The sequence below is a fragment of the Diceros bicornis genome, chromosome 5 (assembly GCF_020826845.1).
Source record: "Diceros bicornis minor isolate mBicDic1 chromosome 5, mDicBic1.mat.cur, whole genome shotgun sequence".
NCBI lineage: Eukaryota > Metazoa > Chordata > Mammalia > Perissodactyla > Rhinocerotidae > Diceros > Diceros bicornis.
The window spans coordinates 36,611,895-36,756,073 of NC_080744.1; the positions used below are offsets into that span (position 1 = coordinate 36,611,895).

General features: G+C 42.5%; 1 protein-coding gene across 7 annotated transcripts; it reads right to left on the minus strand.

Moving 5' to 3' along the window:
- Nucleotides 1-1,581: 1,581 nt before the first annotated feature.
- Nucleotides 1,582-76,024, minus strand: RASGRP1 (RAS guanyl releasing protein 1). Of its 7 annotated transcripts, XM_058541193.1 has the most exons (18): nucleotides 75,812-76,021; nucleotides 70,701-70,885; nucleotides 37,079-37,184; nucleotides 31,174-31,236; nucleotides 30,097-30,228; nucleotides 28,000-28,153; nucleotides 24,470-24,643; nucleotides 23,321-23,437; nucleotides 20,720-20,995; nucleotides 19,228-19,308; nucleotides 17,661-17,765; nucleotides 16,666-16,775; nucleotides 15,771-15,915; nucleotides 14,995-15,031; nucleotides 14,041-14,193; nucleotides 11,320-11,705; nucleotides 1,974-2,094; nucleotides 1,582-1,769 (listed from the first exon to the last, which is right to left on the minus strand). In XM_058541193.1, the coding sequence occupies exons 1-18, from the start codon at nucleotides 75,883-75,885 to the stop codon at nucleotides 1,762-1,764; spliced, it is 2,427 nt and encodes an 808-aa protein (XP_058397176.1). In that variant the 5' UTR covers nucleotides 75,886-76,021; the 3' UTR covers nucleotides 1,582-1,761. The 7 variants fall into 7 exon arrangements, with proteins under 7 accessions (XP_058397176.1, XP_058397175.1, XP_058397177.1 ...); XM_058541192.1 differs by having other exon boundaries at nucleotides 1,582-2,094; nucleotides 75,812-76,020; XM_058541194.1 differs by lacking the exon at nucleotides 75,812-76,021 and adding an exon at nucleotides 75,516-75,676 and having other exon boundaries at nucleotides 1,582-2,094.
- Nucleotides 76,025-144,179: the final 68,155 nt, after the last annotated feature.

Consider the following 144,179-nt stretch of genomic DNA (forward strand, 5'->3'; position numbering starts at 1 on the left):
TAAGGGGACTGTGACCTTTTGAATTCCTATAGACTACAGACTATTTACTCAGAAACTAACCTGGAGTCTGTATTTTGGATGGAGGGTAAGAAGAATGGAAAAGTTTGTGTTACATGACTATGTTTAAAGAAATTGAGCTGTACCATCTTTGGTCTATATCAGAGGAAAAGAATAATAGGGAAGAATATGAATTAAAGATTATCATAAATTCATGTTTGTTCCATATAAGGTAAGTAGCAGAGTGCTTCTGTAAGTTTATATACCAGATGGTGGACACAAGGAGCCCTGCTGTGGGGATTTCTGAGTTTGGATTTAGAAAAGGGTAAATTTGTATGTAAAGTGATTCTTTAAAACACTAACTGAAAGCTAGTCACTAGCTTTGTCACTAAAGCTCAGCACAAGGAAGTATACAAATGGGAACTGGTCTTTCATCAAAGAAACTTCTTCAATGGTCTGAATCCTCCAAGGAAGCTGCACTGTATATATACTTTGTATTCTGCTTAAGACTTCGTGGTGTTGGCTTTAGGTTTGGAAGTCTTAATTATTGAGATTATACTCTTGGCAGTTGGTCAACCTGTGTATGAATTTCAAGTTAGCTTGGTTCCAGGCTTTCCAAACATGGAAGGTAACTTCCCCCGCAAAACAAAATGATCATATGAAGTTTTTTAGAGAAACAGAAAGAGTCTGACAAAGGAGTTTGTGAATAGTTGTCCAGACAACTAAATGAGCCCATTTATCATTAACCTTCACTAACAGAAAACTCACAGGACTCTTTAAATTTGTGATTTTGCCAAACAATACAATTTACATTGTGAGCAATTTCATCTCGTAACAAGGTGAACTTTATACTTCTGAATTTGTGTAAATGACTAAAAGTTGTTCAGTTCACTTCTACATTTTGTAAAGGAGGAAACAAAGTTCCAAGCCACATACATGCCTGATACTGTATATACATAATATATACATATATACACGCTGTCAGCTATTATTGAAGCCTCTGATCTGATTAGCTTATTTCTAAATAGTATTAATAGTGAAGATAGTATAAGCACAAATTCACTTCAAAAATAGTTACTTAAAAAACAAGATGGCACATGAAGAGTGAAAGACTGTTTTTTAAAAAAGCCGTAAATTCCTAATTCTATCCACTAGATAATATGAGGACAAACATCATGTTTGCATTATGTTTATTTTGGCTAATTATCCAGTCATGTAGGTAACAGCCATGTTTCCAGGTATTCAGTTTGGCTACTTATCTTATGATGACTGTGAGACTAAAACTATGAGTTGACCTGCAATTGGATGATGTCATGTTGTTTAATAGGTCCCCCCAAATTTATGGGTACATTTCTAGAAGTTCACTTCTAGGTAGATATCCTCATGTGTATGTGAGCGTAGTGAAGAAGGAGGGGAAAGGCTAATTGATGAGATGAGGTAGTGAAGTGGGAACCGGATTCATTAAGAATGCTGGAATATAGAGGAAGTAAATCTACTTTTGTAATGTGGGTATTTTTCCATTATAAGCAAGCTTTGGATGGAACGAAGTAAATCCCTCAGTTCACAGAAAACCGAAGAAGAAAATTCATTTTCCAGGGATTTTAATTCTAAGGAAGTAGCTGGGCAGGCCACATAGGAGAAGCCACCTTGTCAGAAAGCTATCATCATGTTTTTATCACGCTTTTGGTATTAGTCCCAGGAAAAAAAAAGTTTGTGGTATGAACGGCAAAAATTTTGTATTCTTCAGCTTTCCTCCCCTTTGATTCAACTGACTGGAAGAGAAAAACAATACTGCACATTAGGAATCTTCTAGGTACCAAAAAGAATAACTAGCTTTTCTTTTTTAAAGTACCCTTTTTAAAACCGGTCACTCTAAGGTTCCCTGGGTCTTTGTGTTAATTGGTTTAGGAAATGAGACCTCTGATATACTCATCTACAGACTGTGCTCCTTGAGTTTCTGGGCTAAGAAGAGTCACCTTGCTCCATCTGAGCTAAGACATGATTGCTTCTTGCAAGCCGGAGGGTTTCTATTTTCTTCTGTGCATATTTCAGTTGGATCTTTAGAGCATCATTATCTGCTTTCAAGGTATTTATTTCCTAAAGGGAGATGAGAATGAGGTATGTTATTAAGCAGTAATGAATTGCAAATCCGTTACAATATCGAGAGTAGTACACTTGACTGGCATCTCCTATTCACTGTGGCTGGGAATTAAAAACTATTTTCAAGAGTTCTTTTGCCCTGAATAGAAAATAAGTTAAATATCAAATAAGCATATGCAAACAGCAATTAATTTTTGTTATATCAAAGATGTGGCTAGTTAGGCAGAATAAACCGTTCCTAGGCAATAGGTGGATAATAACAAAACCTTTGGATGTTGTGTAGCAGGAGACGTAAACTTGGCAGAAACAGTCTCTGGTCAGGTCTGAGATATGAAAGCAGTGACTCAGAACAGTGTAAGATGAGATGATATAGTTCATTTAACCTAAGTTTTTCCCCCCTGAATCACTGAAAACTAATGGACTTTTTGATAAAGATAAGAATTTTATCCCACCCCGTAAACTGGGATTGAGTTATCTAAGCTGCAGTGATTTAATTATAGAGGCAGCAGCTGATTTCTGGACTTCTGTTTTGTTGGTTTTTTTTTGAAATATGTGTGTAAATTTAAGGTGTACAACAGGTTAATTTGATAGTTATATATTGTAATATGATTGCCATTGTACCAGTAATTAGCACGTCTATCATATTACATAATTATCCTTTCTTAGTAGTTGGAATAAGTTCTAGTCTCTTAGCGAGTTTGATTATAATACAATATCGTTGTCTATATTCAATGTCCTATGCCTTATATCTCTAGGGCTTATTTCCCACTCGTAAGTTTGTACCCTTAGATAACATCTGTTCTGTCCCTCTGTCCCCCATCCCCTGGTAACCACCATTTTCTGTTTTTACAAATTTGGCTTTTTTAAATTCCACGTATAAATGATATCATGCTACAGTACTTGTCTTTCTCTGTCTGACTTATCTCACTAGTATAACATGCTCACGGTCTATCCATGTTGTCACAGATGGCAGGATGTACTCCTTTCTCGTGGCTGAATAAATATTCCATTGTATAGATGTACCACATTTTCTTTATCCATTCATCTATTGGTGGACGCTTAGGTTGTTTCCGTATCTTGGCTGTTGTAAATAATGCTGCACTGAACATGGGGGTGCATATATCTTTTTGAGTTAGTGTTTTGGTTTTCTTTGGATAAATACCCAGAAGTGGAATTGCTGGATCATATGGTATTTCTATTTTTAATTTTTTGAGGAATCTCCCTACTGTTTCCATAGTGGCTGCACCAATTTACAATCCCACCAACAGTGCACAGAAGTTCCCTTTTCTCTGCATCTTCACCAACACTTGTTATCTCTTGTCTTCTTGATGATGGCCATTCTAACAGGTGTGAGGTGATATCTCATTATGGTTTTGATTTACATTTCCCTGATGAGGGATGTTGAGCATCTTTTCATGTACCTGTTGGTCATTTGTATGTCTTCTCTGGAAAAATGTCTATTTAGTTCTGCCCATTTTTTAATCACATTATTTGTTTTTTTATTATTGAGTTATATGAGTTCTTTATATAGTTTGGATATTAACCTTTTATCTGATATATGGTTTGCAAAAATTTTCTCCCATTCTGTAGGTTGCTTTTCATTTCATTGTTTCTTTTGCTCTGCAAAAGCTTTTAAGCTTGATGTAGTCCCATTTGTTGATTTTTTGCTTTTGTTTTTTGTGATTTTGCTGTCATATCCAAAAAATCATTGCCAAGACCAATATCAAGGAACTAGTTCCCAACATTTTCTTCCAGGACTTTTATAGTATCAGGTCTTATGTTTAAGTCTTTGACCCATTTTGAGTTAATTTTTGTGAGTAGTGTAAGATAGGGGTCCAATTTGATTGCTCTGCATATGTTTATCCTGTGTTTCTAGCACCATTTGTTGAAGAGACTGTCCTTTCCCCACTGGATGCTCCTGGCTCCCTTGCTGAATATTAGCTGACTATTAGTTGGTTCATTAGTTGAATACTAGTATAAGCAGGGGTTTAATTCTGGGCTCCCTTTTCTGTTGCATTGGTCTACGTGTCTATTTTTGTGCCACTACCATACTGTTTAATACTGTAGCTTTGTAGTATAGTTTGAAATAAGGAAGTATGATGTCCCTAGCTTTGTTCTTTTACATCAGGATTGCTTTGGCTATTTGAAGTCTTTTCTGGTTCTATACAAATTTTAGGATTATTTTTTCTATTTCTGTGAAGAATGCCATTGGTATTTTGATGGGGACTGCATTGAATCTATAGATAGCTTTGTGTAGAATGAATATTTTAACAATATTCTTTAGATCCATGAACATGGGATGTCTTTCCATTTGTTTGTGTCTTCGATTTCTTTCAACAAAGTCTTATAGTTTTTGTTGTACAGATCTTTCACTTCCTTGGTTAAATTTATTGCTAGTATTTTATTGTTTTTGATGCTATTGTGAATGGGATAGTCTTATTTCTTTTTCAGATGTTTTATCCTTAGTTTATAGAAATGCCACTGATTTCTGTATGATGATTTTGTATCCTGCAACTTTACTGAAATTGTTGATTAGTGCCAACAGTTTTTTGGTTGAGTCTTTGATGAGATTTTCTATATACAGACACATACCATCTGCAAATAGCAACAGTTTTATTTCTTCTTTCCCAATTTGAATGCCTTTTCTTTGTCTTGCCTAATTGCTCTAGCTAAGACTTCCAGTATTAATATTGAATAAGAGTGGTGAGAGTGGGCATCCTTGTCTTGTTCCTGATCTTAGACAGAAAGTTTTAACTTTTTCTCCATTGAGTATAATGTTAGCTTTGGGTTTGTTATATATGGTCCTTATTATGTTGAGGTATGTTCCTTCTATACCCAATCTGCTGAGAGTTTTTATCATGAAAGGATGTTGTATTTTGTCAAATGCTTTTTCTGCATCTAATGAGATAATCGTGTGATTTTTATGTTTTATTTCATTAATGTGATGTATTATATTTATTGATTTGCATATGTTGAACCATCCTTGCATCCCAGGGATAAATCCCATTTGATCATGGAGTATACTCCTTTTTTGTGTTTTTCAATTCAGTTTGCTAATATTTTGTTGAGAATTTTTGCATCTATATTCATCAGCAATATTGATCTATAGTTTTCTTTTCTTGTGTCTTTATCTGGCTTTGGTATCAGGGTAATGCTGCCTTCTCAATCCCTTTCCTTGTTATTGATCTATTCAGATTTTCTATTTCTTCCTGATTCAGTCTTGGTAGGTTGTGTGTTTCTAAAAATTTATCCATTTCTTCTGGGTTATCTAATTTGTTGGCATACAGTTGTTCATAATAATCTCTTATGGTCCTCTGTATTAGTAACAGTTGTAATGTCTCCTTTTGCATTTCTAATTTTGAGTCTTCTCTCTTTTTTTCTTAGTTTGGCTAAAGGTTTGTCAACTTTGTTTATCTTTTTGAAGAACCAGCTTTTAGTTTTGTTGATCCTTTCTGTTGTTTTTCTGGTCTCTTTCATTTATTTTCACTCTGATCTGTAATATTTCCTTTCTTCTGCTATCTTTGGGATTAATTTGTTCTTCTTTTACCAGTTCTTTGGGGTGTAAAATTGGGTTGTTTGAGAAATTTCTCATTTCTTAACGTACGCATTTTTCGCCATAAACTTTCCTCTCAGAACTGCATTTGCTGCATCTCATAAGTTTTGATATGTTGTATTCCCATTTTCATTTGTTTAAAGATAATTTTTTATTTCCCTTTTGACTTCTTCTTTGACCTATTGGTTGTTCAGAAGTGTGTTGTTTTAGTTTCCACATATTTATAGATTTTCCAGCTTTCCTTTTGTTGATTTCTAGTTTTACACCATTGTGGTCAGAAAGGATAGTTGGTATGATTTCAGTCTTCTTAAATTTGCTGAGATTTGTTTTGTGCCCTATCATATGATCTATCCTGGAAGATGTTCTGTGTGCACTTGATAAAATGTGTATTCTGCTGCTGTTGGATGGAATGTATGTTTGTTAAGTCCATTTGTTCTAGAGTATGGTTCAGTTCCAACATTTCCTTGTTAACTTTCTGTCTGGATGATCTATCTATTGCTGACAGCTGGGTACTGAAGTCCCCTACTATTATTGTATTGTTATCTATTTCTCCCTGTGGATCTGTTAGTATTTGCTTAATATATTTTGGTGCTCCAATGTTGGGTGTGTATATACTTAGGATTGTTATATCTTCTTGAGGTATTGACCCTTTTATATAATGACCTTTTTTGTCTCTTGTTATCATTTTTGGCTTGAAGTCTATTTCCTCTGATGTAAGTATGGCTATGCCTGCTTTCTTTTGGTTTCCATTTGCATGGAATACCCTCTTCTGTCCCTTCACTTTGAGCCTGTGTGTGTCTTTAAAGCTGAAATGAGTTTCCTGTAGGCAGCATATAGTTGGGTCTTGTTTTTTTTAATCCATCCAGCCACTCTGTGCCTTTTGATTGGTAAATTCAATCCATTTATATTTAGAGTGATTACTGATATGTAAGGACTTACTACTGCCATCTTTTCGTTTGCTCTCTGGTTGTTTTGTATCACCATTGTTTCTTCTTCCTTCTTTTTACCATTGTAAAGTGGTGGTTTTTCCATGGTGATTTGCTCAGTCTCATCTTTTTTTATGTTTCACGACTCTAGATTTTTGCTTTGTGGTTAGCATGTGACTTACATAAAACATCTCATAGATAAAATAATCCTCTTTGTGCTGATAGAACCTTATCTTCATTTCCCTATAAAGGTTTCACCCTTTTACTCCTCTCCTTTTATATTTTTGATGTCACAATTTACCTCTTTTTATGCTGTGATTTTATTGAGAAATTATAGTAGCTATAGTTATTTTTAATGCTCCTTTCCTTAAGCCTGTATACTATAATTAAGTGGTTAACACACCAGTCTGTAAGTTACAGTTTTCTAATTGTGACTGTTTTTCGCCTTTGCTAGAGTACTATGTACTTTCATTTACTTTTATGTCACTAATTATAGTTTTTTCATTTCAGCTTGAAGAACTTTTAGCATATCTTGCAAGGCAGGTCTAGTGGTGGTGAACTCCCTCAGTTTTTGTCTGTCTGGGAAAGCCTTTATTTCTCCTTCATATCTGAAGGATAACTTTCCCAGATAAAATATTCTTGGCTGGCAATTTTTATCTTCCAACACTGTGAATATGTCATGCCACTCTCTCCTGGCCAGTAGAGTTTCTGCTGAGAAATCTGCTGATAGCCTAATGGGGGTTTCTTTCTTTTTTTCCCTGGCTGCCTTTAAGATTCTTTCTTTATCATTGATTTTTTTTCTTTATTGTGAAATTTTTGTTGTACATTATTATTTGTCAGTCACCAAATAAATGCATCCCTTCGCCCCTTGTGCCCAACCCTCCTTTATCATTGATTTTTGACATTTCATCATAATGTGTCTTGAAGAAAGTCTTTCTGCATTAAGATAATAGAGTATTCCATTATCTTCTTGGACTTGTATATCCAATTCCTTCCCCCGGTTTGGGAAGTTCTCAGCTATTATTTCTCTAAAAATGCTCTCTGTTCCCTTCTCTCTCTCTTCTCCTTCTGGTAGACCAATTGTTCTTATATTTGTTTTTCTCATCATATCTGATATCTCTCATAGGGTTTTCTTCACTTTTTAAAAATTTTAGTTCTCTCTCCTCTTCTAATTGAGTCATTTTTAAATTCCTATCCTCTAAGTTGCTAATTCTTTCTTTGATCTGATCTGCCCTACTTCCTAAGCTTTCTAATGCATTCTTCATCTCATTCATTGAATTCTTCAGCTCCAGATTTGTCTCGTTCTTTTTTAAAATTTCAATCTCTTTGGTAAAGAACTCTTTCTGTTCATTCTGTTCATTAATTTTATTCCTGAGTTCATTGATTGCCTTTCTGAGTTTTCTTGTAGCTCGTTGAATTTCTTCATAACAGCCATTTTGAAGTTTTTATCAGTTAGATTGCAGTATTCCTTGCCTTTGCGTTCAGTTGCTGGTGAATTTTTTTCCTTTTGTGATACCATATTACGGTGATTTTTCACAAGGTTTGATGAAATGTGCCTCTGCTATTGCATTTGAAATAGCACACACCTTTCTTAGTTGTTTACTTTGACTGTTACAGTTTAACAGACTAGCAATTAGAAACCTTTCTTTTGTTTTCCAGAAGGTGGCACACACGGTAGCTCAAGTTTTCGGTTTCTCTTTATCTGAGCTGGCTTTGGGGCTGTACTCGGGAGCATGCCTACAAAGAGCTGGAAGCAGAGTGGGGGCAAGGTGTGGACTTATCACCTGGGGCTTTGTGGGTGCCCATGGCATGGCAGAGGGATCCTTGAGTGGGGGTACCACCAGAGGTCTGTGGGGAGACCTCCTGCAGAAATTCGGAAGCAGACAACAGGCAATGTATTTCTTCAATGCCCTTTGTTATTCTTTTCTGCTTCCTTCCCTACTCCTCCCTCTTCCTAATCACAGAGGTCCTTCCTCAGACATCTGGGTGCTGTTGGAGAAAACGCATCCCTCTAGCTGGAACCTGCACAGCCAGGTGATCAGTCACTCTTTGCTTTTGATTTCCGCCGCCTCTGTGAGGGAGGAAGCCCCGTGTGTTGCAGTGTCACCGTGGGGAGGGGGACTGACTCCTCGAGTTCTTCCTTCTCCTCTGCCTCCAAACTCATCTCTATCTTGCTCCAATGGCGTGCTTGGTTCTCCTGTGAGTTGGCTGGACCTCCACAAATTCTCTATCTCCCTCACGTGTCTGCTTTGTTTTGCACTCTCCGGTTTTGCTTTGTCCTTCGATTGCGGCAAGTAGGGGTGGGGCAGGCTCACCGACTCGCTTGGATCCACAGCTTCCTCCGAAGTCCTGTCCACCTACTTTCTGAAGCACAAGTGGTTAGAAATCTCCAGAGTGTTCTGGTATAATGTGCAGAGTCACTTCCGTTCAGTTATGAATGACCAATTAGTTGTAAATGAAAGCGGAGAGAAAAAAGGAGTGACTTAACGCTGCCATGATGCCGACATCCTCAGTCTTCTGACTTTGAATCCAGTGTTCTTACATTATACCATATTGATTCCCCCCCACCTCCAAAAAAAGTGGGCAATTTCTGGGTAATTTGGGATACACTGAATTGTTTCTCAACGTAAATTACCTAGATAGCTGTCTCTTAGCTACCATTTGATATTGAGTATGTACTATGTGCCAGGTACTGTATTACATGATAATAGAGGATCTTAGCCCTCACAAAGACCCTGCACGTTGGTGGTTTATCTGACTCTAAGAGCCTTTGCTTTTTCTTTTGTCCCATGCTGGTTTAGAAGTATATACACACTTAAAATATTATGTAATGTTTATTAATATATACAATATTAATATAACATTTTAAATACCAACTTAATTTGTCTAATTATTGTGGATGGGACAGGCAAGTCATTGTAAGGATTTTACTTAATGAGAAAGTGGGACTCACTGTTCCTCTAAAAGGTATGTAGTGAACTCTGGTCCTTAGGTCCGTATGATGAGGATAAAAATAAAGAGAGGCAACTAGGAAGATAGTGAGAGGATTCCCAGCTCTGGTGTTACTGAGTAGGACTTATTCTGGACCTAACTCATCTGAAATCTTTCTAACACTCACTTCTTGCAGCAAGAAGTCATTGTTGCCAACTACATTGTTCTTTCTCGTGGGCATGTAAAATGTTGAGATCTGACGCAAACCATAGAGAGCATGGATCCCGGCCCTGTACTCCACAGAGGACCAAACAGGTCACAGAGTTTAACAGGTAGGTAAGAAACAGCTGGCACCAGAAACTCAAATCTGTGTCCCCAAGACGAGAGTTCTTTCGACTTTATCAAGTTCACTTTTCAAGGTTTCTTTCATTGTTCTTAAAAGTTGCTTTTGAGAGTTTCTACCCCTGAAGAGAGAGGGCATTGTGTAGCCCACATTTTGCCACCTTCTGATTGACTTGATTCTTAAACTATGTCTTAAAAAATTACTCTGAGCAAGAGAGTACGTTTCATCCAGAAAATGTGTTTCTTTTTTCATGTGTTCCTCCCGATATTATGTTCTTTGTTCCATGCACCAAATCAAGAGTTTCACATATGTTATCTAACTTGTTTCTTCAAATGTTTCTCTAATTGAATTACTGGGAGTCTGACAGAGAAGGTACAACACTGAGGACAAGGCAGGAATCCTGAGGCCCTCTTGGGCAGTTTCACTAAGTGGTATCTAGAATTTAAGGAATTCTAGCTAGATGGATGTTGGTTTTGTGTCTGTATTATAAGGCCTCCAAAAACACATTGCCAATCTTGATGTTTTGGGGGGAAAAAAAGCAGGAAAGCCTTCCTCCCCTTTAATAAAGTGAATGATAATGTTGGATCTAATGTATCCTGGCTTTCCTACCTCTAAAATGACTTAAGTTACCTATCACTAGTAAGAAACTACTGTCCCAGGACAAAAGGTCTGTGTAAGCCAGCCCTCACCGTGAGCTTTGTACTCTAAACAAAAAGCAGTGCGTTAGTAATTGACCCTACAGAATTGAATATTTGGACAACTGCCTATTGCCCCATCTCCTACTTTCCTATGTTTTCTTCTTTTTTTTTAACCTCATTATCCCCTTCTCTCAAACTTTGGCACCATATTCCCAAACTCCTGTTCTCTTTTTCTTGGTCAACTTTAGTTTGTCTTTTCTATTGCTTACTATGAGGTGCCTTATAATTAGGACATCATGAGCCTAACAAAAAAGCAGCTCCTGATACCACAATTGTTCTATTGCTGTATATTATATTCAACTGTGCATTTGCCAGCTGCTATTGATTTAGCAGTTCTAACATATATAGAATATCAGCACATTCCCTGATGTGTTAGAAAAGATTTCCCTCATTTATATTAAGAGGGAGGCCTTTCCTGTGGTGAGCTGTAATATACTCTCTTTTTTTTTGTAGCATGAAGATCACCTACCTTCTTTTTTAGGAAGATGCCTAGGCAACTTTGTCTTAAGTTCCATCTAGAAAATCTGTGGTGGTAGCACAGTAAAGCTGATCACTAGACACTGGTTTTCCTCAGGGAGCCTACTGTGAACAGAACTTTGGGTCCTGGCACCAACACTTTGAAATGGTACCTTTATGGTACTAGGGAACCCTGTATATCCTCTACTCCTGTAATGTGAACCAGGGCTCCCACTGGTGTCATTTTACATGTTCTTCCCTGGTTTAGCCCCATGTCTCTCAGAGGGAGTCTGAAGAAAAGGAAAAAGGAGGTACCTGTTGCAGTTCTTGGTAGGTTGGGAGTCTGAGGTGACGGAGCTCCTCCTTTGATTTTATGAGAGATTCTTTATTCTCCCACTTGACAAAAGCACGCTTTCTGACCAAGACTGGGCTGGGGCATGGAGATGTGGGACTGGGAAGCACATAGAGAGTATCCTGGGCTGTCTTCCTTGAGGAAGACAGCACAAAGGGACCAGAAGGGTCCTCGCTGCCAAGCCAAGGCAGTGATTCGGTCTGGGTGGCCTTGTGGGCTATAGTCCTCTTTAGCCGAACAGAAATTTTCTGTGAGGACACTCCCATGAGCATGATGGTCCGATCCTTACTGTCCTCACTGTGTTCCATAGCTTCCCCGTTAGGGAATGTGAAAGGTCCTTCCTCGGGTGCTGTAGGAAGATATAGGACATGTTAGTACTCTAGGTCAGAAAAGCAGAGACTCAAGATTGACACATGAGTTTCAAATGAAACCTTTCTTATTGTTATAGGAGTTCCATAGGACTCATTTTCAGGCACCCAATTGAGGAGGTGAACGGGGCTGAAATCCAGGGGCTTTGCCATGGCCACTGGTATCAGGCTGCATCCACCCTGAGGAAAAGGTATCTTTTTCTATTTGCACAAAGGTTTCCTAGAGGGTTTCTGCTTCTGCAGATAAGTTGAAGCCCCTGCGTCAACACTGTCAAGTTTCATAAATTAAAGAAAGCAGGGTCAATATATAGACAGAAATGCTCCATAAATACTTTCTGTGGACCCTGGGATTTGGGAGCCCTCAGCACTCAAGTTTCAGTCCTGATACGGGTGGCCTCCAGCAGCTGATAGGAATTCTCTGTGGGAACCATTTGCCCATTTGTACAATGGGCACAGCTTAACTGTGTGAGGGAAGTTCTAGCTTCATGGAAGTGTGTCTCAAAATGTATTACCCTTGTTTGATACTGATTGGAAAAGGAGAGGAGTCATTCTGGTTTTCTTAGAACCAACACCCCTGTCCAGGACCCAGCCTAGATATTAACTGTAAGGAATAATTTCCTGGAAAAGTAGAGTAAGGCGGATGTATTTGAGATGGGTGATAGGCTTTAAGATAGACTGCAGATCATCTAAGTTTATTTACAGTTTTGCAAAGACTCAGCAGTAATTCTGGGCTCTTTGAAAGTCATTAGGTCCCACACAGCATTTATTTATTTATTTATTTTTATTTTATTTTATTTTTTGTGAGGAAGATCAGCCCTGAGCTAACATCCATGCTAATCCTCTTTTTGCTGAGGAAGACCGGCTCTGAGCTAACATCTATTGCCAATCCTCCTCCTTTTTTTCCCCAAAGCCCCAGTAGATAGTTATATGTCACAGTTGCACATCCTTCTAGTTGCTGCATGTGGGACACGGCCTCAGCATAGTCAGAGAAGCGGTGTGTCGGTGCGCACCTGGGGTTCCGAACCCGGGCCGCCAGTAGCAGAGCATGCGCACTTAACTGCTAAGCCACAGGGCCAGCCCCCACACAGCATTTATTAATAAATGCAGATTTTTGGATTCTCTTTAGTACTTCACTATATGAACATACTATCTTCCAGGGCTTGGGGGAATGAAATGATTATATATTTTTCTATTACTAAACTTTCTAGCCAAGATATTGATTTGGTATAGTCAAAATGGCTTCTGGACAACAAAAACAATTCTTTAATTAGCATTTATAATCTGACTAAACAGTTGTAATACTAGAAACCTTATAAGGATCCTAGTTCAATTTTTCCCCAGGGGAACATAATTTAAATTAACATTAAGTATTTACCCAAATCAAACTCAGTTGTAATTATACTGTTATTTAAGTATCAGAATATTTAAATTGTTGGATGATGATTTTTTATATCTCCATTTTCCAACTTTTCTGTAACATAGGTGCCCAAATTATTTCTATTATTTAGGTCAAATTACTAGACATACAGAAAGCTTGGGACAGAATCCTAGGTACTCTACCTTTTTAGGAGCAAGAGGAAGAAAGCAAATAAGAAAAAAGCAACAGAAAAGGAGCCCTTAAAATATCAGGAAAAGGTCCAGGAGAACACTGTGTTATACAAGTCAGGAGAGGTATAAGTTTCAAGGAAACAAAAGCAGATAAATATAAAAAGTTACAGTGAGATTGAGAAAGATAATGGGCTAAAAAAGATTTGATGAGCAGTTATCATCCCAGAGAATAATTATTAATAAAGAGATAGAGGCAATTTGAATGGGTGACAATGATATCCAGTAGTCAGGTTTTCCATTATAAGCAGACCATGGCTTATAGCAATTTTACAGCAATTTTCATCTGTTGCCCATGATACACCTATGTTTATCCTACCCATTAGTCTACTCCCTGGTGGGTTCTAAGAAAGCCTTAGAAGTCCTTATCATTTGGGTGCAGGGCTGGGGGGAAATGGCCCAGAGAAGAGAAATCTCTAGGTGCAGCTCCTTTCCAGGCTTCATGCTGAGGCCCTAGACCTTCATGCTGCTCTCTACCACCTTTCTTCCATGAAAATCTGCATTTTCATTTTATGTGACAGAATTGTGGTACCCAGTGGTGATGTGTAACTCTTAAAATACAGGGTGCATAATATACACATACGTCTTCCACAATGGTATTTGTGTTGTTTTCTATTAAGAATGGCAAGGATAAAGGTAATCTTTCCTCTCCAAAAACTTGATCCTTCCCCACTTCACTTTCCAAGATGAATGTTTCCAGTGCCTACTTACCATGGAGCAGATCTTTGGCTCCCAACGAGCAAAGGTTGGACGTTGACCCCACAGAGGTGTTGTTTTCTGTGGGAGCTGCTGGGTTCTTGGCTCGCTTCTTGCACTCAAACACAACCAGATCTTTGCATTGTTTGTGGCAGTTCATCCCACAGTCTGTGGACAAGACACCCAGGTCAGGAAATCTTTGACTTTCTTCTCCAGGGCCTCAAAACCACATTCAGGCAGTGCTTTCTTGTCACACATTCCTGTCCTGTCTTCTGGAGCTGGGGCACCCAACATTCCTAATGAACCTAGCGTTCTTCTCATTTGGTCAACCCTGAATCTCACAGTCTTGTCATAGCCTTATCATGAGTCTTGGAATCAGAAGTGGCATCCAGTTATCTTGGAGGGAAAAGGGGGTGTCTTGGTCATCCCACACATAACTGCCTACTCTAAGGAGACCCTATGGAGGCTCCCAGACGTTAGGTCTTATTCTTTCTTCCTTGCTGTAAAAGGTCTCCTTTCTTTCACTCCTGAATTTTTCTAGTCACAAGGAAGGACAATTATGTCCTGAGGTATCTACTCATAAAAGGAAAGCTGACAAGGGCCTTTGGTAGTCACTTATCTTCTGTTCCAAAAGTTATTCTGTGCCTTTCATTGGCAACCCACCTTTCCATCACCAGATAAGAGCGTAATCTCCTACCAGCCATCCCTATTTCCAAGGCAACCAAGGCAGAGAAAAGATCTTGTAAGGGGAAGCTGCGTAACTGGGCACCCAGGCATTCCTCTCCTCTGTGTGGTAGCAGTCACTCTCAGGGGGTGCTCTAGGGAATCCAGTTTGGGGATGAGGCTGTAAACTGTGCTGAGAGGTTGTGGATTGAATGGATGACTACTATAGATAAAAAATGCTTTATAGAAGAGCCCCCTAGGTGTTTCCCCAGGGAAAACAAGACAGTTGACAAAGCTGAGGCTTACCTTTACATCGATATCCTTGTTTGATCACTCCCCAGAGCTACGAGACAAACAGGAGATGGTTAGAATGCACCACATGTCATTGGTCTATCTGGTGTGAGGCTAGACGTTGACATCCGTTCCACTCTCTACCTCAAGTGGGAGGGAAACCTCGTTTCTCTCTCATCTGTCTTGTGCCTCCTGACCTTGAAAATAGGAAACGTTTGTGTGGATCTGAGTCATATCTTCTCAAGAAGCTCACTATATTGGATTTATGACCCAGGCATTTTCCAGGCCTGAAGTGGATGAATCACAGGACAAACAGGCCTCTCGGGACTCCAAACTAAAGAACAAGTTTATAGAATCCTGGGGTCGGGGATTGTGTTTAGGAGGAAACTGTTGGTCAGGGGTGGGATAGAGGAGGGGCAGAGCCCAGGTGACTTCTTCAAGGCAGTTCCTTTTGAGGGGAGGAGGGGTGAGGATGTCTCATATTTCTTTTCTAACATTTGAAACAGCCTATGAACCTAATACTTAAAAAGTATATCTCAAATTCAATGTTTCTTTACCATTTATCCCAGGCCTCATGCACTAGAGGAAAAAATCTATCAGGAAGAAATGGGAAAAGATGAGTGTAAGTACAAACCACGTATTTGAGGACTAGGTTATTCTAGGTGTTTTCTTAAGCTGTGTGCTGGGATGAGTTGATAAGGGTTGTGAGGTCTGTGCCTCGGGTAATCATTTAAACTATCTCATACCACCCCCACCAAGTTCAACCCTGAAGCACTCTAAGAACAACTTACAAATCCAGCACAGTTGTCACAGAAAGTGGGCTTCAGGTAGGTTGTCTCTTGGAAGTTGTGAGGGAATCCCAGGCCCAGCTTGGAGTAGATTGAGCTGGCCCTCATGAAGTAGGCTGTGATCTCGTCTCTGCTGATGAGGCCCTCCCTGCCAGCAAATGACAGACCGGGATGTGAGTGGGGGGCAGGGGGAGCAAGGGTGGCTTCTAGCCTTAAAACTCACCTTTCTTTGTTCAGTGGTAGAACAGTATGTATTATCTAATAATTACTTCCAGGAGCCCTCCTCAATCAGGGTACATGGACAGCATGTCATAGGTAGGTGAGATGGCATTACTCAGTTCCACAGAGTTGTTTGGGTAAACTAGGTTTTCCTAACTAATTTAACCAGTATCTACAAAACTTGAAAAAGAAATGATGGAAAATGTGTGACAGGGAGAGAAATAACCTTATGCTGCAGTTTCTGACTTCAGACAGTACATAATACGTAACTGGAACCCACCAACCATACATTTGGTTTCATATGTAGAACTAACCTACAACTTACATAACCTTGAGAAAACTAAATATGCAAAGTATTAATCAATACTAGTTGTTTCTCATAATCGGTAAGGACAACGCAAGAGGGAAGACTAAACTTTTTCTTATTTGTAGTTGACTATTCCTCAACTCACAGATTTATGTAATCTTTAATTGAGGCGTTTATAAAAGCATGCGTTTCTCACGGTCTCTTGGGGTCCAAACCAAAGCAGACAGGCATTCACTTGATTGCTCTCTCAGCCCCAATGTTCAGTAAGTGATCACAGCAGCAACACATCTGAGTTGACAGATTCTTCCAGTAACACACCCACAAACTGTCTAACAGGCTCAGAACCACGTATTGCCACACACAAACCCTCACCTGTCTTTGTCCATCACACAGAAGGAAAATGGAAAACTCGCAGCAATCTTTTCAAACTCTTCCTGAGAAATGTATCCATCCTGGTCATGATCATAGTTCTTGAAGACAGACTGTGAAAAAAGGAGTTTCTCTGGTGATTACCAAAGAGAAACCAGTCATTTCTCCCTTTAGCCAAATGGTAAAGGGGCAGGAGCAGCTGATAAAAGCCTCTCCTAAGCCTGACTGAGAGGAACAAGGAAACACGCTCCTTAAGCTGCTGCAAAGAAGCACAGGGTCACATCCCAGGATTTCGCTGGTCCCGGCCTCTGGAGGGTGGCCAGGTACATGCAACCATTAGCACATCAATTACGCCATCTCTCTGGCTACTGTGTACTCCTCGCTCCTTGCACAGAGGGATGTTCTCCCTCCACCCTGCCCTTCTTTCATTGCTCAGCTCACATTGCACCTTCTCTGTGAAGCTTCTACTAACAAACTTCCAGTTGGAAGTGCTTTCTCCCCACTCTCAATCCTCTGCTACTCATTGTTCTGTCACTTCTGGCTCTTACTTTTCTATTGTTACACTGGAATGGTCCACAGGGATAAATGTAGAAATAGGAAAGTATATACTCCCTCCTCAGCTTTTAGCACAGTGAATTGAATCAAGCAGTGCCCAAATTTTCAGTTTTAGATTCTCCTTATTACCCTTTCTTATACTCACACCTTTTCCAACACCTCTCTGCCCCCAAATCAACTGACAACCTTTAAACATATGCTCTCCTGCTAGGTCTTTAAGAGGAGGCACACCTCCCTAGATGAGGCCAAAGTGTGTTGGCAAAATGGAACTTTTGAACAGTTCTGCAGCCACAATATGAGAAGTCAGTGGTTCCCTGTGCTCAAACAGGAACGAGTTTCAAGGTTCTCACCTTTTTGTTTCTACCACTGAGCTTCCCCTGACCCCCCCATACAAAACTCAGCCAGGCAGTGCCTTTTGTCTGCAGAAACACAGCTGTACTTACATCCACCATCCTCTGCACGTGTTTGCTTATGGTCTTTGGGTCAGGTTTGGGAGATACTCCAGAGGCCCAGTCCACTACTACTGGTGGCTTTGAAGGTGTTAGTGGCTAAAATGAAATATTCAGAGAAATCCCCATGACTGTAATGCAGTATTATAACCTACAGCTCCTTCCTTTCCCACTACCTGATGGCTGCATCCATGGACAACCCTCAACTGTGTGCAGTGGCAAGGAGCAGAGCCCACATGGAACTGAAGTCTAGGACAGTAACTTTGGCTAACACAAGTATCGTGCTTTACAGTTTACAAACTGCTCCTCACATACATTATCTACATCTACAGATAATTTAAAATTCTCCATTTGCCTGAGTTTCAATTCCATCTCCATTAAACTTTTTGTCAAACCTATCAACAAAGAGTAAAAGGGATCATTTAAATTTCCTCTCTGTTCTCTACTTACTTTTTAGTAGCGATGAGGATGAGGAGAAAAATAGCTAAAAGGCAGGAAGACACACAAGAAAAAAATCTGAGGCCTGGTCAAGCTGAGATGGAATTCATTCCTAAGTATTTGAGATTTGGCCCAAATTAAAATCTCTTCCAAAAACGAGAGAAGGTACCCTTTCCATTGAAATGCCCTCTAACACCCTAAAAATGGAACCTACTAAATATTTTCAGTGAACATCTTTTATTACAATAGGAAGCTAGAACTTGATCTTTCTGTATAAGGACAACTTTAGCCACCTGAATAGATAAGCTGAATTTCTTACGTGTGGGCAACTCTCTCCCCTTGAGCACCACTTGTATTTGGGCTGGGAAGCTTCCCAGGAGACTGTGGGGATTGTTGGTCCTTCAGAAGGAAGATGGAAATTGTTTCACCTGCCTGAAATTTCACCTGCCTCACCAGGAGAGGCGGGGCCAGATAACCTGTGAAGTTCTTACTGTGCAGCACCAGGACTGTGAGCTATTTTAAGGACTTCTGAGCACAAGAGGTCCAAAGACCCAGGAGACTGCTCCTTCTGACCCAGATAAATCCAGGATGATGGGGCTTTTCTATCTACCAAGCTGGAAATCCTGAAGTTTAGCTTCTGATTAGTATGCATATTGCTCTCATTATCATCATCAAATCATAGAAGAGAAACAACTGATGTGGGGACAACTTTATAATAAATAGGAGGGAGAGGTCACTCCTGCCCACAGTACTATAACCCTTTTCTAATTTGTAAACCACTGATTGATTCCACCACTCATTCTGACACTCTTAGTCTTATCCCTTCAAGTAGACTGCAGGCTCTTTATGGTCAGAACTATTCCTCCTACATATGTTGAAGCTTTCTCTGTTCCTAGCATGAGGTTGGGCACATAGTAGAAACATAACCCGCTTATTATACTGAACTAAAAGTCCGTTCCTTAAGATGAATGACTTCTATGAGTGGTTTATAAAGCACCTGTTAAACACAAGTGTCTTTTTTTTTGATTGATTGCGAAATTTTTGTTGTACATTATTATTTATCAGTCACCAGGTAAGTGCATCCCTCCACCCCCACACTGGTGTCTTAATATGAAAAACTCACTGGGGCTTTGTGGTTCCTTGGTTCCCGGGCATAGGACAGCTCGTAGATTTCATCTTCGGTGTAGTAGAGATCTAAGGATAACTGTGGATCCAAGCAGAACAGGGTTAATTGCTAGGATGCCATTGCCTACCCCAGGGCTGATGTGTTTCTTTCTTGGTTCTTCCCTCCAGTGGTTTACTCTTCTAGGCTCTTAGTAGTTTGTTTTTTTAAAAATTCAAAAGGTTTGGAGGGTGTAACACCTACTATTACAATAGGGCAAGCGTTAGTTCTTTCTTGTTAAAATGTTTTTAAATTTTGGAGAAGTCTGAACATGCCCTCTTTTAAACTATGATTTAATATAATGCCTCTTTAGAGCTCAGGCCAAAGGCCCTATCTAGTCAGATGGTCCACAGTTCACTTGTTCTCTCCCAAAGCAGGCAGATGATCTGAAAGCAGGTGCATGGCCTGATACTGTTAAAATTTGATTCCAGCAACAGAACCCAGTTTAAATGATAACAGGTATTATTAAATGATATTAAGAGTTTTATATATGAGTTTTATATATCTTAGAACTACAAAATTTTAGAGAAGTCTTAGAAATAATAATGTTCTTAACCTAGAGACTGTGGAAGGGCTTCTGGAGGTTCAGAACTCAAAAACTTGCATCTTTTTGAGTATATGGCTTATGTATATTTTCCTGGGATGAATGTTCACAGCTTTCACCACAGGACTTGTGATCCACAAAGGTTAAGATTCAGTGTATCTTTCCAAAGATGACGTTGTCTAAGGCTGAGACCTGCCAAGGTCACCTGGCCAATTAGCAAAAGGGCTAGGATTAGACATCAGCTGGATGCAAAGAGACTAATCCCTCTGATTTTACAGAGGAGGAAACAGAGACTTCGAGTTACATGCCCACAGTCACACAGCTGGTGAACTACAGAATCGCAGGTCTGGAAGGGAGTTCATCTGATCTCACTCTGCACCCAAAGTGCTAATCCTGGTCTCCTGCACCACTGCCAGTGTCTGCCTACCCTTGGCCTGAGTGCCTCTGGGAACAGGGATCTAAGCCAGTGGTGGCAGGACCTAAATAATGAACGTGTTTTGTTTTTTTTTTAATTCTCTATCTTGTCTTTTTTTTAAGAGGACACACTGTCTCCATCACTTACCAAGCCTTATATCCTGATTTGCTATCAGCTCCTTCCAGAGAGCTTAGGACTGCTTTTGCAGGGCGAGGGAAACACTCCTAGAAGTCTGAAGTGCAGACTGCTTAAGAGCACAGCCTCCAGAGTCCCACCACCTGGATCTGAATCCAGGCTCTGCTGCTGAATAATGTGTGGTCCTCTGGCAAGTTATGTCTTTGTGCCTCAGTCTCCCCATCCATAAAATGGAGATAATAATAGTATCTACTTCATAGAGTTTTTATGAGAATTAACTGAGCTAATATTTGGTAAGGTGCAGAGTGGGGCCTGGCCCACAGCAAGTGCCTAGTAATTGTCTCCCGTGTGAGCCTCACCGTCAGCAAGTGCACCAAGTCCTTGTTGGCCTCCAGGGGTGGGGCCACCTCTTGCAGCTGGACCAGTTCGTTGATATGATTGTAAAGGGCCAGCAGCTTGTGGACGTTCACCTTCCCATCCTCCAAGTAGTCGGGCATGGCTTCGTACAAGGAGATGAGGTCCTTGAGGTGCACCCCCAGGATGGGAATTTTGAAGTGGGTGCACTCCCCGTAGGCTCGCCGGTAGTTGTCATAGTTTCTGCAGGAGGACAGCAGCTCAGTCATCTCACCCAGAACCTACAAAGCAGAAGAAGAGATCCAATCACAGGCACCCACCAGGCTGAGTGTATTGTCTGCAGTGGCCACCTTGTTTATGCTCAGCCCCTACCAGGATTTCATACCATCCCTAATTTGTCGGGCAGGGGGTGATTCATCTAAAAGGTGCAGATTATGACTCCCAAATTAATTAAAACCCCAGTTTACACTGAACATCACAGAGTGTATTTTCAAACACAAAGTCTGCTTTACTTGATTCTATTACATAACTGGAAAATTCTAAATGAGGTTTTGTTTTTATACTAAAATTTTTATTTTTAAAAATAAATAATATAAGCACCTGATATAAACATTAAAAAAGTACAACAGTATACAGAGAATAGTAAGTGTCCCTCTGACATCTATCCCCAGGCCATGCAGTTCCCTTCCCCAGTGTCTTCTGAGTGCTTCCAGAGACTCCGCAATCCACAACATTTGAAATGTGCTGTTAGCAGTGCTAACTGTGTTGCTGGCATGGGGAAAAGCATGTGTTTTAAATGTGGAACTTCAGTAATCTATTATTGCATGTTCCTATTTAAGCAGGTGACAGTCCACTCACAGACTGACACCCTCAACTAGAGAGACTGAGTAGACTAGACCAATTCTCAGCAAAGAACTTGAAAGAGGATGAGGTGGAGGTCCCAGGGAGCTCCTCATCAGAGCTCCTGCCCTGCCTCGGCCCTGGAAGGGGCATGACTGCTCACCAGCACAAAAAGGGAGCAGGCAGATCTGGTGGCCTTCTCAGACACCCCTGCTTCAAGTCAGCAAGCAGTTCACAGAACCCCATTCCCCATGCGTGATGACCAGCTTTCTCAAACGCAAAGACAGGAAGTCAAGAATCTGCCAATCATGTTACAATGCAAAAGAACCATTTTAAACACTATACCAGAAATTGTTTTAATAAAATTGTGGCCTAAGAAGTACCATTTCCCCCCACTGAAGAACTTTAGGTCTTGGAGTTAGGCTCCCTCAATCCCTTTGAGCTGGTGAGAGAGCCTCCTCCTCACACACCTCTAGCAAACAGTGCAGGTGAGTGTGAAGTGTGGAAGGTGCTCACAAGACAAGAGACTGAGCAAAAATGGTAGAGATGTTTTTTCCCATTAGAAGGTGAAATAAACTAATGGGGGGACACTTGGTTTAAGCTTGGACTTTCTAATTCACTATGCAGACCACCCTGGGGGTCAGGCAGCTATAGACAAGGAAGCATTGCTGTGAGGGACCTCAGGCTGAAGAGGAACAAGCTCTATCTTGTAAGCAATCTGTCACCTCTGAGATAAGGCAGTCTTTCCAGTTGTTCTACCTGGTCTTAGCAGAACTATTAGGGAATTACAAGGTGACTAAGATTTCCCTTTTGAGCAGACCATTAGGAGGTGGGAGTGGGGCAGCATCCCCAGAGCCTGGCCTTGTGAAAGCAGGGATGATTAATAAGACTTCCCAAAAGGAGGCTGAACACCTGGGGAAAATGATGGGGCACCAAGGCTCAGACATCTCTCCCTAAGAAGAGAGTCTCCCTCTGTGCCAGCTTGGGAGGATTGGGGTTTGAGTTTCATAAGGAAGGGCTGGTTGGTCCTCTTACATGAGATGAAAACGCTCAAAGAGCAGTCATTATCTAACGCATACCACACCTGGCTGCATTTATATCTGCAGAAGACCATAGTGGCTTATATGTATAATAACAGCCCTATGTCATAAAGGATTGAAGTCCATTTTGTAAAATCTAATTAATAATGTAGGAAAATGCATAGGAGACTTAAGAAAAATATTCCTCAATAAAACACTATCTATTACAAAATGGCACCTGAAAAGCTCATTTCCAACTATCTGGGAAACTTAACTGTCCAGAATGTCACTCTCTAAGGGATCTGGATAACTAGGTATCTAATGTGTCACTATATAACTACACTTGACCTGCAAACTGAACTGTGGTCAATTGAACCACTATTCCTTTTGGGAAAACATTTTGGAGCAAGTTGCTGGAGCAAGGGAGTTGGTGTTAAAGAGGGTGTCTCTGAATAGGCATTGGCATTCAGAACATTCCCGTGGCATATGAACATGGGAAGGAGGCATACATTATTTCAACTGAGCAGCAGGAATGTGTGCAGTGACCTAGGCCAGACTGAATCACAGTCACTCTCAGATCTGTGAGGTCCCCATCCTGTGGGTTTTCTGACCTCCCTGGTATTTTGCCTGGTTGACAAAGGATGATGAGGTTCAGAAATGCTCTCTAGGGTGCCCCTCATGGAGGAAACGTTGACACTAGTCCTAGGAATGCTGCTAAGGGGCCCCGGAGGAGACAGCAGCACTGACCTTATTGATTTCGTGTGGGACGTGCGAACTTGTCTCCTTGAGCCTGGAAATTGAGCTGTGACTTAGCCCTCCTATCACAGCCATCAATGTATTGAAGTTCTGTAGTTGGTGGAGCTTCTGTGATACAGAAAACAAATGAGAGCAGTCACTGTACATGTCAGTTACATGGGAGCGTAGAGGCTGCCTTTTGTCTCTATGCCGCAAGTCTTCCTTCCTAACACTGGTCAAAGACGAGGGATCAGGTATTGCAACTTTCTGTCCATTTCTTCCCTTAGGCTTAATTTCAGACCAATAGGTCCCAAATCTAGCAAGGCGTCACATCTCCCTCCTTTTGTTGCAGCTGAACTGTGACCACCTTCTACATCAATGGTTTCTAAGAATCACCCAAAGTACTTGTTTAACACAAAGATTTCTGAACCCAAGCCCAGATGTCCTGATTCCCTGGATCTGGGGTTGAGCTTAGGGATCTGTGCTTTTAATATACCTTTAATTAATATCAGAGCAGGTGGTCTATGTACAAACTTTAAGAAACATTGGTCTAGATCATCTGGAGCTGGAAAAATATATCATTAAGTGTAATCTTTTATATCCTTCATCCCAAATTAACTAGACTATTTTATTTTTGAGGGCAATGCCAGTGCCTATATAGGATAGTAACTAGGAAAGAGAAGCTAGAATCTCTGGGGAATTTTGAAATGTGTTCATAGTACCTGTTTTCCTCTTATCAAATGCTTAAACCCTGACCCTCAAACATTAAACCAAGCCACTCAACACAACATGGGCTCAAAGACCTAAGACAACTCAAGCTGGTGCAGCCCCAATAAAACTTGAAATTGCCCTTCCCTTTGCCATGTGGGCCAGATTTGGGGAAACAATGTAGGCTGGTAAGCATCTTCTGAAAAATGTTAAAGATCTAAACAGATCTAAAACTGTATCCTGATCCCTGTATGGCCCTCTCCATATTGCCCTTGCATGGGAAATAGAAAAGTCACCATATCTACATCTGGGGACAGTTAAAGGCACACAACCACCCCCGCCCCCTCCATGGTTCAGGAGGGAAAAGCATATCTAATGGACAGACTACGCTGGGGGAAAGAGAGGATAATTTATCTCATAGCCCAGGCCTGAAGTCTTAATCCAGTCACTCACCTGAGCCACGTGGATGAACTTGATGAAGACTTCTGCTCGGAGCTGTGGGGTGGGGCGGCTGAGAACCATCAGTTGTACCCACTGGGAGATGCCGTTACACAGGGCGATGGACCGCTCCATGGTGGGGTTCTCCTTCACACAGCTATTCACAAGGTAATTCTGATAATCGGAGAACTGGGGAAAAAGAAACCCATTAGGACTGCCGCTCTAGTATTCCTGGAGATGGGGGCATATCACCTCTGTCCAGATGATGGCCTGAAACCGCTATGGGACAGAGGAGCACTTGGCTGCCTTCTCCTGCATGTCCTGCACTTGGCTGACAAGAATGGTAGGAGGGAAATCTTTATTATTCTACTTATGGTCTCTCTCCATAAAAAGTTATTAGGCACAAGTGGATGTATACACATATTAGTTAATGTAAATATAGTATTTAAGTAGATATTGATACTGTCCCATCTAAATTCTAAAGAATATAGCATAGAAGAAAAATTTCAGTACTCGTTCCAGCTCTGTTGCTGAAGTTAAGGGAAAAAAAAAAAAGATAAGCCTCTCACAAAAATCTAATCTCTCTCTCTCTCTTCTAGCTGTTTCTTAATTTAAAAATGAGATAATAAAATCTGCCCTATCTAGGACATGGCATTCTTATGAAGATCAAACATGATAACACATGAAAGCACTTTAACTTTTCAAAGTGCTACATCAATGTGAGGTGGTGCTAATGGGGTAATTATTAACCTCATGATAAAACAAACCTGTTTGGATTTCCTTCTACTCACCAGCTTGAGGAGAGGCCAAGTGAGTGGGGTACATGAAACCTGGTTAGCTATATATTTGGTGACCACAGTTTCCCAACTGGACAATGGCATTGACTGTGGTTGACAATGAAACAGCGTATGTGAAACTGGAAATGTCCCAGAAGATCTCTGTATAAGTGATGACAGTAGCTATTGTGTCCCTGTCACAAACAATCCTGCTCAAATAGTACAACCAAGAGGGAGGAGTAGCCTGCTCTGCTCCAACGCTCCTGTGGAAGTTTTTGGTGCTGCTCCCCAACTCTTTCCAGCTCTCTGCCTCTGAACTCTCCCCTTTGAAATCAGGTGTGACCATGTGACATAGTTTAGCCAGCAGAATGTGAGTGGAGATGATGTGACTTGAGGGAAAGAGGCAGTGAATGACTTGCCATGTTGCCTTTCCACTGCTGCAGAGATTGTGGATATTCATGTCAAGACGAAGTGTTGCACATCCAGCTGCGATCAGCAGAGGCCCCTGCTGACCCATGTCAGACCATGTAGTGTGAGTGAAAAATAAACTTTTCCTTTGTTAAGCCACCGAGATTGCAGGGCACGGGGTTGAGGGGGTCGTTACTTCAGTATAACAAATCTTAGTCCTGCCAGACTAGTAAATAGACTGATGAGAAAAACTCATAACCTCAATAAAATAAGTGCAAATCAGCTGAGCCCCATTTTACTGTGCTGTGATTGCTGATGGGTGGAAAAATATGAGTAGGACCAAAACTACTCCTTAGGAGACACATATAAAGCAAAAATCTTGTGGTTCTAAGAGAAAGTTCCCGTGACTCACTCCAGTGAATACATTTATATATCTTTCCTGCTATAAATATAACATTGAATCCACGTGTTTTTTCTTTTTTCTGGTGGGGAAGTTTAGCCCTGAGCTAACATCCATTGCCAATCTTCCTCTTTTTGCTGAGGAAGATTAGCCCTGAGCTAACATCTGTGCCCATCGTCCTCCATTTTGCATATGGGATGCCGCTACAGCATAGCTCAATGAGTGGTACATAGGTCTACACCCAGGACCGAACCAGTGAACCCCAGGCCACCGAAGTGGAGTGTGTGAACTTAACTGCTATGCCACCAGGCAGGCCCCTCCACTTCTTTTTTAAAAGAATTATCCCAGTAATCTACCCAACCCCCCTAAAATATTAAACAAAAAATATCAAATGCCAGTGAATTCACAGCAGAAATAAATTGCCCTCCAACCGTATGTGGGAGGGAAAATTATTGTTTGGGTAAACTGTTTAGAACTATGTAGGAAAAACAAAAAAACCCCAAAACAGTTCTTCTTCTATGAGGGGACCATGCCATTCAAAAGAAATTAAGGTTCAAACTGATGTATTCTTTTGCAAATAGAACACTGCCTCACCCTGGGGGAGCACTGGCTCCAAGTGCTTGTTCTGCACTGATTTTTCACTTTGGCCTCCATTGATCTGAGCGCTGGCATCAAGCAGACGTCCTGCAGGCCTGACTGAGCAGCCCTGCTGGTTGGGCCCCAGCACAGCTCAGATATCCAGTGAGATAAATGGCTCTTTTCAGGGTCCTTCACCGTGACAGGGGAAGGCACTGCCAAATGGAAAGTCCCCAGGTGGAGCTTCCCAACTGGGGCCTGTGGTTCTGCCTGAGGGGTGCCAGTGAGGGGACTGGGGGGCTAGCGCAGATCAGTGCTTGGAGACTCATTTCTAAATGGGAGCCGGGGGGTTCCTGGTTGATGGCAAAACACGATGGACGTCAACATTATGGGTGAAAAGATGAAATAATCTCCGTAACCTGGTTTGCAGGTCTCCTTCCAGACACAACCAGGCTCAAGAAATTGGTGGTGAGTGACTCAGAGGCATGTGATCCTCGCCCCAGCTCTGACTCTAATAAGCTATGTGACCTTGTTCAAGCCATCCCTCTGGGCCCCTATCCTCCCATCCGGGGAACACAGGTCATTCTAAGAAATGCATCCAGCAACTAAGTCCTCTCTCTTTAGAGCAAAGCAGAAGACTGTATCCTTTGTAGGGATGGGGGCTGAGTGGAGTAAGGGTGTCATTTCTCAGGAAAGCATACTGGTTAGTGAGGGTCTGTTAGCATCTGACACGTTGTCAAGTTCTCTTGTATGGAACCAGTGTTCTTTGGTATCACACATGGAGTTTTAAGGAGCAAGGTTTGAGTCAGCATAGTTATCTCTAGAATCATGGGTAACTACTGGGCCATGTCAGCACCACTTCAAGGGTTTAGGTAAATTCTTGGCTGGACCAGTAGCATCTACTTCATTTTGTGATCTCCCAGAGCCATTCAAAGCCTATCCTAGAATGAACTCAAATTCTTAGAGTTCATTCTAAGAATGAACTCTAAAATGGGACATACCCCCATTTTTTTTTTTTGGAGGAAAATTTTTTAAAAAATTCTGGGAGGCTAATGATTATCAGGGGTAAAAGGTGTGTGTGTGTGCACGCTGTGTGTACACTCACGTATGCACATGTCCAGGGTGTCATGTGCCCGCAGTATTGTCATTTGAGTGAGGGCTGGGGTGGGTGGTGTGGGCCTGGAGGGTGGGAGATGGACAGCACAGCAGGAGCAACAAAGGAATTCCAAGTGTACTGATCCTCCAGACTAAACAAAGTCTTATGGGAAAACTGACCAGCACTGAGGGGGGCCTCTAGGGTTAGGAGGTGGACGGGCTGTTGAATTTCTCTGCTTATTTTCAGAAATATCCCCGGGAAGTTTTTCTCCTGCCCCTTGGGTACATACGGATATCCTCCGGAAAGACTTGAACTCAAGGTAGGTGAGGTGCTCGGACAGCTCTTCTGGTTCCAGATGGTCAAAGAGCAGGGAGACTTTCCGTTTCTTGCTGGTGTTCGATTTTATCCTTTGAGTAAGTTTCCTTGACCAGTCACGACCATTGCTTTTGTGAGTAAACACGAAAGGGAGAAGACAGGGAAAAAGAATAAATTAAATTGCTTTTTAATGCAAGTAAATCCATTAACATTTCCCACAAGAATATACAAAGCACCATTAGCTTCCTTGGCCAAAATAATGCATTAACTGAGTTTCTCTAAATCAGTTTTTTCTATGGTGGCAACTAGGAAGCCCTGCTGGTTTTTAATGAACCTTCTGAATGTGCCATGGGAAGTGGTACAATGTGTTTACTTTAGGGTCCTGGGAAGGACAGAGTCTCAGACATTGGTCACAGTTTCCTGGCCTTTGGTCCTGGCTCCTGTGTCTTGTCCCTGGCATATCTGCTATCTCCATGCCTACTGTGTGTTCCTTCATTCTCCTGGGGGTGATGGGGACTCTATCTGGTTGGAAATCTCAAGGTCATAGGGCCATTTTCATGCCAGAGGAGCACAGAGAACCACAGAGAAGAGACGCCATGCTGCAGAGACTCATGTGTAGGATCATGTGGTCACTCTGGGCAGACTGTGGCATCTTCCTCAAATGTCCCCAGCCACTGAAATGACCAAGGAAGCCTAGCTAACCCCAGAGTGTCCCCCATTACACACATTTTCTTGTAATCAATCCATGTGTTTCTTACTCAGTTTCAATTTCCTTCATTAAGGAAGCAAAGGCAAGCAGCCATTTTGAGAGGTAGCACGTTGCAGATCCGTGTTATTCCCACTGGTATTCCTGAGAACCTTGTCTGTTGGCAAAAGGATTCTGTGATCAAATGAGTTTGGGAAATGCTACAAATTGTGTAGCCCCCTTGGCCAATGAGCATATCACAGACTCCAAGAAGCATTGCAAAAGGAAAATTTAACTCACTATTTCTCAAGTATCTCTGGTCAGGGAATATCCCACTGATTAATTCCTAATACTGTGGAAAATACTGGTACAGGAAAGTCAGCTAGGGACATATTGAGACAAGGAGATCTGGGTTTGAGAACTGCTCTAGACCCTAGGTTCTGCATCTTTAAAATGAGGACATTGTTAATTCAAAAATTTCTTATATCTTTCAAGTTGTATAATTCTAAGCAGAGAAGTACAGAGAATCCAAACTGATATTTAGATTTTTTTGGGACTCTGAAATGTGACGGTGAATTCATTTCTACATGGCTATGGCACAGTGCTTTCAGGGCCCTCAGAGACCAGCTTCTGCTCTGCCACTAACTTAACTAGCTGTGTGATCCCAGACGAGTCACAACCTTGCTGAGCCTCAGTTTCCCAAGATGTTGGATGAAATAATCTCTAGACTATGTTTCAGTCCTAGAATGCTATATCGTAGGGATTTGTATTATTCCAAAATAAAGCGGCCACATTGTAAAAACCTTACCATACAATGTGTACACTCTCCCAAAATTAGGAAAAGCACTCATTTTTCAGAGTGGGCCAATCTCGTAAACAAGAAATCCAAGGAATAATCTGAAATATTCCTGAGATCCTTTCCATCACTGAAGACTAAGTGTCTGCCATAGCCTTCCATGTATGTTATAAACCCTCTGTCGACACATTTCTCAGCAGGCCCTTCCCCATCGACACGTTTGGGTGCCTCAGGCACTAGCTGCTGAGGACACAGGGATTTAGTCACTGTACTTTCAGTTTCTCATGATCTGGATACATTTTAGTCAATATCTTGCAACCTGATTTCTTTTTCACTGAGACTTATTTTTTTTCCTGCTCTTGGATATTAGTCACCTACAGCTTTATCACTAGGCAGCTTCTCTGCTTTCCTGTTAAATGTCAAGCTTTTCACTTTGGTGAGGCAATTGGAACCTGTCTGTCTGAAGAGCTTTTCAGAGAGGTGAACAAATGCAGCAGTCACAGCCGGCAGTCAGAACCTAGCTGAGCAGCCAGGAGTGTATTACAGGAGGGAGGTGGTGTCGAAAGCTTAGTCAAAACCTTGACACTCACATCTGAGTTGTGTCGATCAGGCGGCAGTGCAACTCCTCACCGTTAGCTTTCACCAGTTCCTGAAACTCCTCCATAGCGTTTGTCAAGCTGGCATCCATTTTAAACATGATCCAGAATTCTGTTATCCAATACCTACAAGGTGGGAGTAAAAACCACAATCCAAAACTGAAGCCCGGGACTCACACTTTGGTGGGTTCTTCCCATGAGGAGGACTCAGAAAAAGACAGGCTGGTTTGTCCTTCTGTATTCCTGGGAATACAGAACATATATTCTACATATAGAATATAAGGAGCTGGGAGGGATGGAAAGAAGATCACCTGCTGACACCTCTGCCCTCCACATGCTAAATGCTCTGATGGGATAAGGCACATCATAATCAGAGGAGCCATTACAAAGACTTAGGCACCATCATGTGTATCAGAGATAATTATAAAGAAGACAACTAGAGATAAACCGAATGTCCAAAGATGGGGCAATGAATCTGTAAATTACATTTTATCATATCTTAGAATATTATATGGCCATTAAAAATAATGTTTACAGAAAGTTTTTAAGGACTAGAGAAGATTCTTAGGATATAAAGTTAAGTGAAAAATATAGGATACAAAACTTTATATGTATTTTGATCTTCACTATGTTAAAAAAAATCTGCTTGGAAAAAAGACAAGAAATATACTAAAACAGGTGGTTGGAAAGGAGTGATTATTACTATAATTATATTCTGTATTTTTGAAATGCTCTAATATGACCTATATTACTTAAATAATTAGGAATAAAAACAAAGTAACAAAGAGATCCTTCTTTATCTCTATCTTTCCCTATGTCATTTGATACCAAAATGCTGTAAGACTGAAGAAAACATTGGTATAAAATATTAAGCTCAGGTACACTAGAAAAAATTGTGTTCTGTTGGAGAATTTCCAGTATTAAGGATTGCCCTTTCTAGCCTGTCCAATAATGTTCTACACATGGTCAGGAAGGGAAAGGAGGGGAGGACGAGGAAGGAACTCAAGTCCCTTGCTTCAGTCTTTCATTTCACCTGCTCCACAAAGTCCCAGCTGCAGGCAGAAACGTTACCTGACAAAATAGCAGATCTTCAGGCAGAGCCCTGGTGAATTCTTTGCCAAGGCATCCTTATAGGTAGGGCTGTGGTTAAGGGAAATGGAAGCCGCTGTTATAGAAACCAAACAACTTCTCTAAAACTACCCTCCTCCACCATATAATTTTTAAAAAAATGAAAATGTTTTCCTCTCTTTCTGGCCAGACGATAAGAACCAACTAGATGTGTGCAGCTGTATGCTTCCTGTCACCCAGAAGGGTGATGATAGTGACTTTCTATCTAGCCCATGCTGAAATGGCCTATGGGAGCGGGTCACAGCATCTCCTTTGCAGAAGTAGAAGGAGCCTACAGCGTGGAAAGGTTCCTATAAGAAGTGAAGAAGGGGCAAATGACCTCCTGCCCACGCCCAGGAGATCAGGAGTCCAATTGAGACAAGTTAAAAAGAGCATCCCCTTCTTATCTTTTGAAATATTTCCAGTAACTGATAAACAATTTGTGTAGTGAATTAGAAGGGGCCCAGATATTCAGATATATGGTCATGATAATTAAGAACAATAATGTGAAACATGATAATGTACACCTAGAGGACGTCAGTAGATTGACTTTATAATTTGTGATGGCAAGTCAGACAAAGCCGTGTGAATAATCCAAAATGCAATCGGAGTCAAGTTCAAGATCCACATCGTTTGGAATATTAAACAAGAATGGTGCTGTCCTAAGAATATGAAAAATAGCAAGATTCCATTAAGTTCACATCTTCAGAAATATATGGAAAGAATATTCTTTTATTTTATTGCCAAAGAAATGCAAAATCTAATTCAGAGGTGAACGTGGGTAGGTCCTACCATCTTCCGTCAACAGACTGAGGAATCAGGCTACATGGGCTGTGTGCCCTGCAGGACAATACACCCTCTTTCCCTTCTAAAAACCATAATAACTGCAATCCAGGGTTCAGTGAATTCCAGCAGGGCCCCTGAGAGGGATCCAGTGAGCCAGCTGGCAGAGATCTCAATTAACTGGGGCAGGAGTGGTCTTCCTTCAGTGAGTATGCGTACTCTAACCCCTGGAAAATTTAGAGTTAAATATAGAAAAGTAAAAGTCCAAATCATAGTACTGATGTTTTTTATTAGGAAAGAATCTGTGCATTTTGAGATTTTATATGTCTATAATGTTTAAGAGCATATTAGAATGATAGCCTTGAAACTTCAATTTGGAATATATAATTAACTGCTTTAGATTTGTGGTTTTAAATTGAAATCTTATTAAGTTTATTCATAGCTCTGGAATGTCTAAAATAATGTTACCTTTACTGTTCATAACTTTAATCTACTAGAGTTATAAAAACTATTTAGAATTCAGGAAGGCATCTGAAGTATTTTTAAATAATCTAAAATGGAAAATTCATAATTGTAGTTTAAAACCATTGGAAGTATTTAATTAATTAGCCTTATTCAAATTAACCAAACATTTTTCAAGGCCCTTAAAAATGCTTCGTGAAACATGTTAAAATTATAGAAAGAATAAGATTTGCAAACTAAACTTGAACCCCTAAAGAACTATGGTTGTAAAATTTGTACTTTTAATAAAATGACTTTAATTTTAAAAACTACATTTTATTAGACTTACTGCCTATAAAATCCATCCTTGAGAACACCAAAACAAAAACAAAAACACAAAACCACATCAACAAAGGTAATCAAAATAAAAATAAACTCAGGCAACTGGCAAACTTGGTGAAGGAAAAGGTTCTGAGGCGTGCCTTTCTTTGGGCCTGAAAGGTAAGCGTGAGAAGGAGATGACTTTACATCCTTTCTACACATTGCTAAGGAAATACATCCCTTCAATGCAAAGAGATTCAGGCATAAGGCACATTCTAGATAAACACATCTCAGATTCTACATTTTTATTATTGGATCTACCTGTTGCAATTTTTATTCTTGTTTCTTTCTAACAAGGAAGGCACAAAAAAACACACCTCTCTTTTAAAACAGCTAAGTGGATCTATAAACCAGCATGGTGCCTTTCACCGCGGAGTTTCTCTTCCTCCTGGTCACTCCTTATCCTTCTCTTCACATGTCCATCTGAGTGCCCCGGGGCTGCGCGTGGGGCAGTGTCTGTGTGACCCATTCAGTCTGCATACGAGTGCTGAGCCTGTGGGGCAGGCAGGACACCCCTCAGAAGGGCAGAACCTCCCAAGGTCATCAGACCCCCTCTGCCACAGGAAAGGCAGCCCTGAAGTGAGGCAGGACACCCACTTTCTTACTTCAGGAGGTGAAGCAAATGCTCAGCATGTGCTGGCCGGTAATAAGAGGCTCAGGTGACCGCTCTGCTAGTTGGTTAAAGTCAATTGTTTCCTGGAAGCTTCCAGCTCTACACATTTTCCTTCTCTTCATAGCCAGTACTGCGACGATGAAGTACCAGTACAGTTCTGACTGTATTTTTCAGGCATCTGAACTATTCAAAGCATGTTTTTAAATTTTTCTCTCTCTTTTAACAATGGAAAAACAGGAAACTATCTGAGCTTATTTAACTAACAGTTCTATTACTTCCACGTCAGAGAACAGGGACATTAGGCGTGAAGAAAAAATTGTTTTGCCTTCAATGTTTAACCTGGGTTTCAATGATAGGGAGTCTTATTTCATATTCCCTTCTTAGAATCCCTTCCCCCACCCCAGAACTGAGCAAAACCCAGATTCCTCACCTAAAAGTCCTGATAGATATAGAAAGAGTGTCCCAGTGTTTTGCACCCATAGTGATGCAACATTCGTTGTGTCCTGCCATGAGATGGCTACTAAGCTAAGTTCTGGAGAAATAAAGATAAATAAGCCTTGGTTCCTGCTGTTGAGGGACACACAGTCTATTGGGGTAGATGACATGTAAATAGGTAAATTACAATACAGTGTATGTATTTTTAAATGTATGTTAAAATATATTTATATCTTTTTCTTAAAGTAACTTGTAATTGAATTAATTTCAGTACCCTTTCAACCTTCTATATTGCTAACACAATTCAAACTGCAGCAACTAGACACAACGGTTCTGTGGTTTACTTGAAACAGTCATCTGTAAAGACCAGAGAACACAGGTATTACATTGCAAAACTTACACACTGATGTCTAGGCAGATCCATTTTTTTAGCTAATAGAAGAAAAACACTCACTTCACACTTTTTGCAAGCATTGATGAAAAGCTTTTCAAGGCAGATTACATTCGGGCCAGAGATATAAGAAAGACTCTTTAACTTAAGCAATCCAAAACTAAGTCATAGGAATTAAATAGATTTTCAATCAATAATACTATTTTACAACACTACAGTCGTGCGTTGCTTAACGATGGGGATACGTTCTGAGAAATGCATCAGATGATTTCGTCACTTGTGTGAACATCATGGAGTGTACTTACACAAACCTAGATGGTATAACTACCACACACCTAGGCTATATGGTACTAATCACATGGGACCACCATTGTATATGAGGTCCGTCTTGACGGAAACATTATGTGGCACATGACTGTAGGTATACTTTTAAAAGTGGGGGGAGGGCTGGAAATGTCAGGAAAGACTTTACAGATGGGTCCCAAAAGAGTTTGCTAGGCAAAGAGGGAGAAAAAGGCATTCCAGGCACAGGAATTGTAAGAGGACCCATGATGCCTGGGCGGAGGGGAAAGGGTTCTGAGAGAGCTGCAGGATGAAGCAGAAGGGACACACCTGGGTCAGATTGTGGAGGGCCCTTTCCTGGCAGCTGAGGAGTTGGACATTACCCCTGTAGTTTGCAGAGGCTCTGAAGCAATGGCCTATGTGATTTGCTTCTTAGGAAAGTAACTTCAGAGGTGGATAATGAATGGGAGGGGGAGGCCTCGTAGATGAGAAGACCAGTGTGGGATAGAGGCCTAGGAGAGAGGCGATGGGGGCCTGAACTAAGACAGAGGCCTGAGAATGGAGAGAAGAGACCAGAGAAGAGTCATTTCTGAAGCAAAAACCCTGGATTGGGTAATGGACTCGGTAGGAGATGAAAGGCAGCAAGGAGTCAAGAGTGCTTCTGATGTTTCTGGTTTAGGCAATTGGATGGGTAATGACACCATTAACTGAAACTGAAAATGAAAATACAGGTGTCAAAGCAGAATTAATGGGTAGTAATTGGGGATGGGAGTGGTGAGCTAATGAGTTAAGTTTTGAACATATTAAGATTGAAATGTCTACAGGACAAACTAGTCCAAACATTTAAAAAAAAAATGGTTTGGGTTAGAGAAATATAGACTTGAAAGTCATCAGCACAGAGGAACAGTGGTGGAAATCCTGGTGAAATCACCCAGGGAAGGAAGTAGAGTGAGAAGAAAACCATGATGTTCTCCCCATATTTAAGTGGTGCTCAAAGGAGAGGCTAGATGGAAAGCTGGAGGAGGGACAGCCCAGGAGGCAGGAGAGCCAGGAGGGTGCGTCTGGGAGCCCTGGAGGGAGAGAGTTTGGAGAGGCAGGGGATTGTCAGTAATGCCCACTGTAAACAAGGATGGAAAAAAGCCACTGGGCTTAGCAACTAGGAGGTCACTGTGACATCAGAGGAAAGTTTGAGTACAGGCGTGAGGGCCACAGTCTAGTGAAGGAGCGAGTGGGAGTTGAGAGACTGGAGATAGTGAGTGCAGACTATTTTAAGAAGTTTGCACATCAAATTTCTAACCCTAACAATGGAATGAAGGGGAGGCAGACCTCAGAGTTTATTTTTAGGTTGGGGAGACTTGAATGTGTTTTAGGCTGAGGGGCAGGTCACTGAAGAGACAGGCTTTAAAAGTATATGGAGAGAGGAGATAACTGATGGGGTAAGATTCTGTGAGAAGTGGGAGGGAGGACAGGAAGGGGAGAGGGGTCTGTCCCACCGGGCACCCCAGGGACACCTTAGTCCTCAGACCAACAAACAATTTGTTCAGTGAGGAGTAGTTAATCACTGACATTGTTTAGAATTGTTGGTACATGGAGTTAAGAAAAAGTAGACCAACTCTGAGTCGGTTTTATTATGGTCTTAAAATTCTCTGCAGACCAGCCACCACTTACTACCTGCACAGCTTATCACGTGGACCTCTCTCAACGCTCCGCCCTTGGAATGCACTGGAAACACCTCCTTTAGTACGAGAGGGAAAGACTCATAAGTAGTTTTAGAGAAGAGATTCAGTCCTGGTGGCTTGTATTTTTTTCTGTGTGCCAAAAGATGAAAGGGACGGGTCAGGAGAGTGGTGAAGGATTAGAGCAGCCACAAACCATGACTCAGTGCCAGGGACCTGAGCTTCAGGTGCTAAACAGTCTCACTCCACCTACAGCCCATTCTATTTGGGGACCACAGCTTACAGTGTCATCAGTGAGAGGGAGAAGGCAGGCGCTTTCTCCACCCTACTCAATTCACACCCATGAGGAGGTTAAACTTCAGCAGGCTTTGCTTGGCGCATAGCCAGTGCCTCTGCCTGAAGCGAAAAGGCACCAGCAGACTCACCAGATGCTGTGGCATCAGGAAGTTTCTTCAGAACCTGGGGAAGGTTAAAGAACTGGACGGAAAAGCCAGAATGCAGTTTACCATTTGAGTCATGCTTGCACCCTCGTCAATTGGCACAGGACGAATATGAATTTTGATTAATCTACAGGACAAGTATTTTTTATTAGCAAGAGATACTAAAGAAGTCTGCGTTTGCATGTTGATTTCTTTGACTACTTCCCAGAGTAATCAGCATCGATCATAGTGCTCCACCCAACAGAAAATACACATACATATGTACGTACACACACACACACAAATCTCATACCCCTGGAAGGACACGTGAACCCATTTACCTCTCAGGGTCATTCCAAACCAATCAAAATGAAAGCATACTTCAAAGTTCCAGATACTTTTGAATGAATCCCACTTTGGGATTGCCAGTCACTGTGCTAAAGGATATAGTATGATAATCTTTTGGAGCAGTTCGGCAGAGGAAATGATAATTCGGTGCATGGTCAGCATGACTTGCAACAGTTGGTTACTTCGACACAGGTTTCCATCTGCATCTGAAAACATAAACAGCAGCATCTGAGCGAGGCCCCGGAGAAAAATTAGTCACCTGGGTGACAACCCTCCACTCCTCGAGGGTGGATGAGTGTGAGTTCTCCAGGCAGGACTTTTCTTCCACTGCCCCCAGCACCACACATCCCTCCCTTCTTTGCTTTTCTTATCCTCCTGCCACATTCTTCCCTTCCCCAAATGTCCATTTTGATGCTCATTAACCACCCCACCCCAAAAGCAGTAGAATCTTGGGAAAGGGTTAATATTTGTACCAGTACACTTGAGTCTCTGTTGAAAGCAGGAGCAGATCCAGGTTTTGTGGAGCCTAAAATGCATAAAATGGGGGGGGGGGGTCCTTTCTAGGGTCAGAGTGATAAAAGTTATAGTCTTAATAGATTACAGTTAAAATACCTTACTTTTGCAAATTTTCCAAAAACATATAACCATATGAATACATTTCTAGGGCTTTCACATGGCCTTGAAAGGGTCTCATGCCAGTGAGGGGCCCTGAAACATAAGCTACTCTAGTTTTATGGGCAATATGCCTCTGGCTAGAAATAAAGGAGGAAGACTATGGGCAAACATTACGTTTGGAGATTATGGGTGGGTTACAAGTGTCCATGATGATTTGTATCAAAGAGCATGGTTAGCTAGGTTTTCCAAATCCCAGCTGGTACCAAATAATAAGATGCATTCTATACACTGGCATTAGGTTTAAAGATTCCTCTTGGAGTGGTTTTCAAAATCTTTTCAACAGTTATGGCATGAAGTGTTAGGGACTGTGTTGGTTATTTGCTGCCAGATCTATTCTCTGTCCTTCACCATGGATTGCATGCTAGCTGCCAGCCAGCTTCCAGTTGGGTTCAGCCATTGGGAAGCATCAGCAAGAGATGGGAGGAGAGAGAAGTCAGGATATTTCTTTCTCATTCCCTCTGCTTTGGCACTCATAGTAGCTACAGGTCTCTTCAACGAGTGATCACACTGGTTGACTCCCTCCTTCATGACTCCAGCTCTCACTGGGAGCTAACACTTAATCTCCCTTGACCCTTTGGATTTAAGGGTAGCAATGACTTCTGGCTGTTGACAGTCTCTGGATGCAGCATCTCTTAATTCCACTCTTATCTCTGTAGGTAGTTTCTTCATTTAAACAAACCATGTGAATTCTGTTCCCTGCTGGGAATTGGAATGATTCAAGGTAAAGTATCAGATGAAAGAATATACATGAATTGTTTTATCATTTGATAGCTCTTTAAAAAACATTATACAAAAGAGGTTGTCATTTTCACTCTTTCCAACTGTACCAAATGGTAAATGAAAGACACAGTGCATTGGAGCTCAGGACTCAGAAGTCCTGGTTCATTCTCAAATGATGACCTAAAGTCACAGTTCATTGAGAAAATATAAGTAAACTGACATGATCACTCACATTCCCATCACCAAATCCACCAATTTACCCACACTCTGTTATTCTTACTGCCTGCCTTCCCCTGTTTCCATGGAAGGCCTTTCAGAGGCCAATGCTTCCACCGTGTTCTGGGTCTCCACATTTCTCAAGAATGTTGATCCTGCCTTTGTCCACTTTCTCTCCCGCATTAACTTCTCTCTCTCTCTCTGGATTTACTTCCACTGGCATTTAGACATGCCCCAGAATCTCCTTTTTAAAACAAAATGAAATAAAACAAAACCATAAACTCTCATCCTTTCTAGCTACCTCTTCATTTCTCTGTTCCCCTTTTCAGCAAAATCTCACTGTCAACAGTTTCTCACCTCCCATTCATTTTCAACCATTCCATTTTGATTTCTCTCTCTATTATTCCACTAAATATTTCATTTTCAAGGTGACCAACCAGCTCTACATTGCCAAATCTAATAGTTTATTCCTCTGTCCTCATCTTACTTTATGACTCAAGCAGCATTCAACCCAACCAAGTTGACGCATCTCTCTATCCTGGAACACTTTCTTCTCTTGGCTTCCATAACATCACACTCTCTTAGCTTCTCTCTCAGGCTCTTCTGTCTCCTCTTCCTTTACCAAGCTTTTAAATGTCAGTGTGCTCTGTGGCTTAGCACTCCCACTTCTTTTTTTCTAACAATTTTTAAAATTTAAAACTTCTTAAATTTTAAATTAAAAAAATTTTTAACCCATCTAGTTCTTTGTCTAAAATACCATCTAAATACTGATGACTGCCCAACTTATATCTTCAGCCCTGAGTACCAAATTAGTATGTCCAACATCCTACTTGGCAAATCCACTCAGATATCTAATTTCAAACGTAACTCATCCAAACAAAACTCTTGACCTCCCCCTCCCCCTAATTCATTCCTTCTCCGTTCTTCCTCATCTCAGGAAATGGCACCACCAACCATCCTCTCAGTTACTCAAACAAAAAACCCAGGAGTCATCCTCCATTTCTCACTTTCCCTCACATCCACTCCATCAGCAAGTCTTGATTCTACTTTCAAAATATATCTTAAATCTGTCACTTCTCTCCACCCTTGCCATCACACTAGTTGTAGCCATCACCATGATGCAATGACCTAACTGACCTCCCTGCTTCCATTCTTGTCCACCTACAATCTATTCTCCACACAGCAGCCAGGAGTCAGCTCCTAAAACCCATAAATCAGGTCATGTGTTTAATATACTTTAATGGACTCCATTTTACTTGTAATAAAACACAAACTTCTTACTATGGCCAATGGAGTGCAACATGTTCTGGCCCCTTTTAATATTTCCCACTTCATTTCATACCATATTACTCTCTCCACACCTCTCTTTATACCTCAGAATCTCCGAACTTATTCCTACCTCATGGTCTTTGCATTTACTTTCTTCAATGTGGTCTTTTTTCCCTTGGCCTCTTCATGTCATTTAGGTCTCAATTTCAATGTCACATCCTCAGAGAGGTCTTCCTTAAACTACCTAAGGTAGCCATTACCCTGCCTGAGTTTCTTCATAGCACTTATCATGATCTGAAGTTACTTTATTTGTTTAATTTTTATTTTCTGAGTCTCGACTAGAATATAAGCTTCTTGAGACCTGAGCTTTGGCTGTTTTTTTCACAACCATGTCTCCAGGGCTTAGAAAGTGTTGATACATAGTAGGTATTCATGTTGATACATAGTAGGTATTCATTAAACATTTGTTGAATAAATGAGTGAACTGTATCAAATAGGAGACCCCTTACCTTTTCATGTATCTTTGGATATGGAGTTTGCTTTTGTCAGTAGCTCTTTGATTGATGATATATAACATACACACTTATTTTCTTCTTGGCCATAATTTACAAAAGAAACTCAAAGCTACAACTTGACAAATCATTTTTATGAAGTATTCAGCTAACCTGGTTACAGTTTTGAAAATCTTTCATTAATTTTTCTAAACTTATATTCTGGTGAGGTAGGGTTAGTATTGCTATCTCTATGTTTTCTGGCCCACATAATTTGTATAATATTTATCTCTTGCCACAAAAATCCTACAAAACAAACCACCGCAAAACTCAGTGACTGAAAACACTGATCATTTATTTTTTTCTCAAGTGTCTATGAGTTGGCTGGGTGTCGGCTGATTTAGGCTGGGCTTTCTTGGGAGCCCCACTCCACATGCCCCCCAGCCTCCTTGAACCAGGGGGCTAGCCGAGGCATTTCTCTCATGGCGATGGCAGGGCACTGGAGGGCAACTGGAAATATCCCAGGCCTCTTAAGTCTAGGCTTGGAACTGGTGTGCTGTCACTTCTGCCTTAGTCTGTTGGCCAAAGCAAGTCACACTGCTAAATCTCCAGTCAAAGGGCAAGAACCTCAAGGTCACATGGAAAAGTGACACAAAGAAGGTGAAAAATCGGTGGGGGGGCCCAATAATGCAATCAAATCTACCACAATTATGGGGGGGAACTTTTCAATTCAGCATCTGATAATATAGTTGTTATTTTTTTTTTGGTGAGGAAGATTGGCCCTGAACTAACATCTGTTGCCAATCTTCCTGTTTTTGCTTGAGGAAGATTGTCCCTAGGCTAACATCCGTGCCAATCTTCCTCTATTTTGTATGTGGGACACCACCACAGCATGGCTTTGATGAGCAGTGTGTAGGTCCACACCCGGGATCTGAACCCGTGAACCCCGGGCCGCCGAAGTGGAGCACGCGAACTTAACCACTACGCCACTGGGCCGGCCCCCAATATAGTGTTTATAATGCATCCTTCCTCACAGAGGTAGTGGTATTCATGTTCCCATACACTATGGTAAGAAGCAAGAGAAACTGTGAAACGTGTTTGTAGGGTATGCATTAGAATGTTCTTGGGGTTATGGACACAGTCTCAGGCTTATTCAGTATGGACAGAATCTACGACTTGCTATCTCAACTGTTCTTTGTGGCTGGCTAGCATCTTTCCATGGATGCTCATATATTAGGGAAAGGGGCTTAGAAGTATCCTGGGTGAGATCAAAACCAAGTCACATATGGAAAGATTCAAGGAACTAAATAGGTTTACCATGGAGAAGACTCAAGAAAGATGTTAGAATTATCTTTGATATTTGGAGTGTTATTTGCGGGAGAAGGATTAGACTTGTTCTGTGGGGCCACAAAAGGCAGAACCAGAGAGGCTGAACAGAAGAAGTTATAGGAAGGAGAATTTGGCACAACATGTGGCAGAAACTTCTAACAACTAGGACTGCCCAACAATGGAAGCATTCCCATCACAGATGCATTCAAGAGCAGGCTGAAGATAGACATTTAATTATATTATTGTAATTGACATAGCAGCTATTATTTATTGACATCCTACTAGATACCAGGGGCTGTGCTAAGCACCTTAAGGATGTTATTTCCGATTCTCACAACAACCCTGCAATGTTGGTATTGTTCACAACGTATAGCTGACGAAATTAAAGCGTAGAGAGATTAGGTAATTTGTTCTAAGTCAAAGAGACAGTGAGTGGGGAGCTAGGATATGGCTCCAGGTCTGTTTGATTCCAGAACCCCAGCTCTTTCCACTACCCTCGGCTGCGTGCTGCATGACCATTTGTCAGGATAGGGAATTCAAGTATTCAACGGGGGACTAAGGTAGACGAGTTTAAGATCTCCAGTCCTTAGGGCTGCAAGTCTAAGAGATGCCACTGGGATAGTGGATTGGAACCAATGCACATTTGGAAGAACAGCTCCTGTCCTCTGGTGATTTCTGAAAAACTCTTGTATGCCTTGGTTGATTGATATTGATCATTAAAGTTACCTTTAAGATAAGAAGGGTGCTGTGCCTAAGACTCACGATCACATTTGCTCTCCACTTTTACCTTGTACCCCCTCTTCCACAGACTTCTGTGATGCTCCCCCACTGCAGCTTATTAATCCTTGCACACTCTCTGTGGGAGTGAGGGCTGGCAAATGGTAAGGCCAGGAGGGGATGACTCACTCAGCAAAGGGAGCCAGAGACGGGGCGAGGGAAGAGGCATATCTGCCCCAGGTCCAGAACTCCCTTCTGGGCTCTCCTTTTCCAACGGGAGAATGTCTCAGCTATGCACTTGCCCTCATTCCCACCACCATCTCTCCCCTAAGTGACCTTCATTCTCCCTATGACCTCATCAAGGATGCATTCCCTTCCTCCCCTCCTCTCAGAGAGTGTGCACTTCTTCCTTTTAGAGGGGAAGAGCCTCCCTTTGAAAGTCAGATTTCAAGGTGGGTGGTCAAGGGGAACTACCTTCCAGGCTGCTAGATTTTATTTTGATATTTTGATATAATGGCTGAAAGCTGATTTAAATATTTTCAATGAATAATTTCATTTTGTTTGTATCTTTAGGCTTTTTAAAAATGCAGGGTGTCATATCATTAAAAATTCTAATAAGTAAAATGTGCAATGCATAATAAAATGTGCAGATTTTCTCATTACCATATGCTTCTCCTCACACTTCAGAGAAAGAGTTCTTTAAACTGTTGAAACCTCAGTGGGGTACAAAATGTCCATCTTACATCCTTTCTCACTTGATCTTAGGAGTAATGTATGCTACTAGAGAAGTATGCTAGTCAAAGACCCACCCAACCTCTGGATCATTTGCTCCACGGAGCAAACAGAAAAGCCACGTGGCTTTTTTTTTTATGAGCCAACAACCCGTTTTCCATCATTAGACTCAATGCTGGCAATAGCTACACTTCCTGGAATCATAAAATCTTGGGGTAGAAAAACTTTACAAACTTATCTTCTACTTCGACCACTATTGGATGCATTATTTCCTCCTGAAAGCATCACAGGTAACTGGCTGTCAGCCTCCACTTGTACACTTTCAATGAGCAGATACGGCTCCCTAACTATCTACATAGCCAACTCTTCATTCTAGTTCAACTAAAAACACTTTATAGTTAATCTGCTCTGTGCAGGGCACTGTCCTAGGTACCAAAGGAGATCTGAAGAGCTTTAAGAAAACCCTTGTCATTGAGGAGCTCACAATCTAGTTGGGGGATAAGACACACACCTAGTATCTCCAGAAATGAGAAGACTGGATCCAGGTAGAACCTGACAGATACACACAGAATTCTAAATGTACAACAATGCGATAAACGTTCCAGAGAAACAAAACCTACTTGACAGCAAGACTAGTATATTCATTAAATCCTATTTGGAGAGTATACAAAAATTGCCAAGCTGAAAATAGTTCACTAGTTTGTTGTTGTTCTGTTTTGCTTTTTTAGCGCCAACAGTTGCAACCGGGGCAGGAAGTGCATGTGGAGAAAGAATGTGGTGACTTATCCTTTGAGCTCTCCGAGCTTCTACCACCTGAGCAGCTTAAAACATGTACCGGGCACCCTCTTGATCTTGTGTTCGTCCCCAGCCCCTCAAGACTGGTGGGAGAGAACAATCGGGAGAAAGCAAGTGATCTGCTAAGGACAGAGTCTCACTTCACAGGGCAAGTGTGAGAATCAGCATGGTTGCCGCCCGTGGTGTGCTGGTAAGAGTTTAAAGAACAGCTCTCCTCGGGGGGTGATGGGGACCCTGATGCGTAGTGTTTGCAGATTTCTGTGGTGTAAATGCTCCCCTATGGCCAATTTCAAGCTACCAATGTGCGGTCACTGAACGTGGAGCTGGGAAGAGATGCTTGCAGTCAGCTCCCGGGCCAGGTGCAGCTGCTCCAACATGGCTGGTTGTAGCTCTCAGCAGCAGACCCGAGGTCAAAGGGCGGGAGCTTGCTCAGCTTCCTGTCCTATTCCTTCCTACCTGGTCTTGCTCCCAGATGCTCCTGAAGCCACTTTCCTCCTTAGCTCACTCCTAATCTCATGCCCTCCGGGCCTTGCCTGGTGATGGAGCAGTTAATCCAGACCAACACATTCCTCTGGAGGAGAGGACTTCAAGAGTGAATGCTCTCAGGGATCTGGCATTACAACAGCCCTGTCTGTCTTGGAGTGGTTAGTGCTCTAACCCAAGGGCAAGAATTTTAATGTAAAGTGAGAACTTGGGAGAGGAGAAGCTCCCAGTTCCTTATAAACCTGGCCCTGCTCTTGTTCCCTCTGGGATAACCTGGTGCCTCAGATTCAGGCCCATGGTACGCAGCCTGCCACAGGAGTGAGAAAATGTAGGTCTAGCTAGAATATTTTCTATTCCGTGGCCCAGTAAGGTGTCCAGGAGCTCTGAATACCTTGGCTACTATTAGCTTTTAATTATTTATTTGCAATGGCCAGGGGGACACCACAACATGGGCCACATACAGCCTCAATTTAACCATGACCTGCAATTTCAAACTTCCGCAACAGGCCTTCAACCAGTGTCTTACCAAAGTGTGGAAGGGACTGGTCAGGCTCCCCTCCTCTCTCCATCAACCCCTGGGGGCTGATGAGCGCCAAGGCCAGAGACTCAGAGCAGGGAAAAACCCAGGTACTCAACCCTACATAACGGGGCTTTCGTCTAATCAGGCCTCCCTCGAGGCCTGTCCCTGAGAGGCCCACCAGGGAGACACTTGGTGAAGAAAATGAACCAGTGCTCCCTCCTTGCGTTCTGTTGATACTTGTTCACTGCGCTGCTGGGGCAGAGTGGGGAGGGGGAGTAGGAGCAGGCATTTCAAGTTGTGCAGCATCTAGATACACGCGTGCATGTGCAGACTCACACACAGAATGTGCATGCACACACACAAACCTTCCTGAAGCCAGCCAGTGGCCAGAGAACCACTATTCTCCCTAGATGAGAACACCTGATAGCAATACATTATGTTTTTATAGCATGTAGGTTCAAAGAACAGAATCCCCTGTGTTGAACATCTGAGTCGCACAAGTCTGTGCTGTAGCAGGGACCGTGGGCTCAATTTTAAAGATGAGGAAACCGAACTATCATGCCTGGGCCATGGTCACCGGGCGGGTGAGTGGAGGCTCCTGTGCAGGATGGCCCTCTGGCCCCCAGCCCAGGGCTCCTTCCTCAGCATCTGCGTCTCCTCAGGGATTAGAAGGTGAGGGGGTGAAGACTGGTTATACTGCAAAGAGCTCTAACCTTCAGCCATCCATGCTACGAGGCCAAACCCCTTCCCCACAGCCCCACTTCCCCTTTTCTCCCCAAGAAGCTCTGCACCCACTCAGACCAACCTCGCCCCCTCACTGCAATTATCACTCCCTGGAGATCTGAACCCTTAAACCCACCCCTTTTCATGCCATCAATACGAGGCAGCTATTACTGGCACCATTTAGCTAGGACAATTAGAACCCGGAGAGCCTGTGAGCCAGTGGCCGTGGGGCTGAAAACACCAAGTCCCCCAAGGGCTCACAGCCGCCCTGCATTGGCCCACTTCACCCTCCTCCTGCAGCAGACACGCTCTCCACTCCCTCAGCCAACCCAGACATCGACTGGAACGTTGCTCCCTGGGCGTGGCTTTTCTTCCGAAGCGTGAGGCTCTGTGTAAACGATGACCTAGATTTCTTGGATGAGCGACTGCAATCTATAAATGTCTAACCAAGCGCCTGAATTGCCTAAAGTGAAAAAGAGCTTTTAGCTGTATTGCCTCTGCTGGGCAAGACAGGCCGGCCTTCCTTGGGGACTGCTGCCTCAATCCGCACCTGTCACGAAGAATCAGGGGTCTGAGAAGTCGTGAGGGATTCTATCCTTTTCAGTTCTGCAAATTGGACACAGTTCTGGGTGTGGGGTTGGGGGCTGGGCTGGCACTAGAAGACAAGGGGATGGAGGAGCACGACGGGTCCTGGGCAGACCCAGTAATCCGACTCCAGGATGACACCATGACCTCAAACTCTAAGAGCCATTGTTGGAAGGTAGCGCCAACTGAATACCCTGGGCTGCTGCTTCTCCGGGGCCCATCGAACTCCTGGGAACAATCTAATTATCTGGCTGGGTAGTTAAGCTGTGGTTTGATTCTTTGGTGAGCTGCTGTCAATGCAGCCTACTTGGCTCACACACGGTGACCATTCCCCACCGCAGCACCACAGGAATGTGCCTGGTGGGGGTGAACAGGCAGCAGGGCCTTGTCACAGCTTCCCAGAGGACACAGAGGGCTGCCTGCAGGTGGCCGGGAGGGAGGCCAGCCACGGGGGGAGTAGACCCGAAGACAAAGAAATGCAAACAAAACGGGAGGACAATCTGGGGCAGTGCTCTTCCTTGCTCCCTGGAGCACATTCCTGTTGCTGCTTCATCCTTGACTGCTAAATTCTGGGCCTTTTTTGCATATTTGTTGACTGGCTGGATAGGTTCTGAGAAGCAACTCAGGGAACTTTCCAATTACTCACCAAGGGAATACCAGGCCTATCTGAGACTGATCGGTTAGCCACAAACTCAACCTCCTTCAGAAAGTTTTTCTCAATGTTGACTGGATCCTAACAGACCCAGACGCCTGGATAACCGCATTCCAGCGCCTGACAGCACTGAAGCAATCGGTGCACGCTAACTAGAACAGCGACGCTCCGAATACAGTCTCAGCACAACTGTGCATTCACCATAGCATCTGTCCTCAGCTTACGATGCTCCTCAGTGAACTGTCCTGTACCAAAAACACCATCATATTGCAGGTATGTAAAAATAACCGAGCAAAGTCTTTCATAATCACATAGAAGTTATTCTGAAAATCTCCTCTCCCCTTCTTTGGTTGTAGTTAGGATCAGATCACGTTTGATTAAATACAGAAAAAGGCCTAGTAGCCTGTGGCGCACCATAACAGTGGTCAATTGTTTTTATTTCTCTTGCTGGATTGGGAACGCCGTTTTGCTTTTCTCTTTGCTCCTCTTAGCCTTTGGCTATTCCAGAACTGGAACTATGATTTTTCATGAAATACATAACTATAATCACCAAAGACTGGCTGTCCACTGTGGTTTGTCACACAGTCTGTGCCACTGAGATAGGACTTAGTTTCTCCTCATGCATGGTCCCACTCCACGGCAGAGTTAGTTGGGGGCCTTCCAAGACTAGGTTTTAAGTGCACCTGCCCCTCAGACCCTCAAGACAGAAGGATTTCTTCATTTCCTGAGTACTAGAAAGAAGTCTGCATGAGGCCCTGGGGAAGAACTCTGAGACAGAGAAGTGCACAGGAGGTGGGGAGGTATGGGTGGAGGGTGGGGTGGGGGCGGTGAGGAATCTCTTATTGTCTGAAGAAAAGAAGAAACGGTCCTCTGCTCAGGAGCCAAGAGCCAAATAAGAATGTGTTTCAAAACAGCCCAGGTCATGAACTGGTGGTGCTGCGTCATCGTCTTACAGAAATGGGCAAAAATGCAACACTGAGACTCACAATGTTGATACCAACTGGAAGACAGAGGAGCCAGGAGAAATATTTGGTATTGTCGGAGGAAACGCAGCATCTGACTAGAGGAAACGAACTACATTCAAAGTTTAGCCTGACTCTCCCTCTCGCATTCTCTCTCTCTCTCTGTTGCTCTTTTTGTTAATATACATGGAGTGTGTCCTGTGTACCAGGCATTGTTCCAAGAGAGTCTTTACATGTATTAACTCTATGAGATAGGTGGTATTATTGTCATCTGATAGGTGAAGAAACTGAGGCAAAAAGTGGGTACGGTAACTTTCCAGAGTTTAGCTATTAAGTGGCAGACCTGGGATTCGAACCCAGGCTTCCCAGCCCCAGGATAGCTCTGATCATTTCTGAGCCTCAATTTGCTCATCTGCAGAATGAGAGCTTGATAATGTCCTGCCTCCATCCCTCCCAGCAGAGAGATAATCAGGAGCCTCAGTCACGATAAGGAAAGAGCTTTGATATCTTTTGGGGAGAACAGGTCTTGAACTGAGGCCAAACCACTGTGATATCTGGTTGACTTGTGGGTCCCAAATGTCTAGGCTGCCTGACAGTTGTCACATAGGCACACAAACCCGTGTGTTGAAGTACTAATAACATACCTTTATTAGTGCTTTCTCGCTGACTACCCTCTCCTTGCACGTTAGCTCATTTGAGCCTCACAACTCTGTGGGGTGGGAATTATTTTTATTATTTTATAGGTGAGGAAACAGACAGTAAGGTGATGTGGCCTACCTAAAGTCACCATGTGATGAGTGACAGTGTTGGGACTTGAGTTCCAGTCTTTTGACTCAAGCTCTGCCCTTTCCACCATATCCCACAGCTTCTCTTTCTGAGTTGTGAAGATTAGAGGCACATCCTTTACCTCAGCATTTGAGGGTTTCTGGAGGCAGCCTACACATAAACGAGATTACTAAGAATCACCACCATCATATATCGAGCACCCTGGGTGCCAGATGCAGGCTATGCCGTGTTACAGACATTCTCTCTAATTTTTACCACAGCTCTGCATGGTAGACGTTTCTCTGTTTCACACATGAAGAAACAGACTCAAGGGAGGTAAATTAACTCGTCAGTGGTCCCACAGCTAGGAAGTGGCAGGAAGGGGCTGCAAATTATTGTCCTGGTTGTTTTATCATTCTGAGTGTCGGGTTTTAATCTATGACAGTCCTGCATTCCCTCTTAAATAGGGATCCTCCAAGGATAAGGAAAAGGGTGTATCAACTTCCTGTCAGTTCCCTGCAGTCTCTGGTCCCCTGCTGTACACACCACCCTGGGGCCACTTCTATCACTGAAGTCACGTTATATAAGAACAGAGATCGACCAGCAACCACTGAGTAACACAAACAGTTCTGAGCACTGAGTGTAAGGAAAGAGTTAAAAGCCTTTGGAAGGAAGAAGTAGCTAAGGATTTGTATTCCCAGGATCCAGAGATGTGAGGGTATGTGGGGAGGTGATAGTGAGGAAACTAACATAGTTTTTAAGAAGAAAGGGTAAAAAGAGGAATCAAGAAACCATGAGGACAAAGCAGGAGCTAAGATTTAGACTATCCTTTCAATCTGTGTTCATGCCGCTGGCATTTAATTCCATTTACAGATCTAGACAGAGCAGCCCCTTGACACACAGTGACAATCAGAGATTCCCAGATATCTGTAAGGATCCTGAATTTGAAGGTCATTGTGCAATAGAAAAAGGTGTCCGCAAGTGAGAAAAGCTTAGACTCAAGTTCAAAAAGCCTTCCTAGCCTTTTGATTTTGATTAGGTTTCCCCAAACTTACCTACTGAAAAACTGACATCCTCAGGACTGAAAAGGTGAGGGGAGAGGCTTGAAGAAGCTGATATCCCGAGTTTCTGTGGGATCTAATAGGGTGATTCCAAGGTTTCTTTCATTTATTGTGTCCTGTTCAACTGACCAACAACTCCTTGGTCAGCTCCTGGGAGCCAGCTCTGAGCAGAGCTGAGCAAAGCAGGGAATGCTGAGGGCAGGGCCACCCACCCCACAGATGTGCACCGGAAATACTACTAAACAACCCTGACTTAATTTGCAGAACACTTTTCACTTTACAAAAGACTTTCACGTGCAGGATCTCACTTGACCACCACAACCACCTTGTGAGGAGGGGAGGGACTAGATCCACTTTGCAGATGAGAAAGGCACACAGGCAGGGAGATGCTCAGTCTGTCCGAGTGGCATCTGTGCAGACTGATGGGGGCCTGGGCCATACCCGTTATTAAATATTTTGAATATCACCCCTGGATAAACAACTGGTCCATGGATAATGCCACCACCAAGTGGCAGAGTTGGGGATCCAGGCTTGGATGATCTCATCACAAGTCCAGGGTGTTTTGTTCAAAGACTGCTGTGCTAGGTACTGTGGGGGTGCAGAGATAACCAGGATCCTGTCTCAGTAAATGTCCAGAACCTATTGGCAGAATACAGTAAGGGCCTGGAGGGAGGTATAAATGAAACACTGAGGCAGTGTGGAGGAGGGCAAAAGCCAGATCTGACTAGAAGAAATGGCTCAGCCTTCATGAAGAGGTGACATTCGAGGTGGGCCTTGAAGGAGGGGTCACAGTTTGACAGACTGAGATGGAGGTAAGGGTATTCTGTGTGGGGAAAGACATGGTTTCTACTCTCAGAGATGAGAGAGTTAAAAGTATATTTAGGAAAGGATGTGAGGTCCAGTTTGGTTGAACTGGAGGGAGGCAGGGAAAGAAATGTGGAAATGTAGATCAGGGTCACAGTGCTGGGGACCTCACATACTAAGGAGGAGTTGCCCTCACTCTGATCTTTACGTTACAATTCTGCAAAAGCAGACTGTCTGTCTATAGAAAGAGGGAAGCAGCACCCTCTCACCTGGTATTCTGGTAACATTGCCAGGTTTTTGTGACTTACAACCTCAGCCCTAAGGGCTCTTTTCAAGGTGGATCATTCCTAAAGAACCTTGAACCTTATTTTAATTTCTACTTGGCATATCTCCCGCCCCCCCCCCCCCCCCCGCAGAGCCACCAAGGGAAGCCTATAGAGTGTGTATATGCGTGTGTGTGTGTGTGCGTGTGTGCGTGTGTGCCTGCGTGTGCACTTGCTGTTACAGTGAGGTCTTCTTGGAGTACAAACTGAAGATTGATTTTTGCTGAAACCTGACTAATTTCATTGTTATTTAGGAAGCTCCGTGACTTGCAGTTATTATTTTTCCTCCCTCACTTTGCCAGGATTAGCATCTACCCTCAGTTTCCTTCCTGTCCACATCTTCCCTGCCTCCTTGAGAAACCAAGGAACCATAAATGGAAGGCCATCAGTGGTTACAGGGGAGCAATGACGCTAGGGCTTCCCATATCTGTCACTGGGACGCTGGATCACTCTCTTTTGGAACAAGTTCAGACCCCAAAAACGTACAGGAAGTCAGCAAGGATGGGGCTGAAAGTTGGCAAGGCTTTGGCTTCACCTGCATGACTAAGACTTTTATCACAGTGGGTAAATATGGGTATTTCATCTTTAGTTCTTCATATGCATCAGCTGGCATGTCTGCCCCTGATCCATGCTAATGATTTAAGCAAAATTATAACCCTGTAGCCAGTCCAGACAGATCAAGTGTAGACTGTGACATAGGTGAGAACTTCAACGCTTTCCCCACTTGGTGTGTTTTTTTTCCCTTTACCCCTCACCTTTTCACACACCTGGTTAGTACCTATGGAAACCATAGGAAAGATTATGTTATGTTAAGGTGTTGGAGACTTCAATATTCTTTAAGTCATATTTGCATAATAATAGTCATTCTGAGAGGAGATAACATAAGGAAAAGAAACAATTCACAATATGTAAAATCTGAGGCTTTAGGAGGTGAATTTTTTTCTTTTTCTAGTGAGGAGGGCTTAATGATAACACTCTACAGGTTACTACTACTCACACTTTGGAGAGTTTCAGGGAGAAAAATCAATGGTTTTCTATCTCAGAATGAATATGTTCAGGCTTACCCGGAAACAAATGAGTAATGAGTATATTAAACCTGACTGACTTTTCAAGACCTCCTGGGGAGCTTAAAAACAAAAAACAAACCAAACAAGCTCCCCCAAAATGGATTCCAAGGCCTTATCTCATACCTACTGGATCAGAACATCCAGGGATGGGCATAGAATCTGTTTTCATAAAGCTCTCAGGGATCTGATGATCAGCCAAGTTTGATTAGGCTGATTTACTTCATTCTGTGCCCTGGGGTAAGTCCACAAGCTGCCAAATGACCCCATGAAGATACTGCCAATTTCAGAAATCAGTGGTGAGGTTTTTCAGCTGTTTTCAGGGCCAAATGCAAAGAAAGTATTTAACAAATGGGTGATTTGGTGCCCACAGTGCAGACTCCTTCATGGGGCTTGGTTAGTTCTAATCTATAAAGCATAATGGAAATCAATCTGGGGTAGACAAAGGTAATGGATCTGGGCCACAGGGGGTTTCCTACCATACATTAGCAAAGCTCCCCTCTCCCTGGGGCCTGCACAGCCATATTTTGAGGTGATATTTTTATCCCTGAAGCCAGAGACCAGAGCCCTTCATACTCTCCAAAACAAAGATGTCAGTTCTCCTGTGGCCTTCACAGGCTCTCCTGATTAAGGATCTTTGCCTGGGGTGCCTGGGCAAAGTGCCTGGTGTCTTCTGTTTCCCCTCTGCCCCTGCTATCCTAGGAAGTGTCCCCTGGAGTCCATCACCTTCCAGGGATTACTGAAGGGACAGCAAAAGCCCAATCCCAGCGGTGACCCTGTTCTTTGTTTGGACACGGGCATTTTATCCAGGATATGAACCTTTCTCTCTCCCTTTCCCACCACTCAGCTCTTGGGCCTGTTACTGCTTACAACACTCCTGCCAGACAGAGAACCAGAGCAGGACTGAACACTAGTTATTTTCTAGTATTTCAACAACTCTGGTAAAAATAACTGAAATAGACTCAAAAGGATGATTAAAATGAAATGTGTGGGTTCTTGGTAGATTTCAACAAATCCCTCTTCTGGACTGGCATGGTCTCATGAATTCACCCTCAAGTAATTTGCCATTTCACCTCTTTAGTTCTTGGAGTGTTCCGAAGAATATTCCATTAGCAGCAGGTCACCTGATTAAATAAGAACAATCTTTTTGGCAGGGTTTTATTTATCTCCCCAGCCCTGCCCAGTGAATCATCAGAGGAGGCTCCGGTTTCTGAGTTGCTAGACATTTTCTCCCTCAGATCTTGGCCCTCACATATTTGACCACTCACAATCACAAAGGAACCCAAGGCATTAAACCAGAAGTTCAGTAAAAGAGAGTCATCTTCACGTCTCACCTGCTGCTACCTTGAAGAGTCTTGCTGTCCCTTCTAGCAAGTTCTACCACTTGGGCATGGATTGCGGAAAGGAGATGTCCCTCACTTAGTAAGTTCCTACAGAAGGAACTTCTACCAGTTTTCTGGCAGCCTGTTTTGGTGGGGTTTTTTTTAATCACTTTTTCTATCTTATTGAGGTACAGTGAAAGGCACATATCTTAATGTACAGTTTGATGTCTTCTGACAAATACATACATCCATGTAACCCAAACCCCTCTCAAGATCTAGCATATTGCTATGACCTAGTAAGTTCCCGAATCTTCCCAGTCAGTTCCTCTAACCCCACTCCATCATAAAGCCATTTTTCTTATTTTTTTAAGTCACAGATTAGTTTTGCCTGTTGTAGAACTTCATATAATTGGAATTGTACAGTATGTATTTTTTTGTGTAATGCTTCTTTGATGAAGCAAAATGTTTTTGAGATTAATCAGTGTTGAATATATCAGTGATTCATTCCTTTTTATCGATGAGTAGGTATTCTGGCGTATAAATAACTTATTTTGTTTAGTCTTTCTGATGTTGAGTGATATTTGGGTTCTTTCCAGTTTTGGATTTTTACGGCTAAAGGTCTGTGGACATTCTTGGACAAGTCATATTGTGGACATGTATTTCCCTTCCTCTTGCATAAATACCTAGGACTGGAATCGATAGGCCATAGGGTAGGTATATCTTTAGCTTTTTATGAAACTGATAAACAGTTTTCCAAAGTGACTGTATCACTTTACAACCCATCAGTAATGTCTGTAATCCAGATGCTCCACATCCTCATCAACAGTTGCTGTCCATCTTTCAATTTTAGCCTTTTCAGTAGGTGTATAGTGGTATCTCATTGTGATTATAATTCATATTTTCTAGTGCCTAATAATGCTGAGGATTTTTTATGTTTATTTGCATTTGTATATCTTCCTTTATAAGTGGGTGTTCAACTATTTTGTCCATTTTTAATTGGATTGCTTGTTTTTTAATAATTGGGTTGCAATTTTTTTATACATTTTGAATAAAAGTTCTTGTCAAAGATATGTAATGCCAAGTATTTGCTTCCATTCTGTGGCTTGGTCATTCATTTCTTTAACAGTATCTTTTGACAAGCAGAAGTTTTTGATTTTTATGAAGACAAACATTAAATATATCATTTATGGTAGTCCTTTGTGTCTTGTCTAAAAATACCTCAAACTTGCAAAAATATTCTCCTATGTTTCTTTCTAAGAGTCTTACTGTTTTAACTTTATATTCAAGTCTCTGATTCATCTCAAATTACTTTTTGCGTATGGTGTGAGGTACAGGTCACAGTTCATGTTTTCATGGCTATCAGTGGTTCAATTACCATTTGTTGAAGGGACATTCCTTTCTGCATCGACTTGCTTTGGTACCTCTGTTGAAGATCAGTTGCCCATATATATGAATTTATTTCTGAATTTGCTATTCTGTTCAACTGGTATAACTGTCTATCCTTATGCCTACACCATATGGTCTTGATTCTTGTGGCTTTAGAGTAAATCTTGAAATCAGGTAGTGTAAATTTTCCAACTTCATTCTTCTTTCTCAAGATTGTTTTGGCTCTTTTAGGTCCTTGTATTTCCATATAAGCTCTAGCTATATGGACTGAAACTATTTTTTTCAGTCTTTTCTAAGATATTGATTTGCTTTCAAATTCACTGATTTTTTCTTTTTCAGTGTCCAATGTAGTATTAAGCCCATCCAGTGAATTTTTCCTTTTGGTGTATTTTATTTTTTACTTCTAGAATTTCTATTTGGTTCCTTTTATTGTTTCCGTTCCTCTGCTGAGGTTACCCATCTGTTCACCTTATTTTGAGTCCTTGACCATATTTATAATAGCTGTTTTAAATTCCCTATCTATGAACTCCAACGTTTGTGTCAACTCTGAGTTCATTTCTATTAACTTTTTTATTTATGGTTATGGGTCACATTTTCCTGCTTTTTAAATGTCTTGTAATTTTATATTACATGCTAGGCACTGTGGATACAATGTTGAGAATTTGGATCACATTCCTTTATAGAGACATTTAATTTACTGGAGCCTTAAACTGATCCTGTTGAGGCCTGAATTTAGGCTTTGCTAGGGTGGATCAAGAGTAGCTCTCATTCTAGGGCTAAAATAGCCCAACTCCTGTGTTTCAGCTTTTCCATGTCTCAACTGAATGCCCAACATATTCTCTCTCTCCATTCTGGCTCATTGGAACTGCAATATTTCCCAAACAGAGACTTCCTCTGACCCACAGACCCCCAGGAACTATTTGGTGTCATGGAGTCTCATCACATTCATGCATAGTCTACTATTTGGCCAAAGACTAAAGGAGATCCCTTCTCTCCAATACCCTTCTCCACAAATTCCAGCCATCTCAGAAACCCTGAACATAAACTCTGTTTCTTCTGCCAGGCAAGATGCTGCTCTCTGGGCTCTAGTTCCCTGGACCACAATTTGTACAGTGCCCAAGGCAGAAAGCCAAGATGAGTTTTGAGTTTACCTCCTGTCTTTTCATTTTATCCACAATCACAAGTCTGTGCTATTTTCCAATACCCAAAATAGTTGCTTCATTTATTTTGTCCAGTTTTATAGTTGTTTACAGCAGGAAAATAATTCCAATACCCAATATTCCATTATAGCCAGAACTGGGAGTTCCTGTTTTGATGTTTAATACCTTTATAAATGGGAAGTTGTAGTTCTTTGCTGAAATTTAAACCCACTTACTCTTTATGTGTCCTCTTGGAGATAAATAACTCATACTAACTCTTCTAGGCTTAACACTGTTAAGACAAAAAAGAAAGAAAAAGCCACTTATTTGTCTTTGTTTCAGATGCTGCCATCTTAGATTCTCAAAGATTCTATTTCTATATCATTGCTTAACTATTTATCTCCTCTGTACTCTCTCTAGCCTTCCATTCCTATCTTAAAATCCAGAGACCAAGCCTGAATTTAATAACACCCTGGACTCTAGTGTTTGGTCAGATCTTGGTGCAATAGATAGATATTGTTTTGTGTGTGCCTAGAATATCAGCCTTCTTTGGGAAACATTCCTTCCCCAAATTCAATCACGTGGTTCTAGAGAGAAATGCTCCATTCTTAAATTACTCCACCCCTGTGACCACAGTTGATTGGTTCAAGCAGTAGCCACCTGCCCCAATTTGAACCAATCAAAGTTCTTCCCTGGCAATTTTTTCACTGAACTTGAGGAAAACATATTAAATCTCTAATGGTAAGAGATACAGGATTTGCAGCTGTTAGTGCCATATTCCCTGTCCATGGAGGAAACAAATCATCCATGAAAGAGAATGATTAACTGACAAGCAAAGAGAAGCACGTCAGAGAGAGAGGAGAGAAAGAGAAATACATGCTAGCATTTCCTGATGGTATTCTAGTCCCTAACTTCAGATGTTGCCAAGGCCTACAGGCTTCCTGTGCTTTTAGTTATGTGAAATACCTGTATTCCTTATAATAAATTCCATAAGATAGTTGATGTTAGATTTCTGTCACTGTCCTGACTAATATTTTGAAAAATAAGATAATTACTTTTTTGGGTTTTATTTACGGAACACCTATTAATAAAAGGATGTTTTTTAAAATATAATTTTTTAAAAAGCTCAAATTCATGTGAAATTTTAAATTAGAGCACTACCTACTAGGCTTATATCTGCTTGTGTCTATTATGACAACATCTCAGTAATTTTTTTGACACAGCCATTCCAACCAGAAATCTGCATTTCGTATCTCCATCATGCAATTTTGGATCCTTTGGCAGTCTGCATTAATCTGAGGGAGTGAGCGATACACTAACATTCAAATCTATAGTAATATGATTGCTACTATTTGTGAGTATCTACTATGTAATATTTTACATAAAGGCTTTCTTTCTACTAAGATACCTACTTCACAACAATACAAGGATTATGTATTAATTTCCATGTCGATAGAAACTAAGTCTCAGAAACATTACAAAACTTGCTAAGGGCAAAAAGTTGCTATGTGCCATCATTAGGACTGGACCTCAGAATACAAATGGGGTATTAGTCCCTTAACCTGGAATGTCTATTTCTACAAATGCAATCTCAGATTATTTTAATTTTTTTGAGAAGATACATGACACTATTGGGTCCTATTAAATTTGCAATCTACTAAAAACCCTTTGGTATTTTTCACAAGAATGACAATTAATCCAGTTTGCCTCCATGCAGAACATATATGAAACAATATTTTTAAACATCAGTTTAAAAGACATTTATTCCTATTGAAGTGTTGCTTGTCAAAGTTTTGTTCTACACCTTATTGATTTTCCTGAATTTTAACTTTCATCTAATGTACTTATTTCCATCAGTGTGTCTAACAAAAACATAGATTGTATTTAAGTGTGATGAAAATGTCCAGAGCTACTCATAAATGCTTATACCTGCAGAATGACATCCATCCATACTCATATCTGTAGGTATACACTTTGAGTATGATGACTAACCAGATATTAATCTGTTTATCTGGATTTTTATGTGGCCTGTATTTGCCCATCTAACATTTATTGAGCATTTACTGAAATTTATTGAGCATTTACTTTTTGACTTTGTAGCAGATGCCCCACCCATATACTCTCAGGCTTTATCATTATAGTTTATGTCCACCCAAATTCCACCTGCCTGAGCAATTTCTCTGGTGGCCCTTCCCACCCCCACCTGTGTGCAAGGCAGATGAGACATGCTGGAGAGAGTTAACACCCCCTAGAAGCAGCCCTTAACCAACAACTGCTGGAATTTGGTACATAAATCCCCCAGCTCCTTTGCCTTGGGTAGGATAGTTCCAAAGTCTTCTACCCAGAATCCAGAGTACTAACTCACTTGACAATGCACCCTTTATAAGCTGCTTCCCTACTTCTCTCCTGGTTCTTCCTAGGATCATCTTCCAAAGTAAACTCTTAGTATTCAAATCCTTGTCTCAAGACCTGTTTCTGGGAAAACCCAAACTAAGACAACCTTATTTGATTTTCACCCAAACTAAAACAATCTTTACAAATTTTCACCATTAATATCCATTTTGCAGATGAGAAAACTACAGTAAAATAACTTGCCTAAGGCCAACATTTGGTAGATGGCAGAGTCAGGATTGGATTCCAAAGACCACAATGCTCTGTGACCTAGCATGGCCTCCTCTGTCATCTGTTCACTGCCTCGCTGAAATCAGACTGTACCAGGGCCCTGGCATTTCCCTAGTCATACCTGAGTGTTTGTGTGTTGGGGGGGTGGGGGGCTGGGGAAGAGAGTATTACATTTTCTCACCAACTTAACTCCAACTCCCGCCTCTGACAGTAAGATTGAAGATTAAAGTTTCTAGTTTTATTTTTTGTCTTTCTGGATACCAGAAGTTCAACATCTCAGAGTTGAGCAGGGAATGGCTGAATGTGATGTGGGACATCAGGTGCAGGACACTAAAAACTTATTTCAGTGTGGAACCAAAGTAGCCCATTTTATTTTATTTTTGAGGAAGATCGGCACTGAGCTAACATCTGCCAATCCTCCTCTTTTTGCTGAGGAAGACTGGCGCTGGGCTAACATCCGTGCCCATCTTCCTCCACCCTATATGGGACGCTGCCACAGCATGGCTTGCCAAGAGGTGTGTTGGTGCGCGCCCGGGATCTGAACCAGCAAACCCCGGGATGCTGCAGCGGAGCGTGTGCACTTAACCCCTTGCACCACCGGGCCGGCCACCCAAAGTAGCCCATTTTAATTCTTTACTCTCCTCTTTACTCTTTAACACAAACATGGCACTCTATTTCATCAACCAAGAAAATCAGAATAATAGATTCCTTTGAATTTTCTGTAACTCTTAATTATCTGTTTTTCTTAGGTTAGAGAACACTTTTCTTTTCTTTTTTTTTTTTTTTAATAATTTTATTTTTTTTATTTTTTCCCCCAAAGCCCCAGCAGATAGTTGTATGTCATAGCTGCACATCCTTCTAGTTGCTGTATGTGGGACTCGGCCTCAGCATGGCCAGAGAAGCGGTGCGTCAGTGCACGTCCGGGATCTAAACCCGGGCCGCCAGCAGCGGAGCGCGCGCACTTAACCGCTAAGCCACGGGGCCGGCCCACTTTTCTTTTTTTTTAATTTTATTTATTTATTTATTTTTTCCCCAAAGCCCCAGTAGATAGTTGTATGTCATAGCTGCACATCCTTCTAGTTGCTGTATGTGGGACGCAGCCTGAGCATGGCCAGAGAAGCAGTGCGTCGGTGCGCGCCCGGGATCCGAACCCGGGCCGCCAGCAGTGCAGCGCGTGTACTTAACCGCTAAGCCATGGGGCCAGCCTGAGAACACTTTTCTTTTTAAGATCTTATTATGGAAAATTATAGGCATACACCACAGTAGGCAGGACAATGTAAGGAGCCTCCATGGACTTACCCAGCTTCAACACGTGGCCAATCCTGATCCATCTAGACCCCACTCACTTCCCCCTCCCATATTATTTTTAAAGTAAATCCCAAACATATTTTATCAGTAACTATTTTAGTAGATATTTTTAAAAATAAGGACTCTTAAGGGAAGAAAAAGCCAATGCATCATTAACATGCCTAAAACCAATAGTAATTTCTTAATATCATCAGATATCTGTTAGCATACAAATTTCCAAATACATATCATTATATAATTGTATTATAATATAATTTGTGTGTGTACATGTACATATAAACACAATTTTTATAAAAAAGGCTCACACGCTATGACTGGTTGAACTGTGCCTGAAGTCTCTTTTAGTCCAGAGGGTCCTCCTCCATCTCTCTTGCAATTCTGAGGGCACACTTTCTCAGTTAACTGAAGCTAAGTCCATCCCGGGTAGAAGACGTTAATGGTTGCTGACCAGGTAACGAGACTCTAAGCCACTGGGGACAGCGAATGGGGGAACCACAGGCACGATAATGTGGGGAGCTCTTTCTTTGGGGCTTAAAGCAGTGCCAAACAGTCAGGTGAACCAGAGTCACTCACAGGGACCAAGTGCTGAGCTCATCTTTGGCCTAAGGGAAGACAGAGTCTGGCAGCCAGCAGCGAGGGCACCACAGCTCCCTTCTGGGAAGCAGCACATCACAAGCTGGAGTGACTCACTGTGTGGCCTAAACTCTTGGGAGTGCAGTAAATGGTGAACCCATCAAGGCAGGGTTGGATGGAGTAAATCTGGAACCCACGATGCAAATGAACGGCGGACAGACGGGGCAGGGGGCATGAAAAAGTCCCTATGCCCTTTGCATTAAATAAGTGAATGCAAAATTAACCAAAATGATTAACTGCTCATCAGATTTAAGGATGCTCTGTAGGCTGTAACTACATTCTAACTAGATAGACTCATAAATGATAATGCTGGGACATTTCTTGGCTTTCTAAATGCCCTGGGTGCCCCCTTAAATGGGACTGCTCACAAGATTAGAAGAACAAGTGCTAGATGGTGTTTCTGAGAGATCAGTGAAGGGAAGCCAGACACAGCTACCTTTGCTCGTCCACCCCAGAAATTCCCAGATGACTTTACCCCCGACGGCCTTACGACTCTGGGTATTCATTCTCCCCTTCACTATAAAACCGGTAATCTCTGCTGCTACCCCCTCTCAAGAATAGTATCTTTCCCTACTCCTTTTGTCCATTTCAATTAATCACTGGTGTCCCTCCAATCCAAGCTCCATCCTGGCAGCATCTTCCGCTTGAAGATTTTGGAAAGAACCTCAGCGACCTCTCCAGGGCCCTTGACCATTCTCTGGAAAAAATCAAAGTAGGCAACACCGCCTCCCCCACACCTCTGCTCAACAGCTCTTCTACTCTGCGGGAGAATCACAGATGTAGCAAAGTGTAGCATCTTCCTGTTTCTACTATGTATCTTTCGCAGTTGCTACTTAAGATTCTCTTAGAAAGTTAATAAAGACACAAGATTTCTTCATCGTTTTTGAAAGTAAAGGTTCTCTTCAACAAAACCCATCTGACTTTCCCTATATATATATTAAAAAAACCCCTCACACCTAGAATTTTAAGTTAATGAAAGCATTTTTTTGTTTCCTTCATTTATTATAGCTATAATCACCCATGGTTATCATAATTAGTGTGGAGCATTGGAAAGAAATGAGTAACTATGCTTCTTTTCTTGAATGTCAATTCCTCATTAGAATCATTTTAGTTGCCAAGCAACCTTCACTTTTATGTCCCATATTTGAAGACATTATGCCAGAATTATTTTTTTAATCGATTTTAGGATAGAATAGCAACTTTGTGTGCTAGCACACCTCTTGATAAACACTAATGTTAATTTTAAGATCGTAATTGTTTCAGATGTGAATTATGGAAAGCAAAAAGTTAATTATAGAGAATCTACCATTAAAAAGTTAATATGATTGCAGTACATATAAATACGCACAGAAGAGAAGCTAGGAAGATACATCCCACAATGTTGATAGAGTTTATCTTGCTCTTGGTGGTAGAATGGATGACTGTAATTTTCTCCCCTTTCCTAGTCTGTATTTTCTAAGTTTTCTACAGTGAACATGAATAATTCTTAAAGTTATTAAAATTTAAAAAGTAAATATGAGAGCTGAGTCACAGTTACATCTTTGTAAATACAAGAACTTATAAAAGAGTGGGAAAATACATATAATATAATATACATATTAAGTGAGAATATGTATATAAAATATATTAATATGACCACTGTATGGCTCAAAGTCAATACTCAAAAGTTAATTATTACAAAAATAATATTTTAAAAGTCTATGCAAGTAACAAATTTTATGTTATGTATATTTTACCACAATAAAAATGTCTATGTAAGAACAGTACAGACTCAGTCTATTTTAATAATTTGAAAGAATGGATTTAAATTTGGTTGGCTTTCTAAGTCTCCACCCTAAGGATATTGGTTCTTCAAATAGATTAAAAGTACTTTCTTTAAATATACAAATTTCTAAAGGTCTTTTTTTTTTTTTTTTTTTTTTTGCTGAGGAAGATTCGCCCTGAGCTAATATCTGTTGCCAATCTTCCTCTTTTTTTGCATGAGGAAGATTAGCACTGCACTAACATCTGTGCCAATCTTCTTCTATTTTGTATGTGGGTCACTGCCACAGTGTGGCTTGACAAGTGGTGTAGGTCCACACCTGGGATCCAAACCCACGAACCTGGGCTGCCAAAGCAAAACGCACTGGACTTAACTGCTATGCCACAGGGCTGGTCCCTAAAGGACTTTCTTCAAATTCACATTCAGCATCATGATTGAGACCTCATTACCTTCTCCTAGACATTTTCAGTCTCAGAAATCATTTCAATGGTATCACAGTGAGGAGAAACTGAGGGACTGAGTTACGAAGTGACTATCCAGGTGCTCTGGTTTTAAGCCAATGTAATCTCAGAAACAAAACTGGAAGCTTCTTTTTCTCCAGCAAAAACTGACTGACAAAGTTTTATTGATCATCCACAACAGTGAAATATGGAATTATATCATACAATGGATTTAATATACCTTTGATTAAAATAATAATGGAATAGTCACCAAATCTTTGGAATAGGGATATTTTTTCAAGTTTAAAGTTAATAGAGGAAAAGATAAAGGAAACATGGACAAATTTAACTGCAGAAAAATGCAAAACTTCTATATATTAAAATCCCCAAACTAACATAAAAATGGAAATGAGAATGGCTAAAAATGCCAGTAGGAAATGATATTCAAAGAGTTAATAGCTTTTTTACATGAAAAGCTTTTGCAAACCTAATAATATAAACGTTAAGCGTCAAGTGATAAATAGGCAAAGGATATGAACAGTCATTCACAAAACTGGAAATATAGTTAGCAAACAAACTTATGAAAACACACTTAACAAAAGCTTGCTTATGTATATATCAGTAGTACCTGTTACCATGTAGCAGGAAATGGAAGCAAATGATTAAACAGATGGAATTGGAAACAGAGACAGCATATAATACACGAAGAAGAGAAGTCACAAAAGTAAGGTTTGGTTGGTCAGAAATAAAGGACAATTTAATCATGGAGAATTTTTAGAGGACGTAAAGAAAAAAAAGAGTCATAACTTCAACTAGAGAATGAGAATCTCTCTAGTTTTAGTTTTTAACTTCCATTGTCACTCCTTTAAAAAATTTCTCAACTTCACTGATATCTGATTTTCTTATCTCTAAGGTATATTGTTCCTTTTCTTTGAAGAACACATGGAGACTTGTTTTATATGATATTTGCATGAAAGAAGCAAAATGATGGCAAATAATTCTTACTTTCTCCTAATTAGGTGATTTGAAATAAAATTTCCAGTTTTCAGCTTCCCTTCCCACCTCGACACTTTGCTATGTAAGCACCTTCTGTAGCTGGGAGAAAGTGGTGAGCTGGTTCCTGTTCAGCAACGGCCTCTCCAGGGGTGGGTTTAAGAGGAAGCCCTGATTAGCAGTGTTTGCCCATTCCCATGGTGTAAATTCTCCCAACACAGGCAATGTCAAGCTACTAGCATGACCTCACTGAACATGGAGCTGGGAAGAGATGAATATACCACAGCATACCACTATACAGCATTCATACCATACAGATACAACAGACATAACCTCAAGAGCACAGATAATAGTAAAATATGGTCATATATTAGGGAATGATGAGTTTTGAGGATTTCTTATCTTTGTTTTTAATATAATTGTAAATTTATATAATTTCATTTTTAATAATGGCTGTGTTAACAACTGGCTTGCAAAATTTCTGAAAATTTAACACTCTGCTCTTGCAGATTAAGACTTTCAAGATTGTAACAGTATTAAATCAAGTGTGGTGCCCTGTGTGTCTGCCCAGGCCGTGTGCTGGTGAAGCTGGCCCTGCTCACACTCTTGTTCTCTCCCTGTTTTCCTCCCAGCCACTCTAGGACAACCCCAACTAGCTGGTGGCCCCAACGACCTGCAGACCGAGGCACAAAGTCCAGCAGCTGTAACTGCTCGAGGCAGAAGCGGGCACGTCCTACCATCAGGAGGCAGAGCCTGCACTTCATATGCCCTTCTCGAGTGGTCTCACTGCCCAATCACTGCTGTTTCAGCCAACTGTCGAACACACTGCTTTTGCTTTCACACTGTTTCCTAGTACTTTTCCATCACGGACTTAATAACCTTCATGTCAACGTATGACCTTAAAATATCTGTTGGGAAAGTAGTACTTTTGGAGAAGTACTTAGAGGCAGCACTTCTCTGGTTCCCCCCTAGCTAAGCCACTACTTCTAGACCCCTGACCCCTGGGGAACAGGCATATGCTAGGAAGCCAGGCCCTGCAGCACCACAGGAAACTGGTCTGAGTGTGGCTTAAAGGTGCAAATGCAGACTAGGAATGCTGCCTTGAGTGCAAAGAATCAAACTGTAGTCACAACAGACACCCACATTCTGTTTATTTCCATGGCCAAAAGATTTACCGCGGGAAGGTCTGAAGGGAGTTTGTGCAGTTGAGAAGGGATAGAAATGCAGGAAAATCTGGCAGAAGTGGTTCCAGGGTTGCAAACCTGTTCGTGGGCAGGGCCTCTGTCTACTCAGATTGCTCTAGAGATGCCCAGGACACTGGCTTCACCAGGTGCTCTTCTAGTTCATAGAGTTGCAAAACCTATTTGCTCTATTGCTTCTCAGAGGAGTTGTACCCTTCAGGTTTTCCGTGTTTTCCCAGAAAGCCCAAGAAAATGCCCTGGGACATTCAAGAAGCAAGGGTGCTATAGGACAGTATTTCTCAAAATCAGTTCATGGGTCACCTCCATCAAAACCACAGTGATGGCTGGCTGAATGAAAACCTCTGGAGTTGAGCCTCAGGAATCTGAATGTTGAACACACTCCCTGATGTGCACTGCGCACATGAGAGCTGGAGAAGCTCTGCTGGAGTGGAAAGAACACAGATAAACTGACCGGAGTTCAGCTCTCAGTGGCTCTTCCGCTAATGAGCTGGGCCGTTTTCCACAGGGTAACATCCCTGAGCTTTAACTCCTTATTAATTAGAAAAGCAAAATCATACCCTTCTCACAGGGTCATTGTGAAGAGTAACGGGACCCATCCAGGTAAAGGCCCGGTAAGTGTTCAAGCACCATCGGTTTACTGTCTATCTGTTTGACTGTCTCTGTCTTTCTCTCAGCAGTAAATCTTCTCTCTCTGGATGGACTTACTGAACTAAAGTGCTCAGAATTCCTGAGACATTGTCAACCTTACGTATAAACATTTTTGACGCTCTGTTCTCTAGTACAGAGGGAGGTCTGCTGTCACCACCACCACACAGGAGAACATAGATCAGAGTGAAGGGGATTTCCCTTCTCCTCCTTTCTCAGGCCTGGCAGTCACTGTAACTCACACCCATGAGAGGGCAGACATGGCAGCCTGGGGCACTGGGTGATGCCAGCCTGTCAAAGATGCAGCACAGAGGCTCCTTGGAATAAATAGCATCTTGATCACAGAATGCTAATTCACTCCCGAGGGCTAAGAACAGTCACACCTGGGAGCTGCTCTGATGCCTGGAAGCCTGAGGACGTGGGTGACCCAAGGACCATCCTTTACACGTGAAACCTTGTGGCCGTGACTCTCAGTGACCAGGGGTTCGACTGAGGGGGCCACTGGGACAGCAGTGGTCTTCTTCACGAAGGGCCTGTGTCAACAGTGGCCACAGCTTTGGGCCCCTTCCTGACCCTCCACTTGGCTTCGTTCCTTGGAGTTGCCCATTCTCAGGTCAGAATGCCCTTTGATGTCACCGGCTTTGGCTTGCAGTCTTGTGGTCCTGTTACCTCTAGGCACCTCACTTGGGTGCACAGACTCTAAGTCAGAGTGGTGAGAAATACCTAAGCTTCCCTTTGCCATGGAGGGAATTGTGTGTGGTTCCAACAAGTGTGTGTTTGCCTTCTTTGGCTCCAATTTTAAAAACAGGTATAGTGTTTTACCCTTAATAAGGTGAGGTCTTTAAAATGCTTTTAACATCCAACTGCTCCATGGTGCAGGCAATGTACCTATTAGTTTGGGGGTATTTCTAGTTGGGAGGCCTTTGGATAGCATTGGTACAATACATGTGGTAATTTTAATCAACTAACACTTTGTTCAAGTGAGAATTTCAGGCAGACACCTGGTATATAGATGGGGTCCAATAAACGTTTCTTGTACTGAATAGAGTTTAATTTCTAATCTAGGGGAGACCAGGCCTGCAGGATGTGGGCCCAGGGTGCAGCCTGTCCTGTGTGGCATGCAGGTCTCCCCGGAGAGAACGGAGGCTTGTCCTCGGAGGGGGGCCCAAGCATGCCCCAGCTCAGGCTGCAAGTGGCTGCTGAGGGCAGAAGAGGGCGCACATGAGCAGCATGCTTTCTCTTTAGACTGGGGCATGAGGCGAGTTGTGTCAAGTCTCAGAGGTTTGATTTATTTTCTTCTTTGTCCAGAGACAATACTAACTGACCTGCCTATTTCAGAGCTGTTTTGAGTTTAAAAGAAAATCAATACATATGGAACTCCAAGAAAAAATAAACACCACTCTCTAAATCTAAGATACTAGCTGAGCTGTGTTTCCCTTCACACTGACAGGTAAGACAAAGACACTGAGTTCCCTCCCACAGCCCACCTGGGAGCAGGAGGGCTGCTTGCCGACGGTCCCTTTCTGGACACGTCTGCAGTTTTCTCTCTGATGCTGTTGGAAGTTGTCTTGCATTCCAAAGGGACAAGGGAAGTGCTTTGTGAATTTGGATATCTGAAGCCTTCCATTTGGCCCCAAATGCTGCCAGCCCTCTTACTAAGTGAAAACATTAAAAAAAAAAAAAGCCCAGATGATCTCATAGGTCTTCTCTACCTCTGAAACAGATGGTGTGATTCACATACATTTGACATAAATGTACCAGGTTGTGGTGATTTGCCTCATTATGCTCTGTTGAGGAGTGGATTAACTAGCAATAGTATGCTGAGAATGTAAAGCATGACCTCTGATTAAAACAGAAGGTGGGAGTGGGTTATCTCGTGGTTAAAGCAGTGAACTATGACTCAAGGCTCTGAGTTTCTAATCACAGATCTGTAACCTTGTATGTGACATTGGGAGGCTTGCTAGAGGCCTTCAATAGTAACCTTAATTTGTACATGCTGGTCACCCATCCTTAAAAGCATTGTAATAAGTCCTTCCTCTGAGAACAGTGTGGGTGGTAATTAATGGTTAATAACACTAAAGAGAGAGCCATCAGTAATGACTGCCAAATGCCCTTGATGCCTCAGAGAGTATTCAGACTATTACCTAGCGACGCTAGAAAAATGCAGATCCCACAGTTTCCAGATCTGTCTGTTGCTTTTGCCCTTCAAGTCAACCATTTACCCTGTCGAGCACTGTCCAACAGACTTTCTGTGATGATGGAGACATTCTCTGTTTACTCTGTCCAGTGGTAGCTGCCACTTGTGGCTAGTGAGCACTTGAAATACGGCTAATGAGGCTTAGGAACTAAATTTTACATTTGATTTAATTTTAATGAATTGAAATGTATCTGTAAATAGCCACATGTGGCTGACGGCCACCATACTGGACAGCACAGCTCTGGCCAATTCAAACGTCCTCAAAGCATCTGCATGAAGGCGAGGCTGAGAAGGTAGTAGAAAGTAAATTAACCGATTAGTCAGTCTATGTTCAAAACATTTTTTTACTCCTTTTTTTTCAAGTTAGCGAGAGGAGTGGCTGAATCCAGGGTCCGAAGTGAGAGATTACTAAAAAAGAAAAAAAGTTTCCCCATACTCCTGTACCATTTCCCTCTCTTCTCATGGGTACTAAAATGAGAAGACAACTCAACTCACTAACAAAAAGCTAAGCTAGCTTGTTTTATTGTAAAGCAAAACTTTTCTCTACAAACCTGAGAAAATAACCAGTAAGACAAGGTTCAAGAGAAACATCAGCCTCACTCTGTGCTGTTCTTGGATCACTTCCAAGGAGACCTACAGGAGCACAGGCACATACTTTGTCATGGATTGTTCTTGGCAATAAGGTCCACTACTCATCCCCAGTTCCACTCCCCTCCCCAACGAGACATGTCAACTGAGAACCAAAGAGTCAAAATCACGGAGGAAAAGTGCTGTCTCCCAATCCCTCCAAATATCAGGTGTCTTTTCTTTTTTGCCTCTTGCACATAAATTCTGTGGCAGGAAACTCTGCAGTACATGATACACAAAGCCTTGAGCTCCCACCTTCCTGCCTTCCCGAAGCATTCCCCTGGCCCGAGAGGGGTTTGAACAAGCTGTGGCTGTTCTCCCTCATCTATGTCCTCGCCCTTGGAGTGAACTTACTCAAACTCTACATGGTAAAGAATTCATTCTTCCTGCACGCCTTAGCTTAGTATTGCCCAGTCTTTTGTATATATATTTTTTCTGAACAGTGCATTTCTCAGGTATTCAAACTCTAATAATGGGACAGAGGTTTGATGACTGTAATTCTCCTCGTGCACTGCCCAGCACAGTGTCAGATGCAATTAGGGGCTTAATCAATGCTTCTGGATAATGGATAAAGGACTCAGACGCAATGGGATTTTTATAGCTTTTGGATTTCAAGGTACTTTTTTTAGTTTAACATATTCCAGAAAACAATGTATCTTTTGCTGTTGTAGGATTTGTTGAGGGGAGTGGATTCAGCTTGGTTCTTTGGGGGAACGACTTCAGAACTGGTCATGTATTGTTCAGGTTGATGTCATGATTGTTTGAAGGTTAGGAAAACAGCCCTGAGCTCAGTCGGCAGTTGCATGATTGGCACAGGAGGAAGAAGGACAGCAGGATAAAGACACAGGCGGTCCCTGTTTTCTCAACAGTGAAATGGAAAGAGAATAAAAATCCTTATTCATGAAATGGTCACAGTGCCCTGCTAACAACCAGTAAATATGACTAGCAAGACTGTGTGAGGAACTCCGCAGTTGATTCAAGTTGGGAGCCGGATAAAGGCAAAGCCCATGATGAACGGTGGCTCATCACAGCCATACTGCTGCTGCCTCCTCTGTCTTCTGACTTACCTCCTGGCATGTCTATTTTCTAAGGAGATCATTTTGAAATAGAAAACCATTCATCCTGCTCCCAAATTCATCTTTAACTGAAAGATTAAAGTGTAAATAAATAGAAGTTTAAATCAAATTTAAGGCTAAACTAGTAATAATAAAAACACTCCCTCTTTTCCAAGTTAAAAAGTTTACAACAAACAATAAAGCAGTGATTCTCAAAGTGGCGTTCTTGGGTCAGCTGCATCAGCATCACCTGGAACTTGCTAGAAACGTAAATTCTTGGGCCCCACCCCAGACCTAGGGGAGCAGAAACGCTGGGGATGGGGCCAGCAATCCCTGTTATGAAAACCTTCCACGTGACTCTGTACTAATATTTGAGAACCACTGCTTTAAACCAATGTTGAAATCATCAAAACTATTCTTTTCACTGTTGTACTAAAGTGTCCTAAATGAGGACCCCTGAAATGTCCAGTCTTTCCTAAGTCTGTAAATAAGGTCTGACTAAGCACAAAACATGTCCAGCCAATAATCACCAGTTCTGAGTCCTAGCAGGTCTGCATGTAGTGCTACCCAGGAGCTGATCAAGCCGCCCCTACATCCCCCAGGGGGCTCCCGGGGGCCACACATGCTTCTGAGCTGAAACATACGTGCTCATCTGCTTCACGGTGGGAGATGGAGGGGAGATGCCCCTTCAAAAGGGGACACAGGGGGGAACGGTGACACTGTTACTGGAAAATCTACGAATTTTCCATCATTCCTTTTTTGGAGGGGAGCAAATATTTAGTACTTTTCAATCACTATTTCACTATAAATAATAATCAAAAGAAAGTGCTTACAAAATTTTTAAAAAATAGGACATCTTTGCAGATGCACTAAATTGTGCATGCTTCACAGTGAGTACGGGCAATGACAAGGTGTGGCATCTAGATAATTCTCCGCCAGTGTGTGTCTGTGTGCTTATTTCCCAGATCCTTGTCCCTCAATCGCAATGCTTATTAACCAGTATCTTCCAGTCACAGACATTCTGGCTTTACCTGGTCCTTTCCTATCCCACCACAACTAACCTCCAGATTGTAAGGGGAATTATCAAGACTTTATTGTCCAAATGATCCAAAGCTTTTCAAATTTCTGTCTGATAACAGCATTTGCTCATGTAACCTAGTCTTCGTGTGCCCCAAGAACACAAGGACAGAAAAATGTCAAAGCACGAGATTCCCAACAGCATTTTATGATATTTTTCATCACGCGAAAAACCTGTCCTAAGAAAAATGGAAATGCAAACTCTCCTCAGTAACTTTTCTCACTTTAAATCGCGCCTCTCATCACGACCTACTACACCCACATAGTCATGTGCCATCGCCACTGTGCACGGTCTCCAACATTTCAAAGGCTCAAAAGCTATTTTTAAAGCCAAAATACAATCTAAGTTGCTATTCTATAAAGTACTTTTTACGGAAGAACCAAGTAATATAGAGAATTTTATGCACGTGGGCAGTTAGCCAACTCACCAAAAGAGTGAATGCAGCTGTCGATGAGATCGTCCAGGCTGGCTCCTTTGGCTAAATGTCCCAGAGATACCATCATTCGGAACTGGGTGATCTGGGCCAGGCTGGGCTGGGAGGGGACGGGGCTGCTGGCTGGCTTCGCCTCTAGTTTTGCTTTAGGGGCAGCTCTGCTGCCATGAGAAGGTTTCCTGGGGAAAGAGAGGAGGCAGTGAGCGCAAGCAGAGCAGCCAGGGGACAAACAAGCTGGCAGCTCTCCGCTCTGGAGGCAGATTGGAGAGGAAAGGAGTAGAGATGAAGACAATTAATCCCAGGAGTGGGGCTGATAGAAGACATACCCCTCCCACTTGGCAAATGCACCAAACGGACTGGTTGGCTGTTAAAGAGACATCTCCCAAGCAAATAACAAGGTGAGACTTCAGGGTTGCAAGTAGGGCTCTTCATCCTGGGTGAGGACTGCTTTGGCCCCCCCGTCTCCAGTGCCTGAAGGGGAGAGGCAGAGGCGAGACTAGCTTGGCAGTCCTTAGCACCCAGCAATAACTGTACATTTTAGCCACAAGGCCACTGACTTGGGTCTTAAGAATTGTTTAAGTTGGTCTCATCTTCAGCTAAATTTATTCATCTTGAGCAATGCCAGAGATGGTGTAAAAAGTCGAGTGGCCTCAGAAACATCTTTAAGGACTTTGGGAGAGAAGTCAAAGACTAAGGACCCATGTGCAGGGGTGAGGGGTTACGGTGGTGGTGTCTAGATTTTGAGCTAGCCCTGCCTGTCTCACAAATCTTGGTTATTTTAAGATTCTGCTTTTCATTATTGATAATACAGGTAGTCATTATGAGCCATTTTTATCATTAAACATCATTCCATTAAATCCTTAGTTGGTCCTGACTGATTGCAAAGAAAAGCAGAGCTTATGAGAGCTTTATTCCAGAAATGAATGTGACAGGACAAGGCTAGATCTGGAAATGGCTCAGGAGTCTAATAGGTCTCCTTCGCCCATTCTCATTTAGCTTTATCTTTGGTCACGACCTCAGTACAAGTCAAGTTGTTTGCAAAATGATATATGAAGGTTAACTAAGCATTTTATTTGCACTTCCATTAAAAAAATAAACATACACAGACACATATCTATAATCTTTGAAGGTTTAATAGTGATGAGTGTTGTTGCTCATCTTTGAGCATATAGTTAATTCTCCTCCCCTACTGTGGCTTATTTCATAGTTTACAACCAAAGAGGATATGAGAAAAAGAAATATGGCTCAGACCCATAACTTTAGCTACTCACGACATATTTTGATAAACACATGATGGCATCAATTAACCAATACATGCTTATTCTATGAGGAAGACATTATGATAGGCCAGAGAGGACCAGGGAGAAAGTCTACAGAAGGGCACTGTGTAAACTGTAAAGCACACTCATTGTATGTTAGTTGTTGTTGTTATTGTTATTGTATAAATGTGATCTAGAAGTTCCTTAATATAAAAATCTAGTTGGAGAATCAGACCTAGGCCATGAAAAGATAACTCCACAAATCTTAAATAAGTGTCCTGTGAGTGTCAAAGCTAAGAAGCGTGATGTTCTCAGAGTATGGAGTGTAGGTCCAGGTGGAGTGTTGGGGAGAGCATCTCTGACCAGATACAGTCTCACCCAAAAGAGACTGAAGAAGTGCTTAGATCAAAATAAAATTCTGGGGCACACATGGATTTTGGGAAACCAGCCTGCTACAAGACAGTGTAGTGAGCTATGGGGCCACTTGGTGCACAGCCAGACTGTGGAGGGGACACCCTGCCCTTCAAGCTCCTTCAACCTAGCTCCAGGGCGCTGGTCTGGCAGTGGCTGCTGGGCTGTGATCCAACCTGGGGTGGGCCCAATGAAATTGAATCAACAACTGGCTACTGGGAATCTGCTAACTCAAGGCAGTGATTTCCAAAAGATCAAGTTGGTGTTACAGGACTTGATCAAGTTTCTGGCCATTACTGGTTTTTACCCAGGCCCTGCCATAGCCCCAGGATCAGATCAGTATCTGAAAATGAGAGAGAATAATAATGGCCCCCGTGAACTGAGTCCCTGTGATATGGCAGGCACTAGGCTGGGGATTTACATGGTCTTTAAACCTTACAGCCCGGAAAGATGTTATCTCCATTTCCTGAGGTTGAAACTGAGGCTGAAAGAGGCTAAGTGACATAGCCAGGGTTGTACCACTCACAGGTGCTAGACCTGGGATTTGTACCCAGCGCCTCTCTGGCTTTATTTAAAAAATATTACCATGCCTGGAACTGTGCCTGGAACCATCAAAATTGGCAAGTAGACCATCACAGAGAGGCTGAAGAGATCAATTAAATCTAAGACAAAAGTAAAATCCTCTAAAAGCACAGCTGATGACATAAAGGCTGAATCTTGGCCCTATTCCTTGTGTGGGTCCCTGGAACAGGCCTCAGACCCCGGAGCTGGACATGCTCTTTGTGGTCATTTCCCAAGCCCTTCATCTATAGATGTGGAGGTCCAGGCTCAGAAGGGAACTGTGACTGGCCACTGGTGCAGAGACATGGAAGCCAAGCCTCCTGTGCCCCTGGCATGCTCCCAGCTGGGCTCCCTTCCCTTCCTAGAAGCAATGACAACTCTCTCAACCCGGCCCTGGTTGTCCGGTGTTGGAATTAGTCAGCTTTCTGCCTTAGCTGCTGCCTTTTCACCATTAAGACCTCTACCCAAGGCAGAGTTGGGAGAGATGAAAACAAAGTCTTTCCCAGTAGAAGTCTTTTCTCTTGGGCCTCCTATGACTTCTCCCCAGCCCCTGGAGAAGGGGCAACTGCAGGAGAGGCTGTCTCTCCACATGCAGCTCTTTCTGCTGGAGCCGGGAGGTGTCTACTTCAGTCTCTCAACTGGTGGATCCAAGGAAAATTCCACTTTCTCTCTCAGTCGGTGACACTGACCATTGAGGACCCTGAAAACTGCCCGGGCTTTAATTCTGGTGATGTTTCCTAGTGTCACCATGACGGGAAACCACTTTGGTTCACAAGGTGATTCTCAGAGGCAGATGCTTTTGCAAGAACCAGGAGGGATCAGGGTAGATTCAAGTAGAAAGAAAACATGAAGGGAGTATTTAGGGGAGGGGGAAGGGAAGGGAGGGGCAGAGATGCAGTCTGGGAAGGATGGAGGCCAGAGAGGCTCAGAGGGTTTGGGTGTGAGAAACCAGGGAGCAGATAAACTATTAAAACCAAAGTGCAACCTGAAAGGTCTGGGAAGGTGGGGGTTATCTGCACCATTAACCAGGAAACTCGGCCCTTCTGCCGCACGGCCCTTCTGCCGCACAGTCTCTCGGCTGGCTGCTTTGTGACAAACCATCAACTCACTGTCTCTTCTGGTGAAATGGCTGTAGATTAGGATTTATAAAGTGCTTCATTATAGGCAGGTCTAAGGGTGTTTTAACAATCCACACAATGAATAGCCTCTAAGTCTGCAAAGGCATATTTTTAAAGGATAGTAGCCAAATGGTTCCTGGTCAGTTCCCTCATGAATTAAAAAAAAAAAAAAAAAAAGCCCGAGAGAAACAAATTAACTTGAAAGTGTTCTCTGAGGCTAAAACTGGCTAATTAAGGCCCCATCGAGTTTGAAGGAGACTGTCAAAACTCTGAACTGTGTGGGGCAAAATCCTCTCCAGGCATAGGTACCTCGGTGGAGGTCACAATTTCAGGTTGAACTTGATGTGACATCCAGCCTAGGAGAGTTAAGGGATGAAATGAACGAAGAGAATGGAAACTTCCACCACTTTCTTTGCAGTGCAAGGTGGCTTTTACTGGCTTCTAGTGAGGATTCCTTCCAGTCTGTCCTCTCCCCGCCCCCATAATATAGACTCAATTTAACTTACTGAAGCCCTGCCCCCCACTGTAGTGCAAGGTAGGGTGCCGGGCCCTCAGGGGACGCGGGGCAGGGTAGGGGAGGGCAGAAAGGGCCAAGAACATTCAGCTCCAGAGAGTCAGCAGAGCAAAGCTTCCTGCCTCTACTGGGTATGCCTGCGCAGGCGGGGCACGGCGCTGTCACCCCTGAGCCAACGTGGATGGAGTTGGGACGTGCACATCTTGCCAGCCCTGTGCTGAGCCCAGGCCGTGGTCTGGGCAGTTGTCCCGTTCCAGCCCTTTGGGGGAAGAACTCAAAGTTGCCTGGCCCCTCCAGCCCTCTTTCTCCTGCCAAGAGCCTTGTCACTCACTGTCACTCTCCCTTCCTCTCTGTCACCCCAAGATCCTCCTAAAACGTCTCTTTAGAATCACAGTCGGGTGCAGGGGAGTACAGGTTTCCACCCAGAAGGTTACACGGTTCGCTGACCTCTGCTTGCTCGCTGCAAACGCAGTTGGCCTTTCTGGGCCCCGGAGGAGATCCGCGGGGCCGCGAGAGGCCGCCAGGTGGCGCTGCCGGAGCCCCGCGCCCGCAGCAGGCTCCAGTGGAGCGGAAAGTCCGCGAGTGGGGGGTCCCAGGCGCCCGGCGGTGCGCGGCCGCGGGAGGAGGTCGGTCAGTGCAATTCCGGACTCGCCGGGCGGACTTTGGCCGGGCGACCCGCACAACCCAGCGCCCTCCCCCACTTCCCGGGCGAGACGCGCTGGGCGCTCGGGGCGCGTCCGTCCCTTGCGCCCCTCGCCCCGGACCCGAGCCGAGCCCCCGGCCTCCGCCGCCCGCACCCGGGGCCAGCGACTTCCCGTAGGAGGAGGCGCCGGGGTCGCCCGCGCCCGACTTCCCATCCGCGAGAGGTCTCAGGGGGCCGCCCGCGCAGTGGCCCCCGCCCCGAGAAAGGAAACTGATGCTCCCGAGAGCCCGGGCCCCTACTCACCGCGGAGCCTCTCTCGCCTTCCCCAGGGTGCCCATGGCCGCGGCCCGCGCCCGGAGCCGCCTCACCTAGCGCGGCGGGACGGGCTCGGCGGGGCGCGGTGCATCGCCACCGCCACCGCCGCCTGCCGGGCCCCCCGCCCCGGGCCTCTCCGCCCCCGGGCCGCCCACCCGCCGCTCTCCGAGCCGGGCGAGCCCGACCGAGGCGCACCCGCAGGCACAAACTTTGTGTGAGCGCGCCCTCGCCCTGTCGCCCTCCCCTGGCGCGCGCGCACACTCACACTCGCCCGCACGAACCACCTGACAAACGCTGATGTTATCGGCTGTAGGAAATGTGTGGCGCTCCTCAGCTCTTCTCCGAAACCGGCCCCCATTGCTCGGTAGTGCCCGGAGGCCTGCGCCTTTTACCCTTGCCGTCTGCCTCTCCCAACCTGGGGGCGCGCTCCGAGGGGGAGCTGGAGGGCTGGGGAGGCTCCGGGTGCACGGGATCCCACCAAGCCCGCGCCTGGAGAGGAGGGGTGAGCCCGGGGAAAGCGGCTTCGCCGAGCGGCTCTCAGGGGACCCCCTGCCCCCACGCCGCCTGGCATTTCAGTCCTGGCTCCCGAAGACTCCCTGTCCCCTCGCAGTCCTCTCTTGTATATATCAGAACGCAGGGATGGGGGCGGGGAAAAGAACTAATACACAGCTGTGGATTTGCCTCAGCCTGCGCCTTTAGGTGTCTTCTTGCTAGCAATTTGTTAGACTGGTTGGGAGATACGCGCCCCGCTCCCTGCAGGAGGCGGCGGGTGTGGAGGTGCACTCCGGGGGCGTGATACATATCGCGCGAGAAACAGCTGCCTGGCGTCTGTGGGTGGGGAGAGGGGGACAGGAGTGGGGAGAACTTTCTTACAGTCGACCCAGCCAGGAATGGCGGCCTACCCTAGCTTGTACGAGTGATAGTGATGGTAACAACAGCTAAAGTTGGTTGAGTGCGTTGTGCTAAGTGCTTTCTATACATTGCCTCGTTTCATCCATCTGCCCCAAATACCAACAGGCCACTACTTTAGAGATGAGAAAATTAAGGTTTAGAGAATAATATGACTCCCATCACACAACTAGTAAATTGAAGAGAGATCTATGACCTAGGTTGAGATCTGTCTGACTCCGTGTAATCGCTACTGGACTGTCCTAATAACACACCCATTATCATTGTGACGTGCCATAACTCCAGCCACAGTAATAGGTCTCTTACCAGCCATGATGTTCTGGACCTTAAAGCTTCTGTCTGCTATTTCATGTATATATTTCTTTATATTTATATGCCACCTTGTGCTAAAAAGATATCAAGGTACATAACCTACAAAAAGAAGTGTGAAAAATAAGGCACATAAAATGGAGTCAGAAATAAGTCTTTTTAAAAAATGCATTCCATAGAGTCCAAAGCACTTGCTACAAGTGGAACCAAAGTTTGTCTCCTGAGTTTCTAGCAGTCAATTCAAAAGGGAGGCTCGTCTAAAACTGGATGCCTGTCACATGCGAGACCAAAAAAAAAAAAAAATTGCTCAAGAGAAGATCAAATCTTTTTGATACAGACACCGTAAAGAAATTTCTCCAGAGAATCCTTGTGAACTTTGGGTAGTAGAAAGAACCAAGTTCTCAGGCACAGCCATATATATGGAAGGGGACATGTGGCTGTTTAATAAATATTAAATTGTGACACTCTTCCAGACTTATCCTGTATATGCATATATATGTATATATGTCAAATGGATAAACATATACCTGTATGTAAATGCATAATTATATTATATGCAAATATGTGTTTGCATAGATAGGCTATTTGGTGCATACTAAACACTCGTGTAGGCAGTCGCACGCCCCTATCCAGCTGCAGTCCATTATGTATATGAGTATAGAAATTATTACTTATTAGTTCATTCAAGAAATGAGTCTTGCTGAGTTTTCTAAAGAAAGAGGCCTGCTTCTGCCCGGGAAGCTTCTTCCTCTCGGGTTTCCTGAGAGCTCTGCTTTCCACGTGCGCCTGGTTCTGTTTCTGGGCCCACCTGAGCTCTTCGATGAGGCTTTCTGGCGATTCCTACCTGAGCATGTCTTTTCCAAACATGTAAAAAATTAGAAGTTAGCTCCATCTCTTTCTTCATCGTTTGCCATGTGGTTGGTCTCCCTGGTGTTGTCTGAGGCACCTCTGACCTCAAGAACAAAGTTCTTTTCTCGTGTTCGCTTGTCGTCTCTTCTGCTTCTGCCTCTTTGATGGGCAGTAGTCAACGTCTCTGTAGCAGCTGAGAAAGGCTGGGGACCACTGTCTTCCTCTGCCCACCCTTTGGGTGAGGTCATTCCTTGGGACTCTTTCTCTGTCATCCTACCTCTTTTCAATCGGGCATTCCTAACTGATGCCCACGGGCCTTTTACTTGGCTTTTGGCTGGTATCTGTGAAGCGTCTGAAGCTAAAAACACCTGCTTTTTAGATTTTTCATTAAATGATCCATTCCTCAAATTGGGTGTTTTTATTTTCTTCCATGACTTCGACAGGACCCATATGACTCTCCTGTCTGAATATCCAACCTTGATATCTGACGTCCACACCCACACTTTCACCTGGTCACCTCCTTTCATTGTCCCACAGGGCTTCCTCTCCATCTCCATGGCTGCAAGTTGGTCTTGACTCCCCTGATCTCTGAACCTGGACGTGTGGAATAGCCTCAGAAGTGGCTTCCCTAATTACAGAACTTCCTCTCCTCCGATCCTTCCTTCATATTGCTTTCAGATTTACCAGATCATGTCATTTCTCTGCTTCCAAACTGCCGAGGAATCCCCAGTTGCCTACAGAATAAAGTGCAAACTTCTTAACGTTGTGCATCTTCACAACTGGACCTTACCTGTCCCGCCTGGCCTCCAGCCACGCCCTCCCAGGCACCTGACCTCTTAGGGTGCACCTCGGTCACCCCTGTAGTTGCTGTGCCAGGTGCCCCTGCAAGCCCCAGTGCTTTTGTTCACGTACTTCCTTCCGTCTGCCATCTCTTCACCTGATAAACACACAAAGGCACAGTTATACCCAACGCATGTCAGACTGGCAAGTACCCTAGAGGGCACACCCAGGGCTGCCTCCCTGGTGCAGAGGGGTGCAACCCACCTCTCAGAATCTGCCTGATGTTTGGTTGTGTTTGGAGAACCTATTGGCTACCACGGCTTCCACTCTGCTATCTGACATTTATTTATCCATTTAAGATGTATTCACTAGTGCCTACTTAGCATCAGATGCTGTCGCTGGCATTGAGAATCTGGTAGAGAACAAGACAGACTAGATCCTTGTTCACGCGAGCTTACACGTCTAACAAATAGACTGTAACCAAGTCAATACATGAACGAATACACCACGATTTTACGCCCTGATTTCCAAGAGCTGCCACTTCAGAGTTGAGGTACCCCTGCCCTCATGGGGACACCATGAGGTATCCCAGTTGAGGCCCCCACATGCACCTGTGAGGACAAAGCTGCCACATTTGGGGGTGCACAGCTCCAGGGGAGAGTGAAGAGAGACGGAGAGGGAAAAGGAGGGGGTGTGTGGCATCATCCTTTGCTCTCCGGCTGAGTGCGGCTCCTATTTCTGAGACAGGGAGAATTGGCCTCATTACTTCATTATCGTGACTGGCTGTCCCACACAATGGCACCTTAGATGCTCTAAATCCCTGCTGCTGTTACCTTGGACCAGGGCTAGAGGAACTGCCCACGTGAGAAGCGACTCCTTTGGCTCCATGCCTGTAGACTGGGGGCTCGTGGTTGGACTCTTGCTTGTTTCATTGTTCTCGCCGTCTTCTCGTGGACGCGGCAGCCGCCTCTCTGGGAGTCTCTCTGTCTATGGGCCAGCTGTTCTGCAGAGTATTACGTCTCCTTGAGGTACCCCCAGGAGTCTTCACAGGGAATTTTATGAATGTCAGATAAATTATATTTTAAGATAGATCATTCCATATAGAGACCCTAAATGTAAATATCCATTCTTGGTTTCAGCTGCTTTGAAGGATGCTGCCTGTCTCTGTGAAGTCCCTTCCCAGAGCACCTCCCCCCACAGTCATATTTATTTATATCACAGAGCCCATATTTTTGATTTTGGAATTTTTCAAGGATGTGAACACAACAAACAAATTGAAATACATGTTGTCTCATGGCTTTTACTCTTAGTGAGATGGGAGTCCCTGGAGGGCTTTGAACAGAGGAGGGGCGGGATCTGACTTCTGCTTTATAGGGGCACTCAGGCTGCTGAGTTCCAAAGTGACTCGTGGGAGGTAAGGGCGGACGGTCCTCTGTGAAAGTAGCTTTCATAATTTCCAACTTCTGGATCTTCCAGGTCAGTGGCTTTCAAACTGTTTGCAACATTACTCCCTGATGAGAAGTGTCAAATCTCATTTTACATTCTGTGACTCAGATGTACGTTTATGCTACGTGTACAACTGACACACAGGCTGTGTGAAATACGATCCTTTCATATCTTTTTTTATGACATTAAAAAACAAAGGCTGATCAGGACCCACTAAACTGATCTGTTACCGGGTTGGGATCCAGCTCTAGTCCACCTCTCCTGATAACAATAGATCTCAGTAGTTACCTCTGGAAAAGGGAAGTAGGTGGCCCTGAGTTGAGGGGGATCTTACTTTTCATTGTTTCCCCATTTGTAACTTTTATTTTTGTATTATGTGCAAGCATCTATTCAATAAATAAATCCTATTTTGAATCATTCTGGCATAGAACTTTGTGCTTTCTGATTCGGACCCAAATGGCTTTAAAAAACCAGAAGCTGGGGCCAGCAAAGGTAAGTCGCTGTGAATCTGCTTTGTTCAAGTTTATCAAAAAATATCAAACAATATATTTCTCACAAATATCTGGGAGGCAGAAGACAGAGAGTTAAAAGTGTGAGTTCTGGAGTTAGACAGATTTTGAATTTCAGCCCTTGTGTTTCCTGGTAATGTGACCCTGAGCAAGTTAACTTTTCTAAGCCTCAGTGTCCATGTCTGTGAAAATGGGTGCAAACAAGGCCTGCCTCTTGGAACTTTGCTCATGATTATACGACATGGTCTGTGCTAGCATGTTGTAACCACTGAAGGCATATTAATGTTTTGAGTGATTACTCTATGCCAGGTTGTGGGCATACAAGTGAAAATTTCAGTAACCCAGTAAGTGCTATGTGATCACGTCTAAGGACACTTTTCTGGTTCTCGGTTGATAGGGAGCCGACTTATCAGGGGAAGTAAGGTCTAGGTTAAGATGCAAAGGGTGAGATGAATAGTGAGCCAAACAGAAGTGAGGGGAGGGGAGAGGAGAGGAGAGGATAGAAGTGGAGAGGAGAGTGTTTCAGAGACAAGGAAGATAGAGAGGGAAGGAAGAGGAAGAGCTGAGCGCCTTGCTGAACTACGACACTCAGGAACTCATGCTGCTTCTCCCCACCCCCTGCCAATATATAAATAAGGCTCTCAAGTCTGATTTAATCTTATTGCCTTTGCAGAAGCTGAGAGGCTTCACACCTTGAAAGTCCCCTATGAGCTTCTTAAATCCCTTGCTCCACTTTAGATATGATTCAATTAACACCACTCCTCAAGTTTGCCTTTGGGTGCTTAAGAGGAGTGCTGCTGAAAAGAAGACTGAGTTAATTACGATTCCACACAGGGCTTCTTTTCAAATGGCTGGCATTGCAATCAGAACAGCAATAATTTAGATACTAAAACTCATTTAGTAAGGCAATCACTATTTTTAAAACTCCTATTGTGCACCCAGCACCATACTGGCATTAATACTACTTAATAATTTAACACCTACCAAGACGCATGGGTAAAAGCTGGAAAAAAACAGTTCATAGAAAGATTCAAATAGCCTGGACCAGCCAAAGGATGTGGTTTTCTGGGTGCAAAAACTGTTTAATATGCATTCAAAAAAGTACTGTGATAAGCATAATATTGAAATAAAAACTCCTGAGTATTAGTAGATACACTTGCGTGTGCTCAGTGAAGATCATTGTAAATTAATGTGGGCGGGCACTTCTCAAACTGGCCTGATCTGCAGACGCATCCTTAAGGGTCTAAAAGAAAATTTTTTCCCTTTAAAAGGGATCATAGTTTACTCATATTTAAGAAATACTAAAGTAGGCCATTTCACACACAACTTACAAGCATTTTACCTCTTAATTGTGACGGTGGAGTTCTGATACCCCATCCTACTTCAGCCAAAGCCCAGTCTTCCCCACCCCACAAGTGGTGTTAAGTATCTTTTTATTTAGTCTGATTCTTTGTCGTGGGAATAGGGAGTGAAACTCTCATGGGCAGAGAGCAGCCTTAGTAAAGTGTGACTTGGGACGGAATAATCTGTCTTCTATGTGCCCCTGTCTTTGCAAGTGGGAAGTGAGGCTCTGTCGGCCGACTAAGGAGGGTGTGTCTTAACCCTGTGGGTAACTGTGTTCCCTGAGCACAGAGTTTGTGTTTCACAAATAATAAAGTCACACCCAAGAGAGCATCATGAAACTCAGAAATGCATTGATTCAAAAACAAAGCTGAAAGCTTAAATTTGCTGCAAGTATCCATCAAGATTAACCTGCTTCCTTGCCTAATTGGCAATGGATGCAAACATTTTGGTTGAAGTCATTTCTAGCATCCATCCAAATGAGAGCCAAAATTTACTGTGAAAGAAAACTGTCTTTTTTTGTTTTGTACTTTTTCTTCTGCACCTTGCTTCAGACTGAGAACACTTAACTCTGAAGAAAGTGTGCAGCTATCGGAGTCTGCGTTATGACTTCCTAAGTATGGACGGAGACCTAACCGTCAACCAAAATGGTTAACCCAGTGTTCAGCTTAATGGATTTTAAAGTAAATTAATCAGTGACAAGTATTGTAATATGTTGTGATAAATCCTGTCAGTGCTCATTTATGTGTGATTTTCAAGTGCCCCAGAAGTGAGGCTTTGCTCCCCGAGGAGAGTTGCCTCATGCTGGATCTTAATTTGAACCACGCAAGTGTTAATGGCTTTGACATCATTACTTTGTATCTGGGTGAGGAGTGTGAAGAAATCTGGGTTAGACTTATGACGAAATAGACAAGTTATATACAATCAATATTGGCAGGTGTTTAAAAAAAATCCTCTTAAAAATCTAAGTCTCTGTGACTTTTGTCCTGTACTGGTCAGAGGAAGTAAATGGGTCAAGTAGGAGATGGGGGTGGAGGTGGTGAGTTCGCCTCAGGCCCTCCCCACTTAAGACCACTCTAACTTCAGCAGGAGTGGCAGGGCTACATTTTGACGTTCCTGGGCCCCTTCCTCCATAAAAATATATTTAAAAATATATTCTGTGATTGTGTCGGCATAAAGATGAACATAATCCAGACTGGATTCATTCATTCTTATCATATTCATTTTTTTCTTCTGATTTTAAGAGAAATTAAATCAAAACATTTTCATGGGCCCCTGTAAGTACTGTGGGCTCTAGGCACTGCCCCTTCTGGATTAGTGGGCCCTGGAGTTAGGCTGGCTCCTTCATGAAAGACAAAGAGCTCTTTCCTGGCTCCAGGAGAGTTCGTGGCTTCTGGCTGTTGAGAAATGTTGGTGTAAAATAAGGGCAAAGATGAGTTTCCAGGAGGAGTTTCCTTTTTGTCCCTTTTGAAAACACAGTAGGGAGGAATATGAAAGATTTCCTGGAGAGCAGTAAGGTGAGAAACGGGACGAAAACTGAAGACTTGCCTGGGGAGGAGAGATAGAACTAGGGGCTCTGGAGGGTCATTCAAAGCCCAAGGGTCCCGATCAGGGGGCCAAAAACGTAGTACTTATGACCAATTAGCTGTAGATGTAGGGACTACGGAGCACTGGAGAGTAAGTACCTGTTGCTCCCTTTTCGGACTTGAACGTGGGGCTGTCTTACCCAGAGGCCCAGCCAGAAAGGACCTGGCAGCCCCTGGCCTATTGCTGAGAGTAGGCTAGGCTATTGGGCAAAATTGGTAGGCAGCAAAAACAAACAAGCAAATCGAAGAAAGGGCTGACTCAACATGTTAAGCTATGCTGAGCTAGATTCTGTGGTCAAACACAATGCTTTTTACTTTTTTCTCTGTATTTTCTGTTTACCGTAAATTCCTCATGATGATTGTGTGAGCAAACACACTGAGTGCTTCCTACATGTGAAGCACTGTGCCAAGAGATAGGTTCATCCTCACAAAACACTTCATGGTGATTGACCATTGTTGTCCTCACGTTATAGATGGGGGATTTAAGGCTCAGAAAGGGTAAGTAACTCACCCAACTACACATAGCTAGTGAAAAGTGAAGCTGGATTTCAAGTCAGTGTGATTCTGGAACCCAAGCTTATCACCATTTTGTGACACCGCCCACTCATAATATATTAGATTTTGTATTCAAAATAGTTGAGCTTGTTGGCTGTTACCCATTATGAAATTCTGGGTGAAGTAAAGAGGATATGTAACCAGTGCTAACTGTATTGTTGATGATCTCAATGAAGCGCTGTTTAGCTGTCTATCAACCACAAGTCATAAACCTGAGCATCGTCGGGGTCAGAATTTTTGTCTGGTTATAGCTGTTCCTAGGCCCAGCTTAAGCTAGAATTATCCCTAAAAAAACGTGGCTATTAGTGGGGGGAGGGAGAGCCACTGACCTGAGACTTGTTCAGGCCTTACCCCAAGCTTTCACTTTCAGTATTTGAAAAGCGAAAGTACAAGTGTCGTCAATGTGCTGTTAATACATTGGTCGGGGCCGTGTTACTGTAATATATCAGTTCTCACATGACAGGTCCCAGGTGTGGGTGTGTGTCTACACATGTGAATGTTTCCTTAACAGATTGGGTTGAAAACATGGTTCCTGTTACAATCTTTTCTCCATGATTCCTTTTTTATGGACTTTGGTCTTCTCTTTAAGAAATGGGGAATTTTTAGATCAAGTGATTCAAGCATTGTTCCTTAGGGCTTTCTTACTACAACCCAAGAAGTTTGATTTGTTCGTTTGTTTGTTTATGTGAAAAGAGTTTTAGCTCATTATTATACTTTAAAATAAATTCTCATGACTGAGCTATTAGTGGAATTGTACTCAATCTAAAAGTCCACTCTTTTGTACTCAATCTTAAAGTCTACTCTCAACAGGTGTGAATATTTTTCTGAGGTGCCAATGTAAATTCAAATATTTGGTCTAACCTGGTCAAATTAGGAGTTAAGACTGATTTTGGCTTTTCTGGTTTTGGGATGATTTTTGTCCAGTCCCTGAAGTTCCCAGTCTGGACCATCCTTTCCTGGAACATCCCAGAAACCCAGTGTTCTCGGTGTCTTCCTGCCTTGTTGCCCTACCAGCCTGCTCACAGCTCTGCTGGAGATCTGGGTACTGAAGAAAAGGAATCCCTTACTTATCTTCCTCTCAACAGAGTGAGTCCCATGCTCGGGAGTTCCTGACTCAGACGTGCTGCTTTTCTTCCTGGTCTCCTGTCTCTCTGGACTCACAGGTGACACATAGACTTCTATTTCCTGCTATTCCATCAGTGTCTTGCTTTTCCTTTTCTTCTTCCAGGACATTTGAGGACCACTTTTTACTTTACCTTCTAGTTAACATGATGCCTGGCCTTTCTGCCAGCCCCAAGACTGCATGCCAAATCCTGTCCTTACAAACGCTGGAGTCCATGAAGGAAAGGTCAGATGGTCAACTATCCAGGGTGCCTATGAAACAGACAGAGGGCTAGAGATAAGGAAATACAAGGAGATGCAGCAAGGAGGATGGCTCATCTACTTTTGGCTTCTGCTACAAAGAAGCATAGTAGGTCCAGGTTCCTGAAAAATTATTTGACTATGTTCCACCCTACTTCATCCTCTGGGGAAAGATTTTTCCTCTGTTCGGACTTGTGTGTTTGCCCTTGTGACTTGGAGGCAGGGGTTGAGCTGCCTGAGACTGACAACAGTCTTATATTAATATTTTTCATACCATCACTTTACTGAGGTTGTGGACATCCCAAACCTAGGTTAGGCTCTGAGAGTCACGGGTGGCTTTTGATTCAGACACTCATGGCCCCATGTTTTTGGCAGAAGCAGCTCTTTCTGAACAGTAAGTCATTGTTGAGTGACATGAATAGGACCAGAGCTAAAGAAAATTAAGTTTTCAAAAGATTGTCTAAAACATAAGTCCTATCAGTCCCCAGTATTCAGGGTTTCATCCCCACTGAAGCAAGGTTGCTCACGTTACAGGGAGAAAACACATGCACTGCGCTGGCTGGAATCCAAGGGCACTCTGATTCTCGAGTCAGCCGCCACTTAAGGATACGAAGTAGTTGTTGCTTGACATAAAGTTCATCTGGAAGGGGAAGAGATGGATAACCCTTTCCCGTCTTGTCTGCATTTATTCGCATCTCATATTTCCTGAGGGGCATGGCCGTGGTTAAAGGTACATATCAAACAGAAAACAGTATCGTTCTAACAGAGAACAGAACTCAGGGAAATGGTTGTCAGTTTACAAGGTTCCTTCTTCCCTGCATCCATTTTTTGTTTTTGTTTTTTACACTTTTGAAGGTGTGGTCTACTGTTTCTTAAGGAGGTTTCACTCAGATCTCAGCCAGTGCTGACCTGGAGGACTCAGGAGGGTCTTATCAATTGTGGTGTTGCCCTTAGGAAGTGAGTCCTGTCTGGGCATGGCTGGGAAGGCCCCGCACTCCCAGAGCTCCCAGGACCCTGTGGACGTTTCAAGATGGACTGGTTTCCTGGGAGAGATCTAGGATTGTGAGAGTCCTCTGGAACATGCTGGATTGAGACTTCGTAACCAGCCACTGTCTAAAAGAGGCCAGTTCCAGACTTTCAGGGCTGAGGGGGAAATCCCAAACCTGCCTGGAGTTTTCCTGGGACTTCAGGAGCCAGGTGCTTCCTCTTAGTTCACAGAGGACTTTCCATCCCTGTTCATTGTTTGTTACTCACAGGAGTCCTCCCAAGGCACCGAGCCAAGTGACTTGTTGTGGGCCATGGGGTGAATCATGTACAAATTGAGAATTGCATCGTGTCTTCAAATTCTAGCGTGGCTTCTTGACTAAAATAGCATCAAGTCTTTCTTGGAAACATTATGTCACAGGTGGCAAAGCATTTGTCTTTACCTGTCTTCATCTCTTTTCTCTTTCCTGGTCTCTAGCATGTATTATCTGAAATGTATGATTAGCATTTGTAATTGATCCACATTATACAATTTGGCTTTTATATACTCCTTCTCTGCTGAGTTATTTTGTTTCACTAAAAAGGCAGAAATCCATGAAATAAAAAAATAAAAAAATAAAATGGCATATCAAAATTGCCTATACCCTGGAAATCATCCCCATTGCAACCCTTGCTCTGTGCTGCACGTGGTCTTGTAGTTTAGGGAAGCAAGTACCAGCTTGATCTCTAACAGCAGTTTTAGTGTTGACTACGTTATTTTTGTTTTTTAATCAGGGACTTCTATATGTAAACTGGAAATATACATGTATTTTTACTATGACTGCAAATGTCAAAAATCGTCTGAATTTCATAGCTTGTTTTGCTGAGAAAAAATTTCCTAAGAACACTGATCAGGAATCTGATGAATTTCTGGAGGGGCCAGAGGGTCTCAGAGGTTTACTCCCCTCTCCTCCCCTTCTTCTCTGGAACGGCCTCAGGCAGGACATCCCTAAATGAGTTTCTAAAGGAATGGGACCTAGAGAGGGGTAGGCACCATCAGACTTGGAGTTTTGCAGAGTTCTCCTCAGTTTTTAAGTAAACATTTAGTGTTAGGTGGTTAGTTCAATTCTTTGTTTCTTTGCTTGACACACTGGACAAGTCATTCACTTCTGGAGTCTTGATCTTCCCCGTGGTGCTCTAGCTGGTAGCATCTGTGATAATTTTCACCTCACTTAGTGTTGACTGAACGTCATGCTCTTCAATTAGCTAAGTGATGTGGTAAAACATCATTAACCCAGACTTGATAGCTTTAGAGATTAGTAGTTCCAGAAGTATGAGATGAAGCTTACTATTTTTTAAATATATATATGAAGAAAGAGTTTATTAAGCCTAAGCACATGATTGTAGGAGCAAATAGTTTACCTGCTAAGAAGAAAACTACCTTTGAAGATGCAAATACTTTTTCAACACTGCTGCTACTAACTACAGAGAAGTTTAACAGACTGAGCAGCATTCTGAAAGAATCTTTAATTAATATACGTCCTGTAAAGTCAAAAATAAAAACAACAAAATAAAACTCCATATCCTTCAAGACATTCTGTAGATGAAATTTTTTTTTTTTTAAACCTGATGTTGGCCTTCTTTGCACCAATTGCTTCAAACTTAAGAAAGTCTAACTAGATGTCATAACGTTATAAGGTTTGGAGTGATGGATTGAAACATGACTTTTTGAGGGCAATCTAAGAACCTTTGGGATTTAAGCATGGTCTTCAAGTGTGTGGGTCTATTTAGGTATGTGTGCTTATATGCGTCTGAGTGTGCGCACCCATGCAGGTGTGTGTGTGCTATAATGATAAATTGTCAGGGCCAAAAGAGTTTAAGGACACCGATGCAGGGAAATGAGTAAGGGCGACGGAAGCTACTTATATAGAAAAGTGGAAAGAAATCATCTCAGAACTTTGAAGTAAAGTAAAAGCAAGAAAGAGAGACTTCACAGCATAGAAAACAAAGGGGGAAGTGAGAGGCTGGTGTAACTTCATCATCATAAATATTCAGATCTTTGGCAGAATAAAAAATGGAACCCACCAGAATAGAATTTCTGAGGTAGATGGTTATTTCTACATTTGCATAGCATTTATGCTTGGGGATAATAAATGAGTTTTAAGTTTGTGTCTTAGAACAGAGACCTGTATTCTATTCCTGACTCTGGCAGTGAGCAAAGAAATTCAATTAAATTCAACCGATTTTTAGGGAGAACACGGACATGCAAAAATCCTCCAGGAGATTTTATTCTAGTTAGCAGAGCCTTTCTTACTCAGCCATTTGGTGCTGACACATTGCCTACCTCCTCTGAGGCAGAGTTTAAAATGACAGATGTGGACCACACATGTCAGCTTTCTCTTCACCTTCCCCTGACTGTGGTGCTCTGAAGATAAATGGACACTGTTCCAAAACAAGTATTTTTGTAGATGTCAGATGTTCTTTGTCCACGAGGATGACCCCTTCCCACATTATTTGGAGTTTTCTACTTCCAGATATTATTTGGCATTGCATAGTTTCAAAGCCATTTCCAGCTATTTGTAAACCCAGCCTGCCCGTCCATCTCTTGCTGGTGGTTCTGCTTATCAACCCTGGAGCAGTGGTGCTGACAGCTGTGCAGGGCAAAGGCTCTCTCGCCACAGCTCAGTAGTGTGACAGAGGCCTCGGAGAACCTCTCTCTTTCCAGGATGCCAGGACAGATGCCAAATGACATCATCGGGGTTCCTGCCTCGCTCACTGGCTCCAAGCTCTGGAATTCCTATAGAAAGAGCCTTTGACATCCAAAGTTCCTGTTGAAAGGTCACGCATTGTCCTTTGTGCAGCAATGTAAGGTGTCATATATATACATAAGGGAAGCGAAGCCTTCAAAACCAGGCGCTCAAGTTAGATAACTAGTGAATGGTAACCCTAGACCTGGGATCTCGACCTTCTGCCTTCAGATTAGTGTTGTTACTACTAACCAAGTTGTAACTACTAACTAACTACTACTAACTACTAACTACTAACCATGCTGCTTCCTCCACAAAGTATTCTACCCTAAAAAATATTTTAGCACAATTAACTTGGCAGAGTAAAAGCCTCCGACAGATAAATTGCTGTGTTTGCAATGGAGTCTAGGGCAGATGAGTGTGTGTGTGTGTGTGTGTGTGTGTGTGTGTTTTCCCCAAGATTTTATTATGAATTTCAGACTCAGAGAGAAGTGGAAAGAATAGTACATAGGACATTCATCTGCACTCCACCTAGATTCACTAATTATTAACACTTTGCCATATTTGCTTTCTTTCTTTTAAAGATATTCTTTTCAAGAATAATTTGCAGACACTCTGACACTTTACTCCTAAATGCTTCCGCTTAAATTTCCTAAGTACAAGGACACTCTCTCACATATACATAAGATTTCACTTATATCTAACAATAATTCTATAACAATATCTAATAACCAGTCCATAGTCAATTTTTTCTGGTTGTTCAATCCCTATTCAAATGTTCTCAGTTGCCCTAAGAATGTATTTACAGCTCTTTTCTTTAAAACTAGGATCCAGACTAGAATCACTCACTGACTTTGGTCATTAAGTCTCTTTAATATGTTTTAATCTAGAACAGTACTGTCTAGTACAGTAACTACTAGTCGGATGTGGCTACTGAACACTTGAAATGTGGCTAGTCCAAATTGAGATGTGCTTTAAGCGCAAAATATACATCGGATTCTGAAGACTTAGCATGAAATAAATAAAACATCTCAGTATAATTTCAATATTGATTACATGTTGAAATCATATTTTGGCTCTATTGTATTAAAGTATATTCTAAAAATTAGTTTCCTCTATTTCTTTTTATTTATTTTTTTAATGTGACCACCCTAAGATTAAAAATGACATATGTAGATTGCGCTGTATTTTTGTTGGGCAGGGCTGGTTCTAGAATGTTCTTCATTTTTCTGCATGACATTGACTTAATGAAATGCCTATGACAGTTATATTTAGAATAAGACAGATATATTTTGGTGGGAAATAAAGGACTAAGAAAAATTTGCAGAAAGGGCTGTTTCTTGGGAGAGCTTGGATGGGATGTCTGGGTGAAGAGCCTGCGGAATGAAGGTGCTGTAAAAATCCACCATGTCGTGCGCTTGCTCCGTGCAGCAGGTCGATTGACCTTTGCTCTATCTGCCTCCTTCATATGGATTGGTAAAGTGTCTAAGGATTCACTTTCATGTAATGTATTGATTTTTCTTTTTTTGCCTAATGCACTTTTTCTCAGTTTTTTCTTTCTTCTTCCTGTGTCTGCTCGCTTCTAAATTCATTCTCTCAGCTCATTTTAGGGGAAGCGTGATGCTCCTGAATGCTGTTTTAGCCATCTTGCAGGAGTTCCTGGACATCGTTGCCCTGGATAAATCAGTGGGTGTTAGAGACGTTCCAGACTCAATGCCCTAATCTCCCATTGACTCTTCCCCATCCTCCTAAGGTGCAGACACCTGACTCTAGGTCTGCTCTCTTGTAGGACTATCCTGCAATGGTTCACCAGAATTCTCTTTTTGAAAATGGTCACTTTTCATTTTTATTGCAAAAGTTAATTGTGTTCATTTAAGTAAAGATAAGAAACATAGATAAGCAAAAAAAAATTCTTACCCCGACTCCAACCCCTCTACTATAGCATAGTTTGGCTGCTCCTAGTGTAAACAATATTACTGCCCTCCTGTATTAGTTCCCTATTGCTGCTGTAACAATCACCCCAAATTTGGTAACTTAAAACAACAGAAATTTATAACCTTACCACTCAGTTGGTCAGAAGTCTGAAATGAGTCCTCTGGGGCTAAAAGTCCAGATGTTGACAGGGCTACATTCCTTCTGGCGGCTCCAGGGGAAAATCAATTTCCTTGACCTTTCCAGCTTCTTGAAGATGCTGGCATTCCTTGGCTTGTGGTCCCTTCCTCCATCTTCAAAGCACAGCCCTCCAGTCTCTACTTCCATTGTCACCTGCCCTTTTTCTGACTCTGTTCCTCTTGCCTCCGTCTTACAAGGACCCTTGTGATTATATTGAGCCCACCGAGAAAATCCAGGATGATCTCTCCATCCCAAGAAACTTCACCTCCATCTACAAAGTCCCTTTTGTCATGTAAAGCAGCACACTTGAAGGTTCCAGGGATTAATAGGATGTGGATGTTTTTTGGGGGGGGGCCATTATTCTGTCTATCAACCTTCTCCAATCCAAAACATTTTCTTCTATCTGTTTGCCCCATTTACATACATGCAAATGTTTGTTGTTATCAATTGAGGAATAGTGGGGATTTTTTTTTTTTTCTTTTTTTGGGAAGAGGGAAAAGTGAAAGGAGAAAAGGAGAATGAAAGGTTTTGTGATATCTATTCCAGTTCTGGCTGAACAACTGGACTTGAGACCTGCTGAATAGGAGGTGATGGCTAGAAATAAGTGGAACCATTTAAGGAGGACCATGTGGCTCTGGGCACAAGAAGGGCTACTTTAGGGTCAGGGAAAAACGTGGATCAGAGTTACTTGTTTTTGTCAAGGACCCAGCAGACTTCTGATGTACTGGGAATGGAAGTGTTGAGGCATCTGGATGTGGCAGTGTCACATGGACACGCTGATTCTGATGGTGGCAGTGGGAGAGGTCCTGCATGAGAGAGAGCTGGTAGATGAGAGAAGCGACAAGTGAATGCCACAGTTCAACTGTAGATGATCATGGGCACAATGATGTGCAATTTAGAGGAAAGTCCTCCTATGACACAAATGGAGATGTTAGAGGCAGAACAAACGTGTGTGTGTGTTCCACTTAGCAATATATTATGAACACTTTTTCCATATAAGTAATTTCCTTTTATGATATATGGGGCTTCCCAGTATTCCATGTTTGGAAATGTGCCAATATTTCTTGATCTAATCCTCTCTTGCTGGTGATTCCAATTTTTTCTCTATTTTAAACTATAGTATAACGAACATTCTTGAAACTTTCACAAATCCATAAATATTTTCTTAGGATAACTTACTTGAAAGTGGAATTGCCGGATCTACAGAGTAGGGGCATCATTCTAGGGCTTTTGAGCTATGAAGTACAATTTCCTTATCTGTAAAATGAAAGAATAAGATGAAATTGGTGACTTGCAAGCTTTTTTCTTTTCTTTTTAGTCAGCAGACTCTTCCAGCAGAAACTTCTGCAGAAATGTGGGAAGGAAACGAGGCAGAGGTGAACGCACTCTGGTGGAGTGGGACTGGGCTGAGCTGTTTCTGCCTCCCCGTCACCTCAGCTGCCATGGGATCCGCAGAACCTCTGGGTCTCTGAGGCACGCAGTTTGCAAACCACGGGGTGAGGTGACCTCGCCTTTACTGATGTCTTTGCTATCGGTTGCTTTGATTAAACTGCTGGCTGTCTAGATGGATCTGAGATCATTATCGCTGGGTCCCCGCCATGCCCTCTCCTTAAGTGGGGCAGTAGGTACTTGTTAATCTTAGATAGCAGCCATTTCCCAGCAGGTCAGAAGCCAGAGGGATCCTGCAGGCCAAGTTGAAAGGGAAGAAATGGCCACACCCACTGAGGGAGATGCCCCAGGAGCCTGGATGGGACGGATGAATTGGGGGACTTCCTGTGACTCAGAACTTGGGGAATGTAGAGAGTATATAATAAAAATATAATTTTAAATATACAGATGACTTTGGGAACATCAAATGCAACCTCCTCTTTTTGTAGATGAGAAAATGGAACCAGAAGAGGTAACGGTTTCACCCCAGGGCACACAGCGACATAGGGCATAATCAGGCATCCTGAAAACTACACAAGTGCTCTCTTGCTTTTACTCCATTTGACGCTCCCCCTTCCCCTCTATAAAGGGGAAAGGACAGAGGGGAGGAAGGAACCAACATGTGAAACACCAACTATGTAGCAGACAATGATCTAGATGCGTTCCTTATACTTTGTTCAACCCATCAGGATGGAACATCGTGCTGTCATGCACATGAGGTCTTTGCCTCACGAGTTCAGTTCTGGGTTCCAGAGGCAACCAGCGATGAGTGACAATGCTGCGATTTGAACTCAATCAGTAACTCCAAAGACCATTCTTCCCCAACTTGGATCTATTTTATTAACCTATAAAGGTACCTGTTGCCTAAATATCTGATTATAGAGAAATTTGGGGAGTAATTTTAAGACCAAATAAGGTAAAAGGTGATGAACAAGGACCTGATAACAGACAAGACTCTGAGTAGGATATAGACACATCGATTTGATTCAAACACATCAGTTTAGGAACAGAACATGACCTGAAACCCTGCCCAGAATGTATCCTTGGAGGTCCTTTCTTGGCATGAAAGTTGGTGCTACAGGAAGTGTTCTAAGATGTAAAGAGAAACCCTTTTCCTCAAGTCAGATCCTCTGGGAAATACCATCTAGTGTTCAACACTAGATCTGTGTACCCTCTGGGGGATCTAAGAGTTCGGTTGGAAGGAGCACTGTGGCATGAGTGCTGCAGCAGTTGTAATGACTGTTCAACCCAGTGTGTGTGTGAGTTTCATGAGTTCTCCTAAAAATAAGAAGAGTAAGCATCAAAAGCGATTCCCACTTCTAGGGCATACTTCAACACAAGCAGCTGTCCTAACGCTTGCTCTTTATTTAAATAACAGTCTTTGGTGTGGTAGTTACCGCTTCACAATGTCATCTTCTTTTAAAGATAAGATTCATGCTAGAAATGCTTCTGAAGTCTAGTTCTCCTTTTCTGCAGCAAGTTGTGCCGAATTGATCTCAGCCTTTATCTCTGTTCTAAGAGAGTCCTCTAACTGGGGACTGGTAGGAAAGCTTGGAGTGGAGTATATAAGAACAAGATCCAATCAAGGTGGGAGGGGGATGTCTCAGATTTTTCTCACCTGAGGAGCCTGTGCCATGTCTTAACAGATGCCTTTCTGATGTTTGTCAGAGGACAGAATATTACAATATGCCTTTAATTCTACTGAAAACTAACCAAGGGAAAAGTAGCTGACAATGACATACTGCGTAGTCACAGAGGCATGACTGGGTTCCCCTTTATGTCCTGCCTCATACAGTCTGCACTAACCAAGCTCAGTCCTCACTGAACCTGCACCTGGGCAGAACATCAAGGGCAGTGACCTTGACTGGCATGGCCCAATGAGGGAGTTATCAGCCAGTGGGCTAAGAGCGTAGCCGGGCAATTGCCTCTCAGTATTATACCCGTGATATCCAAATTCATTGTTCAAACCCCCTCCTATCTTAGGAATAATCACAGGAGAGAAGCCAATAATAAGGATGACAGTTAATATTTACTGAGCCCATGTGACATACCAGGCTCTGTTTTAAACTCTTTACATACATTGTTCTTTGAATTCACACAACCTGTGTTGTTAAAATGTCATAATTTGTGTTAATTAGTATACCTCTCATAACAATAATAGTTGATACTATTATTACAGATGAGAAAACAGAGGCACAGAGAGGTTAAGTAACTTAGCCAGGGTTTCAAAGCTAGGAAGTGGCAATGTCAGAATTTAAATCCTGGTATTCTAGGTCCAGAATCCAGCTCTAAACACCACCCTCTAGTCCTTAATAGCCAAAAGACTTCATGAGAAGGGACAGATGGTTTGAAAATGGTAAACAGATGGTGAAGAGCAAAACACTTTGATGAAGCTAGTTTCATTTCTCCACCGTAACTCTGCCTGCGAGACAGCAGGGCGCGGTTCAGGCAGCCTGCATTTGGGGATATCTGGAGCCCAGTTCTGACTCAGCCCTGACTGGTTTTTAAGGCCCACAGAGGACAAGCAACATGCTCCCCTGTTTATGCTATTTGGACTGAAATTTAATGATTTATAAACTTCGAAGTACATCCTGACTCAGAATTGTTAGGAGCGGTGAACGGGAATCTGCATTTCTAACAAGCTCTCCAGGTGATTCTCACTCAGGTGTCTTGGGACCACGCTTGGAAAACAGCTGACCCTGGAGCTCCCTTCTGTTCCTGATTCAGTGACAGCAGGCTACTTGCGTTGTGGAGGGGTTTCTGGTCTGCTTTTGTCTTTGGAGGGGAGCAGGGGCAGTGAGGAGAGCAAGAGGTGGGGGTCAGGCCGCTGTGGGATGGTGGGCCACTCACTGCCGCAGACCCTTTTTGTACTCTACCCTACAGGTAGAGTAGGACTAAAGGAGACCAAAAGCGGGGACGTGGAATGGAATAGCTGCTCAGCAACATCCGTGCCCACCCCCTGATCGTTGCAGCCATGTTCTGGTCTATGTGCTCATGGTTTTTTGTTTGTTCTTTTTTCTGAGGAAGAGTTGCACTCAGCTAACATCTGTTACCAATCTTCCTCTATTTTGTAAGTGGGTCACCCCATGGCCACCAACGAGTGGTGTACGTCTGTGCCCAGGAACCGAACCTGGGCCACCAAAGTGGAGCGTGTCAAACTTAACCACTAGGCCAGGGGGCCGGCCCCCTATGTGGTCATGTTTGGGTTAATAACTTTGCAGAGAAAAGTTGGAATCTAAAGAGCCCTTAGTTTTGTTTTCTTTCTTCCTTCCTCCCTCCCTCCCTCCCTCCCTCCCTCCCTTCCTTCCTTCCTCCCTTCCTTCCTCCTTTCCTTTCTCTCTCTTTCTCTCTCTTTTGGTAAGAACACTTAACATGAAAACTACCCTCTTAAAAAATTTTAAATGTACAATACAGTATTATTAACCATAGGCACAATGTTGTCCAGCAGATCTCTAGAACTTATTCATCTTGTATAACTGAAACTTTATACTCATGGAACAACAACTCCCTATTTCCCCTCCCCTCAGCCCCTGGCAACCACCATTTTATTCTCTGTTTCTATGAGTGACTATTTTAGACACCTCATATAAGTGGAACCGTGCAGTATTTGTCCATCTGTGACTGGCTTATTTCAGTTAGCATAACGTCCTCCAGGTTCATCCATGTTGTCACAAATGGCACGATATCCTTCCTTTTTAAGGCTGAATAATATTTCATTGGTCTTGGCAGTGATTTCTTGGATATTATACCAAGAACATAAGCAACAAAAGCAAAAATAGACAAGTGAGACTACATCGAACTAAAGAGACCCTAATTCTTAAGTAACTTAAGTAATATAAGTTAGAACACCCTCTCGTCTCGAGTTGGTGTTTTCCTGTTGGCACTGGTGCTCTGGGCAGTCTTTACTAATGAGTGAAAGATGGTTTCTGAGGTCCTAGTTCCCTTGCAAGGAATCTCTTTAAACTTTATTCATTTATTTTTAAAGCTGTCTCTTTTTGAGAGCCAGCATGATCTGGCATCTGGTCTAATTTTAGGGTTACAGCCAAGAACAGAGGAGAGAGAAGGATTTATTGTCAGCTATCAAATTGTGGAATCTCTACTGTTAGAGAGTAATTTTTTAAAAATGTAAAATCATGACTCCCATACAAATATAGAATGAACACATGTCAGCTATTTTATTTAACTCATTAATATCAAGAGTACTGGTAAGATATTACAACGAATTCAAAGCAAAAACTAAAGACCATTCATTCATATAGGCAATCAGAAATGCTGATTTTAATTTGTTAATAGATACAAAAACAGCCTGTGCCACAGAGTAGAAATTAAATTCATTTGCTTTTTTATGAACGGGAACCATTTGCATCGCTGTCTGGTCTCCATGAGCTAAAGTCTGTCTCCACAGAGTTGCAAAATAGTTGAAGACCAAGAAAGGCACAGGCGTCTAATGAATCAGACAACCCTAGGAGGGTCTGCCAGACAATATCTAGCATTCCACTGAAAGAATACTCAATAATCTTTTCGCTCCTCTCAAAGTTTTTTCACAGTTTTTCTTGACTCTGCTGTGTGCTTAAATCTGCAGGAGTGCTAAACATCTTTTGTCTGAAATCATGGCAGGAAATACTTTGTAGCACTACTTTCCCCTCTTGCAACATCGTTATGTAGTTGAAATCCAGTTAAAATGAGCATTAAGTTCTCCCTGAAATCCACCCAGGGCAGCGCCCTTGCTCTGACTTTCCTGCCTCCTGTGGATCCTCTACCTGCGCCCACTGAGACCCAGTGCCAGTGATGCCGGCCCAAATGGTTATTCTGTTTTGCTCTCCCCACTACGCAGCACTTTCTCAGGGAGTTCCATGAAAAGGAGAATGCCTGCTCAGCTTATCCCTGCTTATCCTAGGACTCAAGGATAAAGAGGGAGAGCAAGGGGGAGGCAATATTTAGAACTCAAGTTTTCTGATCACTAACTTGCCCCAATGTCTTAGAAAAGAACTAATACTGGGGGGACTGCCAGAAGGCAAGCCTGGTGTGTGTATGTGTGTGTGTATGTTTGTGTGTGTGCATGTGTGTGTATGTTGACAAAGACTCTCTCCTTGACCAAATTTTAGTCAGGCTCCTCACTGAGCTCTCTTCCTGATTAGGCCTCCACCTTGGCCTTCATCCTGTCTTTTGCAATTTTAGCAAGAATCTTGCTAAGTCAGTTTAGCAAGAATCCCCCCACCCATGATATCTGATCAGGTTTCTCATTCCCCACTTTTTCTTTTGATGAGGAAGATTGGCCCTGAGCTAACATCTGTGCCAGTCTTCCTCTATTTTGTATGTGGGACACCACCACAGCATGGCTTGATGAGTGGTGTGTAGGTCCGTGCCCTGGATCCGAACCTGTGAATCCCTGGGCTGCACGCAAACTTAATCACTATACCACTGCAGCTGGTCCCTCATTTGCCACCTTTGATGTCTCAAGTCTTTGGCCTGCCTGGGCAAGAATCCTGTTAGGCCAGTTTAGCAAGAATCCCTCTACCCTTGATGTCTCCTCTTAGTAATTTTCTATCCACTGACTCTCCTGGATTCAGCCCCCACTGGCCCTGAGCCATTGGAGAGAGAACCCCACAGCCCTCCCACCCTACTGTGAATGCAGTGGAAGGAGGCAGAGTGGTGCCCACCTATGTTTATGCTCCACTGCCAGGGTGGCATCTCAGCTTCCCAGCCCTGGGCTCTTTCCCTAGCATTTTATAAAACTTGTTGCCTTTTTGAACTGTCAGTTTCAAACACCATCCCCCGGGGATGTGTTGGGGGAGGAGGTGTTGGGTGGAAGCCAACCATCAGTGGCCACGTGGGCATCAGGGGGCTGGTCCCACAGAGATGCCCATAGGACAATGAGAGCTCTGTCCACACCCACCAGACCCACCCAACACCTAACTGGTCCTTGGTTTAATAAACACTATAAAGAAAAAAAAGCAGACCTCCCCTTCCCCTGTGGCTGTAAGTCCCCATTTCTCCTTGTTGTATCTGGAGTTGCGTCCATCCTCTCTCTCATCGCTATACTCCTATTGCAATAATCTTGAATAAAGTATTTCTTAACATTTAATAAGTGTCAGAAAAACTTTTTCTTTAATAGTGCGTGTGTGTGAGGGAGAGGATCTTTTCCAGAGGGAGTAACACTTCTCAGTGAGGGGGACAACAGGACAGAGTCTGGGAGGAAAAAAGTCACACCAGCTCTCCCACTCACTATACCAGCTTATAGGGAATTTACTTTACCTTTCTCTTCCTCAGTTTTCTAATCTGTAAAATAGAGATAATAAGAGTATCTATCTCATAGCATTATTATGTGAGTTTATTAATATTCATTATATTTATAAAATATAAACATTAATATTTATAAAGCACTTATGTGCCTTTCACATATGTTTGATTTTATTATTTAAATAACAATATTTATTATTTATAAGTGTTATTATTATTATTTTTTTCTGAGGAAGATTCACCTTGAGCTAACATCTCTTGCCAATGTTCCTCTTTTTGCTTGAGGAAGATTTGCCCGAACTAACATCTGTGCCAATCTTCCTCTATTTTGTATGTGGGTCACCGCCACAGCATGGCTGCCGCTGAGTGGTGTCGGTCGGCGCCTGGGAACCGATCCTGGGCCACTGAAGCAGAGTGCGCCAAACTCAACCACTAGGCCGTGGGGCCGGCCCCTAAAAGTGTTATTCTTAACCTTTAAGAAAAGTACCATTTTTAACCTAGGTAGAGTGGTATACGTGGTACAAAGGATGTTACAAGCAGCTAAGAAAGAGAATCCTTCGAGCAGGGGTGCTTTTTTCTGCCCTGGGTGGTTAAAATCTTCAAGAAAGAATCTTTTACTCTGTGATGTCTGGGAAGTTAATTTTTCTTTTGATCTGAGCAAGAAAGAGAGATAAAAGAGATGATAGCATGCTGGACTGCTCAGAAGGGAGACTCAGAAATGCTCAGTGTTGGCCGTAGAGTTCTGACCAAACAATGGAATGGAGTGGTCTCTGCTCCTGGGCCAGAGTTCTCAGGCAGCCAGTCCCTGAGAGGAACCAGAAGGAGGGCACTATCTTGCTGGGAGACGTCTGCTTCCGGGGCACTGGAGATAGGGGAGGCCGGAAGCTGGAAGTGGTGGCTGTGGATCCCCTATCCACCTCCCAGCTGGTGCTCAGGAAGGCGCTAACCCGTCTCACTCTCCAGAAACCCTCCTAGAATAAATACATTCCCTGTTTGTGGAGAGTAGCCCGGACCACTAAGGAAGTGACGTCAGCAGCCTGTGGGCCAGAGGAGAGGCTGACCTCTGGGGCATGTTGTCTTAAACCTTGACACTCTTTCCTGGAAGAACTGCTCTGATAGTAAATAAGAAACCTTAGAGATGAAAGCCTGATTAGGAAAAACATCTCTGGAAGGCCTAGGCCATTTTGGATCACAGGAGAAGGAAAGCCCAATGTTGCAGAAAGCAGCCAGTCTGCTAAACCCTTCCTTGGTCCAGGTGGGGCCCAAGACTAGAAAAAGCATCTTAAAACACTACCACTTCTGGGAACGGCCATAGGCAAGGAAGCTCATATGTTTCCCCAAGTGGGAAATATGTGCAGTAAATTGGCAACTTGGTTCAATGAATTTAATCTGGATGAGAAGGGGTGGAGTCAAGAAGAGTCAAAATTAATTCTTTCAAGAGATGTTGCTTCAGCAGTTAACTGGGGAGCTGCAGCCACTGATTAGAAGGTGTGAGAAAGTAGTCTGATATTGAAAGGGCCCACTCTGTGCAGGGGATTTCGTTGGTGGGTTAATTGACGCTGATAAATGTTATTACATTCCCCTTTTCCTTAAAGCCTCCTGTCACTGTTCCTGGCAACCACAGGGTGACCTTTCCACTTTATATAAGATGTTGATCTCCAGGAAGCCAAAGGTTTCTCCCAGAGGATGAGAGAAAGTTCTCTTTGTGGGGAAAGCCACAAGACGAGGAAGGAAAGGAGAAATATCTTACTGCTCACACCTCTGGCGTAGCCCTAGATAGATGAAAAGCTGTGTAGGTGGGGAGAAGAAAGGAAGAGAGGCCTCCTGGAGTTTCTGTAGGCCACCAGGAGGTTGGAGATAGAAACTCTATTTCTATGTTAATCTGCCCTCCTAAAGCCTACTTCAATTCTTTAAAATTTCGTCTCCCCTTATATGCTTCTTAACAACATGATGCATATCCAGAAATCTTCCTTAGAATTAGTATTACTTCCAGAAATTAGTGTGGGCCTAAGAAACTGAGGATCAGGCAAAAGAGAATGAGTCATGATTTTTAAATTTACTTATGTCACTGAATAATTATTTTTAACAGTCTAAAATATTTTCCAAAGAATATTCCTCTGTGCGATATTAATAAATAACACACACAAAAAGAGTTTTATGGTCAAATATGTTTGAAGAATACAGGGTTCATATAAATTATATAGGTTTCTTTGTGTTAGGATTGCTTGGAGCCTTTAATAGACTAATGTGTATTATAAATCAAGATGGGCTATCTGCTGAGCGGTAATTCCCAAGCTTATTCTTGGAGCATCATGACAAAATAGTGATTTAAGGAACACACTTTAGGAGATGTCAATTACTTCTCAACCAGTTGATGTCACTATTTGGAAAGTTCTTTCCATGGTTTTCACCAGGAATGCACCACAGAGAGACATCATTGGGCAGTGAACCGACATATGATTCAGGAGACCTGAGTTCTAGTCCTACATTCTTCTTATGAGCAGTGGCAAGCAGGAGCAAGTTGCTGGGCCTCAATTTTATAATCTGTAAAATTGAAGAATAGTGGCCTTACTTTGCTTGCAGGGCAATAGCTGGGAATATCAAATGAGAAATTTCAAATAAACCAACGTAAGTTGGTGGTTGTTATTGATATATGGGCTAAGAAATCCCTTGTCTTGCTTGTTTGAATTATACTTCATGTCAGTGCTGCTTCTCTTTGTTCTTTATTTATTAACTCCTTATCAAGTCAAGAAAAGTCTGAATGTCTATTTCTTATAAGGTACTCAAGTTGATTCTAGAATTATGCTGAAATTCACAGCAATCCTCTGGAAATATTTAAATTCCCCAGATTGCTTAAGGTAGCATTATTTAGTGATATCATGCAAATGCCTAACTCATTTTGGCTGTCTGGACAAACTCAGTCTGATAGTGCTTTTTGCTTGTTATTCATCATCATTAATGTATCGTTTCCTTGCTAAACAGACCAGTGGAGCAAAATATGTGACTTCAGAGGCAGAATTGGCTGCAGGGCATTTCTGCCCATCACTTCTGTGAACTCAACTTTCTTCCTTTAAGACCTGGTGTTGTAACTACCTTCCCAAAAATAAAGACTAGCATTGGTTTGGGTCATTTTAGAATAGCCCTGGGCAGTTTCAGACTGGGACTCATCCACCTTTGTTGTCTGAGGGTGCACTGGAAAAGAATGTGTTTCCAGAGACGTTTAAGTTTGGCACTTGTTGAGGCCCATGTTCTTAAAAAAGGTGGGTCATGCAAATAAACTAAGTTGGGCATCAAGGGCATAGCATACTGGAGAACCAAAGCAAAAGTGGGTGTAGTACAGCTTAACCAACAATGCCATTCCTAGCAATCACTGTGTGCACTTCACGTCCATGAACTCCTTTAAACTCCTTTAAATCTCATAATAGTATGTGGGGGTGTACCATATTAGCCTGATTCTACATGTTAGGAAAGTGGTAAGTTTACAATGCCTGCTCCAGAATTCTGGTTTCAAGGATAGTAAGTGATGTCCCGTATGATGGACATATCAGGCAATGCCTATACTACCCATAGTTCTAGGGTGACCTTCCTGGCTGTGGCTGATTGGATCACGGATGGATACCTGTCTCAAAGCCAGCCAAATCATTGGCTAGTCATATTCTCTCAATTAGAATTTGAACTAGGAGTCACAGAGATAAGAGTCTCTATAAAAGCTCTAGGGATGAGGCAGCCATTTTGGATCATGTGCAGGAAGATGAGAAATGAAAGGGAGCTCCCCTACTGAGCGAGGCAGAGAAAAGATAGAGCCACATGATGCTAAGAAATGGATAGAATGGTTAAACACTTCAGCTCTCGGGTCTGATAGGCCTGGGTTTGAATCTGGACTCTGTCATTTGTGAATGTGGACAAGTTAATACCTAACTTCTCTAGGATTCAATATCCTCATCTTTAAAGTAGGAATGATGATATCTCTATCGGATGAGTTACTTAGCACGGTGCCTGGCACGTACTAAACACTCATAAAATAATAGCTATTATCATTATTATTAATATTTTGGATGGCTTTTCAGTTCTCCTAAGGCCTGACTTTACTTCATTTCCTTTTCTAAGATTCCATCATCTCTGTATCCTCATCATGACTCTCCTATTACTAGAGTGAGCCTTGATGGGATTGCATGGGTTGTCATATAGCACAGTGACAACTAACCCTCTTCCCCACCTTTTAAAAATAGACTTTATTTTTTAGAACAGTTTTAGGTTCACAGCAAAATTGAGCAGAAAGCATGGAGATTTCCCATATACCCCCACCCCCACATATGCATAGCCTCTCCCATTATCAACATCCTCCAAAGTGGTTACAATTGATGAACCTACATTGACACATTATTATCACCCAAGGTCCACAGTTTACATTAGAGTTCACTCTCCCTGTTTTACCTTCTATGGGTTTGGACAAATTAATAATGACAAGTAGCCATCATTAGAGTATCGTACAGAGTAGTTTCACTGCCCTAAAAATCCTCTGTGCTCCATCTATTCATCCCTCCCTCCCCTCAGCCCCTGGCAACCCCTGGTCTCTTTACTGTCTCAATGGCTTTGCCTTTTCCAGAATGCCATATTGTTGGCATTATACAGTATGAGGCCTTTTCTGATTGGCTTCTTTCACTTAGTAATATGCATTTATGTTTCTTCCATGTCTTTTTCATGGCTTAATAGCACATGTCTTTTTAGCACTGAATAATATTCCACTGTCTGGATGTACCACAGTTTTGTTTATTCATTAGCATACTGAAGGACACCTTGGTTGCTTCCAAGTTTTGGTAATTATGAATAAAACTGATACAAATATCCGCATTTAGGTTTTTGTGTGGACATAAGTTTTCAACTCATTTGAATAAATACCAAGGAACATGATTGCTGGATCATATGGTAAAAGTATGTTTAGTTTTGTAAGAAACTGCCAAACTGTCTTCCAAAGTGGCTGTACCATTTTGCATTCCTACCAGCAGTGAATGAGAGTTCCTGTCGCTTCATGTCCTCACCAGCATTTGGTATTGTGAGTGCTCTGGATCTTGCCACAATTCTCCCTGTTTAAGACTAGCTCTTTAGAGAATGGTCTGGATCTTGTGCAGGATTTGTTTTTCATAGAATCACAATAAAAGGAAGACAATATAAATAACTCACTCTCCCATCATTCTATTTCCTTCTTTGCTCATCAGGTATGGCAATCTAGCATCAACGACTTATTATATCTCCACCCTGTTCTCAGTACTGCAGGACTGTGTGTGTGTGTGTGTGTGTGTGTGTGTGTGTGTGTGTGGCCCCGCCCCTGGTCAGAGGGGCTGATGGGTCGGTAGGAAAAACCAAAGTAGGAAACTCAAAACAATTGAAAAACAATATGGTAGTGTATATCAAGAATTATATGGTTCTTTATAGACCAATGATTCTTAAATAAGGGTCTATGGGAACATAATAAAAAAAAAAAACCCACCACCCTAAAACCAAAAAGAAAAACAAAAAGCAGATTTCCTAGCCTTACTCCCCGAATTTCAAATTCAGATGGTCTGAGGCAAGCGATGGCAAATATTTATAAAGCTCATCAGAGAGTTTTGTTTTGCCTCAGATTTTGAAACCACTGCTATAAGATTACAAGCACAATTAGGATTTCTGGAGTTCAGAGTTGTCAAGTATGCCTTGATAGAAAATTGAAAGTTAGGCCTGGATCTTAGAAGGTGTGGGATAGAGAGACAAAAGGGGGAAACATTCCAGACTAGGGGAATAGGAGGAGCAAATGCAGGCAATTTGGACTCTCCATGGCATCTATTGCGGGGTGGGAGATGAGGGGTGGAAATTACAAGACCTATGAAACAGGGGCAGCAGGTCCAAGGGAGAGCAACTGAGGCAGAATCTCACGCTTAAATTCTGCATTTCTGTTTGTAGATTCAGCATCATCTCAGCCTATTTTGGCAGCAGTCTATCGTAAAGTGGGTGGAACAGTGCTCCTCTGGTCCTGGCAGTAGAGCTATGTGACGTCCAGTTAGCTCTGAGAATGTCTCATTTCTACTCCTAGTCTCCATTGTCAGTACCATAAAGCAAATCCAACTCCAAACGAGAGGAGAGGACCAATGCTGTTTGCTGAAGTGATATCTCATCTTTGCAGGGAAGTTCTGGATCAGCTGGTTGAGTCAAGGCACCTGGAAGAGCCAGTTCGGTCCAACCTGAGCCAGCCTCAAGCTTGGTGATGGCCTCTAGGAAATTGGCAGCTCAGCTGACTTACAACTCGGTTTTGTGGTACTAACACCTTCCTTTACAGGAAAGGTTTATGGGGGGCAGAGGAGTCTTAGCAAGGAAGGCTTCTGAGAAACTAGAAAGACTTTGGCAGAAAAAATTGCCCAGTGTCTTTGCTATATATAACTCCACAATGAACACCGAAGGGGCTGCTGCGTCCCTTCCTCCCAGGAACCAGCAGCCGATGCACTGATCTGATGTGGAGTTTGTCTTTTTCGAGGGACTCCTTCCTCCAGGGCCCAGCTCGCACAGCTTTGCCTCCCTGGGACGTGCTTTCCTCTGTGTCAACCCAAAGTCTGGACGTGGTCTCTCAACTTTTTCCCTGTCAGGTCTCTCCTATCCTGTGTCCTTTGAGATCAAGTACAGGCATTCAACAAATTGAATCTATGCCATGTAAATCCTATAGCAAATGTAGCAAAAGCTATTGCAAATCCTATAGTGTTTGGGGCTCTGACTGCTCTCCTAATCAAAATGTTTAGGATCCAGAGACCTACCTTGTCAATAACCATCACTGGAGTTTCTGATGCCCACTGTCCTTCAAGTCTATCTAAACACAGGACTTCTAGAGATATCTTACCTCAGCTGGAGTTCCATGGTGAGAGTTTCTTGCATTGTGATGTAGAGTGGGGGGAGAAATGTTCTTTGGGTAGAAGGGCCTTTTCAGGCCCTATAGCCCTTAGGTCACCCTCTATGAGGAGACTGTTGTTGTAAATGAGTTTGATGCAGAGCATTTGTTAGCACTGACAGATTCAGGCTCAGATATTGTTCACCTCCAACGTTCAGGTCTGATCTGCCTTGTTGTTATTGTCCTTCCCTCCCCCCACATAAAGTGCAACAAAACAGTAGTCCCATAACCTAGAACCTCAATGACACAAAGTCTCTCATTAGAAGTGAAGACAAGAAAATTTGCTGTGTGGGCATATTTTTTTCTCCCTTTCTGCATGCACTGACCTGGTGTCATTGCTGGGAAGCCCTGGGCTGGGTGTGTGCTCAGGTGACTCAAGGGGAAGGACACACCCCTCTAGGGAGCATCACCTTTCTCATGAATTGTGAAATAGTCCCCAACATCAGGCTTTTAGGACACTCGCCAGCCTTTCTTTGGAATAAATAGAGTCCCTGAATGGATGAGTCCATGTTAGTGGAGCAAGTCAGACTTCTCTGGGAGTATTTGTGGCAACTGTTCAGAAGTGTGCTGGACCTCCTTGTTGAGTAGTTGAGAATTTCATTGAGCCTGTTCACTGGGCTGCACCTGTGAGGGGTCCAGGACAGTCGAGGACCTCAATGAGGGGGATTCCATGGGGTACCACAAATGTACTTACGTTCCTTCAAGTGCCATGAAGACAAAAGCCTCCTCTGTCTTATTTGCCATGGTGTTCTCAGAGCCTGTAGTAGTTGCTCAATAAACCCACGTTGAATGAATGAACTGATTGCCTTTGATGGACTGAATATGGTGCTACAGGTATGAGTTGACTACAGGTATGAGTTGGCTAAGACATGGGTGCTGTCCTTGAAGAGTTCTCAGGCTACTATGTAAGGCAACCAGTTGGGAAAAAAACCCAACACAATATTTAGTAATAGACGTATTAGAAGATCCTGAGGAAGCTCCAAGGAGGGAGCTAATTGTGTTGGAGAGCAAGCAGGTGGATCAGGGCTTCATGGAGGAGGCAAACTTGGCAGGGACACGTGAAAGATTGAGAAACACATGAAAGACTGAGAAATATTAACCAGTCAGAAAGACTTCATGCTTCACCAAAGAAGAGGGAGATGAGCAGGATCTTGAAGGATGTGAAGGGGATGGACAATGATGGGAGAGAAGAACAATGCAAGCATGATTTATATTGCTGCAGAACTCAACTCACTATGTAAAGGGAGGGTAGGGGCAAATCTCTGTGAAGGGGCATTAGAAAGCATGTGTTGCAGGACATTACAATGGGACCAACCCTGCCTCTGTTTTGACTGAGGCACCAACATGATAGTTATCAGCTACCAAAGGGAGTACGAAACAAAAGCCACCACCTCCACACCCTCTGCAGACTAAGAAATAACCCCGAGGATGTGTTTTGTGTCTCTCGGCCCCCTCAGCCAGATCAAGGACTTTTCAGGACAAGGATGCAGTAAATGTTGCACCATTTCCTGTGGACTAGATGAAGGCCACTCAGGAGAGAGATGAGGTGGAATCATCTCCAATAGGAGAGGTCCTATCTCAAGAAGAGAGGAGAAACTCCATTGAAAAGGGCCAGAGATGCATTGCCCAATGCCCAGAGGATGAGGAAGGAGCTGTAAGAGGCCACCAGAGTACAGATTTATTTACCAGGTCAAAGGGGACTGAGGGAGAGATGAAGCCCACAAGAGATCCGTGAAGAACTGCAAAAGCACTTTATGAGGGCAAGAGTTCTCCTACCCAGGGACACCGGCACTAGCCATGTGCCAGGCCCAGATAGCACAAAACCATTCAGTCAAGAAGTACTGTCCTATCCCTCATCTCTCTCTTCTCCTCCTCTCTTTTAGGTCTGTCAGCGAGGGAGTGGGGAAGAGTGATCAGAAGAGGAGGGCTGAAGGGTCAAACCTCCTTCCCCACTATGGGCTTCTAGCCTGAGGCAGACCCAAGGACAGAAGATTCAATACTAAGTTGAGTTCAGCCTCTTGATTATTACATGGGACTGGACATTATTATGACCAAAATGACGATGTCTTTGTGGCTTAAAGTGACTCCAGTACTGTTCATTACCTAGAAGTGAGCAGATAAGACACAACACCTGCTAGAGTTTTTATCCAGAGTTAACCCACTGAAGAAACCATTAAGAGACAATGGGAGACAAAAACAGTTTTGGGTACATCACGAGTCATACTTATTCAACATGACTATTACATACGCAAACAGTGCTTGGCAGGCAGTAAGTGTTAAACAAATGTATTTTTACTGAGTAATGTGAATAAGGTTATAATGATTGCACCAGAACTCTCTACATGGAGACACAGAAGTCATGAGAGCACCAAAGTCAAACCTAGAGGTTGTGGTTTGGGGTTGCAATAAATGACTGAAGGGTTGTTAACTATTTAACCTCACAAAAGTCATGATTACAGGGTGACATCAATGACTTGGTTGCATTCTGAATGGGGTAGAGTATCCAGGGAAGCCCATGGGTGAGGTCCCTTTGTGGAAGACAAGTAACGACCAATGACTTCTGGTTTTCTATCTCCATAGAAAATGCACAAAAGTTGTTTTAAATCTCTTCACAAGTGAGGATACAACACTACCTTAGGATTGGACTGAAGATGCCCTGTTTGCAATTGATAGAAGATAGGATAAGACCTTCTCTGAGGTTTCCTCAAAGGAGGATATGGTGGAATGGCTCATCAATTCATTCTGCCCTCCTTCTAGAGTGCTTTCTTCTATCCTGCAGAGGCTGGAAGTCTAAAAGCTACATTTTCCCAACTCCTTGGAAGCTGGGCTTCTAGAGGTGATTCCAGTTTGACCAATCAGTGGCACTCATGTAGATTTGGAAGACAGACATGGGGAAGGGCCCATGATTCTTTTGCTTCTGAGAGCCAACAAGCACAAGAAGGCATTTGGCCTTTCCAGAGTCTATCTGTTACTTTCATAAGTGGTGAGAGGCAGAGTGGGGGGCATTCATTCATATCGTAGCAGGTGTGCTGTGATCTGGAGCTGGCAGCAGTGGAGGATTCCAGATCTTGGCAGCTTCCTGGTTGCTGCAGTAGTGCTGTGGTTCTGGAGGAGGCAGGTTCCTGGTTGTAGAAGAGGCAGTGGCTCCCTTGATGGGCCGGTTCTGCAGTGTGCTTCAGGAGTCTTTCCTGACAGTCTTTCCTGACCCAAACTCTGTTTTCTTCAGCCCTCCCAATGATTCTATAAGCCATTTAACACCTGGAATAAATCCCTTCCTACCTAAACTAATTAGAAAAGATTCTGTTCTCTATCACTGAACCCCCACAGATACAGCGTGGCATGTAAAGAAGATAAAGAAAACAAAGTTAATATGTCTGAGAAGCTAAACACAGGGAGAGATAAGTGCAAGAGAGGACTGTTTTATCTGGAGGTGGTGGATGACATTCATCTGTTCGTCCATTTATTCATTCACTCATCCCATATTTACTGAGGGCCTCCATGCAGCAGACACTGGGAGCCGCTAGCCATGCACTGGGGGAAAAGATGGATGAGATCCTGTACACATGGTGCTCAAGGTCTAGTGGATTATTCCTCTTTCCCTCTCTCATTCTCTCTTTCTCTCTGGCTAAGAACATTGACTTATACTTTTTTCATTTAGTGATCAGACCGTTGAGTCACTTGCTCAAACAAAGAATTTGGTTCCTAGAGAGCTAAGAGCTCTAGGAGCAAAGCTCTACCCTCAATGAGGCCAGTCATAAACACTAGTGATGGAGTTTTGCCTGTCAGATATACCAGTAATTAACCAACAAGCAGAGCCTACAATTAATCTGTTATTGTAAGATTAGGGTTTACTCCCCACGTACTTAGAACATATTTCTACTATATATCAGCACAGCAAATTCTCCTCTAAGTTCTTTTATGCCAGGATCATGCCTGTGTTCAGCAGCCCTGGGGATGTGTTGCTCAGATCTCCTTTTCAGAGAGAACTTGCTATGAAGCCTGCTCAGTGGCAGGTTCTTTTGGGTTCTGCCTCAGCTTTGGAACCAGGCACTGCCCAGGCAGCCCTAGCCAATGACTGAGCTCAGCTGGGTACAAGGGCCGGTCATTTCCTCTCTGTGGGCAATCGTTGTGCCTAAACTTCTTACCCAATCCTCCTTCCTGTTCCTTTCCGTTCACAGGTGTCAGACCTCCATTATTGTCTGAAGCCTCTTCCTACCTGTTCCCACTCTCTCCCCTCTTTCTCTTTCACAGTTCTTCCCTCCAGTAAATCTCTTAGATTGCTAACTCTGTTTTGACATCTGTTTCCTGGAGTACCCAACCAGCCCACTGTGCAAACATACATTTTCTTTTGAGAGCTTACCCATTTATTTCTGACTTAAGAGCTTTCCCATTTGCTTTGTCTTTCTTTTTTCTGGATGAAGCCTTCCATATCTGAGGTTCTGGTTTCTATCATCTGGGCCACCTCAATCCCAGCAATAAAGGAAGTGACAAGGGACCCTTGGAAGTAATCATCATAAGACAAATCAATTAGGGAAGATGTTGGGTAACTGGCATTTGGCTCAAAAATATCCCTGACCCTAGCACAGGTTGGGACAGTCCTTGGTTGCCTTTCATGGAGCTGGATCTTCTGCTGTGATGAGAAGGCAGTCATGAGAGGACACAGGCATGCAGTCTCACCTCCAGTATAAGCTATTGCAATTGTTTGCACAGTGAAAAAAAATGACCAAGTGGGATTACCTTTCCCAATGCCTATACCCTTAGCATGCTGCTTATGCTTCAAGGCCCAATTCATCTGTCTCCTTCTTTGTGAAGACTTTTCTGCTTTCCCAGGGAGCATCACCCAGTTCTTTGGGGCTCCTATGGTGGGGTGGGTGGACACAGTTCCCACACTGCATGGTAATTATTTGAACAAGTGACTCCTCCTGAGCTATGTTGTGAATCTTAAGGGAGGGATGATGTCTGTCTCAGGCATTTTATAATTTTATTTATTTATTTTTTCCCCCAAAGCCCCAGTAGATAGTTGTATGTCATAGCTGCACATCCTTCTAGTTGCTGTATGTGGGACGTGGCCTCAGCATGGCCGGAGAAGCGGTGTGTCGGTGCACGCCCGGGATCCGAACCCGGGCCGCCAGTAGCGGAGGGCGCGCACTTAACCGCTAAGCCACGGGGCTGGCCCTGTCTCAGGCATTTTAATAACCTCCTTATGTGGGGAGGGGAGGAATGACCCGACACTTCGTAGGAGCCCAGTATGGGTTGAGTGAGTGGAAAGTACATGCCTGTCTAGAACAAGGCAATGGACTAGACACTCCTGAGGGAGCTCTTTGGCCTGCGACTCCAGTTCCAGTCTCAGCACAGGGCCTTCCTGTGCATCTGGTTGGTTCAGTGAATATTGGCCCTTATTCACAGCATGGTCAAGAGTAAAGAACAAAGGCAGGAGTCCAGTCTTGGCTTCTCACTGGGCTTTGGTTTCTGTATCTTTAAAACCAGAGATATAGTTAGATAATCTGTAAGGATTTTCAGTGACTGAAAGTCACCGTAAGGATGTTCAGTGACTGACTCCAGGTTTCTGTGTCTGAGGACATGTGGCTGTGTCATCTGCTGGCCCATTTTCTTCCAAGGTGGCCGTGACTGACCTGCAGATGGACCCTCCCTCACTATTGCATGACCATCCCCCATAACTACTTGCTCAGGTTAGGGAGGGAGAGGCTCTTCTGCCTACAGTAATGAGGTAACAGTTGTGCTCAAACTTGAAGGGTAATAAAGAGGAAGGACAAACATTTATTGGGCACCTATGATGCTTGGTGCTTTCACAAATGTTCTCTAATTTTACCTCTCTCTACAACAACTCTGTGGGGTTAACATGATATCTAATTTTAAAGATGGGGAAATGAGACTCAGTGGCTAAAAAAAAAATTGCCATAGGCCACACAGCTAATGGACTAATAGAGGTGGGATTGAAAGCCAAGTATCTAGACTCCTAGTCTGGTCTTCCTACTGCTGTTATTCCAGGCAGTTGGAAGGTGTGAGTAAAGGTATTGAATTGGAGACACACGGAGAGTGTTTGGGAATTAGGGAATGATGCAGGTAGATGGTGGAAGGCAGAAGGTGTCTAAAAGGGATGGTGTGAGACAAGGCTGGTGTGGTGGAGTGGACATGCATATCAGCCAGTGACAGTGGACTTGAAACTGTGCACTGGAGAACCACGGACAGTTTTGAGTACAGATATGACATACTCAGAATTGTATATTATGAAGGTTAACCTGCCTTTGGAGTAAAGTATGCGTGGACTGGGAAAAGATGAGAGATCTCTTGGAAAGCCTATGGAAATAGCCTTCCTCCATGATGAGTCATTCAACAAACAGAATGCTTCTATGTGCAAACCACTGTGCTCCACACTCTGAAAGATACAGAGAAGAGAGAGACATGGGTCCTGCCTTCAAAGAACTTATTACCTCATGGAAGAGATAAATTACCAATAGGATATTGGAGCCTGTGGGCTTATAGATGTAAGTGCTAAGAAGGTACAGCCAAATGCCAGCCCTTGTAGAGTTCTCCACTGGATAAAACCCACCAGTTTTAAAGGGGTCGGAAGTTGAGTTTTTGGATATTTCTTTGGACCAAAAATTGGGTTTCCTTTCTTACTGTTTGCTTGGGTGTCTGAATGTTCACCTCTCAGTATAAAAACAAATAGTGACTCACGGCGTTGCCCTTTCTCCTTTAAGCCCTCACTCTCCTTCCTTAGTGTGAGTCAAGGTGTCGAGACTGCTGTAGGGTTTACACAGGCTCAGGTCAGTGTTGGGACTGCAGAGCAGAGGTGGGGCTGACACAGCTTCTTTTGCTCCCATCTCTATCTGGAATTAAGGATCGTCTTGACTGACTCCTCCTCCTCTTCTCCACGAGACTGGACTTCCAGTATCTCCAGGGGCCATTAGCTCACTCCGATCCTTGGATCCCTTCGCCTCGGGAAACATGGACCAGCTCTTACTTCTGCTTGTGTTTGGCTCAACTTGTCGACTGTTTGTTACTCCTGTAGTGCGCAAGGCACATGGCAGACTGACTCCACCTTCAGCCAGCCACTGGGTGCTTAAGCATCAGTTCTCGGATGTTTAAATAACAGTTTCAGCAGGGACACTCCTGGCTTTTAAATAGATCTCCTTTGAACTGGACATATAGGCAATAGAGAAACTGACACGTTATTATTTTATTCTCCACTTTTTTTTTTCTTCTTCTCCTTTTGTGTGTTTAAGCCTCTCGTCTCTGCCTAGGACTGTATTGTGAGAGACGGAGCAGGAGGCAGGGTTATTTATTTATTCATCAAAATTTTATAGGATGTTCTATATCAGGTGTTTTCCAGATACCTTCCTCTTTTGGATTCCAGCTTCTCAGCAAGGAGCTACCACTGGTTAGATTGATGCCCATGCCATTGACCCTGACCAACTAAAAATCATTATTTCATTTGTTTTTGGAAGTCTCTCTCTCCTCCCAACCACCACCTGTGTCTCACACAGCAGTTATTAGGGAGAGAACCCCGTGTGAAAAGAACTCTGAAACCGAGAGGAATTCTAAACTGAAAATCAACAACAGATCTTTGCAAGGCTCTATCCCCTGGCTGTTGCCCTTGTCGTCAACTTTTCCTTATTGAAAACTACTCAGGGGCCTGAGGAAACCTTTGTGCTAATACTGATATGATTGTGCTTATCATTGCTGCCTAGGTGAGTGTCGTTAAAGATTTACAGAGTTCCACACGGTGCAATGTGCTTTGTCGTACATAGTTATACATGGAGATAGACTTTCTCAAAATCCTCAAAAGCACAATGTTAAAAAGTAAATGTGGGGGCCGGCCTGGTGGCATAGTGGTTAAGTTTGCATGCTTCTCTTCAGTGGCCCAGGGTTCGCAGGTTCAGATCCCGGGCACAGACCTACGCATCGCTCATCAAGCCATGCTGTGGTGGCGTCCCATATACAAAATGGAGGAGGATGGGCACAGATGTTAGCTCAGGGCCAATCTTCCTCAGCAAAAAGAGGAGGATTGGCAACAGACGTTAGCTCATGGCAATCTTCCTGACCAAAGGAAAAAAAAAAAGTAAACGTGGAGGAAAAAAAGCTCCGAGAATCAGAAGAGCCAAGCTCTGGTCCCACTTCTGCCACTTTGCTTCAGTCTCTCATGTTTTAAGAAAGAGTTGGAAAAATGAGTTTGCACTTCTGGTTTGGGATTCTGTGATCCTGACCGCATCACTTCCTTTCTAATATTTTCTTATCACTGTTTTTTCTTTTTCTTCTCTATTTAACCATCTTCTCTCTCTCCCCTCCTTTTATCAGCCCGGCTTGCCATCAACCCTATTGCCTTAGTTAACGGGTAACAACTTCTGAAACATAGTTCACAAAATTATGACTATTATTCCAAGCTCCCAGAGGAATAAGGAAGAGAAAGCCATTCTTTTTCTTTATTGATGAACTCCTGGGGAAACTGAGTCCCTTTTCTCTTACCAATCCGTGAACAAGTGGGCATTATAGCTGAGCTCCCAAACTGCTTGTCCTCCTCTTAGCTGAAAATTTTAACAGAGGTTCTTGGGGAAATAAATGAGGGCAGAAATAAGTTATGTTTTGCTAGATCCTCTGTTCTCCCGGCCTCTCTCCTTGTCGTGTGGCTTACCTGGGCTATGTGTTACAACTTCTACCCAACAGAATAGAAAGAAATTAGCTTATGATGACCAAAGGTCATTTACTAAGTTCTTAATTGATTAGAGCATCATGCTTAAAACTGCATGAGTTTCTTGAGGGCACGTTGCCCAGGCCTGGCACATAGTAGGTATGCAGTGAAGGCTTTATTGTGAAGGAGTCAAGGATGTACAAAATTGTTGCAACTTTCTCAGAGGTAGAAGTTATTGATGGTGATTGTAGGATTTTTTTTTTCGCTGAGGAAGATTTGCCCTGAGCTAACATCTGCTGCCAGTCTCCCTCTTTTTTTTGCTTAAAGAAGATTAGCCTTGAGCTAACATCCATGCCAATCTTCCTCTATTTTGTATGTGGTTCGCCACCACAGCATGGCTGACGAGCGGTGTAGGTCAGCGCTCAGGATCCGAACCCGCAAACCTAGGCTGCAGAAGCAGAGTATGCTGAACTTAACCACTATACCACACTTAACCACTGCTACACGGGGCCTGCCCTGATGGTGATTGTATTTTAGAAACAAAATTCGGAGACACAGTTTGGTAAGTACGTAGTTGTTTCTGATTTCGGAACTTACATGAAACTAAAAAAGTATAAATATGAAATTTGTTTTGTTATGCATTGAACGAATCACCTTTATTGAAAAGAATAAGTGTATAAAAATTGGGGTGCTCTCAGAAAATTGAACATGTAACATCCTGCTCATAGCTTGCAAAATTAGAAGCTGCAACATGTAGGGCTGGCCCCCTGGCTTAGCAGTTAAGTGCGCGTGCTCCGCTGCTGGTGGCCCGGGTTCGGATCCCAGGCGCGCACTGACGCCCCGCTTCTCCAGCCATGCTGAGGCCGCGTCCCACATACAGCAACTAGAAGGATGTACAGCTATGATATACAACTATCCGCTGGGGCTTTGGAGGGAAAAAAATAAATAAATAAAATTAAAAAAAAAACAAACAACAAAGTTTATGCTTAAAAAAAAAAAAGAAGCTGCAACATGTAAAAGATTTGAAAGTAATATCTTAGAAACAGTAAACACAGACTTTGTCACTTAGTGTGGTCACAACTCCATATGCCTGTGGGATTGTCACGGCATGAGCTAAGGCATGTATGCACATTCCGGGTTCAAGCTGGAAGACCAGAATCATACAGCAGCTTCTTTCCGTTTAATCTCAGCAGGCTAGAGAGGACGACCTTGATAAAATATTTGAAACACGAACAAAGACAATGAATATTAATCAGCTAGTGTCATCAACTGCTCCCAGGGTTCACTGTGGTATTACACTCACCTTCTGCTAATTCTGACCAGTTTGGGTTTTGGGTCAGGACCCTGAAAGATTAAGGAAGGAAATGAAGTATTTCACAGTCACTTATTTCTAGATAAGAAAGGAAATCTAGGAAAATTTTATTCTAATCCTCATTACCAAACACAATAAAATGAAAAAGACAGACAGCCGGGGCAACATTCTACGCTGTGAAGACCTAAATTCAGATGTATGTTTCTGAGCAGAAGCACGTGGGCTGTAAGGACGTCTGACTGCATTTCCCTGATGGTAGGAGGAGAGAGAGGACAGGGGCCTTCCACATGGCCCTGCAGCACTCAGAGCCCCATCTTAGTGTGGAAACTGTCATTTTCTCTCACCTGGGTTGTGGCATTAGCCTCCACTGGTCTCCCTGCTTCTGCTCTTCTCCCACTACAAGCTGCTTCTCACACAGCAGCCAGTCTTCTTGTAAAAATGCAAATCAAGTTGTGTCACCTCTTGCATTAAACCGTCCAGTGATTTTCCATTTCAGTTAGGATAGAATGTTATCACAATACATTCTTACTCTGGTCTACAGAGCCGTATGAAGCCCTGGCCCCCACTCACCTCTCTAGCCTCGTCTCAGGCTATCTTCCCCTTATGGAATGTGCTCCAGGCACAATGGCCTTCCTTCTGTCCCTGGAGCATGTAGAGCACGTCCCTGCCTCAGGCCGTTGTACTTGCATCCTTAGCCACTCTGACCTCAGTTCTTTGAATGGTTTCCTTCTTCCCATCTTTTGGATCTCAGTTCAATGACACCCCCTTCATGAGAACTTCTTTGACCTCCTAATCAAAATTAACTCAGGAAGTCCCTCACAATTACATCGCCCTATTTTATTTTCTTCTTTGTCCTTATCACTTTCTAAAATTATTGTGTTTATTTAATTGTTTACTGGCTTACTGACTGTTTCCTACCACTAGAATGTAAACTTCAGATAGTATGCACATAACCGTATTGTGCACTGCTATATACCCAGAAATAGCTCCCAGCACATAGTAGGTCCAGAATAAATAGTTTTGGTTGATGTTGATGGATGATGAGACTTAACTCATTCCCCCATCCTCCTGGCACTGACATGCTCCATGGATGGGACATATCTTTCCTTTGTAAAGTGGGTTGAAGTGCCTGTTTATCTTGGAGGAAGAGTTAGTCCAGGATACACACTAGAACACTTTTCAAGCACTTAGAGCTTAGGGAGGGCTCATGAACAGCATCTAATATCACCCAACGGAGGCAGTATGGAAGCTAGTCTCCAAAGATGGCCACTGTCAATTCTTTCCCTCCTGTGTATGCATGCCACTTCCCCCATCAAGAGGTGGAAACTATTTATCCTCTCCTTGAGTCTAACTGGCCTTGTGACTTGTTTTGACTAATAAATAGAATGCAGCAGAAGTGATGTTCTGGGACTTCCAAGCCGAGGCCCTAATAGAATTGGCAGCTTCTGTTTCCTCCATCTTGGAAGCCAGCTGCCATGCAAGAAGTCTAATACCCTGAGAATGCTGTGCTTTCAGGAAGCCCAAGCTTCCTCAAGGAGCTTCCTTAGGGAGCCCCGGGGAGGAGCACCAAGGCACCGGATATAGGGGTGAAACCTTGGGCCTTGTAGTGCAGCCCATGGATGCAGCCTAGGATTGACCCCAGCCCACGCCACTTGAGGCGGAAGAACCTACCAACTACGGCAAGTCAAGCTACAGGATCATGAGAAATGAATCATTAGTATTTCAAGACACAGTAAATTTTGGGGTGGTTTGTTATGCAGCAGACAGCTAACATTAGGCTGCTGTTGCTATGGAATTTTGTGTAACAAAATCCTGAGGCTTGAAGAAATTTTGAGCTTTAATCTGCAAATACCTCCTCAGGGCATGCAGTAAAAGGCAGGTTCTGATTGTGTAGGTCTGGGGTGGGGTTGAGATTCTGCATTTCTCAGCAGTGCCTAAGTGATGCCTGTGCTGATGACAAAGTGCATGGACTACACTTTGAATAGCAAGGCCAGCCCCCAGCCTCCAGGAGATTCCTTACTTAAACCATCTTTGCAAACTCAAGACATCCTCAGTGTATTTGAGGAAAGACTGGAGAAAGTGTTCTGGTCAAAAAAGTTTGGGAAACACCACCTACTATACTTTACCACAGAGATTCACAACATTTATTAGCTAATTCATAGTTCTTAGAGCTCCTCCAGTAAAGAAAACTTGACTCTATTTAGCACAATATTTCCTGGATGTGTCTGATTATACCTATCTTAAAGAACTAGTGTTCTGTGGAACATACCTGGAGAAGCACAAAACCACCCTGTGTGCGTGTTTTTTTTTAATTAACTCAGCAGGTTTCTCATTGTCCCTCAATAATGAATATTTATTTACACAGTTTCGCAATCTGGAAGGTTTTCTTTGCTTAGATCTAACCTCATTCTTTACCTCTTGCTGCAGTGTAAGAAATCTCTATTCACCTCTCAGAGAGCAGGAGGACAACTGCATCCCCCCGTTATTCAGCACTTTCTATCCTTGAAGGTCTCCCCTCCTTGTCCAAGTCCTCCGTCTTCCAGTTCTCTCAGTTTGTCTCCGCATTTCCCAGCGCTTCCTCGTTCTTTTACCAGCTCTCCCACTTAACCAGCTGAGTGATCTTGGATTAATTTCTTGATATTTCTAGGCATAAATATCCTCACTTTTAAAATGGAGACACTCCTAAAAATGGAGTGAGTATTAAAAATTGATCTATGGGAAACGTTTAGCATAGGGCCTGCAAATCCTAATCACTCAATAAATGTCAGCTTTCATCACTGTTCCGGGTCTAAGTCCTGTCTCACAGCTCGAACTCGTCAGCATTATGGGTGTTCGTGTCCCACCAAGGCTGGGGAGGAGGGAAGAGATCGGGGCGGAGGGGGGGGTGGCACGTGGCTGATTGAAATTCATCTAATTCCATATTCTGATCTGAGCTGCTATTCTTAGCAGCCTTCACACCAAATCTTCTCCCTGGTACTGCTGAGCAGATTCGGAAAGTTCAGGCTAAAGTTAGATTCTGAATCTGTGTCTCTGGAGCTCCACCCACTCCTCGTCTCTGGAAGCCGTTCTTTGGGGTGACACTGGGGTTTCAAGGGTTATCTGCTATTTTTATATTTTTATTGTCTCTTTGAAGACAATTTCTCTGCTGAAACAAGTCAGGGATTGTCTCCCAGAAGCCAGACTCAATCCTGGTAGGTTTTGTACTGCAATATGGCTCTGAACAACATCACCTCTGCTGTCTACCCTTTATTCCTGAGACTACCTGTAAACAGGGTTGAATTCCTTGCTACTCTTGTTCCTCATTTGCTTAGGAGAGAGAAGGCAGCTTCTCATCCATATTAAAAAGCTATGGCACTTTTCTTTTCCCTGGCTCCTCTCCCCTGCCATTTGCAGACCCCCTAACAGCATCACACTGTGTCTCTGCTCCCATAAAGGGCACACAGAGTAACTCAAGCTATCCTTAGTTCTCTCTTCTTTGCTTTAAAAGGAAGCAGCTCTGGTCACAAGACAAACTTCCTTTTCCATAAAGTGGGAGAAAAATATGCTGGATGTTGTTTGCCTTTAAGTTTACTGTGAGCAGATATGATGTTGTTGTTATTGTATTTCTTTGTGGGCACCAATTGCTGTCCTTCGCACAGGCTAGAACCAAGAGCCAGGGCAGAGGGGAGCAGGACTTTGGTGTGTGTGCTGTACTTGAATGCAGCAATTCAGCTTCTCTCTGTAGGGACATCAAGGCTAGTATTGCCATCTGGCTTAGAGATGGAGGAGGACCCATCACAATGACAGCTAGGATTTAATGTTACGAATGTGCCAGGCACTGTGCTGACCAAACACGTTACCTATAATGTCATCTAAACGTCCATTCATGTTCCTTTCTTATGGAAGATTCCTCACAGATCTAAGGCTTAAAGAGGTGACGTAGCTTGTCCTAGGTCACAGAGCTGGTCAGTGAGAGAGTGGAGATTCAAATCAGAGCCTGGGCAGCTCCAGAAACTCCCTCCTGTCCACTACAGATGGAAACTGCTTGGGAAGCCAGCTCGGACCATTCTGGGGGGCAGCGTGGAGTTATGGACCCCATAAGGCTACAGGGTCCTCTTGAGGTCGTCTAGCCCATTTCCCTGCCCCCAGAGAGCGTTATCACACAGCTGGTCCACTAAGATGTTGTTGCTCCTGTTTGTAAATAGTTGCAGGTTAAGTCATTCCACAGCCAAGCCTGACAAATCTGTTGGGGTTTCATGACCTGTAGAAAAGAAGTTTTAATCTGAGGTTTCTGACTGACTACTTGCATCTGAAAAAAATCTGTGTGCTGAAACTCAAACCAATGTTATTTTCTCTTTAGCTTCCCACGGAGAGGAAATGAATCCAGAGAAGTTGCGACTTGAAACTGGAGTGCACATATGGTGCTAGTCTTAGGACTATTGCGGATCCAAAGAAAGTTTTTATTACCAGTCTCATTACAACATTTATCTTGCTTATTAGATGAATTGTAAAGTAAAAAGTGGCAATGACTTTGGTTTTAAGGTGTTTTAGTTCTGCGTTATTTTTTTTTAACTGCCTTGCTCTTCAAAGTGTGTCTCCAGGACCAGCAGCATCAGCATCACCTGGGAGCTTGTTACAAATCAGACTCTCAGGCCCCTCCCCAGAACTATGGAATCAGCATCTGCATTTTAACAGCATCCCAAGTTTATCCATGTGCATAAAAAATTTGAGAGGCACTATTTCATGGGACTTAAAGATTGAGGGTGGGGGCCAGCCCCGTGGCTTAGGTGGTTAAGTGCGCGCGCCCTGTTCGCTACTGGCAGCCGGGGTTCGGATCCCAGCGTGCACCAGGCACTGCTTCTCCGGCCATGCTGAGGCCGTGGCCCACATACAGCAACTAGAAGGATGTGTAACTATGACATGCAACTATCTACTGGGGCTTTGGGGAAAAAAAAGGAGGAGGATTGGCAATAGATGTTAGCTCAGAGCTGGTCTTCCTCAGCAAAAAGAGGAGGATTAGCACGGATGTTAGCTCAGGGCTGATCTTCTTCACAAAAAAAAAAAAAACGATTGAGGGTGGGATACAGAATGTCTAGGTGTTAAGGCAATTGTTCACAATGCTGGCTGCATCTTAGAATCACCTGGGGGAACTTTAGAACGTATTAAAAACTGGGCTTCACTGCTCGAGACTCTGCATTAACTTATTTGGGGTGGGGTCAGGCACGGGTATAAGTGAAAAGTGTCTTGGGTGGTTCTGTGTGCAGTCAGGGCTCAGCACCAACCACTGCCCAAGGAAAAGCAGCACCTGGCTCTGGAGCACTGTGTGCGCCATCATGAAGATGGGGATCTGTGTGAGGACAAGGGCTCTCTCTGCTGGAATCTCTAGCTAAGGGAGCACGGATGTAGATAAGGTTCAAGGAAGGTCGATAGAATAAATACTGAAGCACACAATGAAACCCTATCATGTGTAGATTTTTTTTTTGGAAAACAGTGAAAGGGGAGCCATGGGGATTATATTCAGACAGAGTCAGGGTTTGGAAAAATGCACTATTATTCTCCCAACTCAGAGGAGGAAGTGCTCATGGAGAAGACCTAATGTCCTTCATCCAAGATTTTAGCATCTTTCCTTCAGGACATGTACCTGTTTTAGGGTTACCAGGTTTAGCAAATAAAAAATACAGGACACTCAGTCAAATTTGAATTTCCGGTGAATAATGAATAATTCTTCTGTATAATTTTCTGGTCTGCAATATTTGGGACATACTTATATTAAAAAATAATTCACTGTTATCTGAAACTCAAACTTAACTTAGTGTTCTGTATTTATCGGGTAGCCCTGGCCTGTTTGGAACAGTACATCTCAATCAATGCTTCAGCACCCTGGGGTTTATCCAAGAAGATGCTCTTGGTGAACTGTGAGAGTGAGCTGCTGCATGTGTGTGAAGGGTACTGAAGGGGTGGGGATGTTTGCCATTGGAAGTGAGGTGAGAAGGACAAATTTTCAATAATGATAAGGACAATGAGAAGAATTTTCTCCCAGTATGTCAGGGAAAATTCACTCATAAATTACAAACTGAAAAAAACTGAAAGAAAAAGGGAAATTTTTTCCACGAGAAATTGATTTTTTGTGTGTAAAATTATAGAAGGGATACACGCTTATAAAAATTTCAAACTGTATAGACAGGTATAAAATGGAAATCAAAAATATCACAAACCCTCATCATCACCCCTAGAAATTATCACTTGTGTATCCTTCCAGAAATTTCTTAGGCATGGATTAACATGTGTATACCTATGAAATTTTTTAATTTCAAAATTTGTTTACTTTTTACACACTTCTGCAAGTTGTCTTTATTTCACTTAACAGTATATCTTAGATATCTTTTCATATATGCACATATAGATATATCCACCTCATTCTTATTTAACAACTGTATTATAATTTATTTAATTATAGAACTATTTTCACTTAGTATTTATTTAAGAGACACTTAAAAATACTTTGTGCAGAGCTTTGCATGTTTGCTTCTCATTATTCAATATTCAATTTACCATCAATGCTTGGTATCAGTCCGCATATCATCTTCTCAGAGGGGCCTTCTCTGTTTTCCCTAGGAAAAGTAGTTTTGCCCTACCTACACTCTCACTCTTCCCAACAAATTGCCCTGCGTTGTTTTTTTTAACAGTGTTTATCTGCATCTGAATTGATCTTATATGTTGGTTGGTTTATTTATTTACTTAGCTCTGTCTTTCCCCACTATCGTGGAAGCCTGTGGGCTGGGACACTGTCTAGTTCAGGACTGTCTTCCCAGCACTGAGAACATCACAAAACATACAGTGGGTATGCAAAACATATCTGCTAATGGACGGAGGATTGAATGATGAAATTGAGTAGACTGTGGCAGATGTAAAGGTAAACAAGACGTGATCAGGAAGCACATGATTTACTGAATGGGGGCAGCACATTGAAATAACTTTAACTGAAGGCATACTGTTTTAAGACAGGGATAGAATCAATTCTCTGGGAGCCCATGAAGGGAACAGCTCATTTACAGTAGGTGGAAAGGAAAGGTTTCACTGGGAAGGTGAATTTGAAGTGATAGTTTAAGGATGAGAATGACTGGCAGGTTGGGACTGTAGGGATGGTTGTGCAAGGCAGAGAACATGTCTAGATAAAGTTTGGAGGTGGGTCACTAGCTGGCATGTTTGAAGAGTGGCGACTTGGCCACCACGGTGGGAGCTCAGGATGCATTGGGAAGGCATAGTGGATTGTGGAGGGATTCAAATGCTGTATTGAGGGATTTGGAGTTTTTACTCCAAGCATTGGGGAACTACTAAAGGGTTTTGAGGTGGAGAGTGTTGGGTTAATTGTATATTCTAAGAGAATAATATTGTCAGCAATGAAAAATAGTTGTTGGAGAAGGGAAACACTGGGGTCAGGAAGAGGCATTAAAAGAGAAGAGAAGATGAAGACCTGAACTAGGACAGAGGCCAGACAGATTTGAAAGACTGGCCTTTTCAGATGGGGAGAATTGTCTGTGTTTGACTTCTTTCATCAAGACCAAGAGTGGCAAACTATGGCCCATGGGCCAAGTCCGGGCCACCACCTATTTTTGTAAGTAAAGTTTTATTTGGAGGCAGCCACACCCATTCTTTTACATATCGTCCACGGCTGCTTTGGTGCTACACTGGCAGCGTTGAGTGGTTGTGACAGAGACCGTATGGCTCAAAAAGCTGAAAATATTTACTACCTTACTCTTTACAGAAAAAGTTTGCTGATCCCCAATCAAGGTTAACAGTGTCTGTATATCCTAGGAATAGGTCCTAGGTGCTCAGATCAGTGCCATCTTAAAAGAGAGTAAGGGCTCTCCTTGTTTCCTAGGAACCAAGGGACACAGTTTTCACACTGGCAAGGAGACTGTCATCCTGGCCAATAACCAAACAGCTCAACTTCCTCAAAAGCCATCCTTTGCCTTTGCAGAGCCCACCAGATTACCCCTCTCGGGACAGTGCCTCTTTGAATTCAGAGCTGCTTGCAACCTAGTCTCTTGTCCCCCATTGGATTTCCTCCAGGGACAATTCAAAGTTTTCTGAGTTTCCTTAGCAAAAAAGAGAGCAGCAGTGACATGACAGCCTTTCAGAATGCTGAGGGCCTTTACATTCACATGCACATGGAGACTCATCTCAAACAGTCTCAGAGTGGGACGCCTCATGTTCTAGGCAGACTGCCTTTTACCAACATCCCTGTTGCTAGGAAACATGTCATCTGATTGATGTTTCCCAGATCCTGGTTGAAATCCCTTTGTTTCCTTAGTCTTAAGGACTTGTATTCAGGTTTTATGTTTTAAATTGAGTCTGTGGTTGTGTCAAACAAAATGGGTTGACATTTTCAACAAGCTGAAAATTCACCGAAACATCATTCCTCCATTAGTAATAGTGATGCAGACTTTCCATTTTGGCAAATGGCCCTACAGTTCCTCACTTCAAGGTACTGGGTGAATGGGAATTTCCTTGCTGACTTTTCTCAGCTTGTTTTTCCCTTTGACTACCCACTTGAAAATCATTTCTTGCCTATAAATAGCTTCTACTTATTTCTAGAGTTAAGAGTTTGTTTGTAGGTTGTTTACTGGGATGTCATCAGCCAAACTGCAGTGTCAGGCTGCTGAGGGGAAAGCTAATTTCCTCTTGAAAATTACGGTTCTGAAAGCTGCACATATTTTATCTTCATCATCAATAGGAGCCAAAGTACACGTATCTTCATGCTGAGTGATATACCAGCAAGCTAAATAAAAATGATCCTACTCTTGCAACTAAAAATAGATAACATTGATGCAAGCTGACCCCATTGTGGTAGGCACAAAATTAACTTTCAGGATCTCTGAGCCATCATCTTTCAACAAGAGGCCTGGGTGACTGCCAATCAAGAGAAGCAAGCCATATGTATTAAGACTCTTTGAATAGAGGAAAGAAGCAGTAGTTTCATGTTAAGTTCCAAATTGAAAGTGACAAGGGCAGATGCTTCAATTTACAGGCAATGATTTGCAAATGAGCTATTTTATACACAGGCAACCCTACGGAGTGTGCTTCAGGGCATAGAGCCTAGGGCAGTGGTTCTCTACTGGGATGACTTTGGCCCCCCACACACACACCCACCAGGGAACATTTGGCAATGTGTAGAAACATTTTTGGTTGTCATGACTGGAAATGGGGATGCTACTGGCATTTAAAGAGGCCAGGGATGCTGCTGAATATCCTACAATGCACAAGACAGCCCCTCACGACAAAGAACTATCCAGCCCAAAATGTCAATAGTGACAAGGCTGAGAAACCCTGTCGTAGGGATTCAGTTCTTTAATGATTGTTGATGATCCTCCTGTGCAGCACCTGGGTGACCAGCTAATGTTCCACAAGTGTTTGTAGTAAAGTGTCTGTTCCTGCAAGGACTTGTCATTGGTCGGTAGTAAATAGTGAGACTTGTGAAACCGATGCTCAGTGGGTCTCACTTGGAGGACAAGGTGTCCTTCTGGGGTCCTTAGGATGATGGAGGGGAAAGCTGCAGTGAGCTGGAGTGGGGCTGGGCTTTCCATGCCCAGGTTTGCGGAATGAGAAGTTTGGTTTGGGAGGAAGAGAAGGAGAGTTTGATAGAAAGTAAGTGATCCTGTAAGTTGGGGGAGGGGAGCACCTGGCGACTTGGTGGCAAGTAGAGAGTTTCTTACTAGTGCCCAGATGGCTTTGTGTGCTCTGGCCTCTGCTCTCACTCTTGCTTACAGTGTAATGCTCGGTGAAGCACCCTGTCCCCCATGGACCGAGAAGGATTTCTACCACCGGGTGCTCCCTCTGATCACTTCTGCTTTCAACTCTCCCTGCGACGTGGACCTACAGGAAAGCAGTAACATGCTGTTTCCCAGGAAATCCCTGGGCAGCTCTCAGCAAATGAGGCGTATTTGGAAATGAGGTCCTAGACAGTGGTGAAATCCTTTTCCAAAATTATACTGCCTTCCTAAAACCATTCCAGTTAAAACCAGGAACTAGAAGGGATTGCCTGCCATCAATATGATTACTTAATATTGGCTTAGAAATTCTAGTGAATGTAATGATATTTAAAAAAATAAAATAATTTATGTAAACTTTGGAAAAGAAGAAATATAATCTCTTTTGCTGGATCTGAAATTGTACACTTGGAAAATTAGAGAGTCTACTAAAAAACACTAGAATTAATAAAAGAATTATGTAGGTGGCTATCTATAAGATAAATGCCTACAAATCATTAGCTTTTCTCCATATTACCACAAGCACCTAAAATAAACACAGAGAAAGCATTCTATTCTCAATAGCAATAACAATTATAAAAGATTTTTAAAAACATACTTTGGAGCCAGCCCTGATGGCCTAGTGGGTAAAGTGCTCTACTTCTGTGGCCCGGGTTCGGTTCCTGGGCGTGGAACCACACCACTCGTCTGTCGGTAGTCATGTTGTGGCGGCAGCTCACATAGAAGAACCAGAACGTACGACTATACACAACTATGTTCCGGGGGTTTGGCAGGGGAAAAGGAAGAAAAAGGAGGAAGATTGGCAAAGGATGTTAGCTTAGGGCAAATCTTCCCCTGCAAAAACAAGAACAAAAACAAAAACAAAAAACCAAAAAACTTTGTTCTTGGATAGGAAGGCTTAGAATTATAAATAAATTCTCCTAAAACTAAATGCAAAAATTTAATCAAACTTTAACAAAAATATCAGTAGATTTTCCTCTTGGAATTAGATAAAATAATCTTAAATATCACATAGAAGAACAAATGTCCAAGAGTAGCTAGAAAAATGGGAATAAAAAGAAGAGGGTTTTTCTTTTTTTTTTTTTTGTGAGGAAGATCAGCCCGGAGTTAACATCCATGCCAGTCCTCCTCTTTTTGGGAAAGACGACTGACCCTGAGCTAACATCCTTGCCGATCTTCCTCTACTTTATGTGGGACACCGCCACAGCATGGCCTGACAAGCGGTGCATCGGTGCACGCCTGGGATCCGAACCCAGGCCTCCAGCAGCGGAGTGTGCACACTTAACCTCTACACCACGGGGCCGGCCCCGAAGAGGGTTTTTCTTGAGTTGGATTTGCTTTACCAGATATCAGAACAACTTGTAATCATATAAATAGGATACTGTTTTAGGAATAGAGAAACAGACAGCATAACAGAATAAAGAAACTAGAAAATAATTGAAGTACCTGTGAGGATTTAATATACTTTAAAGGTGATTCAATGGGGAAATGATGGACTTTTAAATAAATGATGCTGGCACAACTGTTTCTTCATCTGGATAAAGATAAAATTAGATACTATCTTACACCATGTTCAAAAATCACATAAATTTCAGATAGATTAAAGATGTAAATACAAAAAGATAATACAAAAAAGTACAATATTATCTGTGACATTTCATGAATAATCTAGGATAGAGGACACGTTTATCTTAACTAAGACAGGAAAACCAGAGGCTGTAGAAGAATACATAAATATATACACAAAAAGAACAATGAAGTCCAAGAAGACCATAAATAACATCAAAAAACAAATGATAAATATGGAAAAATAAGGCTCCAATGTAGCAGACAGAGCAAGATTTTGCCTCGAATATTTGAAGAGCTGTCATAAATTACTGAAAGACAAACTAGCCAACAAAAATAAGGCAAAGGATACGGAAAAACAATTCACTGGGGAAAAATCACAATGGTAACAAATGCCTGAAGAAATGCTCACTCTCACTGGTAGTCAGGAAAACGCACCATAAGTAACAATGAGGTCTCTCTCTAGTACCACCAGACTGGAAATAATTTCTAAGAGCCAAAATACACATTTCCTCTGAGCCGGCAGTCCCATTCTTAGGCAAACATCCCACAGAAATAAAACACCAAAATGTGGAGTTCTACCTGGAGATCTTATTGCAGCTTTGTTTGCAGTGCTAAAACAATCTGGAGACAAGTAAGTGCCCATTAAGAGCAGAACGGGCCTGGTGGTGTAGTGGTTAAGTTTATGCGCTCTGCTTTGCAGCGTGGGGTTCACAGGTTTGGATCCTGGCCGCAGACTTTCGCACCACTTACCAAGCCATGCTATGGCGGTGTCCCATATAAAGTAGAGGAAGATGGGCACAGATGTTAGCCCAGGACCAATCTTCCTCAGCAAAAAAAGAGGACTGGCAACAGATGTTGGTTCAGGGCTAATCTTCTTCACACACACAAAAAAGGGGGGGGGATGGATAAAAATTTATGGGCCCATCACATCATAACATATTGTGCAACTTAAAAAAGAAGAATTTAGAGCTATACCATTTGACTTGGGGAATTTCTATGACATATTGCTGATCGAGAAATTCATGATGCTGAAAAGCTTATATAATATGATTTCCATCATTGTTAAATAAGTAGAGACCCATCCTAGTTTACATATGAGTGTGCATGTGAACACAGGGAAAAAGATACAGAAGGATGCCTATTAGGTTTTTAGCACTCTGGGGGTAGGAGGTGTGGAGGAGGAGGGCAGCCGAAAAGAAAAACGAAAGACGAGACTATAATATACCCCCGTCCCATGTCTATGACATCATTCAATATATAATTTTTAAAGAATTAATATTGCATTTATGAATGTATTTATTTATTTCTTATATGTGTGTATACATATGTGCCCAACTTAATTTCTGGAAAAAAAATAAATTAACATAAATAGTCGTTTTCAAAAATATGCTAATTTTATGTTGAATTTATACAGCAGTTTTCTCTCAAAGAGTTCTTAGTGCTTTAATACAGACCATTCAGTTCATACTCACGACTTCCTGGGAGATGTGACCTTTAAATGTCAAAGCCCACAGCTCTCCACCTGGCTCCAGTGATGGACGTCTGCAGTGAGACGCCTGGAGTGCCGCTTTTCCTCCTTGTGTGAGAGTATTCAGGGAGCTGGACTTTGGGGCTGGGCTCTTCCTGTCTGCAGGGCTCTGGGTTTCTCCAGGCTCCTTGGCAATGTGCATATCCCTCCAGACACAACTCACCCTCTTAGAAGAAAGGGAGAGCTTCAAGGCTTTACCTGGCTGTGGGTTCTGCAACCCAATCAAGGCACAAGGGAAAAGAGAATAATCACTCAAGAAATACCCTAATGAACAACTTTCAGAGACTGACAGAGCAAGATCACTAAGTGAGAGAGCTAGTTCTATAAGCAGTAGATCCACTGTTCAGTACAGTAAAAGCAGTGGGGCTCTTCTCTACGGAAGCTTAATTGGGGTGATGTGAAGAGCATAGGTTTGGAATGCGAGAGTCGAGGTTGCAATCCTGGTTTTACCACTTCCTTGGAAAATTATTTAACTTTTCTGAGCTTGAAAACAAAATCCTCTAAAAATAATTCTTATTTACTAGATTATTGCAAGGTTATAATGAGGTGATGACTATGAAAGCATCTAACACTGCCTGGCATATAGGAGGAGCTTAACCAGCAGATGGTAGGAAACCGATGTGTTGAAAGCCTGTCAGGATTTGGCCTTGTCTTCTCTCCATTTCTCCTGTCCTCCCTCTCATGCTTTCTTCAAACATCTATTGAGTTGCTGTTATACCAAATATTGGGCGTTAGAACTCTCATAGTCTAATGAAGGAGATTGAGACAAATGGAAATACTCTACGGTGGGTTAAGGGCTTTTAGTTGAGGTGCACACAAAGTGCTGTGGGGATTTAGGAGGATCACGTCACAGATGTGCAGCAGCCAGAAGGAGCTTAACAGAAAGAGTGATATTTGAGAGTTCATCTGCTTGAATGGGGGGTGGAGAATAAGTCGTAATGAGCATGCGCAGGTGTGAAAAAACTTATAGACAGGAAGATAGATGTGCAAAAAAAAAGCCGAGAGGTGAAAAACCATTGATATTTATGGCTACTATTTTTGGTATAAAAATTAACATGATTTGACAAAGAATTTTGTGCAACTGTTATTACCCAGGGTTAGCTATCATGGTTTAGACCTGATAGTACTGAAGTGTGGAAACAGTTGGGCAGTTTACAGGGATAACTACATAAGATATTTTCATCAGAGCCGTGATAGCCAACCTTCAAGATGGCCCCCAAGGATCCCTGCCTGCTGGTTTTCAAACCCTCGCGTAGTCCACTCTCACAATGTAGCAGGGTTAGTCTGTGTGACCAACAGAACATGGAAGATGCGACGGTATGTCACTTCTGAGATGAAGTTATAAAATTCGGTGGCTCTGTCTTGGGCTCTCTCTTTCTCCTTCTTGGATTACTCACTCCGGGGAAAGCCAGCTGCCAAGTTGTGGGGACACTCAGGCAAGCTTTGGAGAGACCCACATGGAGAAGAACAGTTCTGCCAGCAGCCATGGGAGTGATCTTGGAAGCACATCCTTCGGCCATCAAGCCTCAGATAACTGCAACTCTGACTGACTGCTTAATTGAAATCTCATGAAAGACTCTGAGCCAAAATCACCTAGCTAAGCTACTCTTGGATTTCTGACCCAGAGAAGAAGCTGTGAGATAATAAATATTTGCTGGGTTTTTTTTGTTGTTGAGGAAGATTGGCCCTGAGCTAACATCTGTGCCAGTCTTCCTCTATTTTATATGTAGGATGCTGCCACAGCATGGCTTGATGAGCACTACGTAGGTCCATGCCCAGGATCCAAACTCATGAACCCTGGGCCGCTGAAGCAGAGTGTGTGAACTTAACCACTTCGCCACCGGCTGGCTGCTACTTGCGGTTTTAAGGATAGTTTATTACGCAGCAATAGATGTCTATTCCCAGTTGTTTACCTTTCTCTGCACCAATGCCCTGTGCTATATGATATTGCAGTTTCTCCTACAGAGGTAGAATATATTTCCCTGCTCCGTTGTTGTTTAACTTGGCCATGTAACTTGCTTTGGCCAATGAAATGTAGGCCGATATGACAGTATGTCCATTCTTAGCTATCTAGACCTTCGGATGTGTCATGTGTTTCTGCTCACCTTTCTGGGAGCTACTGCTCTGCTAGCTGATGCCCTTTCAGCCTGGGCCCCATAAGGGACACACGTTAATAGAGCTACTCCAGTCAATTTGCAGGCCTGAGAGCCTGAGAATAAATCACTGTTATTTCAAGCCACTGATTTTAGGGTGAATGTTACACAGAATTATTGTGGCAATGAATGATTGATGCTATCCCCTCAGGTGTATCAGCAGAAAAGGAGACACGAAGATTGGAAATGGTAAATGAGATTGGAAATCCAGGTCATGACTACATTTGGAAGGGCTTTGAGAACCAAGTTTTGGAGTTCAGACTTCCTTCTGTAGGGCACCCAGGACAATTCATTTTAGGAAAAACACTTTGGCGACAGTACAGAGAATGGATTAAAGAGAGCAAGACTAGAGGCCAAAGTCCAGGTAGGAAACTTTATAAGAGTCCATATCAGATGTGACAAGAGTCTGAATTAGGGCATGGGCAGTGACAATGAAAGGGGAGGATAGATTTTAACCTTGAGACTATCTCCCAAAACAACTTGTCTGTTTACCAAGGGAATGTGTGGGGAGAGAAAAGTCTCCCTCTGCAGACTCAGGCCTGCATTAAGCCAGGAAGCCTATTGGTTGGAACGGCTGGACTAACTTGATTAAATGTCCAGGCAGATCTCATTATTCACTCCTCTTGGATGTAGGGAAGAAGTGCAAGTCAGTCTACAGGAGGTTGGGCAAATCCACTGCCCAAATGCCTGCTGGGGCGCACCTGAGCCTAAAGTGGGTATTCAAAGGTTCACTCTGCTTTCAAGAGAACATTCTTTTAGCATACATGTAGACTACTCTCCTTAGCCTACTCCAGCCATTTCCTCCAAAGTTAGGGGTGTATGGATCAGCTGTGGGTTTCTTTGGTAAATGAACTCTCAGATGAAGTTCAGAGGTTGCCCAGGGGAAATTTGGTTGGAGTAGGGCCAAAGGCTTCCTGAGAAATCTTTTCATTTTCTATCACTAGATATGAATTAAAATGAGTATTCCAAGTAGGACAGGTTTGAGAGACTTTCCTCCTCACTCCAAAGTCACAAGCTGGGATAGCAAAATTTGGATCCATCTGGTATTTTCTACATATTAATATATTAGCTGGGAGGAGTCTTATGTTATTTCCTAAGAGTTGGAGATGCCGTAGACCGATTGTGATGATCATTCCTACATGTTGGAACAAAGATATGTGTGTTTCTCAGAGTGGGAGTATGGTAAACAAAGTCTAACAAATACTTGTTAACATGAACTGTCCGTAGAAAGAGATTAGCTTCGTTCACATCTGTCTGACAGAATTACAAAGTTTTACAAATCTACAAAGTAAAGATGGAGTTTGGGAAATTTGTAAGTGGATCAGGAAATTCCAAATGTGAGAGACTTAGAGCCATGAGAGACAATATCATGTCATTTTGGTGTCATGTGATCCAGTCACTTGTGGTGTAGTAAAGAGCAATTCATGGGCTCCATGTCTCAGTTTTGGAAAACTCATATGGAAAAACTGTTCCTATAGAAATTTCCCTACTGGTCTGTTGAATTAATCAGCATTTGCAAAGAATTTACAAAGACCTTTGAAAACTGAATAGCAGCTAAAGGGTGTAATATAACAGCCATTTTCTCCAAGTTAGGGGAGTATGGCTTAGCTGTGGGCCTCTTTGGTAAATAAACTCTGAAGCCTAGGACCAAAGAGATGAGGAACAATATTTTTGGTGTGGTGTGAAGTAGCAGGTCTTGCAACTGGTGGTAAGATTCAGGGCTTCTATCTCCCAGAGATTGATATGACTTGAAGAGACGTTTGAGTAAGCAAGAGGTTGAGTACCAAGACCCATTCTGAAACCACAACCACCTGTTACCTTGAACATCACAGCGAAGATGGCTTTGCAGTAATCTTCTTTGGAAACAGTGCCGTTAAGTCAACAAGGGCTGCCAATGTCAGTGATGGCAAAAACTCCGTGAGTCATGAGCACATTAGCCTCAGTGATAAAGAATCAAGGTCTGTTAGTGCTGGATGTGGTTGTTCTGAGAGCTAAACACAACAGTTGTGCTCACAAACAGCAGTTGCACGTTGGGACTTGTTAGGATTTAAAAAAACCATTTCTGTTGTGTTTCTTGCCTAGTTCCAGGGGCTCTGCCAGAGGACATTTCATAGTCTGTGCAAGCAGGACAGGTCCTCTGAGAATTCTCACTTGGAAGATGAGGAGTGAGGCCAAATCAGTGAAGTGACTGCCCAAGGTCATACTACTAATTTGTGGTCAATTTGGAGCCCAACACCAGGCCTTCTAATTCCCAATCTTTTAATTATTTTTACTGTTTTACCATGTTTGTTCTCAACTTCCTTGAAATTGATCATATCCCATCTGACTCTTAGAAAGAAGCCACCTGCGTATTTCAAAGGAAGAAGCAGATAAACCTGCTCCCAACTTCCTTTCTCCCTCCTGAGGAGCTTCTCGGAGATCTTGCTCGCTCCAGGCAGAGGGTTTGCCCATCTACTTGGGCTTCTCTTCTATCCACCTCTCTGGATCTGCTCTTTCTCCTCTACATACTTTCCCTTCCCCCCAATTTCCCCCTAGTAGCAGAAAATCTTTCACACCTGTATTTTATGTTACCCTTCTTAAGGAATATTTGAATTTTACCAGCTCCTTTTAATATGCAAACTCAAGGGATGAGTAATGGTAGAAAACAGGTAATTAGGGATCCAATGGGGGAATTCAGTTAGGATGAGTTGATTTTCTTGTGCTCCTGAAAATCACACCTTGAAGCTGGCCCCTTACTCTGCCTAAGCACACGGCTAAGCTTGGACTCCACTACTTTGTCTTAAAGGAAAATGTGACTCATGGTTTTGGGTATGCTTTGATATAAAGTAAATTAGCAATGTTATAGTTATAACTCATTCTGTAAGATACTAAGCAGAGAAGTAGAGAGAGATAGGCAACCAACAACATGATAGCTAAATGGTAGTTAGTCTATAGCAAAATGTAATGAAAGTTAGAATATAATTTTTAATATCCTACTACCTACTTGGCAAATGTCTACTAGTTAAATGGGGCATGGTAACCTCTCTGCAATATAATGACACTTATTTCATCAAATTAGAGAATGACAACTGGACACTTTCTAATATTATCCTTTGTGACCTTGGACAAGTAAATTGTCTTTCCCTCGTTATCTGTAAATAGGGCTAATACCACTTATCAATCTAAAAATCAGGCCCTTTGAGTTTAACCTCCCCTAAATTTTCCTCAAATCAATTATATCAGTTATCTGTTGCCACACTAATGTTGCATAACGAACAACCACAAAAATCTCAGTGGTATGTAACGATGATTTATTTGGAGGTTGAGATACCACTGTGACTATTGTGAGACAGACATGAGCCAAAATTCCATTCATCACCCAACCTCCATGAAGTCCTACTCTGACTAGTGGACACGGTAGCGCTTTGGATCTCCAGGAATTAGTCAATGTCCAGTAATCTCTTAAAAGTCTGATTATTTTTCCTTCTCCAATGCTAAAACTTTTTTGTCTGTGTAGCAAGGCCCTTATTCAAGGGGACCCTTCTTCTTCATTCAAGAGATTCTGGGTCTGTGAACTAGCTCAAGTCTGGGAATTGGTTGGTATTTAGATTTCTTTCGATGTAAACTGGCAAAATCATTCAATTTCTTCGCTGTTTATTGTATCTTCTCATGAGTCACACTTTGTACCTTGTCCTCTTGGGTCTGCTAGGACTTGAGTCTAATTATAGAAGCAGTAAAAGATGGTGGGTTTAGGACTTAAGGAAGATCAGCAATTCTTTACAAGGCAAAATATCTCAGGGGAGGTGATTATAGGTTCTTCACGCAAAAGGAAACCAACTTCCTTAGATAGGGGAGGAAGGGCTGCTTCTATTGGCAAAGGAGGCTTAGTAGAGTCAAGGAGTTCAAATTGCCCAGATTCTTTGGAATTTTCCCATAAATCCCCATCCCAGTGTTCAGGGTCCCACTCTTTGCCCATTAATACTCTAACTTGAACACAGGAAACTGTATAAGCAGGCAGGTCAATTTGCCTTGTAATTAAGCCACCTGCAAGAGCAGACTCTGTGGTTTTGGAAATCTTAGCCACAAGGCTGTAGGAGATAAAGGTTTCTATTAGGGGAGTCATATATTTTGGGCCCCTGATGCAGATCTTGAGGTGGAAATTTAGAGCCCTGAGCTCATCTTTTTCTTTCTCCAAGTCCTCCAGTGCATTTACAAGCAGTAACCAAACCACTCCCAGTACCAAATTTTGTATTAGTCAAGGTTCAATCAGAGAAGCAGAAACCACTATGAGCAATTCTGTATCACTATATCATAATAAAGAATTTCTTATAGAAATTTGTGGGAGTTTATGTGCAACTGTTGCAGCTATGTATATATGTTGTATACATGTTATTTACATAGGTTATATATATATATAAATACATTCATACATGTATATATAAATATATAGAGTACATAGAAAATATATAAGATACAAGTACACAGAAAACATATACAAATGTAGACAAATATATAAATATATACATATACACGCACAACTACACAGAAAAATCTGTGGTTTCTGGCAAAAGAGTAGTCTAAGAGAACCTGAAACTCTCCCACTACAAATTCTGAGAAAAGCTAAATGAAATGTTTAAAAATTCTTTGAAATTTATAGCTGAGCCTACAAGAAAAAAAGGGAAATCTCTAGATCCCAGAAATGAAGAGAGAACTGAGAACCAGATCAGTGAGCTTGTAAATGGACACTGGTTGCCCTTGGTGCGAGGTTGTTGGGTTCCTGTAGTCAGGGCCTTAGGCTTTAAGGCCCATAGCATGTGAAATAGGAGCTAGAATTAGCATGATGTGGAGAGTGAACCTGAGGTGTCTGCAAAAGCCAAGACATTCAGAGGCTGAGGCTGTACTCTCAGTGAAAGGACAAAAGAGAAAAAATCTACATCACGGCTAAAGACTCAAAAAAGAAACTTCTCTGTTTCTCTATGGCTCTTGGTGAAAAAAAAAGTCTCACCTAAGAAAATGAAACCATAGACCTATGCCTTACATGAGCCTGATATCCAAATTTATGTTGCCTACATGGTCCAGGAGTTCAAAATGCATAATAGATGATATGAAACTTAGTGATAAATTGATAAGCAATGATATAAACAATAGCAATAACAGCACCAAGAAAATGAGGACTATTGTGGGGATGTAATTTCAAGGCAGAATTAAAGTAGAAGAGGATGATAACATGTAGAATAGGAGAGAGTTTGCTGAACTTAAAAAGTTCTAGCATTCTTCTGTTATGTGTGAGGGAGTTAGAAATATTGGACAAATTTAGATTTTGTTGATCAATCATGTATGTAGAATTGTAAGAGTAATCCTCAAAATATAGAAATAAAAAATATGACTTTAAAATCAGAAGGCAAAAGAGGAAATAGAAAACATGATAAATTCAAGAGAATTTAAGGAAAAAATAGCAGCAATGAGAAAGGTAGATAGAAAGCACAAAATAAAATTATAGAGATAATCCCCCCAAATACATTAGTAATCATAATAAATGTAAACAGGCTAAACTCACCAGTTCAAATATAGAGGCTCAGATTGTATTAAACAGAAACACAACCTCATAATCTAGATATATGGTGGTTTCAAAATACATAAGTAGGGTATAATGTCAGAAAAAGTTGAAAATAAAATGCTGGTAAGAGTTACCATGAAAACACCAACAACACAAAGACAGCTGGGATAACTACCTTAATATCAAATAAAACAGACTTTAAAACCAAAAAAATTATATAAATGAAGATTATTACAATAAAAAGGAACAAAAAGGAACGATTTTTGAGGAAGATATTACAATTCAGTATCAAAGTATATAACCCCCAAACTGAAGAACTCCAAGGAGAAATTGATAAAATAGCAACCACAGTAGAAAATTTTATCACATATTTTGCTTAGAAATTGATAGATGAAGAAGATAAAACCAACAAAGGACATAGGAATTTTGACATACAATTAGTGTAGTAGATCTGATGGATGTTTATAAAACCCTGTATCCATCAATTAGAAAACATACATTAATTTTAAGGGCAATTGTAGCATTTACCAAATTTGACTATTAGAAACAAATTGACTTGGGGTGGATCTCAGAGATTCATTTTTTTAAAAAAATTTCCCCAAGAGATTCTAATGTGCAGTCAGGGTTGAGAACCACAGTACTACAGCAATTAAAAATGAATGAACTGTATTTTCATATATTGATATGGATATAGCTATTGAAGCTAATGTTGAGAAAAAAGGCCAGTTACAAAAGGAGCATATACTACATATATGTCATTTGAAAACACAGAACAATAGTTCTGTTATTTCTAAAAAATTAATAAAACAAATATAGCAAAGCATCAACATGGTAAAATCTGGTGATAGGTGTGTGAATAGCTGTTATATGATTTTTCTGCATTAGTATATTTGAAATATTTCATATTTTAAAAATTGGACAGAAAATAAATTCATAAATGAATTAGATCTCATGTCCATGTCCATTGGGTAACGCAGTGTGTGTCTGTTGACCAAGGAAGAAGGTATAATGGGCTTTTTGTTATAGGATTTCACAGGTGACATTATTTTGGTGATTCTACCATGGCCCTGGATCTTTCAGGCTCAAAATTTTGATTTGTCAGCAAATTGTGTCACAGTGAGAAAATATAACTATTCCGGGGACCTAAATGTTCTTACTTGATGGACACCTTCTCAGGCTTATATAATGTTGGAAGAGAAATCCTAAGGGGAAGTTTGCTTAGCGAGCACTGAATTAGATTAAGTGGAATTGTTTCAACAATGGTTTTATTTATGAGCATCAGGCTCTGATAACACCTGAGGCAGCCGTCTCATAACTGGAATGACCTTGGCAGTGTGATTGGAAATTCTCAAAGTCCATTTGCGAAGTTTCTCTCTTCTCATCCAGAGCTGCATGTGCAGAATCTATATTTGACTTTGTGAATATCACTTTTTAGGCTTTCAAGACTGAACAACACCTTTCCATTCCCTCCATTCCCAAATATTCTTAGATTGGTTAATAGAGGTTGTAGTCAGCCAAGGCTTGAGACAATCTGTCTCTTTATGGTAACTTTCCATTTCTTGGCTTTGATTTAATTTGGGTTGATTTCATAATTTTTCTCTAAGTACCATCTTGTTCTTTTATTTCTAAAAAATTAAGGGGGAACACTGGACTGTACTCCCCAAGAGATGACACACTGACCATAGTACTTTTCTGCTTAAAACATTTCAATAGCTCCCTTTTTCCTGGGCTAAGACTCAAGCTCCCTACAATGGCGTAATCTGGCTCCTGCCTGTGTCTACAGTCTTATCTTCTGTCCCTTCTGGCGTAGCACCTTACACTCAGCAATGTTGCACCAATGCTTTTCTTCTTGTTCCACACACTATCTCCCTGCTATCTCTTGCCTCTGCCTTGGCTCCAGCTGCCTGGAGGGCTAACCCATCCCCTCCGCCTTCATTGGCCGGATCCTACCCATCGCTCACTATTCACTCAGCTGTTACCTTCGCTAGGTAGTCTATGCTACCTTTCATGGTAGCATAGACTTGGATTCACCACCCTCCCTCTGTGCTCCCATAGCCACCTTTGCGGACTTCAGTTTTGGCACTTACCACACAGTAGTATTCGAAAATTTCTGTTTATGTGTCTGGCTCCCCAGCTGGGTTGATTGCTCCAGCAAAGGCAAGAACCATGTCATTTTAATGGTTTATCCCATAACGTCCTTAATGCTGGTCACTGACTCTTTCTAGCTCTCTGATTCTGGGCATGTGGTAGGATTGTACTTCCTGACCCCCCCAAAACCATGTGACTAAATCTAGCCAATGAAGTATGTGTGAAAGTGATTTATGTCAGTCCTGGGCCAGAGATGTTTATTGCCAGTGGGAGACCCTAGACTCTGGCTATTGCCTTGGCTGACTGGCAATGTACAGGTAGTGACTGCTCTGTCAACTTAGGACTTGGAGCGAGGATGATGAAGATAGTGAGCAGATCCCGAGCCAACCCATGGTACACATTTAGTATGAGTACAAAATAAACTTTCTTTGTTTTAAATCACTGTGATATGGGTGGGGTTGTTTGTTATCACAACATAAGCAAGTCTATCCTGACTGATACATATCCTCAGCGTTTCGCATGGTGCTGGTACCTGTAGGTCTTAATAAATGTTTACTGAAAAAAACTAAACTACTTTAGGAGAAAATTAAATAAAATAGTGTTTGTGGAAATACCAGGAATCTAGCAGGCACTCATTAAATATTAATTGGATCTAATGAGACATCTGTATTTCAGGTTTCTTTTTATATACTTCAGTTGTGTGTGAGAAAAAGTGTCTGCTGGAATGAAAATTAAATTAAGAGTTAGAAATAATCGTCAAGAAGAAGAGGAATATCATTTATAGCCAAAGATAAAAAGTGATTAGGGAACTTATTTCTCAAGCAGAATGTTTAATATCCCAAATTCAACAAGCATCCTATTAATAAAGAGTCAGCGTTTGAAATCCTGTCCTAGGTCTCTTTACTCCTAGTAGGCTGTATAATTTGTTTTAGAATTATTCATTTAGCTCCTCACTGTCCTTTCCAGATTCTGCAGGTTTTCCTAAAGTAGGGAAAGACTCATTTATTATCAGCAGCGGAGGGCTGGAAGGGAGGGCGACTGATGCGGAGTACAGCATGGGAAATGTTTATTTCGAATCATTTTCTTGGCTTCTCTAACTGTTTTTACTGCCTGCAATAGCAGCAAGAAGCTGAACTAGGACTTCTTAAGAACTGAACTCCAAGGAAAGTTAATTAATAAATAAGCACCCACGAATGTTTATTGAGTATGTGATAAAGTTCTAAGAATTTACAGAGAGTGCAAAAGATAAATAAAACTCCCACAAGGAACCTATAAAGCACCCAGATAAACTTTGCACAGGAAGCCACTTGCAAATGTACAAGGGATTATTACTGATCCGAGTTGGGCAAAGGCGAGGTGTGTGTGTTAGTGTGCGTGAACATGTATGTCTCTTCTGTGTAGAAAATGAATGGCCTCTTATGTAACTGTGCTAAATGAAGTGCTTGTGTATGTTAACTGGTAACATTCACATCGCGTTTCTCCTCAGGAAGAAGTGCTGAGAGGTCCCAAGAGAACAAGAATGGTGCTCCCAGACTCAGAGGCCAGGGTAGAGAATGGGCAGTAAATGATAGGAGAGAGCTAGTGCTAACGTTGGTAGGAGGTGAGAAGGAGAGTGAAAATAATTAACTCCTGGGGGAAATAAACAAACCAAAAGTCAACCTCAACCAGAGGCAAGAGTAGAAGCAGGTTAAAACCCAAGCTCCTAACCCCAACCTAGAAGAGCCTGTGTAATCTGGCCCCTGTTGTCAGCCTCACCCACCACACTTGTCTCTTCATTCGTGTTCCACCTATGCTTGTGTTCCTCAAACATTTAAAGCTTTTTCTCTCTGAGTGACTTCACACTGGATGTTCCCTTTGCCCAGAAATCTGTTCCCTAGATCTTCACAATGGTTGGCCTCTATTTTTAGGTCTTCGTTCAAATATCACTGTCTCAGAGAGACCTTGCCTGACCACCACACTCTAAATGGAAGGTGTCTAGAAATGTTTGTTCAATAAATGAACTTGACAGAAATGGAAACAGTGTTTGACAGAAATAGAAAGCAAAGGCACCAAGCATTGAAGTGACAGACTGTGGACTATCCAGGCAGATCTAGAATCTGGCACTCTCAGTCCAAATGTGCCGCTGGAGAGCCAGGCTCTGGAGATACGCCACCTGTCATGAAGTACTGTGCACCTGGACTCTGTTACCAGTGAAATGGGCAGCCTTTCTCATGGCCTTGGGAGCTTCCTTAACTATTTCGTGCTTTAGTGGTTTTATCTGAGGATATAAAAATATATGTTTAAAAAAGTTATCAGAATTGGAAAGAAATATTTGCAGCTTATATCACAAAGAGCTAATACCGTAAAATAGAAGATCTCCTAAAAGCACAGGAAAAAAAAAAAAAAAGACCAACACGCCTATAAAAAATGGCCTGGAAATATGAGCAGACAGTTCACAGAAAAAGAAAGGGAAATAGTCTTTAAACCTATGAAAAGATGCTTGACCTTACTTATAAACAGAAATAGACATGAAAACTTCACTGAGATACAATTTCCTCACCTATCAGATTGGCAAAAATCTAAAAGATTGACAATATATTTTGTGGGTGAGGCTATGGAGAAATAGACAATTTCATACATTGCTGGTGGGAATGCAAAATGGTACAAACCCAATGGATGGGAACTTGACATATTTAGTAAAATTATATGTGCATTTGCTCATTGATCCAGTAATCCAACCTCTAGGAATCTACGCAGAAAACATGTTGTAAAAGTACAAAAAAGACTCTTATACACGACTATACATTTCAGAATTGTTTATGATAGCAAAAGATTGAAAACTAGTTGAATAAACTATGAAACATCCTCCCGGTAAAATACTACACAGCTATAAACAGGAAGAAGGCTAACTCTATGCACTCCCATGGAGCAATCAGCTCAATAAGATGCTTAGTGAAAAAAATTAGGATATAAAAGTGTGTATAGTATTCTAACATTTATCTAAGGGAGGGTGATATGAGTAGATGTGTGTGTACTTGCTGATTTTTAAGGAATCATAAACTAAATAAAATAATTACTTAAAGGAATAAGAAGGAGGAGGATAAAGAGGATAGGGATGGAAGTTAGACTTTTCTGAATATACTTTGTTTTGTAGATATAACATTGGTACAATGTAAATGTCTTATATAATTACAAAAAAAATTAAATCATAATTAAAGAAGGAATTCCTAAGAATAAAAAACAAGTGATTTAAAACAGTCGTGTGACTATGCAGCCCTGGTGCGGTAAACCATGAAGATAAAAAGAACTGCAAAAAACCAGACAATACAACAACATCAAACAAATAAAAAACTTGACAGTACTGTTTGTATTGTTATCTGAACTGCTTACATATATTGTAGCATAAAGCAAATAAACGATTATGTTAAAGAGATTAGAAGCTAAGATTTTCCACATAAGAGAAAAAAGGATACAAAATCACAGGAGCAAAACCCTGTAATCCTAAAGTTGAATTAAAAATATCAGTATGAACCTATGATGTACTTTTTAAAAAAAATACCTGTTAGGTTCTGTGCATAAAAGGTCAATCCATTAGCAATAAGCACCTCTTAAAGGAACCAGAGATTTTTGGAGAAATGGATGTTCTAGATCTGAAGGCAGACAATGGACAAGGGGAGCCTGGCTATCTTATACCAGATTGCAAGGGAGTTATCAAAGACTATTGGGCTTGTGTCAAAATTTCTCAGGAGCCAACTTGAAGACCTTCCCATTGGCCAAAAGATAGAGCTATTTGAGCATCAGAAAAGCTAAAAATCACAATGAATTAAAATATATCAGATATGTTAAAACCCATGAATTTACGAAGATGCTAAAAAGAAAAAGCTAATTGGTCATCTTTGGAGGATGCTGGAGGACTGACGACTATCTTGAATTATCTAAGAATTTATCTTTCCTTTCAAGTGAGAACTTAGGGTAACCACACAGTTAATGAGAAAAGTTTTCTCTCTATAGGAGTATTCCAGCTAATAAGGAAGAATGACAGAATTGGGATAGCACTATTTTGCAACTCCTAATTGAGATAATGGATCTAGGCGATGACCATCAATGGCTGCTAATATCACTAAACGAGAGCCAAGCAGACATCATATGCCTCCTGATGGATGCACACAACCCCACCTATGAAGTCTTCTTGTAAAAAAGATGAAATCTGAATCAAACTAAGCTTCTAGATCGAACATCAATTTACATAGGAAGTTGAATGGACAGAACCGAAACACAACTGTGAGAATGCAATCAGCCAAATCCAGAAGGTGAGAAGCTCCACGGGGCAAACCACCCAGTTTATTCAACAAATAAATTTCAAAAAAACCCAAATAGATTAAAATAGATTTAAGGTCATTATCAACCAAATGCCAACGTACCCTGTTTAGATCCTGATTCAAACAAATCGACTCTAAAATTAAAAATTATGTGCAAATACAGTTAGTGTTCAAATTTTCCTGGTCACCCTGTGAGAGTGAATATGGTCTGGATATTTGATGACTTTAAAGACTTAGTGTTAATTTGGGGGGCAGGGTGTAACATTGATATTGTTGTTAGGTTAAAAACTTAGTCCTTATATTTTATAAGTTTATATCGAAATTTTTATGGATGAAATGATATGATATCTGTGATTTCTTTCAGAATAATCCTAAGTATGTGTATGTTTGGGGCGGGGGTTGGTTTGGCAGTGGATGGGGTTATAGATGACTTAAGAGGGACAATGAGTTAATGACTGTTGTAGCTGAGTGTTTCTTGTGTTATTCTTTGCAATGTTGAGTATATCTGGATTTTATTTGTTTGAGACAGTGCCTGGCACATAGTTTGTACTCAATAGATGGGTCCCTGAGTGGATCTGGGGCTTGAACGTTCCAGGGCTCTGGGAGACAGGACAGAATACATCTTCTGTTTTGGATCCTAGATAATCTATGTGTGTAAAAAAGGGAGGAGATAATTTTTATAGTGGTAGCAGACTATCCACATTGTTCTGGACCTTGCTTTTTATCTTTTAATAATATCTCTTGGTGATTGTTCCATGTCAGTGCCCAGAGAGCTTCCTCATTCTTTTTTTTTTGCAACTGTTCAGTTTTTCATTTACGGTTACACCATATTATATTTAACCCACTCTTTACGGATGTCTGTTCCCATTTGTTTTTTCATTTTGAGCGCAGTATTTAAAAACTTGTTCCCACAGGACATAGAAAGGACTTTATTTCCAGCAAAGAGCTCCATGGCTCCATAACTTGCTCAATTGTCAGAGACAAATCAAGACACTCTCCTGACAGTTTTCAGCCCCCACCCCACATCAAAAGAGTGCACTCCATAACTTTCTCACAACAACAATTAAATCAACTTGTCTTTGAGTAAGCACCTCGGGGACACACCCCTTGAGTGTGGGTTTAGGTTGGTTTGACTGGGGCGTGTGTCGGTGGGTGGGGCAGGATGAATAGTTCTTCACTATTGTTTGTCCTGTTTGAATTCAGATCTTCTTCCCTGGCCGGGGCCAGAGTCTTCCATCTTCTGACAGGAGTTTCTAGAGCCCCTGAACCTGCAGAGAACTGATACCAAAGCTCTCTGCAGGTGTAAGAGGGTCAGAGGAAGTGCCTTTACAGGGACTGCTTGGAAATGGGGCCTGAAGCTAGATAAAGAAGTGCAAAAACAGAAAACGGCCCAGGGTATTTTTAAACCTCTTACAAATAGGAGCAAGCCCAAATTTAACACTGGCTGGTTGTTTCATGTGGCTTTCTCTTTCACCCACCTTCCCTTCAAAGGGATAGTTTTTTTCCTCTCTCTGCTGAAATACATGGGCTCAGGTAGCAACTACTCAGCTCCAACAAGCAGAGCAAGTTAGCACTTGTGAGAGCTGCACCCAAGTAGCAAAGGAAGCTGAAGTTAAAATAAAACCACACCTCCTTCCCCTCCAGGTGACAAAGATAACCTTCCCCCGGTCTGGCCTCTCCGCTCCAGCAACAAGCAGGCTGAGGCGAAGGGCAACTGGGCAGG

Bases quoted from the DNA above. Each gene is read 5' to 3' on its own strand.
- RASGRP1 (XM_058541192.1), bottom strand. From the start codon at position 75,885: ATGGGGGCCGGTTTCGGAGAAGAGCTGAGGAGCGCCACACATTTCCTA. The intron at 31,237-37,078 runs ATATCCTTTAGC...CCACAGCCCTAC, and splicing joins CTCCAAAAGATTATCATACT to CTATAAGGATGCCTTGGCAA. The intron at 2,095-11,319 runs GTACCTCCTTTT...ATCTCCCTTTAG, and splicing joins CCTACCAAGAACTGCAACAG to GAAATAAATACCTTGAAAGC.